Raw genomic sequence first — 122,561 nt, 5'->3', positions numbered from 1 at the left:
TGGGAGTAATGTGGATGTCTAGTTTGTGGAATAAAATTGAGGCACAAAACAATAAAATTGGAATAAAATTGAGGCCGCCTGTGCCTCACAAAAAAATTGAGGCACAAGCGGACAGAAGGGGACAGGGACAATGCCTCCCCTGCACCCTATAGACACACCTGCACCCCAAGGCCTTGCATGTTTGGGTGGGTGTGGTGGAGCGGGAAGAAGCAAGTAGCCCCTCCCTGGGGGGGGGGGGCTACTACTCTACTGGGGCCAGCTTCCCTGCTGACCCCAGTAGACACCCCTGTTCCCTGGAATCCATCAAGGCCAGGGTGCACAGGCCCATGCAGACCAGGTCCCACAGCAGCAGCACAACCAAGCCCCACAGAGCCCGGGGTGGTCCACCCGACCCCACTGCAGAGGGAATTACACCCACCACATCATTCAGTCATCTACAGTACATAAGACAATAGAGATCCAGGCTGAGTTCATTCTCCACCTCTGATATATCTGATATATCCCCCACCTGCAGTTTAGATTTAGATTATTATGCAAGCAACTAAGAGATGCTGTGTGTTGAGTAAGTAGTGAAGATGCAAAATGAGAAAATACACAGTAATTATCAAAACCAGAGTTACACGTTGCTTTGAATTCAATTTCAATTCATTTCAATTCAATTTCAGTTATATAGCAATAAATCGCAACAAAAGTCGCCTCCAGGCGCTTTATATTGTACAGTAGATACAGAGAAAAGCCCAACAATCATATCACCCCCTATGAGCAAGCACTTTGGCGACAGTGGGAAGGAAAAACTCTCTTTTAACAGGAAGAAAGCAGAACCAGGCTCAGGGAGGGGCGGGGCCATCTGCTGTGATTGGTTGGGGTAAGAGAAGGAAGACAGGATAAAGACATGCTGTGGAAGAGAGACAGAGAGCTAAGCTAAGCTAGCGAAACAGTAAATACACAGTGAGTAGGGATGGGTATCGAAAACCGGTTCTTGTTGAGAACCGGTTCCCACTGTTTCAATTCCTTGGAATTGTTTGCCATTTTTGCAAACGATTCCCTTATCGATTGCAGTCACCCCGAATGACGTCACCACGTTGCGGAGCGTCATTTACCTGGCAGGAAACACGGTGCCTAAGCGGCTCAAACGCTCAAAAGTTTGGTTATACTTTATGAGAACCGATGACAACAGGGCAACTTGCAAAGTAGATATTTCATTTAGGGGAGGAAACACTACGAATATGCAAAAGCATTTGCTCACAAAACACGCGATGACACGTGTTTTTAATTCCGCTCCGGAGTCGTGACTCTCAACCCAGCAGCAGCGGTAACGTTTGCACGTCCTCTCCCGTTAATGCGGCAGGTAAATAATCAACTAACAGTGCATATTATGTTAGCGCGATCTGCCTTATTACAAGACCTGCCATTACTGTACATGTAGGTGACCATGATGAGACAGACAGAGTCTGGCTGGCGCTCGCTGGCAGTTCTCGCTGCAGTCTACTGGCAGCGTCTCCTTTCAGGCAGGATAGACGAATGTCACCGAGCAGTGACTCAGTTTGTGGTCAAAGGCTTGCGCCCATTTGCCACAGCAGATGCCCCCGATTTTTGGTAAGTGAATGTGTTTAATTGTAGGCAGGGACATTACTGGATATTCTTGTGTAATTGCTACAGAACAATTTATGTTATATTTTGTTATTGCTACAGAAGAATATTTATTTTATTATTTTACATTTACAATTTTCCTGGGGACCCCGTGACACCCCATTGAAGAGCCGTAGGCTGGATCTCTTAAGATCTCACTGTTGGGTTTGTAAGGCCATGTTACTCCTAAATTTCTATCTTGTTCAAAGAGAAGATATAAAACAAAGTTCTAAGCTAATCGACCTTAGTGTTCTCCTTTTAAAAAAAAAGAAAAAGAATCGATAAGAGAATCGATAAAGAATCGAATCGTTAAACAGAATCGAAAATGGAATCGGAATCGTTAAAATCTTATCAATACCCATCCCTAACAGTGAGTGAATACTTTGGCTATAAATCAGGTAGTGAGTACACAGAAAGTGTGCTTCGGATGAAGCACGCGAAGATTATACTATGAAAAAAATGTATCTAAAAGTTTTTAATTAAATTGCTAAGCAGATAAGCTACTCAGAAACACCACTGTGGTTGAGCAGGAACAGGAAGTGATACTCTACCGCAGAGCGAGCGAACACCAAGTGACAGCGCCACCAAGAGAGTGGTGGCGCTGTCAATTGCAAAATAATAAAGAAAAAAAAAACATTTAAAGAAGACAAGAAAATAAAATCAAAAACCAGAATGCTGAAAAAACTAAAAGTCAAAGACTGAGGATAAATTATAAACACACTTGACACATCAATTTAAAACAAAGCCTAGCAATGCTAGGAACAGGAGCAACATCAAAATTATATATTAGTCTAAATCTTTGAAATGAATTACATTTTGTTTAAATCCACATTTTTTTCAACAGAAACCCAGGAAATAAAGGAAACATGGCTTGTACATGAAATAAAGGAAACATGGCTTGTACATCTCAGTCCGCTGTGGAGTACGTCAGGAGGGCCAAGCACAAACTGGTGGGAACATTAAAGGGGCTCAATGGAATTGTAGAGCATCTCTACCAGAAAGAAGTTTTCTCAGAGGAAGAAGTCAGTAAAATAAAGACAGCGGGTGACGACTTTGACAAAACCAGAGAAATTGTGAACCGTGTCATAAAAAAGGGGGAAGCAGCCTGCTATGAGTTTCTCAGGATTATTGACATAACAAGAAAGAGAAGAACAGAAAGGCCGCCGTCTTTTCTGGAAATTACAGCATCTGATTCCTCTTCACAAGACAAATTTGACCTGAACTATTGGATCAGCTGCTTTTCCTTCAAGGATGACACCAACATGGATGTAACATACTTACAAGGTATTTTTAAACAAACTGAAGTCTGTGGCAAGATTTCTCGTGATCACACTCATTTATAATGCAGTGTTGTTCAGTGACACATGAGTTAAATCCCTAAATAAATTTTTAATTAATTTCTCCTACACCTCTTTTCTTTCAGGCCCTAAACCGTGTCACAGATACCAGCAAAAGTTGAAATTTAAAGCTCAGAAGATTTCAGAAAGATCATGGATCCAAAGTAAAGCAGTCTTGTTAAACAAGGAGACGTCTTTGTCCTACACTTCACTTGTGTTAGACACACAAGGACAGGCTTCAGCATCCAAAATAAAAAAGTCAAAGATCAAGAAAAGCAGGAAGGTTCGCACTAAAAAACTCAAGGCCTACATACCCGAGGACAAACATGGAACCTCTCCCAGTGAACTGCTGAAAACATATGACAGAAAAATCATTTTGGTAGGAAAACCTGGAACTGGGAAAACAGCTGTGGTCCATCAGATGTTGAAACTGTGGTCAGAGAAAGATAACAAGGATCTAGATTACTTGTTCTACTTTGATATGAGAGAAGCACCCAACATCACAGAGGTCCATAAACTGGAGGATCTTCTCTTCAGTGTGTTCTGTGAACCAGATGAAGGCAAAGATGAGGTCTTAGTGGACATAAAGAATAATGCTGACAGTGTTACCGTCATTTTTGATGGCGTACCAAATGTTCCCTCTACATCAACCCAGTCTGCAGTGCTGGAGCTCATACAGAAGACCCTTCTACCCGAAGCAAAGATCATCATCACCTGCAGACCAGAGGTGGAGTCAGCAGACTTCCTGTTGGATTGGGACTGTCTCAGAGTGGAAGTGAAAGGCTTCAGTGAGCAGGGCATCAGAGAGTACTTATCCAAGAATCTGAGTGAGAACCACCTCAACAAAGTCTTGTGTAACCTGGAGTTATTCTCTCTTTGCCACGTCCCCATGTATGCCCTGATGGTGGTCGCCTGCTTTAGCTTTGAGGGCTCAGATTTCTCTCCACATCCCTGCACAGTTACTGAAATATACCTCAATATCCTCCATTTCTGCAATCAGAGAAATGTTTCCAAGACACCTGAAAATGAAAGTACTAAATGGGATGCAATACTGTCTTTATCTCAGGCAGCTTTTTGTGCATCAGAAGGGAAAAATGTGATCCTAACATCACTGCCCAAACTAGACAGCTGTGCTAATTTGGCCATTTTGAGCAAGCTTCTGATTCAAATCAGCCCAACTGTAAAGAAACCCTTGTGTGCCTTTCTCCACTACACGGTTCAGGAGTTTTTTGCAGCTCTGTGGGTCTTAAAGGATCCAGAGAAGACCAGATGTGTTCTACAGCAGTGTCTGGTTCAGGGCAGCAAACACATGAAACACTTGGTCCCTTTCCTGTGTGGACTGTTGAATGAGAAGAACACTGATTTGTTAGAAGGTCTCCTTCCTCCTCAGCAGCTCAGAGACACGTCTGACTGGTTCTTCAAACACTTGGTGACCACCTTTGTAGGTTGTAGTGACAGTGAAGACTGTGAAGTGGACTTAATGTTCTTATGTCAATGCCTCTATGAGTCTCAGTCACCTGATGCCTGCCTCTGCCTCCTGGATAAACTGGACTACTGTATTGATGTGAGTGGAGAGACTCTTGATCCTCAGCAGTGTTGTGTTCTGGCCTATGTAATCAGCCAGAGTCAGGAGAGGAAAATAGAGCTGAACCTGGAGGATACAACAGTATCAAAACAGGGAATGAGGCCTTTGCTGGGATGCCTCAGCAAACTTCAAAGGTAAGTGAGAACATTTAGATCTGAAGTTAAAGGGTTCTGTACATCTGTTTTTAATGTTTTAAATGTAAAGCATTCAGTGATTTAGAGCAGTATGTGTTTTTCTTAAAGTGAAAAATGAAAACATAGTAGTGAAAAGGATTTGTTTCAGCTTTGTTTCATCATGTTTCCAGTGAGTTGTAGTTAAAATCCACTAAGTCAAAATGCCTCACCCTCTAGTTCACATATAAACATAAATATAAGGATTTCCCCTACAAAAATGCGTTTAGATAAATTTTGATGTAGTTAGTCTGCTAGTTCAATACAGTTTTCACATTAAAATACAATGAATTATAAATATTAGCTCATCTCCTGAACACAACAAACAGTGAGTCAAAACCTTTAAGATTTAAAAGAAGTATCTTTTTTAGTTTCTAACCAAACAGCAAGACCCAAACACGTCAGCAATGATCAGTCCATTAACCTCCTAACACCCGAACTCTTTCATGCATTTTAAATTTCTCTTTGCTCTTGTGACTTTATAGTAGAACACTATATTCACCCCTGCTCCTGGTAAGCCCATGGTTGGTCCTGCTGAGCGGGCATTTTGTTCCCAGAGTCCTCAGCCACGCCTTTTGCCCAGACAGGAAACAGCCACCGCCCAATACACAATTGAGTAATGATGTACAAAACTCTTTATTTGGTGTCTGAACACAGCAGCATTTTTCCTGAGTACAAAAACAAAATGAGAAACAACAATTGTGCCCCTTTGAGCCACGTGGTTCATTTGAAAGAGCAAAACTTAGTATTGTTTTTGTGAGTGACCAAGCAGCCAAAGCAAAGAGGACACAGGCAAAAACGTATCTTCAAAAAGGGTTTTCTTTATTTTAACCCTCAAAAAGTCAAAAATTAACAAAATTCAAAAAAATACTTAGCAGGCCCATAAAAGAGGTCAACTAAATATAACTCTACAAAAAGTATTTTCCAGAAACTTAAACAAAACAAAGTGAGACACAACTTAACTCACAAACTGACCTAATTACAAAGACACATGAGGATAGCTTTTATAATGATTTGGCCAAACCGTTTACACACAATAGGGGGAAACAAAACACACACTAATATTAACTAAGCACAGAATAACCTAACTAAACCTAAAACACCCCTGCTCCTGGTAAGCCCATGGTTGGTCCTGCTGAGCGGGCATTTTGTTCCCAGAGTCCTCAGCCACGCCTTTTGCCCAGACAGGAAACAGCCACCGCCCAAACCCAGGTAACACAAAGAAAGAGAAACATAATTAATATAACAAAACATTTTAGAAAAACCACACAATGCTATTATGTGCACGCCTCATAATATCAGTGTTAGGTTTAACCAAATGATTAATGAATTATATTAATGAAGAAAACTGCAAAGCAAACTAATAAAGTGAAAAGTGAACTGATTTACCCCTGTGTGGCTGATGCCATCACAGTTGTCTAGGCAATAGGGCTGCCACAAACAATTATTTTGATAGTCGACTAGTCACCTATTATTTTTGCGATTAGTCGACTAATCAGATCATCATCCATTGGACGTAAAACGTACAGCTTATTGCACCAGCATACATCTGCTCTTATATAATTATCATTAGCTTATAGCTAGGACTGTGCAATATGACCAAAATCTCATATCCCGATATAGGAATTATATCGTCCCGATAACGACATAAATCACAAAAATGTAACATTTTCTGTAAATTCTGTGAATCTCGGGCAGCTCGTCTTGCGGGAAGTGTTTCCTGCTGCGCGTCATGTAGCTGGAGTCGAGTGTTTTAACAGATGCACGAAACTATACAATTTTAGACATAAGTTATAACGGCCGCCATTTGAGTATTTATTACACGGCGTGCTGCGGGGAAAAGCCTGTTCTAACGTTTGAGTCTAAAGTTTATTTTTTAGCACCTGGCGGCTCTTTTTAATTCTCATCCATAAATAATCTGCTCTTTCACGTGATTCAGTTTATTTTGAAAAGTCTCAACAGGATCTTGAGCTTTATTGTGAAAGGTTTATGTGGAACATAAACAAGCGGACACGCGATGGTGTAACCGTCGTTGTTGCTAATCACAACGCATAAAAACAGACGCTTGTCCGTCAGTAGTGTGGTTATATTAAATATAAGAGAAAGAGAGAACTTTAATAAATTAATATAGCCACTACAGTGACCATCAAAACGGTGAAAAAATATTGCCCTAAACAGTTTCTTTTGTGGTGTCGCAAAACAAACGATAGCGTAAAATGAAACGATAGACATTTTTATATCGTCATCCGATATATATCGTTATATCGAACAGCCCTACTTACAGCTTTAACTGTTTAAGGTATGTAAACAGGTATGTAGGTATGTAAATTTGCAGATTGTTTCGGTGAAGTTTAATAAACTCCTTGCTATCTAAAATATAACAGGACACCGGAGTAAATTCTCGAGCATCTCACACTTCTGATAATCAGCTGTCTGCTTGACGTTTATTCAGCTGTGTAAAAACTATAACTTTAATCTCAGCCAAACCGATTTACTCAGGAACAAATAAAATACTGAAAAAAGCCAAACAATAACATTTTTAAGTTATCTAAGTGACTTATATATATTTAACCTGAGTAGCGAAAGACGGCAGTGGGTTTGAAAACGATTTGCCGGGAGTCCGGTGCTCTCACGGGCTCTAGTGAGCCTAGCCCCCGGCTAGCTATCGAGCTAGTGGGTAACAGACGTCTCCGAAAACGTCGGAGCGCTTTTGAAAGTATGTGGTGTCCTGATAAACTGAGCAGATATTTGAGGTTTACACAGCTACATTCTCGCCTGAAAATATGTTAAACATTTATTTTGTGACCCAGAAAGAATAATAAGAGTAATATTAAAAATAACTAGCTACCACCATTGTTGGAAACTAGTGGTGGGCGGATCGATCCAAATATCGATAATATCAATACCAAGTCTGAATCGGTTTCGGATCGATACTAGCCTGGTAAGATCGATTCTTTACTTTGAACTCTGCTTGTTTGCTATGCTGTGCTTTCGGCAAAAACGAAACAACCAGGTCCACTGGACTCAGCGCTCCTGTGTCAGCGGAGAGCACTTTGCTCCCTCTCCCCCACTTTTATGTTTCAGTGTTGCGCTGACATGTCACGTGACATAGACACTTTAAGGGTTGTTAAGTTGTTTACATATTAACCCTTTAAGACCTACCATAGAATATAGTCCGCCAGAGCTTATATTATATTTTTACATGCTGTGGAGCCATTTTTGGGAGCATTTCAAGTTGTTATACATCAATACAACCATTATAGCCCAAACTTTAATAATATGTCTGCATTAGGTGCATAGTAATTACATCAATTGCAAAAAAGTGCAATAAACTACAAAAAAATTGAAAATCGTTTTTGTTTTTTTTAACATATATTTCTAGTTAGAGAAATTTAAGAGGCTTATCCCTCAAAACTGTAAATACAAAAAAGTTGCACAAACTAGTTTCCCACCACAGGAAATTTATTTTAAGTGTCTTCATAGTTTTATTTTTGAAATACACCAATTTTTATATACTGCAGGAAAAACGAAAATAAATATTATAGTGCAAATTTGCAAAATAACAGCATATGCATCAAAATAAACTATTTCCAGCAGTGCAATATGAGTCCTAAGCATCCCAGAAACGACACAGAAAGTCATAAACTCAAACATAACTTTTAAAAACACAGGTATAGGCTCATAAGGCCCCGATCGTAAAAAAAACTACATTTCCGCAAAATGACGTCACTTCCGGTTTTGGGCAGGTCATGCGGTCATGTGATAGTTCGCGCTGATGGACATAGGAAGTGTTACAAACAGCTGATCGGATCGGCGAAGCGTGTTTCTGGAATATCATGTTTTTGTTGCTGCAAGTGATTTTTATGCAGTTTTTGCAAAGCTATATGTGGAAGGAAACTGTGACCGAGGACAAGCTGATGGCATAAGATGTAAGTACAACTCCTCCAGTTTCATATGCAAAAAAAATGATTGCGCTAGCTTATGTGGTTGCAGAGCTACCGGGATTTAAAAATAGTTACGCAAAACAGAGCGTGCCCGCTTCGATCGGCTGTAAAGGGTTAATTATATATTTTTTTGTTTTTGTTGTTGAGAATTTTAATTGTGATTTTTTTTTTGTGTTATAATTTATCAAAAGTATTGGCTTTAATTTGTTTACTGGTTTGCGTGCACTTAAGATAAAAAAAAAAAAAAAGATCGCCACCACAGCAGACCCGATGGCATTTTCATGCTTCGCAGCATCATTTATTCTTACAATAATCACACGGTTGCTGTAACAGTACATTCAACGGCTGCAGCTCTCCCGCTGGCAGCCGTACACATCACCACCACCAAACCTGCAGTGGCATCGCAGAACACGCCCTGCCACATACCCCCCTCACCCGCTTCACCCCACCCCGTGAGCAGGCGAGGGAACCCAATGGGGAAGCGTCCACTCTGGCGGTTGCCCGCGCCTCCAGCGGCAGCCCCGGAGCTAGCCTGATGGCCAAAATAAAATAAAATAAAAATACCAAAATATGCAGTATCGCACACCACTATTGGAAACTGAGCTGGGCTGCGCTATGAATTCTGGGACACAGCTGCTTCTTCTTCTTCGGGGTTTAACGGCAGCTGGCATCCTTGTACATGCAGTGCTGCCATCTTCTGTTTCAGTCCGTTATTACACTCTTAAATCCTGCTACTTATTCCTGCGTCTTTTGCGATCTTACAAACCCTTAAACGACGTGTCGACTATTAAATCAGTCATCGATGATTATGATAGTCGACGTAATCGTGACTAGTCGACTAATCGTGGCAGCCCTACTAGGCAACCAAAATGTAATGTCCCCATATGTGGACACCACATCCTAGGAGGTTAAACTTGTCCTTTTAACCAGAGACAAAAACTGCTACAAAAGGTAAATTAGTCAGAAATGTAGACTTTTATGATTTAGACAGAATGATTCTTACATCCTGTTCAAACTGCGGTGACTCTGCTGACTATATCTGTTCGTATTTTGAATGTACATTTTACACTTGATTAAGATTTACTTTCTAAACCTTGAAGGCTGCAAACTCACATCAGCTCACCCGTCTCTGGTTTATATCGTATGCAGAGTCAATCCTCTTAAGCCTCTTGCAGCTTTGCACAAATTAGGAGTTTTGCATGAAAAAGGCGAACATGGTTCTTCAGTTTCAGCATGAATCTACACAAATAGACTTTGTTCTCAGCAGCTGATTACATGTGAACTAATGAAGTTCTCTACCAACCTTCCAACTGTAGGAGTGACTCCTTGTCACGCCAGCTGTGGACCATTTCTCTTCTGAGTGAGGTGGACGTGGATTACGTGAGTTTACTTGACTTCACTGAGAATCAGCTGCACCTCCCAGTCAACAGTGAAACACAACTGTATGACGGAGCTGTGAGAGTCCTGCAGAAGAGGAAGAGGAAGGTGAAAGTCTGCCTTCACTGTGATCACAGAGTCTGTCAAAGTGCGAGCTCGTTCCTCTTACACCATTTACCCCACATCCACTCACTCAGGTATGCTCTTTGGTTTTACTTATTAAACACTCAATGTTTTCATGTGATCTTCAATTGTGGTTTAAAATCCAGTTGAGTTACTTTATAGAAATAATTGAACCAACTGTAGTACTGACCTTATGGCTTTATTGTATTTTTAATGCTGGAAATATTTATCTGAGACAAATCTAGGACGGTATCAGTGCTGCTTGTTTCTGTTTGTTGTTCTCAGATCAAATCATCACATCGTGTTTCCTTTTCTTTCTTCCAGTTTCTGTCAGTCATCAGGAAATCTCTCAGATCAAACTGAGTTGTTGATGAATCTCTTCATTGTAGCAGCAGATAGACAACAGAGGACAGGAGAGAAGATCCTCAACATGCTATCATCAGTCTGCTCTTATCAGAAATTCCCTCTTCATTCTCATTACAATGACAAATATCAGAGTGACTTCCTGTTGGATCTGTACTCCCATGTGAAGGACTGTGAGACTGAAACAGGTCTGAGTGTCCTTCCATCATTACAGTCAGTTTTCCAGTCAGCTCCTGCAGTCTGGTCCATAAACCTCTCAGAGAGAAAGACCTCCATCCTCCTGGAGCTGCTGAAACTCCAACCAGAGAAGAAACGAGTGGAGCTGACAGGCTGCTCACATGAAGAGAGTGAAGTGAGGAGTTTGCTGCAGTGTCTGCCTTTTATCTCACAGCTCAGGTACACGACATACTTTACATGATTAATTCTTCAGAAGACGAGATGCTCCCTGAAGTCAGCAGAGGAAATATTTTTCAGTATATGAATTTTAATATAATTGTATAATTGTACAGACGGCTGAAGAGTGAAGCAGCTTGATCATAAGCAGGCTTTCTTTGTGTGAGCTGGCTTGATGAAAGCTAAACCTGCAGTCAGAGATGACAGCTGTGACAATGTGGGGGAAACTTTGTGTTCACTCAGCTTCAGTCTCTGTCCACACTCACATAAAAGGGGCCTTGGATTTGTTTTTTCTCTCTTCTTCCACACAAAATGGACCAATCGAATGCCGCCTTCATCAGTCACAAACATGAGCACATGAATGGATGATAAACATCTATGAAGAAGTGAATGAATAGATGTGTGTGAGCGCTCTGTGCTGCGGTTTATTTGTAAGCTGACAGCTGCACATTAGAGCTGTAAGAAATCTCTCCTTCCTAGCGGTTCATATCCCGCGATGCTGGGTCTGCTGTTTTGCATGCCTCCTTCCACTTCTTCCTATCCAGGGCGTCTTCTGGTGTAACATTCACAACCTTCATATCACCTTTGATTTGGTCCATCCAGCGCTTTTTTGGTCTTCCTCGTGGCCTGTTGTCACCCAGATCTAATTGCTGGGCTTTCTTTGCGATGCAGTTCTTATCGCTACGGGCAACATGGCCGTACCATCGGCGCCTCGCCTCTTGCATCTTGTTTGTGATCAGTGTCACTCCCACCGTTTCCTGACATCTTTGTTCTTCATTCGGTCTAGTCGTGTGAGACCCAGAGGCCACCGCAACATCTTCATCTCCATCAAAAGTTGCACAATTCAAGTACCTCGGATCCCTTGACACCTTGGACTGCGAGGTGTAAGAAATATTTTTATAAATTATTATTGAAAAAATATTTTAATAGTAAGGGAATATGAGCAGTGTTACAGGCACAGCCCTGAAGACTGTACCGTCATGGGCAGTGTGGTCCGTGCAATTCTGCACATTTTTCTTTCTTTTTTAACAGCGCATTGTGTTCTGCGTCCTGATTGATTGTTAATGGTCTACAGCCAACCTTGTGTCTCCTGTCCAGTACAGAATGTGTTCAGCTTGTCAAATTTACATAACTCTTCACTTGCTAGCGGTGTCACTCTGCTGTCCTGTATGTTTGTAAGTTTTCTCCCCAACAAACTGTTATGTTCTTAGTCTAGGCGTGTATTGAGCACAACAAGAAATTGGCCCCACTCACGCACCACCAAAGCAAGAACACAAACAGTCGTATCTTTCAAAGTGCTAAGCAGCCATTTATTTGCTTCAGCAGTGAGCAGTGCCAAAAATAACAAACAAAACTCCCTATTGGTCCCTACGCTTTCCTACACAAATGAAAACCAACCAAAAGGCAATTCAGTTACCTAACTTTCTAAATGAAAAACAGGAGAAAACTTAATCAACAAAAATGGCTTCTCACGCCTACTAGGCTGCTGCAGTGAACAATATATACAAGGTGAACAAAATACACGATTGCTACTTTACAAATCTATTTACAGCTATTTTCAAGATTAAGGTACTAACGGCACACACACACACACACACACACACACACACACACACACACACACACACACACACACACACATGGTTATACTGGCAAATCAATGGGCAAAGACACTTTACGAAACAACGAATCAAAAACACATGCTCTTCTTTGTTGGATGGTGGAGGCTAGGAGAGAGGGCGGCCAGTTGGCTGTCATCTGGTGGGTAAATACTGGAGGTGGTAAACCAATTATCCAATCCGAGGACAGGAAGAGACTGCAACCAAATACTCAGCAGGCACGCCCAGGTGTCCACTTCCTAAGAAAGAAAAGGGGAAAAAACCCACAACCATCCTCTGGTGGGAGGAGTCACACATAAAAGAAACACTGACAACATTGGATCATAACAAAACACAACAATGTCGACGAAACCTTTTGCACCGTCAGAGGCTCCTGTGGTAGCTCCCAAAAGGCTGAGGAAGACGCTAACTATGGCACCAAAAGTTTGACTTCTGCACATGCTAAAGGAAGCTAGAAGTTACCACATTCTTCAGATTATAAGACGCATTAAGCAAAGCCAAACAGTCAGAGGAGTCAAACTTGACTCATTCTTCTTGCTTCGTCTACTTCTGTACCATTGATTCATTAATGTTGAACTCTCTGCAGCTGTTCCCATGTTCTGAAAACAGGGTTTGATCTTTGGTTTCTTCTATAATACTGGACTTAATTTTCTAACAAGGTTTGAACTTTGTGTTTAAACAAGCGAGAGAAGAGTGAAAATGTTCATACCTGTCTGAGGAAAGTGTACAGCTTGTAGTGAGGTTATTTACAGCCTTCAAACATCTATAATAACTTTAAAAAATGAAGCTGACTACTGTACAGATTTCACCTATCGCGGGATTTTTTAGAACCTAACTGCCGCAATAAACGAGGGTCCGCTTTACACATAAAATAATGAGGCCTCTGCCTTTGAATGGGGGGACAGTAACTGTGTGTGTAAGTGTGTAAAAACTGCAGATAGTAAGACGTGAAAAAAGACGCACAACTTTTGACGCTGCGTGATGAACCCCGTATTCCTCGTCCACGTAAATGCAAAGAAGGAGTTTCAAAAAATCTCAGTTTTAGATGATTCAAAATGCCGTTTACGTGTGAACGAAAGGCCCAAACACATAGAAAAAGCTGTATAGGTGTGGACAGAGCTTAAGACGTACAAGATTATTTTATTGCTACCAGTAAATGATTGCAGTTTACTCTTATTTGTTTAATTGTTTACTAAAGGTTTGAGGTGTGAAATAAATTTTAAGTCGAGTTGGTATTGGTATGGTGAGTAACCTTCAGTAATAGTAATAAATCACACAGCAATAGGACATTAATGTAGTTGTAAAAAGCATGATAATATATTTTGTAATCCATAGTATTCAGAATACGTTACTGTCAGGGTTTCTGGGTCGTTGACCCAGTATTTTCAGTTCATGTTCACTGTTTATCCTCTGTACGTTCCACTTCCTGTTTTGTGTTACGTTACTCTGTGTGCATTATGTTCTAGTTCTTATTCCATGTATCGTTAGTTCAATTGTGTTCAGCTGCTCACTCACCTGTCACCTATCAGTCATTGTTCAGCCAGTGTATTTAAGTCCTCAGTTCTCTCCTGGTCAGCGTCGCGTCATTAATGTTGTCACTACTGTCTATGCCCCATGTTTGCCTTCCAAGTCCAGATCAGTCAGCCATTCATTCAGTTATTCAGTCAGTCAGCCAGCCATCTCCTGTTTTCGTCATTCGTCCCTCACAATAAACACCCTGCATCTTCACCGTGAGTCCTGCGTTTGAGTCCTTTTCTCCACATCCACTCAGCAACCCCTGACAGTTACAAAATACCTTTTGGGGCATGTAATCTGTAATCTGTAGTGGAATACATTTGAAAACTTACCTTCCCAACACTGACTGTGAGTCAGAAACAGTCTAAATACTATGCTCAGCTGCTCTGATGGAAGACGGCTTTAAAATGGACTTTCATTATATACAGGACACACATAGGCAAGTCCATCAGCAGTGTGTGGCTGTTTCAATGCAGCTCACATCAAATCATCACTGAATGTTTCCTTCTTATTGTTCCAGAGTTGATGCTGAGACATCAGATGAAGACAGAACGAGGATCTTTGTGAGTCTGTTCTGTGCAGCAGCAGAGAGAGAGCAGCAGACAGGAGAGAAGATCCTGGAGCTGTTAGCATCAGTGTGCACATACAAAAACAGTCCTCTTAAAGTGAAATGGTGTGACTTCCTCCTGGACCTGTACTCTTATGAGACTAAAACAGGTGTGAGTGTCCTTCCATCATTACAGCCAGTTTTCCAGTCAGCTCCTGCAGTCTGGTCCATAGACCTCTCAGAGAGAAAGGCCTCCATCCTCCTGGAGCTGCTGAAACTCCAACTAGAGAAGAAACAAGTGGAGCTGACAGGCTGCTCACATGAAGAGGGTGAAGTGAGGAGTTTCCTGCAGTGTCTGCCTTTTATCTCACAGCTCAGGTACACGACATGTTCTTCACACAATATAGTCTGTCTATCAATAAATGAGTGCTGAAAATAATTCATGAAAATATTTTAGCTCTATTTGACAATTTAGTTGCTGCTTGATTGAAGTCAGTTTATAGAAATGAGTCCACAAATTTGTAACGTTTACCTTCAACAGTTTTTTAACATGTGACAGTTTGTCTGTGAGAATAAAACTGCACTTAGTGACATTTACAGCATCACTAAGACCTCCTGGGAAAAAAAGCTTCATTAAAAATATTAATAAAAATTATACTGTTAAGGTATTTATGTGTTTCTGATGGGCTTTAAAACAAAACAGCATCAAGCAGCTGTCACTGCAGAGGGAAACAGTTTGAGTCATCCAGGATGTTCAGCTTCAGCCTGCATTTGGGGCCTCTCTTCTCCACATCCACACAACGACCATTCATACGTTATTTCTGTCTTCTTCCACACAAAGTAGACCCACTGATTTCACCTCCATTAATAAGAAATATTGTTACATTAACAGGTGACACAGAGCTATAAACAGTGTTGGGTAAGTTACTTTAAAATAGTAACTTAGTTACATTACTAGTTACTTCTCTCAAAAGTAACTCAGTTACTTCAAGTTACTCGTTACTTTCAAAGTAACTAGTTACTAGGGAAAGTAACTTTGGTTTTACTCAGAATTCTCTTGTTAATGTGTTTCTTCCATAACTTTGCCAGTCTTCTAGCTTGTTTACTTGCCACAAGTGCACTGTGCCACCTACCAATAGAAAGGAAAAGATAATGTGCATATTTCCACGAGAGAAATCCCACGCCTGGACCGTCATTGACTGCTGCCATGATTCTAGCCTACGTCACAGCGTCATGTGCGCCTTTTACATCCAACACAAAAACTGCAGTCGTGGTGCTTTCGATTGTACTCAGAACTCGGAAATTCTGCCTTCTGAATAGGAAGTTGTAGGTAACACCAGACTGCAGATGAGCTCCATACAGGGCTGGACTGGGACAAATAAATCGTCCCGGGCATTTTGACTAGAGACCGGCCGCCATTATAGGAAAAATCATAAAGCCTTTGAATGAAAATAAACACTGTTGTGACAGTGATGCTCACTGTTCTGATGATATATATGCATCAATCTATCAATCGTTTGTTGTAAGATTCAGATAATTATTTTTTAAAAGCTAGACATTTTAAATGAGAATAAGAAAGAAAAGTATTTCTTTGTGCCCCCCTTTCCCTGTTAATGCTCTACCTGCCCCCCGGCAACACTTTGCTAGATCCGCACCTGCACAGTTACCAGCTGTCAGCTACCTAAAAAAGGATCCTGGTGTTATTTGTCTCTCAGAAACAGTTCATAACTTCCCTTCAACTCATTCATGTCACATAAAAGGTAAACCTGTTTCTCCATCACCTGTTCAGCTCTGATGATTCAGTAAGGACATCTCCTGGTTTCATCTTCATGTTTCCCTCTCACCACATATCCAAACTGACATCATGACCAGCAGCTTTTTTGCAGCTGTGGCTCCAGCAAACATCAGCTGATACTAGAAATTAATATTAAATAAATTCTAACAATAGCTGATCAAGCTTAAACGTGCTGCTGTTGTTTAGCGCGACATCCGCTGGTTTCCTCTTTCTGGCGCAAAGTGGGCGATAAACAAACAAGAGAGCCGATCAGCTGATCACTGATCAGTTTCATGATTGAAGTAGAAATGGGAGAGGGAGGGGGGAGAATGAGAGAAGAAGAGGCAGCTGTGCAGCAAAGACACAGAATAACTCCAGCTTTGTGCCTTTTTCATTGTAGCTGAATTACGGGACAAACTGTTCCTTTTCACCTCAATAAGAAACGCGTAACATTTTCTCTGAATACCAGACGGGACGGTTGGCAACTCTAATAACTTATGAACAAAATAAAGTTCAACATCATTAACTTCATAGCACCCACCCAGCTGTATAGAAACTCCGTCATGCTAGCTAGTACGCAGTACGGAAAAAGTCAGAATAACGAAAATAAACTCCACCTAAACTTGGTTTATATCTGACCCAGAGAGACTGCAGGTTATAACTTCTTACCTGAAGTTCAGTTCACACTTGGACCGGCGGCCGCCTCGGGTCTCTTTTCCTTCATCCACCTGCTGCCTCCACCACTTGCTAATGTTACTGAATCTGTGGAAGCTCCGCGATAGCCACCACACGAAGTAACGAGTAATGACCCTATCTAAATCCCAGTAACGACTAACGCGTTCATGATTTTGGCATAATAACTAGTTACCGTGCTCGTTACCACAATAATAACGTAGTTACTGTAACGTGTTACTTAATAACGCGTTAGTCCCAACACTGGCTATAAACAATATGTAACTATAACAACACAGGCAACACTGTTGCTGCATCAAAGGAGACTAAGCGATGCTGGTTGCAATCATTAACATGTGAATGAATGAATGTGTGTGAGCGCTCTGTGCTGCAGTTTATTTGTAAGCTGACAGCTGCACATTAAAGCTGTGACACTTTGACCTCGATCCACTTAAACATGAAAGGTTACTCGCTGCATTCAGCTCTGACACACAATCTGGTGAAGGAGTTTGTCACCACATCAAAGTGACGTTCATGTTGTTGGTGGATCTTCTCTGTGATAAATGGACTAAACACAGACTGATGGATGTTCTGATGTGTGAAACAGATGTGCAGCAGATTAGGCTCCACATCTGTTTCACACTGCATCAGCAGCTGCATACATGGAAACTTGTGTGACCATGTGGTTCACAGACTGTGCTGCTCAGAGCAGACTGGACATAAAAGACTCAGAGAAAATGTGTCACTTACAGCTGATTTTAATCTGACACTGAACATAACCTGATCTACACCAGGCTGTGTTCAGCATCTGTTACCATGGTGATATAGCCAGGTACAGAGAGCTAGTCTGGTGAAACTAAACACTGACAGGAGGCTCAACGTGGCCACGAACATGTGAATCTTTGTTTAAGACTTTTCTGAACCAGAAAATATTAATGTAGTCTAATTTTACAAACTTTCAGTGTAAACAAATCTAAATCTAAATGAATGAATTATCAAATATTAGTAAATATGTGATTTCCACGTGTGTGATGTGAGCAGCAGATGAAGCTGCTGTTGTATATGTTGTTGTTCCCTGATAGGTTTGTATCTTGAACCTATTCGCTGGAACGTTGAAGACAATATAATTACACTGCAAAGCAAGACACGAAGTAGGCAAAGTTCTTCATGTTTCTCGTCCACGGGAGAGAACCGGACAAACGCCGTTCCTTCGCTTGACCCCAGTTGCTCTCGTCCGTTCCCCCGTAACACTGCTCTTTTATTGAGGTTACATGAATATGCATAGGTTCATTAACATATGACGTCTACATACAAACAAAGAGTACCGTGTGTGTGTGTGTGTGTGTGTGTGTGTGTGTGTAGGTGTGTGTGTGTGTGTAGGTGTGTGTGTGTGTGTGTGTGTGTACTGCTGATCAAAGGGTCATATAACATGAAAGCACAAAAGCAAACATCCTTGATCAGGAAGAGGGTAGTCTCACCCTAGATGCTTCACCCTAGATAACACAGTGAGGAAGTCCAGCAGTTGAAGCACTTAGACTAGAACAGACGTAGCTACAATAATCTTACCATAAAACAACAAGACAAGGTACGACCTCTCTCGTGCTCCCAGAGTGCTCTCTAATGCACACAAAGTTTGCAGACTATCAAGGATCAAACCTCTACCAATCTACAACTAATTACAAAACTCTAAGCATATATAAGTAGATATTTCTAAGCATAAATGGCAATCAACAATACAAAACCTAACATTCCCCTCTGTGTGTTTCTGTATTGTTGATGTTTAGTGTTTTTGTCACGGCTGCGCAGCAGTCGTGTGGTGAATTGAGAAAAGGATTCAAAATGCAGGCACTGACTGGGGTGCGAGTGAATGTTTATTTGCAGAGGTGATAAGGTGACAAAAACAGGAGGAGCAGAGCGGGGAGTAAACCAACCTAAACTGTGGAAAACTAAAGAACTCAACTTAAACCAAACACGCACGGGAGGAGGAACAAAATGCACAAAGAAAGATGGCGGAGAGATGCAGACTGAACACCGGGTTACACAGAATGATGCAGACAGACATGGTGTTAAACAGACGACACAACAGAGAGCACAGGAAAACACAGGGCTTAAATACACGGGGAGTAATCAGGGAATGGGCCACAGGAGGGAGACACAGCTGGGAGCAATTAGGCTAACGAGACAGGGGAGAGGTAAAACTGAACACACTGACATGAGACACGAACTTTCAGAATAAAACAGGAAACTAACAGACACAGAGAACCAGACAGGACACTGAACTTGACAGGCAGACTCATGAGCAGACACAATAACACCGTGGACAGACAGAGAAGTGGGAGCAGGCAGGCAAAGAACAGAAACCTAACAAATGGCAAAATCACAACAGAATACACACTCGGAATGAACAAAAGCATAAGGAAACACAAAAAACTGATTCCTCAGACTCAGGACCATGACAGTACCCCCCCCCCCCCAAGGGCTGGCTCCAGACAGCCCAACAGAAACACAAAAACTGCCCAAACCCCCCCCCCCAAAAAAAAAAAACAACAACCAAAAAGCAGAAAACGACCCGACCAGGGCGGGCGGTGGGGGACATAGTCCAAGACTCAGGACCATGACAGTTTTGCTGCTAACACTTCATAACAGCTGCACACTCTTCAGCATTAGTGTTAGTTAATACTTGTTTCATCATTTATGAAGCATTGCTCCTCCTCAGTATGTCGTTCATAAACATGGATACACATGATGAAGTTTTGCTGAAGAGGCTCAAATATAACATGTTCAATGACAGCAGTCTGATACTTTTCCAATGATGGACGAACACTTTATAAAGTTGTACATGTGTTACAGATATTCCTGAGTTAATTCAGACAGTTACTGGTTGTTAGTGAAGTATGTTGTGTGAGCTGGTCTAAAGTGAGGCCCATCCATGACTTCCAAAGCATTTATCACATAACCTGAAAGCTCAGCAGGACCTGGAGACGCCAGCAGGTCTGAGCTGTCTTCATGACAGGAAAAGGAAAACGCACAAAGTGATACAGAACATACAAATATTGATCACACAGTGCAAACATAACTCACTGAAGGTTTGCAGAATATTAAATGAGCAGGGCCAGAGTGTGAGTTTGAGGCTTTAAGAGAGGAAGAGACTCACTGAGCAGCTGCAGCCACTCAGAGCTGTAACTTCAATGTGCTGAAACTTCTTCTATCAAATCAAATGTGAATGATCACAAAACACTAGTGAATATTTCACACAGCGTCACAGACGAGTGTAAACAGCACGAACACAGTGTTGATATTGAAGCGATCAAGGCTACTTTAGCTGCTCCCTCATCACAAGGAGTCACCTGATGATGCAGGAAAGTGTCTCTGGGATGTTGAAGAGTTTGGAAGTTCTGTCGTTGGCTCCTCTGGTTTGTAGTCAGTCAGTTTTAGTAAAGACGTCCAGTCAGGTTCACTTCCAAAGTGCTCCTGAGTGAAACACAGCAGCTAAGCTGTTTGGTGCTGTGCTTTCACACAGGTGAACTCAGGTGAAGGCTGGAAAAGGGGGCGTGGCCTCCTCGTCTGGCACAGTGAAAACTCAGAGCAGCTGCTCAGGCTAAGGAGGTGATGAGGTTCAGAGGTGGCTCGCCATCTCCTTCATCATAGAGAATCCAACGCAAACAGCATTTCCTGTCATATAAACATTGTAGAAAACAGACGTTACTGCATTAAACCAAGAAACACCAGGATTCAGTGACCATAGCAAATATAAAATCTAAACTCTCCAAATACTCCGACGTACATGAATAATACAACACTGTATTACAGCTGTTCTCACAGTGTTCTACCTTTTTACAGCAGTGACATAATTATTTGATCCTCTGCTCAATTTATGAGTTTGCTGACTTCCAAAGAAATAAAGAGACTCTGATTTTTATCAAAGTTTCATTTTACTGAAGACAGAAAATCAGCAAAGATCCAGATTAAACTCACAAACATTGCAAAGTGTGTCAGCAGTGTGTGGTTGTTTCAATGCAGCTCACATCAAATCATCACTGAATGTTTCCTTCTTATTGTTGCAGAGTTGATGCTGAGACATCAGATGAAGACCGAACGAGGATCTTTGTGAGTCTGTTCTGTGCAGCAGCAGAGAGAGAGCAGCAGACAGGAGAGAAGATCCTGGAGCCGTTAGCATCAGTGTGCACATACAAAAACAGTCCTCTTAAAGAGAAATGGTGTGACTTCCTCCTGGACCTGTACTCTTATGAGACTAAAACAGGTCTGAGTGTCCTTCCATCATTACAGCCAGTTTTCCAGTCAGCTCCTGCAGTCTGGATCATAGACCTCTCAGAGAGAAAGACCTCCATCCTCCTGGAGCTGCTGAAACTCCAACCAGAGAAGAAACAAGTGGAGCTGAGAGGCTGCTCACATGAAGAGAGTGAAGTGAGGAGTTTGCTGCAGTGTCTGCCTTTTATCTCACAGCTCAGGTAAGTCAGATTGTATTCAGAAGCTTAGTGAAGAGTTTTGATGGAGAACATGCGTTCACCACATGCAGTATACACATAGTATATAGTTACTTTACAAAGAAAGCAGAAAAACAACTTTTCTATTCATTTAATCTTAAAGTAAAGTTTTTACCGTCTCTTCTTGATTTAAAGAAGCTTCTAAAAGTGGAATTTTGACAAATTTCTAAAATATTTGTGTTTTCTTGTTTTTATGAGGATTAATAAATTAGTTATGTGCTGCAACTGAGATGATATGTTTCCCTCTTTTATGATATATTTGACATGGAGCGTCATTATGTACAGGAACCATGGACCAGATGGAGTCAATCAGCAGTGTGTGGCTGTTTTTATGCAGCTCACATCAAATCATCTCTAAATGTTTCCTTCTTATTGTTCCAGTGTTCATGTTTGGAATCGTCATGGAGCAGTCAGGATCTTTGTGAGTCTGTTCTGTGCAGCAGCAGAGAGAGAGCAGCAGACAGGAGAGAAGATCCTGGAGCTGTTAGCATCAGTGTGCACATATCAGACATTCCCTTTTCATGAGAGACACATGGAGGATGATGATGATGATCTGAAGCAATATCAGATTAACTTCCTGTTGGATCTGTGCTCCCATGTGAAGGACTGTGAGACTAAAACAGGTCTGAGTGTCCTTCCATCATTACAGCCAGTTTTCCAGTCAGCTCCTGCAGTCTGGTCCATAGACCTCTCAGAGAGAAAGACCTCCATCCTCCTGGAACTGCTGAAACTCCAACCAGAGAAGAAACAAGTGAAGCTGACAGGCTGCTCACATGAAGAGAGTGAAGTGAGGAGTTTGCTGCAGTGTCTGCCTTTTATCTCACAGCTCAGGTACACGACATGTTCTTCACACAATATAGTCTGTCTATCAATAAATGAGTGCTGAAAATAATTCATGAAAATATTTTAGCTCTATTTGACAATTTAGTTGCTGCTTGATTGAAGCCAGTTTATAGAAATGAGTCCACAAATTTGTAACGTTTACCTTCAACAGTTTTTTAACATGTGACAGTTTGTCTGTGAGAATAAAACTGCACTTATTGACATTTACAGCATCACTAAGACCTCCTGGGAAAAAAAGCTTCATTAAAAATATTAATAAAAATTATACTGTTAAGGTATTTATGTGTTTCTGATGGGCTTTAAAACAAAACAGCATCAAGCAGCTTTCACTGCAGAGGGAAACAGTTTGAGTCATCCAGGATGTTCAGCTTCAGCCTGCATTTGGGGCCTCTCTTCTCCACATCCACACAACGACCATTCATACGTTATTTCTGTCTTCTTCCACACAAAGTAGACCCACTGATTTCACCTCCATTAATAAGAAATATTGTTACATTAACAGGTGACACAGAGCTATAAACAGTGTTGGGTAAGTTACTTTAAATTAGTAACTTAGTTACATTACTAGTTACTTACTTCTCTCAAAAGTAACTCAGTTACTTCAAGTTACTCGTTACTTTCAAAGTAACTAGTTACTAGGGAAAGTAACTTTGGTTTTACTCAGAATTCTCTTGTTAATGTGTTGCTTCCATAACTTTGCCAGTCTTCTAGCTTGTTTACTTGCCACAAGTGCACTGTGCCACCTACCAATAGAAAGGAAAAGATAATGTGCATATTTCCACGAGAGAAATCCCACGCCTGGACCGTCATTGACTGCTGCCATGATTCTAGCCTACGTCACAGTGTCATGTGCGCCTTTTACATCCAACACAAAAACTGCAGTCGTGGTGCTTTCGATTGTACTTAGAACTCAGAAATTCTGCCTTCTGAATAGGAAGTTGTAGGTAACACCAGACTGCAGATGAGCTGCATACAGGGCTGGACTGAGACAGAAAATTGGCCCGGACATTTTGACTATAGACCGGCCCACCATTATAGGAAAAATCATAAAGCCTTTGAATGAAAATAAACACTGTTGTGACAGTGATGTACACTGTTCTGATGGTATATATGTATCAATCTATCAATCGTTTGTTGTAAGATTCAGATAATTATTTATTAACAGCTAGACATTTTAAATGAGAATAAGAAAGAAAAGTATTTCTTTGTGCCCCCCTTTCCCTGTTAATGCTCTACCTGCCCCCCCTGGCAACACTTTGCTAGATCCGCACCTGCACAGTTACCAGCTGTCAGCTACTTAGAAAAGGATCCTGGTGTTATTTGTCTCTCAGAAACAGTTCATAACTTCCCTTCAACTCATTCATGTCACATAAAAGGTAAACCTGTTTCTCCATCACAGCTCTGATGATTCAGTAAGGACATCTCCTGGTTTCATCTTCATGTTTCCCTCTCACCAGATAACCAAACCATATCATGACCAGCAGCTTTTTTGCAGCTGTGGCTCCAGCAAACATCAGCTGATACTAGAAATTAATATTAAATAAATTCTAACAACAGCTGATCAAGCTTAAACGTGCTGCTGTTGTTTAGCGCGACATCCGCTGGTTTCCTCTTTTGGCGCAAAGTGGGCGATAAACAAACAAGAGAGCCGATCAGCTGATCAGTTTCATGATTGAAGTAGAAACGGGAGAGAGAGGGTGAGAGAATGAAAGAAGACGACGCAGCTGTGTGTCAAGGGTAGTGTCGTGGATGAGAGAAGGAGGACCCAAACGCTGGACTCACGGGCAGGTAGGTGAAGGTGGATGTTTATTGCCGAAGGAGTGAGCAAACAGTACAGAGGGAGGAAATGGCTGGCTGACTGAATGAATGAACTAAGGACTGACTGACTGACTGACTGACTGGACATACAGACGACATCAGACATACATCATTAACATCAATGACACGACAGAGAACTGGTGAAACCGAGGAACTTAAATACACAGGTTGACTGATGACAATGATTGGAAACAGGTGAGTACAGGGCTGAACATAATCTGACTAATGACACGGGAGACAAGCTGACACGGGAAAAAACAGGAAGTGAGAACATTAATGTGGCGAACCAAACTGAACATGAACAAACTGAAATCACTGGGTCAACGACCCAGGAACCCTGACAGTACCCCCCCCTTCAAAGGCCGGCACCCGACGGCCAAAAGAGAAAGAAAAAAACCCAGAACAGGGCGGGCGGAGGGGGCCCAGGACGGAGGGACGGAGTCCACACCAAGACAGTTCAGGAGGGCGCCCCCGTGGCCCGTGGCCGAGACGAGACAGTTCAGGTGGGTGTCCACGCGGCCCGTGGCCGAGACGAGACAGTTCAGGGGGCCGACCGTGCGGACGGCAACGGCGACAGCACTGGTCCGGGGGCCGACCGCGTGGAAGGCAACGGCGGCGACGTGGACACAGTTCGGGGGGCCGGCCGCGCGGAAGGCAACGGCGGCGACGTGGACACAGTTCGGGGGGCCGGCCGTGCGGAAGGCGACGGCGGCCACTCAGGCGAAGGCGGTCCGGGGGCCGGCCGTGCGGAAGGCAACGGCGGCCACTCAGGCGAAGAGGGTCTGTGGGCCGCCCACGACGGCGATGGCGCCCGGCCAGTGGCCTAGCCAGCGGTCTAGAAAATGGCCGTTTAGCTCCAGACCCAAACGAGGCTGGGCCAGGCGAGGCTGAAGGCTCTGAGGCTGAAGGCTCTGAGGCTGAAGGCTCTGAGGACGAAGGCTCTGAGGACGAAGGCTCTGAGGACGAAGGCTCTGAGGCTGCAGCGGACGAAGGCTCTGAGGCTGCAGCGGACGAAGGCTCTGAGGCTGAAGGCTCTGAGGCTGCAGCGGACGAAGGCTCTGAGGCTGAAGGCTCTGAGGCTGCAGCGGACGAAGGCTCTGAGGCTGAAGGCTCTGAGGCTGCAGCGGACGACGGCTCTGAGGCTGAAGGCTCTGAGGCTGCAGCGGACGACGGCTCTGAGGCTGCAGCGGACGACGGCTCTGAGGCAGAGGCCGGGCCGGGCGTGGGTGCAGCTGAGGCAGAGGCCGGGCCGGGCGTGGGTGCAGCTGAGGCAGAGGCCGGGCCGGGCGTGGGTGCAGCTGAGGCAGAGGCCGGGCCGGGCGTGGGTGCAGCTGAGGCAGAGGCCTGACCGGGCGATGCAGGCGCGGAGGCCTCTGGCCGGAGACAGGCAGGGCCAGTAGGCGCGGAGGCCCCTGGCTGAGGAGCGGCCAGACCAGCGGGTGCGGAAACCCCTGGCTGAGGAGCGGCCGGGCCAGCGGGTGCGGAAACCCCTGGCTGAGGAGCGGCCGGGCCAGCGGGTGCGGAAACCCCTGGCTGAGGAGCGGCCGGGCCAGCGGGTGCGGAAACCCCTGGCTGAGAAGCAGGAAGGCTCACAGCTGGCTCTGGGTGCTGTGGCTGCAGGTCCGGGAACTGGACGGGATGGTGGACAGGTGACTGGGAAACAGGAGGCGACTGGACTACAGGGCACTGGGCGGCAGACTGGACTACAGAAGAGTGGAGGACAGGTGGAGACTGGACTACAGGTGACTGGAGGACAGGTGGAGACTGGGCTACAGGTGACTGGAGGACAGGTGGAGACTGAGCTACAGGTGACTGGAGGACAGGTGGAGACTGAGCTACAGGTGGCGGAACTGACTGGAGGGCAGCAGGAGACTGGACAGCAGGTGAGGGAACTGATTGGACTAAGGAGACTGACGGATAAACAGAGGCCGGTGAGGCTAATGGCTGAGCTAAAGAGTGAGCTAGTGACGGAGATAAAATTACGGCTTGGGCTCGTAAGGCTGGTGCCTGGGCAGGGGACAGTTCAGCTAGTCTAACCAGTGATACTGCGAGGGCGTGAAAAGCTGGATCAGGAGGTGGATGAAAGGGTGAAGTAGTAGGTGGACCGGTTAGCTCTTCCAAGCCTCCAGGGAGGTCAGGCTGGGTTCTGGCTGCCCTCAGCCTGGGCGCTGGGACAGGCACAGAAGGTGGCTGGACACCAGTCACCCCCACCCGAGAAACAGGAGCGGGTGTGGAGGTAGACTGGGTCGCAGCTGCCCTCCTCCTGGGAGCTGGCACTGGAGTGGGTGTAGGCTGACTGATAGGAGTGGAAATAACGACTGGGTGAGTGACACTGACAGGTCTATCGGGTTGTATTCTGGTCTTTCTGCCACCACTATTTACAGTTTTTGACTGCACAGTCTTTGGGGAGCCAGAGCAGAAAAAATCTTCCCAGTCCACATCATCCTCAAGGAGGGAAACTCCCCATGAATCAGAAAAGAGTCTGTTGTGTGTTTTAAGTGGATAATCAGATGAGGGGTGTGGAAAACAGTCACTGGAACTCACCACCGGGAGTTGCTGAACAGAGTCCGTTTTATGGCGGCGTGTGCGCCGCTTTCCCCGGGAAGAGGAAGCGGGCCGGGTAAACGGCTGAGCCGCTGGCGCGGTAGCCTCCGCTGAGCCGAGATGGGAGGTGTAGCCGCTGTGCCGTGGCGAGGCGGAAAGGCTGGAGAGTGAAAAGGCTGGCGGGCGAGCGAGGAGCGAAGCGGCGGGAGAGCGAGCGGCCGAAGCTTGGGCTGTGACGCGCACTCTCCGCGGCGAATGCTCCGGTGCAGCTGAGGCAGCAGGTGGGGGAACGTGGCGTCTCCGAGGCCCGCCCAGAGCCAGGCGAGTCCCCTCGAAGACGTGCTCTCTCTCCGCGAAGAGCCGCTGTTTTCCCCGAAGCCCCTCCGTCCAGCGAAGGAGCGCTGCCTCCTGCCGCTCGAAAAGTTCAGGGTCCGCTGGGTCCACAACGCGGGGTCGTGTCATTCTGTCAAGGGTAGTGTCGTGGATGAGAGAAGGAGGACCCAAACGCTGGACTCACGGGCAGGTAGGTGAAGGTGGATGTTTATTGCCGAAGGAGTGAGCAAACAGTACAGAGGGAGGAAATGGCTGGCTGACTGAATGAATGAACTAAGGACTGACTGACTGACTGACTGACTGGACATACAGACGACATCAGACATACATCATTAACATCAATGACACGACAGAGAACTGGTGAAACCGAGGAACTTAAATACACAGGTTGACTGATGACAATGATTGGAAACAGGTGAGTACAGGGCTGAACATAATCTGACTAATGACACGGGAGACAAGCTGACACGGGAAAAAACAGGAAGTGAGAACATTAATGTGGCGAACCAAACTGAACATGAACAAACTGAAATCACTGGGTCAACGACCCAGGAGCCCTGACACTGTGCAGCAAAGACACAGAATAACTCCAGCTTTGTGCCTTTTTCATTGTAGCTGAATTACGGGACAAACTGTTCCTTTTCACCTCAATAAGAAACGCGTAATATTGTCTCTGAATACCAGACGGGACGGTTGGCAACTCTAATAACTTATGAACAAAATAAAGTTCAACATCATTAACTTCATAGCACCCACCCAGCTGTATAGAAACTCCGTCATGCTAGCTAGCACGCAGTACGGAAAAAGTCAGAATAACGAAAATAAACTCCACCTAAACTTGGTTTATATCTGACCCAGAGAGACTGCAGGTCATAACTTCTTACCTGAAGTTCAGTTCACACTTGGACCGGCGGCCGCCTCGGGTCTCTTTTCCTTCATCCACCTGCTGCCTCCACCACTTGCTAATGTTACTGAATCTGTGGAAGCTCCGCGATAGCCACCACACGAAGTAACGAGTAATGACCCTATCTAAATCCCAGTAACGACTAACGCGTTCCTGATTTTGGCATAATAACTAGTTACCGTGCTCGTTACCACAATAATAACGTAGTTACTGTAACGTGTTACTTAATAACGCGTTAGTCCCAACACTGGCTATAAACAATATGTAACTATAACAACACAGGCAACACTGTTGCTGCATCAAAGGAGACTAAGTGATGCTGGTTGCAATCATTAACATGTGAATGAATGAATGTGTGTGAGCGCTCTGTGCTGCAGTTTATTTGTAAGCTGACAGCTGCACATTAAAGCTGTGACACTTTGACCTCGATCCACTTAAACATGAAAGGTTACTCGCTGCATTCAGCTCTGACACACAATCTGGTGAAGGAGTTTGTCACCACATCAAAGTGACGTTCATGTTGTTGGTGGATCTTCTCTGTGATAAATGGACTAAACACAGACTGATGGATGTTCTGATGTGTGAAACAGATGTGCAGCAGATTAGGCTCCACATCTGTTTCACACTGCATCAGCAGCTGCATACATGGAAACTTGTGTGACCATGTGGTTCACAGACTGTGCTGCTCAGAGCAGACTGGACATAAAAGACTCAGAGAAAATGTGTCACTTACAGCTGATTTTAATCTGACACTGAACATAACCTGATCTACACCAGGCTGTGTTCAGCATCTGTTACCATGGTGATATAGCCAGGTACAGAGAGCTAGTCTGGTGAAACTAAACACTGACAGGAGGCTCAACGTGGCCACTAACATGTGAATCTTTGTGTTTAAGACTTTTCTGAACCAGAAAATATTAATTTTGTCTAATTTTCAAAGTAAACAAATCTAAATCTAAATGAATTAACTGTAAAATGTTAGTAAATATGTGATTTCCACGTGTGTGATGTGAGCAGCAGGTGAAGCTGCTGTTGTAGATGTTGTTGTTCCCCTCTGTGTGTTTCTGTATTGTTGATGTTTAGTGTTTTGCTGCTAACACTTTATAACAGCTGCACACTCTTCAGCATTAGTGTTAGTTAATACTTGTTTCATCATTTATGAAGCATTGCTCCTCCTCAGTATGTCGTTCATAATCATGGATACACATGATGAAGTTTTGCTGAAGAGGCTCAAATATAACATGTTCAATGACAGCAGTCTGATACTTTTCCAATGATGGACGAACACTTTATAAAGTTGTACATGTGTTACAGATATTCCTGAGTTAATTCAGACAGTTACTGGTTGTTAGTGAAGTATGTTGTGTGAGCTGGTCTAAAGTGAGGCCCATCCATGGCTTCCAAAGCATTTATCACATAACCTGAAAGCTCAGCAGGACCTGGAGATGCCAGCAGGTCTGAGCTGTCTTCATGACAGGAAAAGGAAAACGCACAAAGTGATACAGAACATACAAATATTGATCACACAGTGCAAACATAACTCACTGAAGGTTTGCAGAATATTAAATGAGCAGGGCCAGAGTGTGAGTTTGAGGCTTTAAGAGAGGAAGAGACTCACTGAGCAGCTGCAGCCACTCAGAGCTGTAACTTCAATGTGCTGAAACTTCTTCTATCAAATCAAATGTGAATGATCACAAAACACTAGTGAATATTTCACACAGCGTCACAGACGAGTGTAAACAGCACGAACACAGTGTTGATATTGAAGCGATCAAGGCTACTTTAGCTGCTCCCTCATCACAAGGAGTCACCTGATGATGCAGGAAAGTGTCTCTGGGATGTTGAAGAGTTTGGAAGTTCTGTCGTTGGCTCCTCTGGTTTGTAGTCAGTCAGTTTTAGTAAAGACGTCCAGTCAGGTTCACTTCCAAAGTGCTCCTGAGTGAAACACAGCAGCTAAGCTGTTTGGTGCTGTGCTTTCACACAGGTGAACTCAGGTGAAGGCTGGAAAAGGGGGCGTGGCCTCCTCGTCTGGCACAGTGAAAGCTCAGAGCAGCTGCTCAGGCTAAGGAGGTGATGAGGTTCAGAGGTGGCTCGCCATCTCCTTCATCATAGAGAATCCAACGCAAACAGCATTTCCTGTCATATAAACATTGTAGAAAACAGACGTTACTGCATTAAACCAAGAAACACCAGGATTCAGTGACCATAGCAAATATAAAATCTAAACTCTCCAAATACTCCGACGTACATGAATAATACAACACTGTATTACAGCTGTTCTCACAGTGTTCTACCTTTTTACAGCAGTGACATAATTATTTGATCCTCTGCTCAATTTATGAGTTTGCTGACTTCCAAAGAAATAAACAGACTCTGATTTTTATCAAAGTTTCATTTTACTGAAGACAGAAAATCAGCAAAGATCCAGATTAAACTCACAAACATTGCAAAGTGTGTCAGCAGTGTGTGGTTGTTTCAATGCAGCTCACATCAAATCATCACTGAATGTTTCCTTCTTATTGTTGCAGAGTTGATGCTGAGACATCAGATGAAGACCGAACGAGGATCTTTGTGAGTCTGTTCTGTGCAGCAGCAGAGAGAGAGCAGCAGACAGGAGAGAAGATCCTGGAGCCGTTAGCATCAGTGTGCACATACAAACACAGTCCTCTTAAAGTGAAATGGTGTGACTTCCTCCTGGACCTGTACTCTTATGAGACTGAAACAGGTCTGAGTGTCCTTCCATCATTACAGCCAGTTTTCCAGTCAGCTCCTGCAGTCTGGTCCATAGACCTCTCAGAGAGAAAGACCTCCATCCTCCTGGAGCTGCTGAAACTCCAACCAGAGAAGAAACAAGTGGAGCTGACAGGCTGCTCACATGAAGAGAGTGAAGTGAGGAGTTTGCTGCAGTGTCTGCCTTTTATCTCACAGCTCAGGTAAATAACATGCTCTTCACATGAGTCAAATATCTGTAAGAGAAGATTTGGTGTGAAAATAAGTGATGGAAATATTTGGAGCTCCATGAATTGTAAAGTGATGATTTTGTCTTGTGCTGCCTGTTTGTCATCACCATCATATGTTTGACCTCATCTACATGGATCATGTTATAAATGTATTCAGACTCTGTCATATTTCAGAGGGAAACGTTCTCAGTCCATCCCTGTGTTTCACTGACGTGTTCAGCTGTTTGTTGCTATGAAGTTTCATATTTTCTATAAATATCAGACGACTTTTAATGCTTATCAGCATCTAGAATAAAGACGTTCTCATCAGAAAGGTTAGATTTATATTTGATAGGATCATGTGACTGAGCTCCTGCTGCAGAGTGTTGGAGTGCACACATGCCAGAAACATCCTTTACACCTGAATCCATCATCGCCATGGAAACAGCATGAAAGCAAACTCAACGAGTCCTTCAGTGACGTAACTCAGTAAATGAATGAGTTACATGAAGCTGGACTTTATCTCTGACTTTGTTTTACTGAGCATGATGATGATGATGGTGGTAGCAGCTCTATAGTGAGCAGATGAAGATGTCAGACAGCAGAGAGGTGTGTGATGTGAGCAGCAGGTGAAGCTGCTGTTGTAGATGTTGTTGTTCCCCTCTGTGTGTTTCTGCATTGTTGATGTTTAGTGTTTGACTCTCTAAAGTCAGACAGCGAACAAAATAACAGTTACAGTTCAGAACGCAGTGATTTCACACACAGGCTGAGTGTTTGTGTTGTGAGTCAGTAACTGTCTAAGAACACTGTTCAGCTGCTCTGATGGAAGATGGCTTTAAATGGACTTTCATTATATACAAGATGGAGTCCATCAGCAGTGTGTGGCTGTTTTTATGCAGCTCACATCAAATCATCACTGAATGTTTCCTTCTTATTGTTACAGTGTTCTTCCTCTGTGGTCACTTCGTCATGAAGCAGTCAGGTTCTTTGTGAGTCTGTTCTGTGCAGCAGCAGAGAGAGAGCAGCAGACAGGAGAGAAGATCCTGGAGCTGTTAGCATCAGTGTTCACTTATCAAACATTCCCTGTTCATGAGAGACGCATGGAGGATGATGATGATGATGATGATGATGATGATGGTCTCAAGCAATATCAGATTGACTTCCTGTTGGATCTGTGCTCCCATATGCAGGACTTTGAGACTAAAACAGGTCTGAGTGTCCTTCCATCATTACAGCCAGTTTTCCAGTCAGCTCCTGCAGTCTGGATCATACCTTACTCAGACACAAAGACCTCCATCCTCCTGGAGCTGCTGAAACTCCAACCAGAGAAGAAACAAGTGGAGCTGTTGTTGTGGGGAGAAGAAGAAGAAGAAGAAGAGAGTGAATTGAGGATTTTGTTGCAGTGTCTGCCTTTTATCTCACAGCTCAGGTAAATAACATGCTCTTCACATGAGTCAAATATCTGTAAGAGAAGATTTGGTGTGAAAATAAGTGATGGAAATATTTGGAGCTCCATGAATTGTAAAGTGATGATTTTGTCTTGTGCTGCCTGTTTGTCATCACCATCATATGTTTGACCTCATCTACATGGATCATGTTATAAATGTATTCAGACTCTGTCATATTTCAGAGGGAAACGTTCTCAGTCCATCCCTGTGTTTCACTGACGTGTTCAGCTGTTTGTTGCTATGAAGTTTCATATTTTCTATAAATATCAGACGACTTTTAATGCTTATCAGCATCTAGAATAAAGACGTTCTCATCAGAAAGGTTAGATTTATATTTGATAGGATCATGTGACTGAGCTCCTGCTGCAGAGTGTTGGAGTGCACACATGCCAGAAACATCCTTTACACCTGAATCTATCATCGCCATGGAAACAGCATGAAAGCAAACTCAACGAGTCCTTCAGTGACATAACTCAGTAAATGAATGAGTTACATGAAGCTGGACTTTATCTCTGACTTTGTTTTACTGAGCATGATGATGATGATGGTGGTAGCAGCTCTATAGTGAGCAGATGAAGATGTCAGACAGCAGAGAGGTGTGTGATGTGAGCAGCAGGTGAAGCTGCTGTTGTAGATGTTGTTGTTCCCCTCTGTGTGTTTCTGCATTGTTGATGTTTAGTGTTTGACTCTCTAAAGTCAGACAGCGAACAAAATAACAGTTACAGTTCAGAACGCAGTGATTTCACACACAGGCTGAGTGTTTGTGTTGTGAGTCAGTAACTGTCTAAGAACACTGTTCAGCTGCTCTGATGGAAGATGGCTTTAAATGGACTTTCATTATATACAAGATGGAGTCCATCAGCAGTGTGTGGCTGTTTTTATGCAGCTCACATCAAATCATCACAAGTGATACAGAACATACAAATATTGATCACACAGTGCAAACATAACTCACTGAAGGTTTGCAGAATATTAAATGAGCAGGGCCAGAGTCTGAGTTTGAGGCTTTAAGAGAGAAAGAGACTCACTGAGCAGCTGGAGCCACTCAGAGCTGTAACTTCAATGTACTGAAACTTCTTCTTTCAAGTCAAATGTGAATGATCACAAAACACTAGTGAATATTTCACACAGCCTGACAGACGAGTGTAAACGTCACGAACACAATGTTGATATTGAAGTGATCAAGGCTACTTTAGCTGCTCCCTCATCACAAGGAGTCACCTGATGATGCAGGAAAGTGTCTCTGGGATGTTTAAGTTTGGAAGTTCTGTCGTTGGCTCCTCTGGTTTGTAGTCAGTCAGTTTTAGTAAAGACGTCCAGTCAGGTTCACTTCCAAAGTGCTCCTGAATGAAACACAGCTCATCACAAGGAGTCACCTGATGATAGGATAGGCCTCGAGGGAAACGAGCCTGCATCAGGAACAGGCTACGGGCTCGCGCACACTGCGCACCCATGCCCAGTATCCTGCTAGCCAATGTTCAATCCATCGATAACAAGCTTGATGACCTCAGAGCCAAAATCAAGTTCCAGAGAGACATTCGGGACTGCAACCTCCTCTGCTTCACCGAGACTTGGCTGAACCCAGCGATACCAGACCACGCCGTGCAGCCGACGGGGTTCTTTTTGGTTTACCGCATGGACAGGACAATGGAGGAAAATGAAGAAAAGGAAAATGAAAAAAAGAGGTGGTGGAGTGTGTTTGATGGTGAACAACAGATGGTGCGACAGCACAAACATCTCCCCACTCTCACGCTCTTGCTCGTCCAATCTGGAACTTTTGATCGTTAAGTGTCGCCCTTTCTATCTCCCTCGGGAATTCACTGCGGTCATTGCCTGCACTGTTTACATTCCGCCTCACGCGGACTCGGACACTGCCTTATGTGAGCTACATGAGGCTCTCATACATCGACAAACACTTCACCAAGATGCCGCGCTCATTGTTATGGGAGATTTTAACAGAGTGAATCTCAAATGGACATTTCACAACCTTCACCAACACATCAACTGCCCCACCCAGGGCACTAGGACATTAGCCCACTGCTACACCCCGTTCAAGAACTGTTACAAGGCTCAGCCCCTGCCGGCATTTGGAAAATCGGATCATGCCGCCATCTTCCTCATGCCTGCTTACAAACAAAGGCTAAAGCAGCAACCACCAATCAGGAGGGAGGTCGCTCGCTGGACGGACCAATCAGTGGCCGCGCTGCAGGATGCACTGGATGATGCAGACTGGGACATGTTTCGGCGCAGCTCTGATGACATCAACATGTTTATGAAAGTGGTTGTGGGATTTATCGGGAAACTAGCGGACGACACAGCAGGAAGATCTATCATCCGAACGTTTGCCAACCAGAAGCCGTGGGTGGATAAAAACATCCGCGACGCTCTGAGATCACGCACCGCTGCCTACAATGAAGGGCTCGTCTCCGGTAATATGGACCTATACAAGGCTGCATCCTACAACGTGCGCAGCGCGGTCCGAAAGGCAAAGCGGAGCTACGGGGAAAAACTAGAGTCACAGCTACGACAGTGCGACTCTAGGAGCCTCTGGAAAGGACTGCGGACAATAACGGACTATAAACGACCAGCTTCTTCAATGATGAATGCCGACGCTTCACTGGCTGATGAGCTGAACACGTTTTATGCTCGCTTCGACGCCGCAGCAATTAAAACAACAAAAGGCTGCACGTGCTCGGAGTGCTCCAGTGAAGAAAATGCATTCATCATCACAGAGCATGCCGTGAGGAACACCTTCAGGAGGGTGAACACCAGGAAGGCAGCAGGACCTGATGCAATCCCTGGCCGGGTCCTGAGAGCCTGCGCTGACCAGCTAGCACCGGTGTTCACGGAGATCTTCAACCTGTCCCTGGCCCAAGCTGTGGTTCCCACGTGCTTCAAACAGTCCATTATTGTTCCTGTTCCAAAGAAACAACAGCCCACTTGCCACAATGACTACCGTCCAGTAGCACTGACTTCAATTGTGATGAAGTGTTTTGAAAGACTGATGAGAGATCACATCACTTCTTCACTTCCTGCCACCATCGACTCACTTCAGTTTGCTTACCGGACTAATCGTTCCACAGACGATGCCATATCTCACCTGCTCCACACATCCCTGAGTCACCTGGACACTGACAGAGGGAATTATGTAGGATGCTGTTCGTGGACTACAGTTCAGCATTCAACACAATAATTCCCTCTAAGCTTTTCACCAAGTTGACGGATCTAGGACTCAGCTCATCACTGTTTCAGTGGATCCTCAACTTCCTCACAGACAGACCCCAATCAGTGAGGGTGGGAAAACAAGTCTCCCCCTCCATCTCACTCAGCACTGGAGTGCCTCAGGGCTGTGTTTTAAGCCCCCTGCTGTACTCACTGTACACTTATGACTGTGTAGCCACATCAGACACCACCTCCATCGTCAAGTTTGCTGACGACACTGCTGTTGTGGGCCTGATCTCCGACAACATCGAGACGGCCTACCTGGAGGAGATTAGCAACCTGGAGACCTGGTGCCAGGAGAATAACCTCCTCCTAAACGTCAGCAAGACTAAGGAGCTGATCGTGGACTTCACTACAAAGCAGGCGAGGAATTACAAGCCCCTCATCATCAGTGGCACGCCAGTGGAGAGAGTGGACAGTTTCCGATACCTGAGTGTCCACATCACTCAGGACCTGTCATGGTCCTGCCACATCAACTCCCTGGTTAAGAAAGCCCGTCAGCGTCTCTTCTTCCTCAGAAGACTTAGAGACTTCCATCTGCCACTGAAGGTGCTCAAGAACTTTTACTCCTGCACCATCTAGAGCATCCTGACGGCAAACATCTGCACCTGGTTTGGGAACAGCACCAAGCAGGACAGACGAGATCTGCAAAGAGTGGTGCGCTCAGCCGAACGCATCATTCAATCAGAGCTCCCTGACCTGCTGTCCATCTACACCAAGCGGTGCAAGTCCAAAGCTAGGAAGATTATGATGGACCTCTCCCATCCCAACAATGGACTCTTCTCACTGTTGAGGTCGGGAAGCACTTCCACTCCCTTAAGGCCAAAACAGAGAGAATGAGGAGGAGCTTCTTTCCCCAGGATATTCGGGCCCTGAACCAGGTGTAGGACTGGACTCTCCCACACACGTCACTATAAGACTGGACTCTCACACAGGTCACTATAAGACTGGACTCTCCCACACATCAAATCACCACACGCACCACCACACATTTCCTATAATCCTATAATTCCTGTAATTTATAATCTTTATAATCTTTATAATCTCTTCTGCTATTTGCACATTCTTTACTGTAAATTCCTAAGTTAATTTGTAAATTTTGTAGTAACCTGTAAATTGTAAATATTGTAAAACTTTTTTTCTGTCATTTAATGGTCGGGCATTGTACAGCTACAAGCATTCCCCCCCCCCCCCCCCCCACCCCCATGTCATACTGTGTATGATTGTGTGTGTGTTTGACAAATAGAATTTGAATTTGAATGATGCAGCAAAGTGTCTCTGGGATGTTGAAGAGTTTGGAAGTTCTGTCGTTGGCTCCTCTGGTTTGTAGTCAGTCAGTTTTAGTAAAGACGTCCAGTCAGGTTCACTTCCAAAGTGCTCCTGAATGAAACACAGCAGCTAAGCTGTTTGGTGCTGTGCTTTCACACAGGTGAACTCAGGTGAAGGCTGGAAAAGGGGGCGTGGCCTCCTCGTCTGGCACAGTGAAAACTCAGAGCAGCTGCTCAGGCTAAGGAGGTGATGAGGTTCAGAGGTGGCTTGCCATCTCCTTCATCATAGAGAATCCAACGCAAACAGCATTTCCTGTCATTGTAGAAAACAGATGTTACTGCATTAAACCAAGAAATACCAGGATTCAGTGACCATAGCAAATATAAAATCTAAACTCTCCAAATACTCCGACGTACATGAATAATACAACACTGTATTACAGCTGTTCTCACAGTGTTCTACCTTTTTACAGCAGTGACATAATTATTTGATCCTCTGCTCAATTTATGAGTTTGCTGACTTCCAAAGAAATAAACAGACTCTGATTTTTATCAAAGTTTCATTTTACTGAAGACAGAAAATCAACAAAGATCCAGATTAAACTCACAAACATTGCAAAGTGTGTCAGCAGTGTGTGGTTGTTTCAATGCAGCTCACATCAAATCATCACTGAATGTTTCCTTCTTATTGTTACAGATTTAATGTTTTGAATGATGACGTCAGGTTCTTTGTGAGTCTGTTCTGTGCAGCAGCAGAGAGAGAGCAGCAGACAGGAGAGAAGATCCTGGAGCCGTTAGCATCAGTGTGCACATACAAATACAGTCCTCTTAAAGAGAAATGGTGTGACTTCCTCCTGGACCTGTACTCTTATGAGACTAAAACAGGTCTGAGTGTCCTTCCATCATTACAGCCAGTTTTCCAGTCAGCTCCTGCAGTCTGGTCCATAGACCTCTCAGAGAGAAAGACCTCCATCCTCCTGGAGCTGCTGAAACTCCAACCAGAGAAGAAACAAGTGGAGCTGAGAGGCTGCTCACATGAAGAGAGTGAAGTGAGGAGTTTGCTGCAGTGTCTGCCTTTTATCTCACAGCTCAGGTAAATAACATGCTCTTCACATGAGTCAAATATCTGTAAGAGAAGATGTGCTGTGAAAATAACTGATGGAAATATTTGGAGCTCCATGAATTGTAAAGTGATGATTTTGTCTTGTGCTGCCTGTTTGTCATCACCATCATATGTTTGACCTCATCTACATGGATCATGTTATAAATGTATTCAGACTCTGTCATATTTCAGAGGGAAACGTTCTCAGTCCATCCCTGTGTTTCACTGACGTGTTCAGCTGTTTGTTGCTATGAAGTTTCATATTTTCTATAAATATCAGACGACTTTTAATGCTTATCAGCATCTAGAATAAAGACGTTCTCATCAGAAAGGTTAGATTTATATTTGATAGGATCATGTGACTGAGCTCCTGCTGCAGAGTGTTGGAGTGCACACATGCCAGAAACATCCTTTACACCTGAATCCATCATCGCCATGGAAACAGCATGAAAGCAAACTCAACGAGTCCTTCAGTGACGTAACTCAGTAAATGAATGAGTTACATGAAGCTGGACTTTATCTCTGACTTTGTTTTACTGAGCATGATGATGATGATGGTGGTAGCAGCTCTATAGTGAGCAGATGAAGATGTCAGACAGCAGAGAGGTGTGTGATGTGAGCAGCAGGTGAAGCTGCTGTTGTAGATGTTGTTGTTCCCCTCTGTGTGTGTCTGCATTGTTGATGTTTAGTGTTTGACTCTCTAAAGTCAGACAGCGAACAAAATAACAGTTACAGTTCAGAACGCAGTGATTTCACACACAGGCTGAGTGTTTGTGTTGTGAGTCAGTAACTGTCTAAGAACACTGTTCAGCTGCTCTGATGGAAGATGGCTTTAAATGGACTTTCATTATATACAAGATGGAGTCCATCAGCAGTGTGTGGCTGTTTTTATGCAGCTCACATCAAATCATCACTGAATGTTTCCTTCTTATTGTTACAGTGTTCTTCCTCTGTGGTCACTTCGTCATGAAGCAGTCAGGTTCTTTGTGAGTCTGTTCTGTGCAGCAGCAGAGAGAGAGCAGCAGACAGGAGAGAAGATCCTGGAGCTGTTAGCATCAGTGTTCACTTATCAAACATTCCCTGTTCATGAGAGACGCATGGAGGATGATGATGATGATGATGATGATGATGATGGTCTCAAGCAATATCAGATTGACTTCCTGTTGGATCTGTGCTCCCATATGCAGGACTTTGAGACTAAAACAGGTCTGAGTGTCCTTCCATCATTACAGCCAGTTTTCCAGTCAGCTCCTGCAGTCTGGATCATACCTTACTCAGACACAAAGACCTCCATCCTCCTGGAGCTGCTGAAACTCCAACCAGAGAAGAAACAAGTGGAGCTGTTGTTGTGGGGAGAAGAAGAAGAAGAAGAAGAGAGTGAATTGAGGATTTTGTTGCAGTGTCTGCCTTTTATCTCACAGCTCAGGTAAATAACATGCTCTTCACATGAGTCAAATATCTGTAAGAGAAGATTTGGTGTGAAAATAAGTGATGGAAATATTTGGAGCTCCATGAATTGTAAAGTGATGATTTTGTCTTGTGCTGCCTGTTTGTCATCACCATCATATGTTTGACCTCATCTACATGGATCATGTTATAAATGTATTCAGACTCTGTCATATTTCAGAGGGAAACGTTCTCAGTCCATCCCTGTGTTTCACTGACGTGTTCAGCTGTTTGTTGCTATGAAGTTTCATATTTTCTATAAATATCAGACGACTTTTAATGCTTATCAGCATCTAGAATAAAGACGTTCTCATCAGAAAGGTTAGATTTATATTTGATAGGATCATGTGACTGAGCTCCTGCTGCAGAGTGTTGGAGTGCACACATGCCAGAAACATCCTTTACACCTGAATCTATCATCGCCATGGAAACAGCATGAAAGCAAACTCAACGAGTCCTTCAGTGACATAACTCAGTAAATGAATGAGTTACATGAAGCTGGACTTTATCTCTGACTTTGTTTTACTGAGCATGATGATGATGATGGTGGTAGCAGCTCTATAGTGAGCAGATGAAGATGTCAGACAGCAGAGAGGTGTGTGATGTGAGCAGCAGGTGAAGCTGCTGTTGTAGATGTTGTTGTTCCCCTCTGTGTGTTTCTGCATTGTTGATGTTTAGTGTTTGACTCTCTAAAGTCAGACAGCGAACAAAATAACAGTTACAGTTCAGAACGCAGTGATTTCACACACAGGCTGAGTGTTTGTGTTGTGAGTCAGTAACTGTCTAAGAACACTGTTCAGCTGCTCTGATGGAAGATGGCTTTAAATGGACTTTCATTATATACAAGATGGAGTCCATCAGCAGTGTGTGGCTGTTTTTATGCAGCTCACATCAAATCATCACAAGTGATACAGAACATACAAATATTGATCACACAGTGCAAACATAACTCACTGAAGGTTTGCAGAATATTAAATGAGCAGGGCCAGAGTCTGAGTTTGAGGCTTTAAGAGAGAAAGAGACTCACTGAGCAGCTGGAGCCACTCAGAGCTGTAACTTCAATGTACTGAAACTTCTTCTTTCAAGTCAAATGTGAATGATCACAAAACACTAGTGAATATTTCACACAGCCTGACAGACGAGTGTAAACGTCACGAACACAATGTTGATATTGAAGTGATCAAGGCTACTTTAGCTGCTCCCTCATCACAAGGAGTCACCTGATGATGCAGGAAAGTGTCTCTGGGATGTTTAAGTTTGGAAGTTCTGTCGTTGGCTCCTCTGGTTTGTAGTCAGTCAGTTTTAGTAAAGACGTCCAGTCAGGTTCACTTCCAAAGTGCTCCTGAATGAAACACAGCTCATCACAAGGAGTCACCTGATGATAGGATAGGCCTCGAGGGAAACGAGCCTGCATCAGGAACAGGCTACGGGCTCGCGCACACTGCGCACCCATGCCCAGTATCCTGCTAGCCAATGTTCAATCCATCGATAACAAGCTTGATGACCTCAGAGCCAAAATCAAGTTCCAGAGAGACATTCGGGACTGCAACCTCCTCTGCTTCACCGAGACTTGGCTGAACCCAGCGATACCAGACCACGCCGTGCAGCCGACGGGGTTCTTTTTGGTTTACCGCATGGACAGGACAATGGAGGAAAATGAAGAAAAGGAAAATGAAAAAAAGAGGTGGTGGAGTGTGTTTGATGGTGAACAACAGATGGTGCGACAGCACAAACATCTCCCCACTCTCACGCTCTTGCTCGTCCAATCTGGAACTTTTGATCGTTAAGTGTCGCCCTTTCTATCTCCCTCGGGAATTCACTGCGGTCATTGCCTGCACTGTTTACATTCCGCCTCACGCGGACTCGGACACTGCCTTATGTGAGCTACATGAGGCTCTCATACATCGACAAACACTTCACCAAGATGCCGCGCTCATTGTTATGGGAGATTTTAACAGAGTGAATCTCAAATGGACATTTCACAACCTTCACCAACACATCAACTGCCCCACCCAGGGCACTAGGACATTAGCCCACTGCTACACCCCGTTCAAGAACTGTTACAAGGCTCAGCCCCTGCCGGCATTTGGAAAATCGGATCATGCCGCCATCTTCCTCATGCCTGCTTACAAACAAAGGCTAAAGCAGCAACCACCAATCAGGAGGGAGGTCGCTCGCTGGACGGACCAATCAGTGGCCGCGCTGCAGGATGCACTGGATGATGCAGACTGGGACATGTTTCGGCGCAGCTCTGATGACATCAACATGTTTATGAAAGTGGTTGTGGGATTTATCGGGAAACTAGCGGACGACACAGCAGGAAGATCTATCATCCGAACGTTTGCCAACCAGAAGCCGTGGGTGGATAAAAACATCCGCGACGCTCTGAGATCACGCACCGCTGCCTACAATGAAGGGCTCGTCTCCGGTAATATGGACCTATACAAGGCTGCATCCTACAACGTGCGCAGCGCGGTCCGAAAGGCAAAGCGGAGCTACGGGGAAAAACTAGAGTCACAGCTACGACAGTGCGACTCTAGGAGCCTCTGGAAAGGACTGCGGACAATAACGGACTATAAACGACCAGCTTCTTCAATGATGAATGCCGACGCTTCACTGGCTGATGAGCTGAACACGTTTTATGCTCGCTTCGACGCCGCAGCAATTAAAACAACAAAAGGCTGCACGTGCTCGGAGTGCTCCAGTGAAGAAAATGCATTCATCATCACAGAGCATGCCGTGAGGAACACCTTCAGGAGGGTGAACACCAGGAAGGCAGCAGGACCTGATGCAATCCCTGGCCGGGTCCTGAGAGCCTGCGCTGACCAGCTAGCACCGGTGTTCACGGAGATCTTCAACCTGTCCCTGGCCCAAGCTGTGGTTCCCACGTGCTTCAAACAGTCCATTATTGTTCCTGTTCCAAAGAAACAACAGCCCACTTGCCACAATGACTACCGTCCAGTAGCACTGACTTCAATTGTGATGAAGTGTTTTGAAAGACTGATGAGAGATCACATCACTTCTTCACTTCCTGCCACCATCGACTCACTTCAGTTTGCTTACCGGACTAATCGTTCCACAGACGATGCCATATCTCACCTGCTCCACACATCCCTGAGTCACCTGGACACTGACAGAGGGAATTATGTAGGATGCTGTTCGTGGACTACAGTTCAGCATTCAACACAATAATTCCCTCTAAGCTTTTCACCAAGTTGACGGATCTAGGACTCAGCTCATCACTGTTTCAGTGGATCCTCAACTTCCTCACAGACAGACCCCAATCAGTGAGGGTGGGAAAACAAGTCTCCCCCTCCATCTCACTCAGCACTGGAGTGCCTCAGGGCTGTGTTTTAAGCCCCCTGCTGTACTCACTGTACACTTATGACTGTGTAGCCACATCAGACACCACCTCCATCGTCAAGTTTGCTGACGACACTGCTGTTGTGGGCCTGATCTCCGACAACATCGAGACGGCCTACCTGGAGGAGATTAGCAACCTGGAGACCTGGTGCCAGGAGAATAACCTCCTCCTAAACGTCAGCAAGACTAAGGAGCTGATCGTGGACTTCACTACAAAGCAGGCGAGGAATTACAAGCCCCTCATCATCAGTGGCACGCCAGTGGAGAGAGTGGACAGTTTCCGATACCTGAGTGTCCACATCACTCAGGACCTGTCATGGTCCTGCCACATCAACTCCCTGGTTAAGAAAGCCCGTCAGCGTCTCTTCTTCCTCAGAAGACTTAGAGACTTCCATCTGCCACTGAAGGTGCTCAAGAACTTTTACTCCTGCACCATCTAGAGCATCCTGACGGCAAACATCTGCACCTGGTTTGGGAACAGCACCAAGCAGGACAGACGAGATCTGCAAAGAGTGGTGCGCTCAGCCGAACGCATCATTCAATCAGAGCTCCCTGACCTGCTGTCCATCTACACCAAGCGGTGCAAGTCCAAAGCTAGGAAGATTATGATGGACCTCTCCCATCCCAACAATGGACTCTTCTCACTGTTGAGGTCGGGAAGCACTTCCACTCCCTTAAGGCCAAAACAGAGAGAATGAGGAGGAGCTTCTTTCCCCAGGATATTCGGGCCCTGAACCAGGTGTAGGACTGGACTCTCCCACACACGTCACTATAAGACTGGACTCTCACACAGGTCACTATAAGACTGGACTCTCCCACACATCAAATCACCACACGCACCACCACACATTTCCTATAATCCTATAATTCCTGTAATTTATAATCTTTATAATCTTTATAATCTCTTCTGCTATTTGCACATTCTTTACTGTAAATTCCTAAGTTAATTTGTAAATTTTGTAGTAACCTGTAAATTGTAAATATTGTAAAACTTTTTTTCTGTCATTTAATGGTCGGGCATTGTACAGCTACAAGCATTCCCCCCCCCCCCCCCCCCACCCCCATGTCATACTGTGTATGATTGTGTGTGTGTTTGACAAATAGAATTTGAATTTGAATGATGCAGCAAAGTGTCTCTGGGATGTTGAAGAGTTTGGAAGTTCTGTCGTTGGCTCCTCTGGTTTGTAGTCAGTCAGTTTTAGTAAAGACGTCCAGTCAGGTTCACTTCCAAAGTGCTCCTGAATGAAACACAGCAGCTAAGCTGTTTGGTGCTGTGCTTTCACACAGGTGAACTCAGGTGAAGGCTGGAAAAGGGGGCGTGGCCTCCTCGTCTGGCACAGTGAAAACTCAGAGCAGCTGCTCAGGCTAAGGAGGTGATGAGGTTCAGAGGTGGCTTGCCATCTCCTTCATCATAGAGAATCCAACGCAAACAGCATTTCCTGTCATTGTAGAAAACAGATGTTACTGCATTAAACCAAGAAATACCAGGATTCAGTGACCATAGCAAATATAAAATCTAAACTCTCCAAATACTCCGACGTACATGAATAATACAACACTGTATTACAGCTGTTCTCACAGTGTTCTACCTTTTTACAGCAGTGACATAATTATTTGATCCTCTGCTCAATTTATGAGTTTGCTGACTTCCAAAGAAATAAACAGACTCTGATTTTTATCAAAGTTTCATTTTACTGAAGACAGAAAATCAACAAAGATCCAGATTAAACTCACAAACATTGCAAAGTGTGTCAGCAGTGTGTGGTTGTTTCAATGCAGCTCACATCAAATCATCACTGAATGTTTCCTTCTTATTGTTACAGATTTAATGTTTTGAATGATGACGTCAGGTTCTTTGTGAGTCTGTTCTGTGCAGCAGCAGAGAGAGAGCAGCAGACAGGAGAGAAGATCCTGGAGCCGTTAGCATCAGTGTGCACATACAAATACAGTCCTCTTAAAGAGAAATGGTGTGACTTCCTCCTGGACCTGTACTCTTATGAGACTAAAACAGGTCTGAGTGTCCTTCCATCATTACAGCCAGTTTTCCAGTCAGCTCCTGCAGTCTGGTCCATAGACCTCTCAGAGAGAAAGACCTCCATCCTCCTGGAGCTGCTGAAACTCCAACCAGAGAAGAAACAAGTGGAGCTGAGAGGCTGCTCACATGAAGAGAGTGAAGTGAGGAGTTTGCTGCAGTGTCTGCCTTTTATCTCACAGCTCAGGTAAATAACATGCTCTTCACATGAGTCAAATATCTGTAAGAGAAGATGTGCTGTGAAAATAACTGATGGAAATATTTGGAGCTCCATGAATTGTAAAGTGATGATTTTGTCTTGTGCTGCCTGTTTGTCATCACCATCATATGTTTGACCTCATCTACATGGATCATGTTATAAATGTATTCAGACTCTGTCATATTTCAGAGGGAAACGTTCTCAGTCCATCCCTGTGTTTCACTGACGTGTTCAGCTGTTTGTTGCTATGAAGTTTCATATTTTCTATAAATATCAGACGACTTTTAATGCTTATCAGCATCTAGAATAAAGACGTTCTCATCAGAAAGGTTAGATTTATATTTGATAGGATCATGTGACTGAGCTCCTGCTGCAGAGTGTTGGAGTGCACACATGCCAGAAACATCCTTTACACCTGAATCCATCATCGCCATGGAAACAGCATGAAAGCAAACTCAACGAGTCCTTCAGTGACGTAACTCAGTAAATGAATGAGTTACATGAAGCTGGACTTTATCTCTGACTTTGTTTTACTGAGCATGATGATGATGATGGTGGTAGCAGCTCTATAGTGAGCAGATGAAGATGTCAGACAGCAGAGAGGTGTGTGATGTGAGCAGCAGGTGAAGCTGCTGTTGTAGATGTTGTTGTTCCCCTCTGTGTGTGTCTGCATTGTTGATGTTTAGTGTTTGACTCTCTAAAGTCAGACAGCGAACAAAATAACAGTTACAGTTCAGAACGCAGTGATTTCACACACAGGCTGAGTGTTTGTGTTGTGAGTCAGTAACTGTCTAAGAACACTGTTCAGCTGCTCTGATGGAAGATGGCTTTAAATGGACTTTCATTATATACAAGATGGAGTCCATCAGCAGTGTGTGGCTGTTTTTATGCAGCTCACATCAAATCATCACTGAATGTTTCCTTCTTATTGTTACAGTGTTCTTCCTCTGTGGTCACTTCGTCATGAAGCAGTCAGGTTCTTTGTGAGTCTGTTCTGTGCAGCAGCAGAGAGAGAGCAGCAGACAGGAGAGAAGATCCTGGAGCTGTTAGCATCAGTGTTCACTTATCAAACATTCCCTGTTCATGAGAGACGCATGGAGGATGATGATGATGATGATGATGATGATGATGGTCTCAAGCAATATCAGATTGACTTCCTGTTGGATCTGTGCTCCCATATGCAGGACTTTGAGACTAAAACAGGTCTGAGTGTCCTTCCATCATTACAGCCAGTTTTCCAGTCAGCTCCTGCAGTCTGGATCATACCTTACTCAGACACAAAGACCTCCATCCTCCTGGAGCTGCTGAAACTCCAACCAGAGAAGAAACAAGTGGAGCTGTTGTTGTGGGGAGAAGAAGAAGAAGAAGAAGAGAGTGAATTGAGGATTTTGTTGCAGTGTCTGCCTTTTATCTCACAGCTCAGGTAAATAACATGCTCTTCACATGAGTCAAATATCTGTAAGAGAAGATTTGGTGTGAAAATAAGTGATGGAAATATTTGGAGCTCCATGAATTGTAAAGTGATGATTTTGTCTTGTGCTGCCTGTTTGTCATCACCATCATATGTTTGACCTCATCTACATGGATCATGTTATAAATGTATTCAGACTCTGTCATATTTCAGAGGGAAACGTTCTCAGTCCATCCCTGTGTTTCACTGACGTGTTCAGCTGTTTGTTGCTATGAAGTTTCATATTTTCTATAAATATCAGACGACTTTTAATGCTTATCAGCATCTAGAATAAAGACGTTCTCATCAGAAAGGTTAGATTTATATTTGATAGGATCATGTGACTGAGCTCCTGCTGCAGAGTGTTGGAGTGCACACATGCCAGAAACATCCTTTACACCTGAATCTATCATCGCCATGGAAACAGCATGAAAGCAAACTCAACGAGTCCTTCAGTGACATAACTCAGTAAATGAATGAGTTACATGAAGCTGGACTTTATCTCTGACTTTGTTTTACTGAGCATGATGATGATGATGGTGGTAGCAGCTCTATAGTGAGCAGATGAAGATGTCAGACAGCAGAGAGGTGTGTGATGTGAGCAGCAGGTGAAGCTGCTGTTGTAGATGTTGTTGTTCCACTCTGTGTGTTTCTGCATTGTTGATGTTTAGTGTTTGACTCTCTAAAGTCAGACAGCGAACAAAATAACAGTTACAGTTCAGAACGCAGTGATTTCACACACAGGCTGAGTGTTTGTGTTGTGAGTCAGTAACTGTCTAAGAACACTGTTCAGCTGCTCTGATGGAAGATGGCTTTAAGATGGACTTTCATTATATACAAGATGGAGTCCATCAGCAGTGTGTGGCTGTTTTTATGCAGCTCACGTCAAATCATCACAAGTGATACAGAACATACAAATATTGATCACACAATGCAAACATAACTCACTGAAGGTTTGCAGAATATTAAATGAGCAGGGCCAGAGTCTGAGTTTGAGGCTTTAAGAGAGAAAGAGACTCACTGAGCAGCTGGAGCCACTCAGAGCTGTAACTTCAATGTACTGAAACTTCTTCTTTCAAGTCAAATGTGAATGATCACAAAACACTAGTGAATATTTCACACAGCCTGACAGACGAGTGTAAACGTCACGAACACAATGTTGATATTGAAGTGATCAAGGCTACTTTAGCTGCTCCCTCATCACAAGGAGTCACCTGATGATGCAGGAAAGTGTCTCTGGGATGTTTAAGTTTGGAAGTTCTGTCGTTGGCTCCTCTGGTTTGTAGTCAGTCAGTTTTAGTAAAGACGTCCAGTCAGGTTCACTTCCAAAGTGCTCCTGAATGAAACACAGCTCATCACAAGGAGTCACCTGATGATAGGATAGGCCTCGAGGGAAACGAGCCTGCATCAGGAACAGGCTACGGGCTCGCGCACACTGCGCACCCATGCCCAGTATCCTGCTAGCCAATGTTCAATCCATCGATAACAAGCTTGATGACCTCAGAGCCAAAATAAAGTTCCAGAGAGACATTCGGGACTGCAACCTCCTCTGCTTCACCGAGACTTGGCTGAACCCAGCGATACCAGACCACGCCGTGCAGCCGACGGGGTTCTTTTTGGTTTACCGCATGGACAGGACAATGGAGGAAAATGAAGAAAAGGAAAATGAAAAAAAGAGGTGGTGGAGTGTGTTTGATGGTGAACAACAGATGGTGCGACAGCACAAACATCTCCCCACTCTCACGCTCTTGCTCGTCCAATCTGGAACTTTTGATCGTTAAATGTCGCCCTTTCTATCTCCCTCGGGAATTCACTGCGGTCATTGCCTGCACTGTTTACATTCCGCCTCACGCGGACTCGGACACTGCCTTATGTGAGCTACATGAGGCTCTCATACATCGACAAACACTTCACCAAGATGCCGCGCTCATTGTTATGGGAGATTTTAACAGAGTGAATCTCAAATGGACATTTCACAACCTTCACCAACACATCAACTGCCCCACCCAGGGCACTAGGACATTAGCCCACTGCTACACCCCGTTCAAGAACTGTTACAAGGCTCAGCCCCTGCCGGCATTTGGAAAATCGGATCATGCCGCCATCTTCCTCATGCCTGCTTACAAACAAAGGCTAAAGCAGCAACCACCAATCAGGAGGGAGGTCGCTCGCTGGACGGACCAATCAGTGGCCGCGCTGCAGGATGCACTGGATGATGCAGACTGGGACATGTTTCGGCGCAGCTCTGATGACATCAACATGTTTATGAAAGTGGTTGTGGGATTTATCGGGAAACTAGCGGACGACACAGCAGGAAGATCTATCATCCGAACGTTTGCCAACCAGAAGCCGTGGGTGGATAAAAACATCCGCGACGCTCTGAGATCACGCACCGCTGCCTACAATGAAGGGCTCGTCTCCGGTAATATGGACCTATACAAGGCTGCATCCTACAACGTGCGCAGCGCGGTCCGAAAGGCAAAGCGGAGCTACGGGGAAAAACTAGAGTCACAGCTATGACAGTGCGACTCTAGGAGCCTGTGGAAAGGACTGCGGACTATAACGGACTATAAACGACCAGCTTCTTCAATGATGAATGCCGACGCTTCACTGGCTGATGAGCTGAACACGTTTTATGCTCGCTTCGACGCCACAGCAATTAAAACTACAAACAGCTGCACGTGCTCGGAGTGCTCCAGTGAAGAAAATGCATTCATCATCACAGAGCATGCCGTGAGGAACACCTTCAGGAGGGTGAACACCAGGAAGGCAGCAGGACCTGATGCAATCCCTGGCCGGGTCCTGAGAGCCTGCGCTGACCAGCTAGCACCGGTGTTCACGGAGATCTTCAACCTGTCCCTGGCCCAAGCAGTGGTTCCCACGTGCTTCAAACAGTCCATTATTGTTCCTGTTCCAAAGAAACAACAGCCCACTTGCCACAATGACTACCGTCCAGTAGCACTGACTTCAATTGTGATGAAGTGTTTTGAAAGACTGATGAGAGATCACATCACTTCTTCACTTCCTGCCACCATCGACTCACTTCAGTTTGCTTACCGGACTAATCGTTCCACAGACGATGCCATATCTCACCTGCTCCACACATCCCTGAGTCACCTGGACACTGACAGAGGGAATTATGTAGGATGCTGTTCGTGGACTACAGTTCAGCATTCAACACAATAATTCCCTCTAAGCTTTTCACCAAGTTGACAGATCTAGGACTCAGCTCATCACTGTGTCAGTGGATCCTCAACTTCCTCACAGACAGACCCCAATCAGTGAGGGTGGGAAAACAAGTCTCCCCCTCCATCTCACTCAGCACTGGAGTGCCTCAGGGCTGTGTTTTAAGCCCCCTGCTGTACTCACTGTACACTTATGACTGTGTAGCCACATCAGACACCACCTCCATCGTCAAGTTTGCTGACGACACTGCTGTTGTGGGCCTGATCTCCGACAACATCGAGACGGCCTACCTGGAGGAGATTAGGAACCTGGAGACCTGGTGCCAGGAGAATAACCTCCTCCTAAACGTCAGCAAGACTAAGGAGTTGATCGTTGACTTCACTACAAAGCAGGCGAGGAATTACAAGCCCCTCATCATCAGTGGCACGCCAGTGGAGAGAGTGGACAGTTTCCGATACCTGAGTGTCCACATCACTCTGGACCTGTCATGGTCCTGCCACATCAACTCCCTGGTTAAGAAAGCCCGTCAGCGTCTCTTCTTCCTCAGAAGACTTAGAGACTTCCATCTGCCACTGAAGGTGCTCAAGAACTTTTACTCCTGCACCATCGAGAGCATCCTGACGGCAAACATCTGCACCTGGTTTGGGAACAGCACCAAGCAGGACATACGAGATCTGCAAAGAGTGGTGCGCTCAGCCGAACGCATCATTCAATCAGAGCTCCCTGACCTGCTGTCCATCTACACCAAGCGGTGCAAGTCCAAAGCTAGGAAGATTATGATGGACCTCTCCCATCCCAACAATGGACTCTTCTCACTGTTGAGGTCGGGAAGCACTTCCACTCCCTTAAGGCCAAAACAGAGAGAATGAGGAGGAGCTTCTTTCCCCAGGATATTCGGGCCCTGAACCAGGTGTAGGACTGGACTCTCCCACACACGTCACTATAAGACTGGACTCTCCCACACATCAAATCACCACACGCACCACCACACATTTCCTATAATCCTATAATTCCTGTAATTTATAATCTTTATAATCTTTATAATCTCTTCTGCTATTTGCACATTCTTTACTGTAAATTCCTAAGTTAATTTGTAAATTTTGTAGTAACCTGTAAATTGTAAATATTGTAAAACTTTTTTTCTGTCATTTAATGGTCGGGCATTGTACAGCTACAAGCATTCCCCCCCCCCCCCCCACCCCCATGTCATACTGTGTATGATTGTGTGTGTGTTTGACAAATAGAATTTGAATTTGAATGATGCAGCAAAGTGTCTCTGGGATGTTGAAGAGTTTGGAAGTTCTGTCGTTGGCTCCTCTGGTTTGTAGTCAGTCAGTTTTAGTAAAGACGTCCAGTCAGGTTCACTTCCAAAGTGCTCCTGAATGAAACACAGCAGCTAAGCTGTTTGGTGCTGTGCTTTCACACAGGTGAACTCAGGTGAAGGCTGGAAAAGGGGGCGTGGCCTCCTCGTCTGGCACAGTGAAAACTCAGAGCAGCTGCTCAGGCTAAGGAGGTGATGAGGTTCAGAGGTGGCTTGCCATCTCCTTCATCATAGAGAATCCAACGCAAACAGCATTTCCTGTCATTGTAGAAAACAGATGTTACTGCATTAAACCAAGAAATACCAGGATTCAGTGACCATAGCAAATATAAAATCTAAACTCTCCAAATACTCCGACGTACATGAATAATACAACACTGTATTACAGCTGTTCTCACAGTGTTCTACCTTTTTACAGCAGTGACATAATTATTTGATCCTCTGCTCAATTTATGAGTTTGCTGACTTCCAAAGAAATAAACAGACTCTGATTTTTATCAAAGTTTCATTTTACTGAAGACAGAAAATCAACAAAGATCCAGATTAAACTCACAAACATTGCAAAGTGTGTCAGCAGTGTGTGGTTGTTTCAATGCAGCTCACATCAAATCATCACTGAATGTTTCCTTCTTATTGTTACAGATTTAATGTTTTGAATGATGACGTCAGGTTCTTTGTGAGTCTGTTCTGTGCAGCAGCAGAGAGAGAGCAGCAGACAGGAGAGAAGATCCTGGAGCCGTTAGCATCAGTGTGCACATACAAATACAGTCCTCTTAAAGAGAAATGGTGTGACTTCCTCCTGGATCTGTACTCTTATGAGACTAAAACAGGTCTGAGTGTCCTTCCATCATTACAGCCAGTTTTCCAGTCAGCTCCTGCAGTCTGGTCCATAGACCTCTCAGAGAGAAAGACCTCCATCTTCCTGGAGCTGCTGAAACTCCAACCAGAGAAGAAACAAGTGGAGCTGAGAGGCCGCTCACATGAAGAGAGTGAAGTGAGGAGTTTGCTGCAGTGTCTGCCTTTTATCTCACAGCTCAGGTAAGTCAGATTGTATTCAGAAGCTTAGTGAAGAGTTTTGATGGAGAACATGCGTTCACCACATGCAGTATACACATAGTATATAGTTACTTTACAAAGAAAGCAGAAAACAACTTTTCTATTCATTTAATCTTAAAGTAAAGTTTTTACAGTCTCTTCTTGATTTAAAGAAGCTTCTAAAAGTGGAATTTTGACAAATTTCTAAAATATTTGTGTTTTCTTGTTTATATGAGGATTAATAAATTAGTTATGTGCTGCAACTGAGATGATATGTTTCCCTCTTTTATGATATATTTGACATGGAGCGTCATTATGTACAGGAACCATGGACCAGATGGAGTCAATCAGCAGTGTGTGGCTGTTTTTATGCAGCTCACATCAAATCATCACTGAATGTTTCCTTCTTATTGTTCCAGTGTTCATGTTTGGAATCGTCATGGAGCAGTCAGGATCTTTGTGAGTCTGTTCTGTGCAGCAGCAGAGAGAGAGCAGCAGACAGGAGAGAAGATCCTGGAGCTGTTAGCATCAGTGTGCACATATCAGACATTCCCTCTTCATGAGAGACACATGGAGGATGATGATGATGATCTGAAGCAATATCAGATTAACTTCCTGTTGGATCTGTGCTCCCATGTGAAGGACTGTGAGACTAAAACAGGTCTGAGTGTCCTTCCATCATTACAGCCAGTTTTCCAGTCAGCTCCTGCAGTCTGGTCCATAGACCTCTCAGAGAGAAAGACCTCCATCCTCCTGGAACTGCTGAAACTCCAACCAGAGAAGAAACAAGTGAAGCTGACAGGCTGCTCACATGAAGAGAGTGAAGTGAGGAGTTTGCTGCAGTGTCTGCCTTTTATCTCACAGCTCAGGTACACGACATGTTCTTCACACAATATAGTCTGTCTATCAATAAATGAGTGCTGAAAATAATTCATGAAAATATTTTAGCTCTATTTGACAATTTAGTTGCTGCTTGATTGAAGTCAGTTTATAGAAATGAGTCCACAAATTTGTAACGTTTACCTTCAACAGTTTTTTAACATGTGACAGTTTGTCTGTGAGAATAAAACTGCACTTATTGACATTTACAGCATCACTAAGACCTCCTGGGAAAAAAAGCTTCATTAAAAATATTAATAAAAATTATACTGTTAAGGTATTTATGTGTTTCTGATGGGCTTTAAAACAAAACAGCATCAAGCAGCTTTCACTGCAGAGGGAAACAGTTTGAGTCATCCAGGATGTTCAGCTTCAGACTGCATTTGGGGCCTCTCTTCTCCACATCCACACAACGACCATTCATACGTTATTTCTGTCTTCTTCCACACAAAGCAGACCCACTGATTTCACCTCCATTAATAAGAAATATTGTTACATTAACAGGTGACACAGAGCTATAAACAGTGTTGGGTAAGTTACTTTAAAATAGTAACTTAGTTACATTACTAGTTACTTCTCTCAAAAGTAACTCAGTTACTTCAAGTTACTCGTTACTTTCAAAGTAACTAGTTACTAGGGAAAGTAACTTTGGTTTTACTCAGAATTCTCTTGTTAATGTGTTGCTTCCATAACTTTGCCAGTCTTCTAGCTTGTTTACTTGCCACAAGTGCACTGTGCCACCTACCAATAGAAAGGAAAAGATAATGTGCATATTTCCACGAGAGAAATCCCACGCCTGGACCGTCATTGACTGCTGCCATGATTCTAGCCTACGTCACAGCGTCATGTGCGCCTTTTACATCCAACACAAAAACTGCAGTCGTGGTGCTTTGATTGTACTCAGAACTCGGAAATTCTGCCTTCTGAATAGGAAGTTGTAGGTAACACCAGACTGCAGATGAGCTGCATACAGGGCTGGACTGGGACAGAAAATTGGCCCGGACATTTTGACTATAGACCGGCCCACCATTATAGGAAAAATCATAAAGCCTTTGAATGAAAATAAACACTGTTGTGACAGTGATGTACACTGTTCTGATGGTATATATGTATCAATCTATCAATCGTTTGTTGTAAGATTCAGATAATTATTTTTTAAAAGCTAGACATTTTAAATGAGAATAAGAAAGAAAAGTATTTCTTTGTGCCCCCCTTTCCCTGTTAATGCTCTACCTGCCCCCCTGGCAACACTTTGCTAGATCCGCCCCTGCACAGTTACCAGCTGTCAGCTACCTAAAAAAGGATCCTGGTGTTATTTGTCTCTCAGAAACAGTTCATAACTTCCCTTCAACTCATTCATGTCACATAAAAGGTAAACCTGTTTCTCCATCACAGCTCTGATGATTCAGTAAGGACATCTCCTGGTTTCATCTTCATGTTTCCCTCTCACCAGATAACCAAACCATATCATGACCAGCAGCTTTTTTGCAGCTGTGGCTCCAACAAACATCAGCTGATACTAGAAATTAATATTAAATAAATTCTAACAACAGCTGATCAAGCTTAAACGTGCTGCTGTTGTTTAGCGCGACATCCGCTGGTTTCCTCTTTTGGCGCAAAGTGGGCGATAAACAAACAAGAGAGCCGATCAGCTGATCACTGATCAGTTTCATGGTTGAAGTAGAAACGGGAGAGAGAGGGTGAGAGAATGAAAGAAGAGGCAGCTGTGCAGCAAAGACACAGAATAACTCCAGCTTTGTGCCTTTTTCATTGTAGCTGAATTACGGGACAAACTGTTCCTTTTCACCTCAATAAGAAACGCGTAATATTTTCTCTGAATACCAGACGGGACGGTTGGCAACTCTAATAACTTATGAACAAAATAAAGTTCAACATCATTAACTTCATAGCACCCACCCAGCTGTATAGAAACTCCGTCATGCTAGCTAGCACGCAGTACCATGCGTCAACTCATCAAACCTGGATCCCTGTCTTAAAGAAAAAGTTTAGCTAGATCATGTCCCAGGCAACATTAGGGCATCTCTGCCGGAGCAACTCCGTAACCCTGCAATAAAAGATGTTAGTGTGTTTTGCATATTAAGTTTGCTTAACACCTGGCTCTCCCAGGAGCCTGCATACACACCATCATGGCCTGGAAAACAAGATCTGGAAGTGAAATCAAACTTCACTCTTGTAAACAATTGTATCATAAGAGCAATAAGCATTCAACATCAGCAAGACAAGTGTCATGTGCAGGTTTTCTCAAATCAGTAAACTACAACTATTACCCTAATTTGCCTCAGACATGGATAATCCAATGTGCTCAGTTAACATTAATGTAATCGGTGACTCCTCTTAAGCAAAGTCACTCCACTCATATATTACTATGGGCTCAAAAGTGGCCAGCAAATGAGCTCCATATTAAACTATTCCATAAATACTGCATCCCTTATTTGTTTTTCTCATGTCACTTGTCTGGTTCTGCTGAATCCTCTACATGCAGTCATAGAAAAAACAAACATTAGCAACACACATTGACTGTAGTCAGACGCAGGTCAACAGGTTCCAGAGGTGCCATAAAAAGACCATAAAGTTAGCCATCCATAGCTGTGGACAGAAGCGACACTAGTTTTCAACACAGGAAATTTCTCACGTTATTCACATCATCAAAGTAACCTTCACATTTTCCCAAAAACACAGTGTAACAGCATCACCACTCCTAACCTATAAACACAGTTTCTTCACACATAAACCCAGAAATCCTGTAGTAGGAAAAAAAACATCAACCAGTTGTCCTGGTATAAATCGCACCATCAATTCACATGAAGAACTGTAATGCTGTAGAAAAGAAATGCAAATGTTAGCGCTGCGCAGACGTATACACACTTTCTCACAGTTTCCTCTGTGAGCAACACAAGGTAGTGAATAACACCCCTGGTAGATGCACAGACACAGAAAGTGGCATTTAAAAGCTTAAATCGTCATGCAACCTCGGATGTTGCTGTCATCTTTCTGCTCCTGTAAAAGGAAACACACATAGATTCATCTGCACCTTTGTCAGGTGGGGGTTAACTCCGCACAGTCGTGTTACATCAGTAAAGTCTTGTCAGCTTTTACCAGTCAGTTTTTTTCTCTTTCACTCATTCATTCATACATTCTTTCTTTCTTTCTTTGCTGATAGTGGAACCCATCGTCGCATTTAGTTTCCACTCTCAGCAAAATGACGTCATTTCAAAAAGAAAAAGAAGAAGTTTAGATCGGATTACCTCGCTGAATCCTTTTTGGGCAGGAACTATCATTTTCTAATTGTCCCAAATAAGTGGCTTTCTCCAGAGCCCATTTTAATGTGGAGAAACTCACTTGTAACAATTTCCTCGACGACGTGTCGTACAGCGCTTTCTGTTCTAATCGTGCAGATCTGCTCAAACGACAGAGATTATCGAACAAAACTTTCAGTGCACTGTGAAAGTATCAAAATAAAAAGGCCTTGTTAAGTCATGACACAAGCTCCTCATCTCAGGTAAATCATACCATTAGCATGGTTTATCATACCATCATACTAATTGGCAGGCTCAACTTCACAACAAAAGAAAAATCATCAGCTAGATTCACTCCAAATCAACCATCAGCTGCACAACACACAACATAATCCTAATGTCTTATAAGCTATGAGTTTAATCCCCAGGTCTGTGTTCTTCACTCATTTAGGCCACAGATTTTATTCAGTTTTCCTTTTTCCCTTCATCATAAAACATGTGACATGCTGTCATGCACTTCACAAAAGAAGTTTGTTCTGACGTATTCAGAGTTGTGTATCTAAATACAGGATTCACTCGCACATCAAAACAGGAAACTCAGTGTTTTAGAGTCTCCACTCAACACACAAACTCCAACACATCTCATTCACTCGTGCTAGAATTCAGTCACCTTTCATTAATCTAAAACCGATCAACTAATTTGCATATCAGCTATTAACCCACTAAGGTGACAGGACAACAGAAAAGCATGTTCAAAATAGTATCACAAAAGACAATTTCCCTCATACAGTAAATTACTTGTGCTGCATCAATCAAGCAGGAAGCTTCTCCCAGTTTACTATATTAACAACTAAATTTATTGTCTGATCACTGGTTGGTCAAACCAGAATCTTTTTTTTCCACAAAAGTTAAACTGTTGTCCTGCAACCTAGAGAGTTAATTGTCAGCATTGGATAAATTCAGTATTTAATAACAAGTGTCTGTTAAATCAACACTATTTTAACACTGATGAGAGATAACAAGCTAATTTTCATTGCATGTGTGTTTGTGCTATTAGGCAGGTCTAATGCATGTCTGTGGAGCTGCATATCCAGCAGAGCATGTTCTTAAAGCTGCCTTTCCTACACACTTCTCTGCTATTATTTGATCATTTCTTAACTAATGTGCTATGAGTCCACTGGTCTTTGCATCACACTAAGTGACTTGGACAAGATGATAAACAGACTCACATGCTTAAGATGTTGTCTAATCTTCATAAACTCTCTTATGTTTGTGTTAGTAGGGTTAATGCATGTTCTGCTTGTGTGTGTGATTTTGTATATGTTTCTATTTTCGCAGTGTTTCAGACTCCTTCACAATTTTCCAACTTAAGCAGTCAGTTTTCTTTTTCCCAGGTTTGCTAACCCAAATTTTGATTTCCCACATTAAATAACAGCATTCCTCTGTGTTTCCACTTACTCTCACTCTGTTGTCCTCTCCCACTTCAACAGTCCAACAGCCGGCAGTTCTCCTTCAGCTTTGTCCTGTGTTCCACTGTCTCTTCTTGCCATTTTACTCCAAAGGTGGCAAATGTCAAACTCCAACTGTTCAGTTCTCCTCAAACGTTTTCTTCATATGCACAGTGAAGTTGCAGCTTGTTGTAAACACAGTGCCATTCATCCGATCAGTCAGGATGATGGGTTTGCTCTTCTTCTCTGATGCTGTTTGTCCACACTGCTGCTGCTTGCTGGGACTCTTTGCTCAGGACTTTGCTGCTGTCTCTTTATCTGCCATGTTATTGCTCTTTGGAGCTGCATTCCTTGTCTTCAGGGAGGAGTGAGAGCTCGCTTGTGAGTTTGAGAGACACATGGTGCTGTAAATAAGTCAGCCAGAAACTTGGCCTGAATGTTTCCAATGATGTTAAACTATGACTTTCTTCCGACTGTTGCATGTGGAAAATTGATTCAGGTCTGCTTTTCACCTGAAAGTGACAAACTAAGACATTTTCATTATTATCATCACTGCTTAATCGACACACATCTCTCTCTCTGTGTGTGTGTTTTTGTGAACAATCCTTTCTTAAAAGCAGAAAATTAGATTGTAGTTGTTTTTGGCTGATCAACACAAAACCTTTTTCCTATGATTTTTTTTTTCATCTACAATATAAATTCTCTCTCTTTTTCACTCTTTTTTGTTTGGTTTTTTTCTTTACAATAGCTGGTGACCTGCAGAATCACCGCTCTCTCAATCAGAGGCAATTACTTTTACACAGCGCACAAAAACACTGTGACGTCAGACACATTCACACTCACTTTTTCATCTGCATAAATAAATCATATGGCTGATGATATGTGCCATGGTGATCCATATGTATGATCACAAGTTTACTTAATTATTTTTAACCCAACAAAACAAATAACAAAAACATGATGCTGATGTTATGAACACTCTACACACATGAGTCAAGATGCAGGAAAACTGCTCACGGAAACGCTGCACACTCCAGTTTTCACAGTTCGCCTGAGTGGCCGCCGTTGCCTTCCGCACGGTCGGCCTCCCGAACTGCATCCACGTCGCCGCCGTTGCCTTCCGCACGGTCGGCCTCCCGAACTGTGTCCACGTCGCCGCCGTTGCCTTCCGCACGGTCGGCCTCCCGAACTGCATCCACGTCGCCGCCGCCGTTGCCGTCCGCACGGTCGGCCCCCTGAACTGTCTCGTCTTGGCCGCGGACCACGCGGCCGCCCACCGGAACAGTCTCATCTCGACCACCGCAGCCGCCCACCGGACCGGCTCAGTGGTCGCTGCTGCCTTCCACGTGGCCGCCCACCTGAACTGTCTCTGTGTGGACTCCGTCCCTCCGTCCTGGGCCCCCTCCGCCCGCCCTGTTCTAGTTTTTTTTCTTTTGGCCGTCGGGTGCCGGCCTTTGAAGGGGGGGGGTACTGTCAGGGTTCCTGGGTCGTTGACCCAGTGATTTCAGTTTGTTCATGTTCAGTTTGGTTCGCCACATTAATGTTCTCACTTCCTGTTTTTTCCCCGTGTCAGCTTGTCTCCCGTGTCATTAGTCAGATTATGTTCAGCCCTGTACTCACCTGTTTCCAATCATTGTCATCATTCAACCTGTGTATTTAAGTTCCTCGGTTTCACCAGTTCTCTGTCGTGTCATTGATGTTGATGTTCATGTCATCCCTCCGTCTGTATGTTCAGTCAGTCAGTCAGCCAGCCAGCCACTCCATCGTTCCTGCTTTGTTCATTCGCCCTCCAATAAATCCTCTTCATTTCTGCACTGTGAGTCCAGCGTTTGGGTCATCTCTTCCACGCCTCCACACACAACCCCTGACACCCTCATCACAAGGAGTCACCTGATGATGCAGGAAAGTGTCTCTGGGATGTTGAAGAGTTTGGAAGTTCTGTCGTTGGCTCCTCTGGTTTGTAGTCAGTCAGTTTTAGTAAAGACGTCCAGTCAGGTTCACTTCCAAAGTGCTCCTGAGTGAAACACAGCAGCTAAGCTGTTTGGTGCTGTGCTTTCACACAGGTGAACTCAGGTGAAGGCTGAAAAAGGGGGCGTGGCCTCCTCGGCTGGCACAGTGAAAGCTCAGAGCAGCTGCTCAGGCTAAGGAGGTGATGAGGTTCAGAGGTGGCTCGCCATCTCCTTCATCATAGAGAATCCAACGCAAACAGCATTTCCTGTCATATAAACATTGTAGAAAACAGACGTTACTGCATTAAACCAAGAAACACCAGGATTCAGTGACCATAGCAAATATAAAATCTAAACTCTCCAAATACTCCGACGTACATGAATAATACAACACTGTATTACAGCTGTTCTCACAGTGTTCTACCTTTTTACAGCAGTGACATAATTATTTGATCCTCTGCTCAATTTATGAGTTTGCTGACTTCCAAAGAAATAAAGAGACTCTGATTTTTATCAAAGTTTTATTTTACTGAAGACAGAAAATCAGCAAAGATCCAGATTAAACTCACAAACATTGCAAAGTGTGTCAGCAGTGTGTGGTTGTTTCAATGCAGCTCACATCAAATCATCACTGAATGTTTCCTTCTTATTGTTGCAGAGTTGATGCTGAGACATCAGATGAAGACCGAACGAGGATCTTTGTGAGTCTGTTCTGTGCAGCAGCAGAGAGAGAGCAGCAGACAGGAGAGAAGATCCTGGAGCTGTTAGCATCAGTGTGCACATATCAAACATTCCCTCTTCATGAGAGACGCTTGGATGAAGATGATGATGATTATTATGATCTGAAGCGAGATCAGATTAACTTCCTGTTGGATCTGTACTCCCATGTGAAGGACTGTGAGACTAAAACAGGTCTGAGTGTCCTTCCATCATTACAGCCAGTTTTCCAGTCAGCTCCTGCAGTCTGGTCCATAGACCTCTCAGAGAGAAAGACCTCCATCCTCCTGGAGCTGCTGAAACTCCAACCAGAGAAGAAACAAGTGGAGCTGACAGGCTGCTCACATGAAGAGAGTGAAGTGAGGAGTTTGCTGCAGTGTCTGCCTTTTATCTCACAGCTCAGGTAAATAAGTGATGATGGTTTCATTTGCAGAACGTTTCCAGCATGTTCTCTGATCCCATCTTCGCTGTGTTCCAGCTGTGATCCAGAGTTCTTCCAGAGTGTGTGCACATCCATGTCTGTAAGATCCAGAGAGGAGGCCCAGCAGCTGGAGTCTCTGCTGCAGCTGCTGGGCTTCCAGCTGCTGCTAACAGGAGCGTTACACAGGAAAAGCTGCTGGTCTGTGGGGAGAGTTCTCAAACTGTGCGGCTCTAAAGTGGATCTCATCCTCACACCCAGCAAGATGTCTGCCAGAGGAGGCGCTCTGCTCTTCAGACACACAACACAACTACACAGTCTGAGGCAGGAAGTGAAACCATGACTCTCTCCTGCTCTTCTAACATCATTTCTATGTGAATCTTTAGTTCTTGGTGTTCATCATTTCTGCTCTTTCGTCTCTTCGTTCTTCAGGCTTTCCATCGACATGTCCTTGCTGCTGTCTCAGTGGGTAAGAAGAGGCAGAGCGGCCCGTCGGCTGGCTGTTGAAGAGCTTTCTCTTGTGCCTAAGAAAGCCCGACCATCACACAGAGTATTGTTGAGGGCCGTCAGTAGTTTGGCTTCCCTGCTGAGATACTGGACAGTCGGACGGTTAGACCTGACTGAGACCTGCATCCCTGCTCAGGGTCTCATTGCACTGCTGCTCCATCATGGTCCTCTGACAGTCAAGTAAATGTCTTTCTGAACATCACAGGACAAATAAAATGTCGATTTTTACTTCAAAGCTTATTTTATATTGATGATCTCTGCAGACTGAGTGAAGAGAGCTTCCAGCAGCTCCTGTCTCTCCTCCATGAAACCCAGGACAAGGACTTGACGTTGTCCTTCTTGAGTAAGGTTGGTGGAGACCTGACCTCCTGCTGCCTGAGCTGGGAGCTGCTTCACTATCTGCTGCAGCAGCCGTCGGCTCAGACCATCACTGTGGACCTGAGGAAGAACCTGTTCTTACAGGAGGAGACCACACGTCTGCTTCCCTTTCTGGACAGGATTGTGTTTAAAAGGTGCTGAATGTGGTTTGATCTTTTACACAGTTTCTGCTGATTAATCAGGAGGATTTGAAATGCTGTCTCATCTTTAATCAGCACTTCATGGATCCTTTAAACAAAGTTGGAAATAAACTCTTTGTTTTCAGGCCCAGTCCCAGCTTTGTGATGAGCTCCATCAGAGAGCTCTACAGAGCTCACGACAGTCACGCTGTTCCCAGTTTGCTGAGGTCACTCGGTCATGTGATCAGCCTGAGCTGCAGACAGCTGGACTCAGTGGACTGTGCTGCTCTGATCTTCATCCTCAGACACGGAGACGGAGTCAGACTGAACCTGCTGTGGACCTCCATACCAGCAGGGGGAGTAGAGTCCATCCTGCTCATGCTGGACAGCGTTTCTCGTCTCAGGTCAGATATTAGAGCTCGTTTCTGTGCTGCACTGTGTGATTGCTGAACAACACACTTTATTGTAACATAATGCTTCAAAAACAAGCTAACATTTTACTGTTAGTGTGGAACAGATTACATGAACAGTTGAACAAGAAACTACAAGGAAAGTTTCAAACAGCAGGCAGAGTGAACATCATTTAAAGGTAGAGCAGTAATAATAACAACAACAGCAACAATAACACATTTTATTAGTGGGCGCCTGTCTAACAACCCAGGGTCACCGTAGCAAACACGGAACAGGAAACAGGATCAAACAGTAACTGGTTCATGTTGATGTTTACAGACAGTAAGCTGGTTTGAAGACGGCTTTGAGTTCAGTTTTCCTGGAAAAGAATCCCAGAGCCGCTGATAGTGGTGCTCATAGTGGCGACATGTACGAACAACAATGTGGTGAAGCTTCCTATCTTATATATCATAGTTGGAAAGAGACGATAATTACACTCTGATGACACAAACAACATGTTCTCACTATGGTATGTGTTCTTTAATGATGACCAGATGTTTATTTCACTGCTTATCATCGAGGGTTTCATCACAGATGCCCCGCCCCCGACTGTTGTTTAGTCTCAGAGATTCACACACGCTTTTCTTTAGCATTAGCCCGCTGTCATGGCAACAGTGAGAGCCGTTTGTTGTATTTTAATCCAACACAAACTTTACTAAACAACAAAGAAATTCAGACTAATCAAAAGTTTCATTTTTTTTATTTACACCCAAGGGCCGACTTATCGCTGAACACACTGCAGCTTAGCATTAGCCGTCCTGTTTTTAGATGTCACACAATATTCATGAATTATTTACAAAGTTTACAAATGTCAGCTTTGCAATTTCTCATTAATTATGCAGATAATTGTTTAAAAATATATTATTGGAAATCATTTGGTGAAGTTTACAAATGAGGCCCAAACATTTCTGGTGATCTTCAGTGTTTCCCAAACTGCAGCCTCTGACTTGTTGCTTCTGATTTGTGTGTCTCATTTGTGGTTTTACCAAATGGTATCATCAGCGTTATTGTCATTTTAATCTTAGTGAATTAAAATTGGTCGAATTAACAATTTAATTGTATTAATTATAGTTATTATCAAGTGTTGTCATTACACCTCCTGGGCTACTTTTATCAGCTGCTCGAACAACAAGCTGAAGGCTGCAAATCACAAGTTTGTCTGCAGACACATTTGAACTGGACCCATTAAAATAATCTGCTACATGCTGTGTTTCTGTGGCTTCCTGGACACAAAGGAGACATTTACTCTTCATCACTGCTGACAAATGATGCTTTTAATCTGATAAATGCAGTAAATCATGAACAACGAGTTACCAGATGAACAGAGTCCTTATTCATTTAAAGCTGTTATCTGTTAACATCCACCTGCACAATCAGCCCAAGCAGGGAAACTGGGCTCAGTGTGACTTTGTCTTAATAACATGAGTGCTGTGCATAAATCCAACATCTAATTACAATAATGTGTCTGCTGCTAGTTCATAGATGCTGTTCTTAAAATCCTTTAGTTTTAAAGATCAACACATTTTATTGGAGCCAGCAGTTTGTTTGCAGCATCTATCATTTGAGATTTTCTGTCTCCATGCGTTTCTTTCCAGTGTTGACAGGAACCAGCTGCTGAGGTTCATCCACTGCTGTGCTGCCTGTGACGTCCAGCAGGAGGCAGCGTCAGGCCTGCTGAGGACTCTGCAGCACAGCTTGGATCTGTCCTGCTCCTCCTGTGTGGAGCTACCGGAGGAGGATCAGACTGAGCCTCTGAGTCTGACTGCTGATGACTGCAGGGCCGTCTCCACCATCCTGACACAGGGCAGCCGGGACACACAGCTGGACCTGCGAGACTGTGAGGTGGAGGACAGCGTGCTGGACCTGCTGTTTCCTGTCCTCCACAGGGTCCGCCTCAGGTGGGAAAGACCACCGAAGAGTCTGAACCAGAGAGAACCTTGTTCACGCTGGTGTTGATGCATCCTGACAGTTTCTCTGTTTGTCCTGTTTAGAGTCAGTAACACTGTCCTCCTCCAGCTGCTGTCTCTGGTTCCTGTGAACAGTGAGAGGGACGCAGTGAGGCGGGCGGTGTCCCTGTGTACAGCCCTGGGTGGAGAGCTGGATCTCAGTCACAGCACGCTGGATCAGAGGGTCTGCGGGGCATTGGTCCAGATGCTGGACTCGTGTGAAGGGCTGACAGAGCTGGACCTCAGTCACTGTCAGCTCACTGACCAGCTGCTGCTCCCTCTCATCACACATCTGCACAAAGTCCAAGTCCTAGAGTGAGTGTCACACACTGATCCTCCTGTGGGAGGCACCAACAACCATCAGCCTGTTCACACACACTACAGTAATATAATGTGCAGCGATCAGTTAGAGCCACATGTTGTGTTTGTGTTACAGTCTGAGTCACAATCAGATCACTGATGCTTCGACCGATGTGTTACTGCAGCTGCTCTCCATCAACCCCTCCATCCACTGTGTGCGGTGAGCCAACATGAAGGAGTTTCTTCTCAGACTCTGAGAGGAATCATTCACAGCCTGAGCTCACGTGGATTCATGTTGTTCTGTGTGAGTGACGTCTGCTCTCTGCTTTGGTCTCTTTCTAGACTCTTCAGCAACAACATCGTGCACAGAGCAGCCTTCAAGGAGCACACGCAGTTTGAGATCTGGTGAAGCGCTCGCCATCATCACCATCGCCATTATCATCATCCTCCTGGTCATCATTATCATCATCATCAGAGCAGCCTTCAAGGAGCACACGCAGTTTGAGATCTGGTGAAGCGCTCGCCATCATCTTTAACATCGTCGTCATGGTCGTCATCATCAGGGAGATGTAGTTTTATGGTCTCAGTAAAAACTCTCACAATTGCTTCATACTAATCTGTAATATACAAGAGCAATAATAGGTCAGCGTAGTAAGCGTTAATAACTTTAGAGTATTTTCACTTTCATATCGTTATTAAAATGCTTTGTTTTATTTATTTGTGTAGAAACGAGCACGTCTCATGTTTCTGCGGATTTTTATTTTATGGAGATCTGAAGCCATCTAGTGGTCATCCCAATATTTACACATCAGGTTGTATTATTGTGATTAAAATGTTTTCAATTAGTGAAAAAACAAAATGAGGCTGTAACAGTTTTATTGTACAGTTGTGAGTCGGCTTAGTTTATTTTTGGTACTTTTGCAATAACTGTACTGATTTTTGTGTACTCGCACACAAATGTTGATTCCACGAAATACAAACAGATACTGAAACGTGTAACAGCTGAATTGTTCATTGAACAAATAATGAACAAGTTCTCACAATCATCTCTTTCCAATGGAACCTATAACCAGATAGGTTATAGGTTCTTATAATCCCGTGTGCCTTATGTATGAACTCTGGTTGTGTTTACTGACCTCGAATCAATTTTATGTGCACGGCGCTCGAAAATCTGTCAAATGTTTTAGTACGACTTTGCTAAGCTACGAAGCCGCACCGCTTGATGGATTGTCGGAGCATTACGGCTGTCGTAGACGGAGCCTCGCGGAGTGATACGTGCTGTGCTTCAACATAATATTACCGTATTGTGTGTGTAACCTCTTTTTAAGTTTTGTACATAGTATACATGATTATGCTCAGGATCTGTCGGCCAGTTTCCACTGGAAATGCCTTTTGGTTAAACTGTCAGCGAGGAATTTGCATTTGCACTGTTAAATTTTTATTATATTATTATATATTATATAACTTTTAATGCACATTAAAAAAAACAGCTGCTTGTTTAAGTGAAAATACATTGGGGGTTTTTTGTTTTACACTAATAAAGTTGTAAATTATTTTGTCTAGTGTCAATTATATCATCAGTTATATATATCGTTATCGCAAATTTTCAAATGTATATCGTGATAAATACTTTTGGTCATATCGCTCTGCTCTAGTAACTACATAAATTGCAAAAAAGTGCAATAAACTACAAAAATATAAAAAAATCGTTGGTTTTTTTTTGTTTTTTTTACATATATTTATAGTTAGAGAAATGTAAGAGGTTTATCCCTCAAAACTGTAAATACAAAAAAATTGCACAAAATAGTTTCCAACAACAGGAAATTTCTTTTGAGCGTCTTCATAGTTTTATTTTTGAGATACACCAATTTTTATATACAGCAGGAAAAAAGAAAATAAATAGTACAATGCAAATTTGAAACAAAGAAAAAAACTGCATGCGCATCAAAATAATAATGGATTGCAATTACAATTTCACTATTCATTCACTCTCACATTCACACACTGGTGCAGGCAAACCACAGTTGTAGCTGTAACGGAGCGGAAAGGCTGATTTTATTTCCAAGGTGGTTTGTGTTTTTTAAAAGGAAGGAAACCTTCCTCAAAACGGGCAGAGCAGTGGAGCCACCAAGGGAAAGCACACGATAAAAAAACTGTAGAATTAAAAATATAATTTATTATATTTAAATAGTTAAAAATGTAAAATGAATTAAAACAACCTTGGCCAAGGGATAACACAATAAAAATCAATCAAACACAACATTAAAAGTCCAGTGGGATCCACCACGGCATAAAAGTCCCAGGGAGTTAAGAAATCCAGCGAAGTAAAAGGGAAACCCAGCGGAGTCCTCTCCTTCCTTTCCGCATTCGCGTCTTGATATGCTAGAGAAAGGGAGGAGCGGCAGTCACTATTCTTCCGGCAGTTTTTATTCAATAAAAGGGGATAAGTCGAAGACTTACCCCGGGTGGGCAGAGCTCTCAACTCCGCCCGCCGCTTCTTTAAAACTGCAAAGCCACACAGCCGTCCCGTGCCTTCCGCTGGTGCTGTCTCCGCTCTCCCCGCTGGTACTGTCACTCTCTGCACTGGTGCCCTGTGCGCTGGTCCTCTGCGCGCTGGTGTTCTGTGCTCCCTCGAACCCAACTCCAACCCTCTTATGTGTCATTGAGCACTCTGTAAATTACCTTGCCTTTCCTCTCAGGTGTGTCCAATTAGTAAAAACGGGGGAAAGGGCGGAGTCTCTCCAGGACAATTTGACGGTAACTAAAACATGCAAACTAAATAAAACACTGCACAAAATATAACCAATACATGCAATATAAAAAATAAATAAGTACACTTCACATTAAAATACAGCACAGCAAAACAACATCCGTCCTTCCCTGGATGACATAGCCACAGCTGCCCTGGGGCAGACTGACAGAAGCGAGGCTGCAATAACGCGCCATCTGGCCCACACCAGTATGCGGTAGGGTAAAGTGTCTTGCCCAAGGACACAACCACCAGGACAGTGAGAGCTGGGGATCGAACCGGCAACCTTTCGGTTACAGATGAGCTTCTCATGCAATTTGAGTTCTAAGCATCCCAGAAACTATTCAGAAAAGCATGAAGTCAAACATGAGTTTTAAAAACACCAGTATAGGCTTATAAAGCAAGGCCCATATGTAAAAAAACCCTACATTTTCTGCAAAATGACGTCACTTCCAATTTCGGACATGCAATAGTTCGTGCTGACGTCTATTCCAATGTAGGAAGTGTTACAAACAGCTGATCGGATCGGCAAAGCGTGTTTCTGGAATATTATGTTTTTGTTGCTGCAAGTGCTTTTTATGCAATTTTTGCAAAGCTATATGTGGAAGGAAACCGTGGCCTAAGACAAGCTGAATGAATAAGATGTAAGTACAACTCCTCTGGTTTCATATGCCAAAAAAGTTATTGCGCTAGCTTATGTGGTTCCAGTTCTACAGAGATTTAAAAATAGTTATGCAAAAGAGAGCGTGCCCGCTCCGACCGGCTTTAAAGGGTTAAGAGGATAAAATGACCCTATTAATATATCCATATTGATACATATTGATACCATCCTTTCACTCTTCACATGCGTTTACTAAATGTAATAAAGCTTTATCCCTTTATAACAAATAAAAATCCCATCATCACTATATTATTCATTCGAACCACAGATTGTGGGTCTAATTGAAGTGAGATCCACAGCTTTGACAGCCAACAAGCACTGATCAGCTGACCTCAGAGAGCCAGATATTATGTATGGTTGCAGTAACTCACTGACAGTCACTCTTCAGCAACAACATCGTGCACAGAGCAGCCTTCAAGGAGCACACGCAGTTTGAGATCTGGTGAAGCGCTCGCCATCATCTTTAACATCGTCGTCATGGTCGTCATCATCAGGGAGATGTAGTTTTATGGTCTCAGTAAAAACTCTCGCAATTGCTTCATACTAATCTGTAATATACAAGAGCAATAATAGGTCAGCGTAGTAAGTGTTAACAACTGCTGTATTTTCTTTTTCATGTCGTTATTAAAATGCTTTGTTTTATTTATTTGTGTAGAAACGAGCACGTCTCATGTTTCTGCGGATTTTTATTTTATGGAGATCTGAAGCCATCTAGTGGTCATCCCAATATTTACACATCAGGTTGTATTATTGTGATTAAAATGTTTTCAATTACTGAAAAAACAAAATGAGGCTGTAACAGTTTTATTGTACAGTTGTGAGTCGGCTTAGTTTATTTTTGGTACTTTTGCAATAACTGTACTGATTTTTGTGTACTCGCACACAAATGTTGATTCCACAAAATACAAACAGATACTGAAAAGTGTAACAGCTGAATTGTTCATTGAACAAATAATGAACAAGTTCTCACAATCATCTCTTTCCAATGGAATGTCATATATCAGTAATAACAAAAAAGGACCTCACAGCAGAAGCATAATGTGTTGTACATGTATTTTTCATTTATTGTATTTACCAACATCAAGAAGTCACAAGCAAGCAGCACATTAAAGACGTGCAGTGTTTTCAGAAAGAGATTTTTCTTACTACAGATATGTGAAATGTCCTGTTATGGTTTATTACACACAGGCAAATCATTTAAACATTATAGTCCATTGTAAAGAGGTGAGTGTGCGAACTTGTTCAATATTTGTTACACCAAAGCATACTTGATGCTTGATGTAAACATAACCATGAAACTAGCCTCATACGATATTTCAATAACCCAGTAAAGTCCAGAAAGATCGAAAGACTGGGTCGAAGACCAAGTGCCATGACACAGAAGGTTAAATCTTTCTACAAAAATCCTCTTACTGCTCTAGAGTCGGTCAGGCAGCTCCTCCTGCTTCATTCTCCTCAGGAAGTTCACTGTGATCTTCAAACGCCTCTCTGCTGCTGCTCCTCTGCTCATCATCCTCCCATTCTGGGTAATCTGGACTCTGAACCTTCTGGATCTTCTTCAGCTCGTTCTTCACAAAAGTGATGATGTTGTCCTCCAGCAGCTGGAACAGAATACTTTATGAATGAGCCAATCAGACTGAAATCATGGAGCCAAACATCAGATCCATGTTGGACACACTGACAATCCACCGGTCTACAAAGAGCAGCATGGAGATGACTGTGAACAGAATAGATGTAAAAGTAGTTGTTGTACATGTACAGACCATAAATATGGAGTCCAGCTGTGTTTGATGCTGCTGGACAGACTGACCACTGGGAACCTCTGAGCTCTGCTGGTCCACTCTGTGGAGGAATAATAAAAAATTAGCTCAATCACAAGGTACGTTTTCTGCTCTGTGTTAGTTCTCAGACAACATAATCGTAATTAAGTGTGTAAAGCTTTAAATTGTGTCCTAGATGTATTAGGCTAGGGGTGGGGAACTCCAGGCCTCATGGGCCGGTGTCCTGCAGGTTTTAGATCTCACCCTGGTGAACAGACCTGAATCAAATGATTAGTTTATTTATAGGCCTCTAGTGAACTTCAAGACCTGTTGAGGGGTAGTGTCAGGATGCACACCCACCATTAGAAGGTATTTTAGCAATTTAAATCAGCTGTAATGGATCAAGGACACATCTAAATCCTGCAGGAGACTGGAGCTTGAGACCTGGAGTTCCCCACCCCTGTATTAGGCAATTTTATTTCTTTTTCCAGATACATTCTCGCACCTCCTCAGTCACACCAATCTCATGATATGATTCCTAAAAAACAGCTTAAAATTGTGGGAAAAAAATGCTTATGTTGCTGCCACTTAGTTCAGCTCACAGATCTGGCTGCAGAGCTGCACTCGCTGTAGGTTCAGGCTTCAGGCTCCACTATAATAGTTGCTGAAAAGTGAACGTTCATTTCTGCTTGTGCAGCTTTCCAGTTGCTTCACTCCAGTAGAGCACCTTAATATTTATGATGTAATGTTTTTTCTTACTAAACATCCTCAGAGGCATCTCAAACATATTCTAGTCCACAATATACTGATATATACAGATAAGGGTAGTGTAAAAGGTGGAATAGTTATAAACAGTTTATGTACAGAGAGACCAAATATACAGATGAACTGCAGACAAATGTACAGATGTACTGTGTATACACATGTAGAGATATACAGATAATCTGTATAGCATACAGATGTTCTATACTGCTATACAGATCGGCAGATAAACAGATGTACTATGAACAAATATACAGATTTGCTAAATATATACAGATGTAGAGGTGTGAGGTAAACAGATCTACAGAGTGCTATGAATACATCTAACGCAGTGTAAGCGTAGCTCTCTGAGCAGACTATAATAGATAACAGTGTACGCACTATCACAGAGACCATACTATGTCAGTGTCCTAAACTATAGCAGTAACCAGTGTGTGCACATGGTGAATGTTGAGAATGAATGACAGTCATGATCATTGTCACTGGGAGGGATAGGGGGGTGTGGATGGACAGTGAGTGTGGATGGAAAGGTTCAGCAGGGGACTGAGTTCAGTAGAGTGACAGCTGTGGGGAAGAAGCTGTTCCTAAACCTGCTGGTTTTAGTCTGAAGGCTCCTGTAGCGCCTCCTGGAGGGGAGGAGCTGGAGGGGTTTATTGGCAGAATGAGAGGAGTCCCTGAGAATGATGTGTGCTCGGCATAGACATCTCTTCTTGTGGACATCCTCAATGGCAGAAAGTAGAGTCCCTGTGACGTCTTTTCACCACCCGCTGCAGTGCCTTGTGGTCAGCAACATAGCAATTTCCATACCAAACTGCGGCACAGTTGGTCAGGATGCTCTGTATCTCACAGTGGTAGAAGTTAACCAGTATGTCAGTAGACAGGTGGTTCTTCTTCAGTGTCCTGAAGAAAAAGAAGCGCTGATGGTCAGGCTGGAGGTCTTAGTTGACCAGGTCAGATTCTCAGAGATGTGGGTCCCCAAGACCTTGAAGCTGGAGACCCGTTCAACAGCTGTGCCATTTATGTAGATGGGGACATGGGTGTTTGTTTTCTCCCTCCTGAAGTTCACAATGAGCTCTTTGGTTTGCTGGTACTCAGGAGCAGGTTACTGTCAGCACCACACAGCTAGGTGCTTTACCTCTTCCCTGTAGCAGACTCATCATTGTCCCTGATGAGACAGTCACCGTGGTGTCATCTGCAGACTTGATGATGGAGTTGAATCAATACCTAGGTCTGCATTCATAGAGGAACGAACTCAGCACACAGCCCTGTGGAGCGCCAGTGTGAGTGTGATGGTGGTAGAGCTGTTATGCCCTGACCTAACAAATAGGGGTCTGTTGGTCAGAAAGTCCATGATCCATTTATAGATACAGAATTCTTCCTTTGAGGGACTCAAATCACATTGTCCCTGAAACTATAGACCCCTTCCAGTTTGCATTCAGCCCCAATTGATCAGTGGATGGTGCAACAGCATTAGCCCTGCACCACACTCTGCAACACCTGGAAAGCAGCAGAACATATGTCAGGATGCTCTTCCTGGACTACAGCTCTGCTTTCAACACCATCCGCCCAGGCAAGCTGATATACCTCCCAACACCCACCCATAACTGGATTCCAGACTTTTTGACAGACAGACAACAGGTGGTGAGAATGGGAGGACACGTGTCTGCTGAGCTCACCGTCAGCACTGGATCTCCACAGGGCTGCTGCCTCAGCCCCAAACTCTTCACCCTGTACACCCATGACTGTGTCTCCACCCAGGAAAACTCCAATACACTGAGGACACCACCATCCTGTGGCTCATCAAGGGGGGAGTAGACAATGTTCTTGTCTATGGTGTGAAAAGCGACCTCATCCTCAACATGGCAAGACCAAGGAATTAATACTGGACTCTAGGAGGAACTCCCTCCCCTGCAACCTCTTATCGTGAAAATGACAGAGGTGGAGAAGGCAAACAGCCACAGATTCCTGGGACTGCAGGTTTCATCAGACCTGCGCTGGACTCTCAACACCACAACAACAGTGAAAAAAGGCCAGCAAAGGCTTTATTTCATTCGGCTGCTCAGGAAAGCCAGAAATCAGCGCCCTCTCACCCAGGCATACAGAGGACTGATAGAGAGCATCCTCACCGCAGGTATCACTGTCTGGTATGGAAACACTACACAGACAGAGAGGAAGGCTTTGCAAAGAGTCATAAAGTCTGCAGAGAGGATTATGGGAACAAAACTTGCCCCCATGGCCCTTCTGTGCACACAACACGGCCAAAAAAGAGCAGAGAGAATTATCAGGGACTCACACCATCCAGCTCACTCTCTGCTCAGACACAAAAACTGCACATACAATCTCAGACACAACTGTTTTCAGGTAAAAGTGTTTCAAAGTTCATATATAGGCAATCTGTACATTGTTAAGATATTTAATAGGTAACCCTTCATTGTTTTGTAAGCTTTAGAAGCATTATATCACAGTCATTTTGTGCACAGAGACAAGGTGGTTTTGAGCCTCTGTTTGGTACTGTATAATGTCCATTAAGCTAACGGCAGGAGCTAGAAACGTTTCTATTGTCAACCATTTTGTCAGGAAACATGTTCAGGTATATGTATAGTAAGCACTTTATCATTTTGGTTTATTATTTAGCTTTTCCTTCCACCATGTGACATTAAGCAATACAGAATGTGAAACATTTATGTTCATTTTGATTGCAATAAAGAACTGCATGAGAGACGCAAGTCAAAATCACTCGTGATTCTTTCCCCGTTTTCAGGGGTGTAACATTAGCTGCCATGCGCCCATCTCAGTGTGAAGTGGAGTCTGTCTGTACTGGATCTGGATTCATCATCGTCCCTCCAACAGCGATCCAGCTCACCAATTGGTGATAATGACCAACTGAGCCTGCTAGCAGGTGCAGGAGGGCCAATCTCAGCCACAGCTATGAAGCTGATAACTGCTAATAACACCCATTGATGGGCTGATAACATGAATATTAAATGTCAATTCCTTCCAAGGTAAGAGCTTTTTTAAAAACTCAGACTGAGGTCTTATTTTGAAAGCCAGTGTTTGTTGAAGCTGTTTCCTGGAGCAGGACCCTGAGCAATTAGAAAAAGCAGACTTAAAAACACTTCATCTCATCTGTGCTCATTAAACTGACATCATGCAGTTCATCTTCTCACCAGCAGAGGACCACAAATCACCATCAATGAAGAGTTCAAGGAGAGGTTAGTGACATCAGAGCTGTACGTATTGATCTGATCAATATGGAAGTTCATGTTTCTTTGATTGGATTGGTTTTTAAAGCAGCTGTTTTTATAGAATAACAGAAACATGAGAGATGCTAAATATCTTTAATATTTGATACACTGGCCTCATCAGTGACAACGATGAGGCCGCCTACAGGGAGGAGGTGGATCGTCTGGCTGAGTGGTGCGACAGAAACAACCTGCTGCTTAACACCGAGAAGACCAAGGAGCTCATCGTGGACTACAGGAGGAATGCTGACCCACATCCACCCATCCACATTAAGGGGACGGCTGTGGAGCGTGTGAGCAGCTTCAAGTTCCTGGGAGTTCACATCTCCGAGGATCTCACCTGGACGACCAACTGCTCCAAGCTGGTCAAGAAGGCTCACCAGCGCCTCTTCTTCTTGAGGACTCTGAGGAAGAACCACCTGTCCTCAGACATCCTGGTGAACTTCTATCGCTGCACCATCGAGAGCATCCTGACCAACTGTATAACAGTCTGGTACGGGAACTGCTCTGCCTCGGACCGGAAGGCGTTGCAGAGGGTCGTGAAAACTGCCCAGCGCATCGCCGGAGCACCACTTCCTGCCATAAAAGACATCTACAGGAAGCGGTGTCTGAAAAGGGCTGGGAAAATCATCAAAGACCCCAGTCACCCATCACATGGACTCTTCACCCTCCTGCCCTCTGGGAGGCGCCACAGGAGCCTCCGGACTAAGACCACCAGGTACCGGAACAGCTTCTTCCCCACAGCTGTCAGACTCCTGAACTCTGCCTCCTTACATCTGACCCACGTTAAACTCATGGACTGAACATACACACACCCACAATGGACAACTGTACCCTCAAACACACAATAATAACATGGACTGAACCACCACTCACAACCACTAGCACTTTATATAGCCTCTGTAGAAACTATCTACACCCTCACTTATCTTAACTGCACTACTGTAAACTATCAATATTGAACAAAAAACTATGTATTGTTAGTATATATGGTCCAAATGTTGATGAACCCTCATTCTTCCACGGTTTTTTTAGTGCACTCTCTGAACACCTTGATTGCACACTCATTCTTGGCGGTGACCTCAACCTTGGACTAAATGAAGAAATGGATAGGCTCAACACAACAGGAACTCAGCGTAATTGGCAGTCCACAAATATAATCAAACAGTATATGAACGACTTTGGTCTTTGCGATGCATGGCGCTCTCTTCACCCCACCAGTAAGGAATATACTTTTTTCTCGCATGTTCATCACTCTTACTCTCGTCTGGATTATTTTTTGGTCAGCAGCTCACTGCTGTGTGACATTTCAGACACTGAGATTCATCCTATAGCTGTCAGCGATCATGCTCCTGTATCTTTAACACTAATGCACAAGAATAATACTACGCCAAGTAAAAACTGGAGATTTAATATATCACTACTTAAAGATGAAGACTTTATTAAATACTTTAAAAAGGAATGGACTTCATATTTAGACTTTAATGACACTCCCGGAATATCTGCTTCTGTTCTATGGGAAGCAGGGAAAGCTGTGATGAGAGGTAAAATAATTTCTTTCTCATCACACAAAAAGAAAGAAGAAAACAAAAATATTCTGGAATTAGAAAAAAACATCAAATCACTAGAAGAAGCCTACGCGTCCCACCAAGATCAGGAAACATTGAACAAAATATGCAAAACAAAACTAGAATTAAATGAAACTATTAATAAAAAAACACAATTCCTTATACAAAGACTTCGCTTGCAGAATTTTGAACACAGTAACAAATCAGGTCGATTTCTAGCTAACCAGCTAAAAATAAATAAAGAAAAAACAACTATATGTGCTGCTAAAGATTTATCGGGGAACACAATATATGATCCTGGAAGAATAAACAACATTTTTAGGGATTTCTATGAAACTTTATACTCACCACAAATAAACCCATCTAAAAATGAAATTGATCTGTTTCTTGACAACGTAACTCTTCCAAAATTACTAGACAGTCAAGCAATGGAATTGGATTCGCCACTGACGCCAAGTGAACTCCAGGAAGCCCTGATAAGTATGCCCAATAATAAGGCTCCAGGTCCAGACGGCTTCCCTGCAGAATTCTACAAAGAATTCTGGACAATTTTGGCACCAGTATTCCACAGCATGTTGCAGGAAATCGAGGAAAAGGGCAGACTACCACCAAATATGAATTCTGCCAACATTAGTCTCCTGCTAAAACCAGGCAAAGACCCTTTATTTCCCTCAAGCTATCGTCCAATTTCTCTTTTAAATGTAGACCTTAAAATAATCTGCAAAGCTCTCTCAAAGAGATTAGAGAAAATGACCCCCCTCTTAATTCATCCTGACCAAACTGGTTTCATAAAAGGTCGGCACTCCTCAACAAACACTCGTAGATTACTTAATTTAATAGACTACTCATACGATAAAAACATCGAAGCCATAATATTATCTCTAGATGCAGAAAAAGCATTTGACAGAGTTAATTGGAAATTTTTATTCGCAACTTTACACAAATTTGGTTTTGGAAACTCTTTCATAAACTGGATAAGAATATTATACAATTCCCCAACGGCTCGTATCAGAACAAATGACCAGACATCCTCCAGCTTCTGTCTCCTGAGGGGCACCAGACAGGGATGCCCACTCTCCCCCTCACTTTTTGCAATTTTTATCGAACCTCTAGCAGCAGCATTTAGACAGGCTACAACAATTAAGGGCATAAAATGTAAGAACATAGAACATAAAATCAGTCTCTATGCGGATGATGTGTTGCTTTTTCTGCAAAACACACAAACCAACCTCTCTGAGGTAATTACTTTAATAAACTGGTTTTCAAGAGTTTCAGATTATTCAATTAACTGGCCAAAATCTACAGTTCTCCCCATTAACTGCTCCTTCCATAATTCTTCCTCTGCCCCACTGCAATCCGGAAATATTAAATATTTAGGTATTAATATCTCTCCTAAGCTTTCAGACTTAACTAAACTAAACCACATCCCACTTCTAAAGAAAGTAGAAGGCGATCTGACTAGATGGAAATCTTTACCCATATCACTCATGGGAAGGGTCGCCACTATAAAAATGATGATCTTGCCAAAAATAAATTACTTATTTTTGATGATCCCTAACAAACCATCACAAGATTGGTTCAGATCTCTGGATTCATATATTTCCAAATTCCTTTGGAAAGATAAACCCCCGCGTATTAGCTTAAAAACGCTACAAAGAACCAAGGATAGAGGAGGATTAGATCTGCCTAATTTTCACCAATACTTCTTAGCCAACAGGCTTCAGTTCATCTCAGAATGGTTAAAACATACCTTCTTAGTTGAGCCCTGGCTAGATGTTGAACAGGCACTATGCAAGGATCTAGAGATTTCAGACCTACCATTTATTAGCTCAAACATCAAAAGACATGAATGCTTTAAAAGTATCAACATCAGCTTTTCTCTAACAGCATGGTGGGAGTTTCTAAAAATAACGGAGTCTTCATTAATCCCATGCAAACGTACACCTATCTGGAATAACCCTGACATATTACAAAACAATAATATGATTAATTTCCCAGAATGGAGTCGTAAAGGAATTAAATACTTAGAACATATATTAGAGGGAACAGAATTTATTCCATTTGACAGACTAGTTGAACAATATGGGATCAACAAGACAAGGTTTTTAGAATATCAACAAATTAAATCCATAGTAAAAAAGAAATTTAACCTCAGTCAAGTTGAATTACAAACACCACTAAGTGCGGCACATTTTCTTACTCTTACATCCCCCAAATTATTATCTAAAATATACAGAACACTTTCTAAATTAGATGAATCAATATCCCTTCCTACTGCAAAGTGGGAAGCAGATTTATCAGTCAACCTAGACCAAAACTTCTGGTCTCAGATTTGCTTAAAAACTTTTAAATTAATTAAAAATCCCAGTCTGCAATTAATACAATACAAAATACTTCATAGAGTGCACTATACAGGTCATCGGATGTTCAAGATGGGCTTTACATCTTCCAACAACTGCTCACACTGTCAAGGCAATACACCAGACAATTACATCCACGCTCTTTGGTTCTGTCCACCAGTGCAAAAGTTTTGGCGCGAGATATGTGAAGACTTATCAAAATGTCTGAAATGTAACATTCCAACCTCCCCCTTAGTGTGTTTGTTGGGCAGCTTAGATAATGTCACTTCAGAAAAGAATATAGCCCATATGATCTTCACTGCCCTATGCATAGCCAAGAAAACAGTCCTCATGAACTGGAAAAATAAAAATAATCTTAATTCTAACCAATATAGAAATTATCTATTAGATTACATTAGTCTTGACACAGCCTCTGCCACCACATCAGATCAATTGCTCTGGGCCCCTTTTATCAGCTCCATCACCTAGTGGGGGTGGGGGGTCATAATTTGGTCCCGCCTTCACTGTTGTGATTGGTGAGGGGGTAGGGACAGGCTTAGGGCGTCGGGGGGTTCCCCGGAGGCATCTTCCTTGGGGGGCTCAACCCGGGGTAGCGGTCACGTCCGGTTGAGGGCTCTGTTGGCTCTCAGGTGACTGTTTCCTCGCGGCTGCGTGCAGCGGGGCTAGGGGAGGGTCTGTGCTGACGGACGTGGGTTACTGACCTGGCAACCTGGCTGCCCCTGGGTGGGTCCGGGATGGGCGTGAGGTTCTGGGGGTGCTCCGTCTCTGGGCGGGGGCCCGGGCCGGGCCTCGGGGGCTCGGGTCCTGGTTGGTGTGTTGCCGGGGTTGTGGGCGGGTGGGTGCATGGGGGCCCGGCCCTGGAGCAGGGTGCCGCCGGTGCATCGAGCCGCCTGGGGGGCTCTTCAACTGGTGGGGGGGATGGTCACATCTGGCAGGAGCTTTCTTCTCTCAGGAACTCTCTGCAGGAGGGGGAGATACAGGAGAGGTGGAGGAAGATCTCAGCCTGGGCGTTTACCGTCTTATGTAGTCTGGAAGATGTGTGGTTGGTGGGGTGGGTGCAGTTTTCTCTGTGGTGGGGTTGGGTGGACTGTCCAGGGCTCTGTGGAGCCGGGGGGCGCTACTGCACTGGGCCCCGGTCTGATGGGCCTGGGCCCCCCTTCCCTGGCGGGTCGCGGAGGGTGGGAGTGCCTACTGGGGTCAGCGGGGGAGCTGGCCCCAGGGAGGGGTTACCTGCCCCTCCCTTCCTTCCCTCCCCATCTCCAGCTGCCTCCCTCTTCCCGCTCCTCCACAACCACCCACACATGCAGGGCCTTGGAGTGGGGGTATGTCACCAGGGTGCAGAGGAGGCTACCCCCCCCCCCCCCCCCCCGTCCCCTTCTGGCTGCCTCTGCCTCAATTTTATCCCACAACTTAGACATTCACATTATTCACACTCTCATTACACATACATATAGGATCTTGGGGGTGGGCACAATCACGGAGTCCAAATCACCATCAGGGTGTATACCTCACCCCTGACGTCGTTGCCCACCTCTCAATTTTAAATACACTTAGTCATTGAGGGTTAGCAGGAGGGACCATGCGCTTACCTGCTGCTCCTTGGCAGGTAGCTCCATGCCCTCCTGGGTTTTAATTGCACCTTAGAACACATATGCATCAACACTACAATGAGCGGGTGGAGGGAGGTTTGGAGTCTTCTCCCACCCCCATTCTCTGCGGCCTGCTGGAGCGGGAGGGCTAGTAGGAGGAGTTGGCCGTCCGACTGCGGTCTGGGGTGTGGGGCCTCCCTGCTGCTGCGGAGTCGGGGTGGTCTGCCTCTCCCCACCGCAGGGAAAAGGGTAACACCACCTGGGTCTGGGTGCAATTCCCCCCTCCAGGGGCAAGGGTACCTAGACCCGGTTTGTAGAGTACGCTTGGGGAGTGTGATTGTGTGTACAGCGTCTCTTTATGTCTGTCTCCACGTTGGTTGAGTGTGGAGTGAGTGCATATGAGAGCATGAGGGTGGGAATGGATGTTTGTGTCTGTGTGTGCCTGTATGTCTGTGTCTATATGTCAGGTTGGGTATCAGACGCCACCTCTCTGGGGACACCTCAGGCCCTCCAAGGTTTGAAGGCCTATCTCCACCCACCACCACTTCCCCTGCCGGTGGCGGACTCCCTCAGGTGTCGGTGTGTTGGTGGTTCTTTGTGTCTGGGGGTGGGCGTCCGGGTACACACCGGCTCACTCCTTGGCGGCCGCTTGTCGGGGCCTGGGGCCTGGGGCTCGCTCGGGCCCCTTTGGAGGTGGGGTGCCCCCGGCCTCTCGGCCTAGGGCTCGGTCACTCAGGCGCAGCTGGGGGCCGGCGGAGCTCACGGGCGCGTCACTGCAACCCCCCCTGGCTTCTGCTCCGCGGCTGCTGAGTGAGCCCTCATCTGGGACTCTCCTCAGCTCTTACTGGAACAGTGGCGCGGCTGCCCCTCTGTTGGTCTTCCATGGTCTCTTGTGTTCTGGGGGCCTCTGGATGTCTGGAGTTTTGATCTCCTCCATACCCGCTTCACACCCTGGAGGACGGGGCTGTGGCCCCCCCACACTCCCTAGCAGATCATTACATGGAGAAACCTTTGGAATGCAAGCATGCTGATCCACACAGGTATGCACACAGGTGTACACACGGGTATTCACACATGGGTGTTCACAGACGCGGACTAAAGCTTTCTTGGCTGCTGCCTCAAAGCACACTGTGCGCTGTCTATCTTGCGTGCTGCACAATATCGTTTATTACTTAGTAAATACTGATATCTATGACTAGCTAGTTTATTGTGATGGTGCTTTGTTCTCTCTATTATTATGTTGCTCTTTGTTGTTTGCTGTCTCCTCTGTTTGTTTGTTTGTTTGTTTGTTTGTTTGTTTGTTTGTTTTTTCTCCATACAGGTGACCCAGGAGTTTTTTTTGTTTTTTTTTTTTTGTTTGTTTTTTTTTTTTTTTTTTTTTTTTTTTTTTTTTTTGTCTCTCTTCCCCCCCCTTCTCACCGTCTCTTCTCCCCTTGGGTTTTCTTTCTTTCTCTCCCCCTCTCTCTCTCATTCATTCCCCCTGTCCTATTTATTAAAAAAAAAAAAAAAAATGACAAAGGATGAACTGAAGCTCTGCCATCACGTAATGTCGCATACTGCTGTTTCTGATGTCATTGAAAAAAAAAAAAAAAAAAAAAAAAAAAAAAACTGCACTACTGTATAGCTCTGTGTAAATAATCATTCTGTACATTCGATAATCTTTAATCCTACAACTGTTTACAACTTGCACAGTTCCCATTTCTGTATAGCTGTATATCTCAGATTTCTGTAAAGTTATTTATTTCATATTCTGTATAGTTTTTCATATTTATATCCTGCTCATATCCTGTACATAGCTTGTACTCACTACAGCCTGTACATACTTATAGTTATAGAATATTCACAACATACTTCATACCGTGTACATTATAACATACCATAATAGACCCATTTCTGTAATATACTCACATATCTATATTATTGCTAATATATATTGTAATATATCTATATCACTAAAGCACTTCTGGATGGATGCAAACTGCATTTCGTTGCCCTGTACCTGTGCATGTGCAATGACAATAAAGTTGAATTCTATTCTATTCTATTCTACTATTGGATGTCCACTTATTCAGCCATGATGGAAACAAGTCTGAGCTCATTAAAATGAATCCAAATGTTTGATTTCTCTTTCTTAATGGGATGAAAATGCAGAGGAGCTGGTTGAGAACTGAGCTTCAGAGAAACACAACATACTGGTATTCACTGTGAAGCGCTGAGTGGAAAAAGACAGAAAAACAACATGTGGATCCTGGAATAATGGGAGTTTACATCTTTAAAGGACTGAAGAGGAAGAAGTTTACAAGGAATCATTTAGTAAGTAAGTAAGTAAACTTTATTTATTTAGCACCTTTCACAGACATATGTCACAAAGTGCTTTACAAGGTAAAAACATAATACAGTCATAAAATACACCATGAAAACCCTGGTCTAATTAAAAGCTTTTTGAAATAAAAATGTCTTTAGCTGCTTTTTGAAGGTCTCCACTGAGTCCAAACCCCGTAGAAATAGGGGAAGTGCATTCCACAATCTGGGTGCAACAGCTTGGAAAGATCGGTCCCCTCGGGTTTTAAAACGAGTGTGGGGGACCACGAAAAGGTTTTGGTTTGCTGACCTCGGGTTACGAGTGGAGGTGTGTGTATGAATCAGATCAGCAATGTAGGGGGGTGCCTGTCTCTGTAATGCTCTAAAAGTTAAAAGTAGAATTTTAAAATGGAACCTGAATCTGATTGGTAGCCAGTGCAGCGACTTTAAAACAGGGGTCATATGAGCACCCTTGTTCGAGCGGGTCAGTAGCCTCGCTGCAGAGTTTTGAACAACCTGTAGGCGGGCTAGCCCTTTCATGTTTTTGTTTAATGTTGGTTAAACAGTCAATCAGATTGGAGAGCTTATGAGCTTCAGCAGGCTTAAACGAATAATATAGCTGAATATCGTCAGCAAAAAGATGATGATACTTCAGGAAACTGCTGTATTATCTGACTTAAAGGAAGAATGTATATTAAAAACAGAATAGGTCCCAGCACAGAGCCCTGAGGAACTCCACACAACAACTCTGTAGGTTCCGACATGATCTGGTTTGCAGACACACTAAAACTCCTTTCAGATATATAAGATGAAAACCAGTCTAGAACAGAGCCAGACATCCCAACCAGGTCTCTCAGTCTGTTTATCAGGATGGTTGACTGTATCAAAGGCTGAGGTAAGGTCTAACAAGACTAGGACTGTGTATTCTCCGGAGTCTACTGACATCATAATATCATTTAGAACAGTTTAAAACATCAACTGATTATATCCATGAATCTGAAAATGCGTTTCTGACTGAAAGAGACAGACATGTACAGACTGAACTACCTGTTCAACAGTCAGAGTGTTTCTCTAACAGAACAACACTCTTTACACTCAACTCAGCACAGTGTCACTGAGGAACCAGGATTGAACCTAAATCCAGGATAAAGAGTTTGAGTGAATGTGGTGTTGAAGGTGTGGAGGTGGATCAGAGTGTCAGAGGAGACTCTGTAGAAGGACAGAGTGCCAGCAGGACAGTCCACATACACTGCTACTCTGTTAGAGACAGAGGAGGAGGAGAAGGAGGAGATGGATGTGTATCTTTTATTTTGCCAGACACAACGAGGACCATCACCAGCACAGTGCAAACTCCAGGACTGATCATTGTGTCCAAACAAACAGTCTTCACTGTTTCCTTTTCTTCCGATTTGTCTGTAACTCACTGATATATAAATGTTTCCTCTCCACTCGACTTCCCAGTAACAGCGACCAGTCAGACCATTTCTACACAGAAACTGAGGATAAACATCAAATCTGTCTGGATGATCAGGATATGACTGAATCTCCTCCACACGTGCCACCTTCCTGTTGTTGTCAAACAGTCTGAGCTTTGTGTGAACTGTGTTTGTGTCGATTGTGAGTTGACAGGAATCTGATGGAGAGAACAAACACAATCCAGCTGCAGTTATTGATCCATCATCTGTTTATTGATTGACACTTTGATGATGACTCCTCACATCAGAGATGTGAATGAATCCCAATAAAAACACACTTACACTTCCTCAGACCTGGTCTCAACCATCGGACTCCAGCAGGCTCCACCCTGAAATGAGAAGGGGGGTCAGACCAGCACAGTCTCTTTCAGCATGCACACATGGACATTACATGGCTCTCATACACATACTGTTAGACACTGATAAAGGAACAGTCCAACATTTTCACAAATACACTTCAATCCATATGTGGATCAAACTGCTGATGACTGGACTGATCCTGGATCTGTCAGTACACCCTGTATTAAATGAAATATGACTGATTCACACTGTCACCTTCACTATCTTTATATTCCTCTTCTGTTAAGCTGGAAAGGACACCTCCCTGCCTTTGCTGCCAGCTGTTTTTTTTTCCTTTTGGTGTCATTGTTGTTACTGTGCATCTATACAGTACTGTACACACCGACAACATAAAGCAGAGCTCACGCAACCATGGTAACTGAACAGCTCGTCTGACACAACCAATAACAGTTAAGGAGTTGAGTCATGTGAATATTATCATCTGATTAGCAGGGTTAACAGCTCTGATTAGCGTTGTTAGCTTCTATTGCTAATTTGAGGTGAATTAGCATTAGTAACTAATGACAAGACAGTTTTCCTTGCTTTATATGAATGTGAGTAGCTAACGATAAGTAGTCTGTCATTAGTGGCTAAAGCTAATTTGAGGTGAATAAGCATTAGCAGCTAATGTTTGGTCGTGTCCAAATTCATGGGCTGCATTCTCCTGAGGACCCGGCCTTCGCGGTCTATGTGGGCCGGGTCCTCAGAAGATCGGGTAGGCCGGAAGTAAACGGCCGTGAAATTGGACGGTCTAGCCTTCTGATTAGCGTCACCGCTGTCTCGGTGGAGTTTAATAAACTCAGCCGTCTAATCCTTGCTATCTAAAGTATAACAGGACACTGGCGTAAATTCTCAACTGTCTCATACTTCTGTTTAATCAGTTTTCTGTTTCACGTTTAGTCAGCTGTGTAAAAACCAAGGAGGAACCCACCCGGGGGATTAATAAAGTTTTATTTTATCTAATCTAATAACTTTAATCTCAGCCAAACCGATTTACTCACGAACAAACAAAACACTGAAAAAAGCCCAACAATAACATTTTTAGGTTGTCTAAGTGACTTATATATTACGTTTAACCCGAGCAGCGAAAGTCCGCGGTGATCTGAAAATGATGTGCCGGGAGTTGTGCCGTTCTCGGCCGCATCAGTAACCCTCGAGCTCCCGGCTAGCTATCGAGCTGGTGGGTAGACGTCTCCGAAAACGTCGAAGCACTTTTGCAAATATGCGATATCTTGATAAAACGAGCAGATATTTGATGTTTACATAGCTACTTTCTTGCCTGAAAATATGTTAAAAGTTTATGTTGTGACCCAGAAAGATTAGTATGAGTAATTTTAAAACTTAGTAGCGGCCGCCATTGTTGGAAACTGGAGTTTGGCTGGGCCGCGCTATGAATTCTGGGATATGGTAGGCCATGAAGGATACACCCGACCCATCCTTCAAATTCGGGGAAAAGGAGGACGCATTTGTCGACTGCATTCGGAGGAGTCTACGAATTTGGACAGCCTTCGGCGCGTCACTGTGACGTAATCGGTCTACAAATGCGGCCTCAGGAGGATGCAGCCCATGAATTTGGACACGACCTTTATACCCCCTTTTTTCCTCTCTTTATAACAATGTGAGCAGCTAATGCTAAGTAGGCTGCCATTAGCAGCTAATGCTAATTTAAGGTGAAAAAACAGCTAATGATAATACCTTCCCTTTCAAGCAACCTAAAGAAGTCCAGACGCTTTTCTTTCCAAACTCCTTAGACTACGATGACCTGGATGACTGAGAACCTTCAGACACCTTTTCCCCTTGCTTTCTAACAATCTTAGCAGCTAATGCTAAGTAGGCTGCTGTTAGCGGCTAATGTCAATTTGAGGTGAATTAGTATTAGTCGTCTAATACCGTTTTCCCTTGCTTATTAACAATGTCAGCAGCTAATGCTAAGTAGGCCGCCGTTAGCAGCTAATGCAAATTTGAAATGAATTAACACTATCCACTGATGCTAATATTGTTTTTCCTTCCTTTTTAACAATGTGAATAGCTAACACTAATACCCTTTTCCCTTGTGTTAGAAAAGTGTAACTAGCTAATGCTAAGTAAGCTGCCATTAGCAGCTAATGGTACTTTGATGTGAATTAGCATTAACCGCTAATGCTAATACTGTTGTCCCTTCAAGTTCCAGTGCCAGACAGGACAGGTAAAAACAAAAACAAAACAACCATCTCCACTGTGGAGTTTAGTTGTCTGCAACAAAAAGAAATGATAAAGGACCAAACTCATTTTATTTCTACTTTTTACTCATTACTGTATGCTCATAGTAGCTGTACAGTCGTGTTATTCAAAAATGGGAAGATCTTAATAATCAATACACAGAGGAGGATTGGAAAGCAGCCATTAATATACTTAGGTCTACTTTCACTTGCAACCCCCTGCTAGAAACCCAGAACAAAATTTTGCACCGCCTATATATAGCTCCTAATGTTTTACATAAGATTATTCAATTCAATTCAATTCAATTTTTCTTTATTGTCCCACAAGGGGAAATTAGTTTAGCAGCAGGAGGATAAGAACAACAGAACAATACTATAAAACAATAATAACAATAATAATGATAGAAAATTCAAGGATAATTATTTGCCATTAAGGAGACAAGACGCAGTAGGGATAAAAGAGACCTGGAGTCTTTTAGTCCTCCTCGGAGGTACTCTAAAACGGCGGCCGGAAGGCAACAACTCAAACTCACTGTGAAGTGGATGGTTCACACAATTAATAATAGAATGAGCCTTTCTAAGCACGTTTCTATTGTAAATGGCCAAAAGTCCATCTTGCCAGCGGCCTGAAATTTTGCTAGCGGTTTTTACCAGAAGTCCCAACCGATTCTTATTCTTCACCGTCAGGTTACCAAACCAGGCAGTGATACAAAAAGACATCACAGATTCGATAAAACTTCTATAAAACAAAGACAACATCTCAGATGAGACATTAAAAGATCTCATTTTCCTTAAAAAGAACAGTCTTTGTTGAACTTTTTTAGTAGTGGCATCAGCATGAGATTCAAAACACAGTTTATGGTCAAGTACCACACCTAGATATTTATAACTCTCAACGATCCCAATATCGGCAGTTTTAATGATAGTGGGTGATGAGCTATAAGAGGACTTCGTAAAATCAATAATCATGTCTTTAGTTTTTGACACGTTAAGTGAGAGGAAGGACTCATCACACCAATTCACAAAATCATCTACAACCTGTCCATGGCCTGACTCGTCCCCCACTAGAAGACTGACGATTACTGTGTCGTCAGCAAACTTCAGGATGTGTCTGTTTGTGAGATTGCTGCGACACTCATTTGTGTACAGAATGAACAGAAGGGGGGAGAGGCAGCAACCCTGGGGTGATCCAGTAGAGGAGGAGAGCACATCAGAAAAGACACGATTCACCCTCACACATTGTGACCTATTAGCCAGAAAATCTGTCACCCAGCCGACCAGACTAGTGTCAAGCTTGAAATGATTGTAAAGCCTGTCAGCAAGTAAGAGGGGTTGAATTGTATTAAATGCAGATGAAAAGTCAGCAAATAATAATCTTGCATGGGTGTGGGGGGCCTCAAGATGCTTATACAAGAGATGCAGGAGTGTGACAGCAGCGTCCTCCACACCTCTCCCTGCTCTATAAGCAAACTGGAAGGGGTCAAGATGGTGTTCAACCTGCATTAAAATCTCCTTCTTAATTATCTTCTCAAATGTCTTCATCACTAAAGAAGTCAGAGCCACAGGCCTAAAATCATTCAGTGCCTTAGGAGAACTGCCCTTAGCAACAGGAACAATGATCGCATGTTTCCAAATCTTAGGTACTGTCTGTAGCTCTAAAGAAAGTGAGAAGATATAGTGAAAAATCCCACTCAGCTGATCAGCACAAGTTCTCAGTACCTGTCCACAGATGTTATCAGGTTATACTTTATGTTTCCACTTTATTTATCAAATGTCAAAAATGTTTACATATTAGAGCCATTTCTTATATTTTGTAAGTGTTTTGTAATAAATTCTTTTATTTAATTAGCTCAGTCTGTTACTATTGTTGTCTTGGAGCAATTGGAGCCACATAATTACGTTAGGGATTAATAAAGTATCCTGATTCTGATCATTTTATGGTCTACCTTACAGTATAAAGTACCTTGAGGTGACTGTTGTTGTGATTTAGCATTGTATAAATAAAATTGAATTGCATTAAATTTAACTTTTTATTATCAGCAGCAAGCCACAGACAAAGTCCGGCAGTAGTCGGGCACAGAAATCACATGAACTTGTGCATTAAAACATGTTAGTGGATTATCCTCCAATAAAATCAGTATATTTTGGATGTATGTACAGATTAGGCCTGGGTATGTGATACTGTTTGCAAACACAAAATATTAACCAGGAACAACTCATTCATTTTCCATCATTTAAGCTGGCTAATAAAAGCAACACCTTATCTCCTAATGCATTTACCTGTCCAAGTCTACACAGGTGTATCTGACATGTCTCCTCTAAAAAACAGACTTCTCCACTCTTAAGGTCTGTAGTCTACATCCTATATCCAAAAACTGCCCCCACTAATCCATTATTCCCCTGAGCTTTCCTTATCTCTGATTCTAAGCAGACTGCTCGGTCCATGGTGTTCCTCCCCCTCCTGAAAAGGTGAAAACACTTCTTTCAGGTGCCTTCTTTCAGTCACATACATCAGTCTGTCCACTGCCATTCTTTCCATGACTTTCCCTAGATAAGAAATTAGAGTTACAGGCCTATAACCTGTGGTCTTAGGCTACGTTCACACTGCAGGCGAAAGCGCATCAAATCCAATTTTTTTGACCCTATGCGACCCATATCCGATCATGGTATGACCGTGTGAACGGGACAAATCCGATATTTTCAAATCCGATCTGGGTCACTTTCGTATGTGGTACTGAATCCGATACATATCCGATGTTTCAGAAAGCGACTGCTGTTTGATGGTCAGGTCGCATTAAATCCGTCTTTTACGTCACTGACACAAGACAGACACCAATTATCAGCGCCGGAGAAGCGCCCGATAAGACATCGCGAACGCTTTCTGGCCATCCGGTGAAACTGCTGGGAAGACAACGTTGGAGAAACGTTAATTTGTACTGCATAATCTGCAGATTCTGACAGAAATCTGTAACTATCCTTTGAAGCACCGCTCCTCTAAAACAGCAATAAGGATCATTATTAGGTTATCTACATTATTATATAAATAACAAAATAACTTAAAGCAAAAATTGGGAGACGTGAAGTCCGAAGTCTTTATATTAAGGGCCATCAGTCAAACAATATTGTTTGCTCTGGGTCTAAACAGAGCGCGTTGTGTGTCACGTCTTCTTTTGGGAATGCGGGCCGCTTTGAGCGTTCACACTAGAGCACGTTTGCTGTCGCATTTTATTTGTAGTGTGAACAAGCAGACAAAAAAATCGGATTTGATCAAAAAATCGGAATTGATCAAAAAATCGGAATTGAGCATTAAGACCTGCAGTGTAAATGTAGCCTTAGTGAGGTCTTTCCTTGGTTTCACAATTGGAATTATTAGAGCTTCTTTCCAGCTTCCTGCCATATTTTATTGTAAAAGAGCAGCAGAGCATTCAATCCATCCTCTAACACACCTGATCCTTCTCAGGGGAAGTCATTTTCATGCATTTAATTTACACACTGAAAACTGATTATTAGAACAATCCTCTTCTCCAGGATTTTCCTGGTTCAACATTTCAATCTTATTCCTTCATTTTTTTCCTCACATGTCTCTTCATCACTTCAATTACTGATAAAATTCTTTAACCAGGATCTCTGCTTTTTCCTGTAGCTGCTTACTTCCTGTAGCTCCTTGATCTACTAATACTGGATAGTGTTGTTGTTTCCCGACTCCATATATGTTCTTAACTGTACTCCATGCATTCTGAATTGGTGTAGTTCTTCCTAAAGTACTGTAGCAAGTACTTGCAAGTATGTACTTTTAGTTTTCCTAACGGTTTCCTCTCTACTACTGAGCTTTTTATATTGTGCTTCTTTTAAGCTGCCTGAAAGCTGTTTCTGTCCAGTACTGCTGTGTTACGTTCTTGATCTCACTATGGCACCATCATCCTCTGTACTCTTTAGCTACTCATTGGAGCAGGTTCCTGAACTGCATTTATTCTGTGCTTAGTCAGCTTTCATGGATATCATCTCTGTCCTCCTCCATCCTAACATTATCTAACCCATGCTTAATGTTAGACTTAAATATTCACCGCTAAGCCTCATCAAACTTCCACCTTTCTTTTCCCCTCACTCTTTCTTAATCAGCTGTAAGTCCTATTTTACAAGTAATGGGATTGTGATCAATTGCCACTATTGCTTCCTGGTAAACTTCCCAGCTCTAAATTCCTGCTGTGCTCTGTCTTTTTGGGGGGTTTTTGGCCCGTCCCGTTTGGCTCTTTTGCCATCAGAATTACTGGGGAAAAGAAAGGGGAGAAAGAAAGAGGGAAAGAAAAACAGTGGGGAAGAGGGACGGGGATAAAGGGTAAAAAACAAAAACCAACAAAATAAGCAGACAAAAAATGCATATATCAATCACCTGGATCACCTGTTGAGAAAGAAAAAAGAGAAAACAAGCAGAAAAAAAAGAGCAACACAATAAACAACATCACGATGATCTATGGGAATATAACAGTAAATACTAAATATTAAACCTGCTGTGTTTCTTGATCCTGATTTTAAATCCAGTAAAGACTCTTTCCCTAAGCTGACAGTGACCAGAGTCCCTGTTCATTCAGACTGACTAATTCCTTCTTATCTATAAGCTGCCCAATCACCTCACCATTTCCATCTGTTCTTTGTCCTCCCCAGAGTACAATGTGAGCACTTAAGTGTCCACACAGCATTATCTTCTTACTCTTGAGGCATTTTGATGTTTTTAAAACAGTGAACTTGTAGTTTTTTTTGCGAGGATTCTAAAGGTTTATTACAGTGAGAGCTTCCCTACCTAACCATATTCCTATTGCCAGATGCTTCAACAGCAACATCAAGCCTATGTACAACTAAATCTAACCTTGGCTTAAATCATGTTTCCTGTACACAGATAACTTGTGAAAAACTTCCTCTGCCAGTTTCTTCTGCTCAGTCTTTGATGTTTTCTTCACTTTCTTCATCAGGTCGTTAGACACACTTTCCAGAAGGCAGCAACACTTTCTGCACCCTCACATCCAGTTCCAACTGGTCACAAGCACTGGCTGGTTTCTTTGTCAGAAGCTTCCAGAAACAGGCAAGAGGAACTATACAGGCTGTTGCTCAGTACCTCTACTACCGTCCCTTCACAAGTCTGAAGTCTGTAATCCTTAATTTGTGGAATTAGTTTTAGTTGACATCTCCCTGTAGTTGTCAGTTTATACCGAATTTTTTTGTTCAGTGGTTTTTATCTCTTTTATCCCAGTATCTGTTTCCACAGTCTCTGGCCTAAATTCTAAAGTCCCTAACTCAATTTAACTTTGTCCAAACAAGCACATGACACCGTTTTCAACGATGAGGAGACTCGGTAACTCCTAGCTTAATCTCGAGATGCCCTGTACCCCACAGCTAAGCCAAACTGAACTATCCCTGTTCGACGACAGGTCAAAGCCGCGCGTCCACGGCCAGGAGGGAGCGTAACCTCCGGGCTATGCGCTTCTTAGCAACTTCCAGTGCCGTCCTATAATAATTTTCACCTAACCGATTTTGACAAATTTATCATAACGGGTCCGACCGAAGAAAGTTAACTTTTTTGTAATCAATTAAACAGTATCTGTTACTTCTGGGAACAGTTTCTGACCTAATTTCTATAACAACACATAGCCAATTCCCTACCAAACTACCTGAGCCTTTAACTCAATATCCAGGGACTCAAACCCAACATTATTACGTTCATATTTCTTCAACTTCATTAAATACTCTTAAGCAACTTTAACTGCATAACACACGGTGATTCTCATCAAAATCAAAACAGACACTCTACCAGTAATTTCAGTGAGTATTAGTATTTAGTATTTATTTATTTATTGTCATTGTCAAGAACAATGAAATTGCGTTTGGGGCTTCCATACAACCCAAAAAAACTTTAATTTAGTCATATCCAATTTGGCACACTTTGGAAATAATTCAAATAGTAAGGCACTACCTGGAAATAATTCAACAGGTAGTGCCTTACCTTTAGATAAGCCGGCTTTTGTCCACTCACATCAGACCACTGGCTCGTGCCTGTCCGTTCGACAACCTCGGACCGTCCAAACTTTTAAATTCCACCCCAATACCACAGGACGAGCCCCCAAGCTGTTAAGGTTCAAAAATATTGGGGATGGACACCAGAGGAAAAACCCACAATAACAACACTGGTCCGGTCGGGTTGAGTCAAACGATGATTTTAATGATCACACGCGTGGGAGATGGACACTGATGCAGACAGCCTCAAAATCTCAAAATGGTGGAGCATTGCTCAAACTTTTATAGCCTCTGGTGTCTCCACCTTATCATAAAACCTAAACATTCACATGCTTTCTCTCACACAGCGCCTAAGCTACGACCTTGGCTCCCTGTTTATCTGCTCCTGCTGAGATGGGGCAGAAAACTCCAGCACACTCTGTTCTCTTCTACTCAGACAAATTAGACAATAACTTTCTGCGAACAGTATTTCTTATAACTCAGCAGTATAATGCATCATAAAACAATATCATTCATTCACAACAAGTCAGCAATTTAATGTAATGCAAATCAGTTTAACTAATGTAATAGTTATCAGCTTCTTCTAATTCAGGAGAATAATGCAAACTAAAACTACATAATAATTCACAATCTTTAATTCGGGGTATAACATGACATGAAATAATATTAGAATCTAACAAAGTGTAACAATTTATCCTGTTTCCAGTGTTTGTACTGAGCTAGGATAAATATGTCCTCCGCCTATCTATACAGAAATTAGTCTAACCTGAATCGGGGTAACTGGAAAGAACCATAGTACTGCACTGTTAAATATACTAAGATATATACAGCTTGTTAATGGAGAAGCTCTCGCTGGAGGCCTCCAACATTACTATCCCTACTTGATCAGTTACAAGAGTGTTTTTGTTGTGTGCAAAGGAAAAACTTATTATATATGTATTATATATTACATTTATAAAATGTATTATAAATGATTGTTCATTTCACATCTGCACGAAACAAACAGGAAATAAGAGAAGGACATGGGAAATGTTTCCACCTCTTCTTCCTCTATCAGACATTCTCTCCATACCTGAGAGTGTCCAGTTTCCACTGTGGATCCTTCAGACCAGCTGCCAGCAGTTTCACTATTGAGTCTCCTGGATAATTGTAGCTGAGGTCCAGCTCTCTCAGGTGGGAGGGGTTGGAGCTCAGAGCTGAGGCCAGAGAAGTACAACCTTCCTCTGTGATCAGACAGCCTGACAGACTGCAGACACACAAAACAAACATCAATCAATGAACACTTCAGTGAAGGTTGGTCTTGGGTTTCATTTTTTCCAGATAAAATGACCCTTATTCATTCCAACTGAGTAAGCATTATAAAGCAACAACAGTTGTCTCAAGTTGTACAGCAGGAAACCCTACAATATCACAGAACATATATGAACAATCACACTCATCCTACTGAGCAGTACTTGGCTACAGCTGGAAGGAGGAACTCATTTTTCCCAGGAAAAGACCTCCAGGGTTAGGGAGGGTTGACTTTTCCCTCACTTGCTTTATCATAAACCAATGTCTTCTGTCTAATCTTATAAGTAGAGAGAATGTCTATCTTTTCATTCAAAACTGTGAGATGGTTTCACCAGGGAGGAGGTTGATAGCTGAAGGGAGCACCTCCCATTTTACTTTCAGAAACTCAAGGAACCAGAGGTCAACCAGCTGTCTGACAGTGAAGTGCTGCAATAGGGTAATGTAGGAGTATCAGATATGAGGACATATGGATATATGGAGACAAGCTAATACGGGAGAAATATGTTCTCTCCATTTAGCCCCTTTTAATAATAATAATAATAATGATGAATTGGATTTATATAGCGCTTTTCTAGGCACCCAAAGCGCTTTACAATACCACTATTCATTCACTCTCACATTCACACACTGGTGGAGGCAAGCTACAGTTGTAGCCACAGCTGCCTTGGGGCAGACTGACAGAAGCGAGGCTGCCATATCGCGCCATCGGCCCCTCTGGCCAACACCAGTTTAGTACTCTCACTGCAGCAATTTGGATCAGCTTAAAGCTTTTCATGGAACTTTTAGGACAACCTGCAAATAATGCAATATATCAGTCAGGGGTAGAGATAGCTCAGTAGGTAGAGTGGCGGCTCCATGATCGGAGGAATTTCCCCACGGGCATAAATAAAGTAATCATTATTATTATTAAAAATAGTAAGTGTGTGATTCAGGTTTTTCCAAGGCTATTATAGGCTAAGATGTTTTAAATTGTAATAATACTAATCACAGGAAGTTAGTACTATATTAATCTTTAGTATGCTCATTAAAGGACATAATCTGGAAAAAAAAACCTCCAAGACTAATTTTTACAAACTTTTACAAAAATATTTATAAACAGCAATTCAGAGTCTAAAATTGTATAAGACTTAGCTTTTTAAGTAAGAATATGATACAAATTACAAATTATATGGAGTGAAAAGGACTAAACACTGACCTCAGAGTTTTCAGAGTACAATGCAAACTCTGCAGTTCTGCAGAAATATATTTGGCTCCTGAATCCTGAAGGTCATTGTCACTCAGGTCCAGCTCTCTTAGACAGGAGGACGGGCAGCTTAGAACTAAGGAAAGAGCTTCACAGCTTTTCCCTGAGAGGTTACAGCAATTCAGTCTGACAAAAAAAAAAAACAAAAAAACAAACAAACACTGACTTTATAACAATTGATGATGCAATCAGCAGTTACTACTGGCAACATTTAATATTTCAGAAATGGTTGAAAATTTTGCCTTATTTTAAACAGAAATGTGGCAGGTTACTGTTACTAAGGAATATTAAAAATGCTAAGCTACAAAAAAAAGATCTTTACTTTTCAGCTAAAATAATTCAACATAAATAAATAAAATATTCACTAATCTGACCTCAGACTTTCTAGTGTACAATGTGGACTCTGCAGAGCAGCATTAAGAAGCTTCACTCCCGAATCCTGCAGATTGTTGTTACTCAGGTCTAACTCTGTCAGACTACAGGACTGGGAGCTGAGAATTGAGGACAAAGCTTCACAGCTTCTCTTAGAGAGGAAACAGCCACTCAGTCTAAAGAGAAAAGAAACAAAAATCAGTACAAGAGATGTCCTTGTTAACAAAAAACCTAAATGTCAGGAAAAAATTGCTCATTAAATCACCATTATACCTCTAAACGGAAAAGCAACTGAGCAACTAGTACAATTAATTAGTAAGTAGGGCTGGGCAATATGGCTTAAAATTCATGTCGCGATATAATTTGAAGCATGTGCGGTAACATATATATCGCGATATATTCTTTTCTTCTGTATAACATATTTTCCACACTATAAGGCACACTTAAAATCCTTTAATTTTCTCAAAAATCAAGTGTGCCTTATGTATGAAGTCTGGTTGTTCTTACTGACCTCGAACCGATTTTGGCATGCAGAAATCTGTTAAAAATGTTTTAGTACAACGTTGGTAAGCCGCACTGCTTGATGGATTGTCAGAGCATTACGGCTGCCGTAGTGAGGAGCTTTGCGGAGCAATCTGGGTCCAAAACTCCGTCCGTTTCAGGTCCCAAAGTCAAACGAACACTAAGAGTTAAAAACGGTCTAAATTATTTCATCTTTAATAAAATCATCAGCGTTGCTGCTTTATCAGGTGTAACAATTAAGTTTAACATCCATGCATCCATGAAAACAAAATTTATTAAATTTAACGGAGTTAGACGTTAACAGGAAGTTAGCCCGCTAGTTTCCACCTAAACATGACATACCATGTTCTGACAGAGATTTTTGAAACTAATTAAAACGTACAGCTCTGCTACCACTTCCAACATAAATGAAGACAGAAAATTAAACAGCAGTGGCATTTGTAGGGTTACTGAAGTTGGACTACCTGGTATATAATGTTGTGCTACGTGTGTGTCGTGCTAGCGACACAGCTGTGTTAGCATAACATTAGCACAGTGAAGCTGGAGGATAAACACCAACTTTTTTTCCAATCAATAAAAGTTAACGTGAGGGATTCTGGTGGTTAGGGACAAATGCAATCGTATAGTAGGATGCTATACACGGGGCAAACGTCAGGAGAACAACTGAGATTATTCATCCACAATACGAGGTTAGTTATTAATACACTGCAACAACATGGGAATAGTACAGCTGGCCAAATTTATATAGTTTCTATCGTATATTGTTTATATCGCCCACCCCTATTAGTAAGTAAGTAAAATTTATTTATATAGCACATTTCACAAATAAAAATCACAAGATGCTTCCCCATCATCAGATAATTATACTGTAACTTTGATTACTATTTCTTCTTGGTGCCAAATTTCTGACTCTAGTTCAGTTTTAGAAACCTCATGTTAAACTGTGCAAGTATCAGTGCCTGAAAAACCCGATCCCCACGTGTTTTAAACCTAGTACGTGGGACCACCAAGTAACCTCTGACCTGACGACCTAAGTGCTCGGGATGAAGCATGAGGTTTCAACAGGTCAGAGATATACTGGGGAGCCTCGACTGAAATGAATGGTCTAAAAAACGGATATTTGTTTGGACCAAGAAACACAACGAATGGACATTAGACCAGTGGAAATCTGTGCTTTAGTCTGATGAGTCCACATTGGAGATCTTTGGTTCCACCCACCAATAATAAACATTTTAAAAGTAAAGGAATAAGTATATATTTGCTTACATGGCTTTGTTGGAGGCTTTGACCACTGGCAGCAGCCTCAGAAGAGCCTCCTCTGAAGCAGAGTATTTCTTCAGGTCAAACACATCTAGATCTTTTTCTGATGACAGTAAGATGAAGACCAGAGCTGACCACTGAGCAGGAGACAGTTTATCTGTGGAGAGACTTCCTGATCTCAGGGACTGTTGGATCTCCTCCACTAGAGAACGATCATTCAGTTCATTCAGACAGTGGAACAGATTGATGCTTTTCTCTGCATATAGATTCTCACTGAGCTTATTCTTGATGTACTGAACTGTTTCCTGATTGGTCTGTGAGCTACTTCCTATCCGTGTCAGCAGACCTGGTAGGAGAGTCTGACTGGTCTGCAGTGAAAGACCCAGGAGGAAGCGGAGGAACAAGTCCAGGTGTCCATTTGGACTCTGTAAGGCCTTGTTCACAGCACTCTGGTAGAACTTCTCTGCAGATTCTCCTGTTTCAGACTTCTGGGAGGCTGTCTGTTGTTCTTCCAGGAGATTGAGTCCAGAGTTGATGAAGGTCAGATGGACATGAACAGCAGCCAGAAACTCCTGAACACTCAGATGGATGAAGCAGAACACCTTGTCCTGGTACAGTCCTCTCTCCTCTTTAAAGATCTGTGTGAACACTCCTGAGTACACCGAGGCTGCTCTGATATCGATGCCACACTCTGTCAGGTCTGATTCATAGAAGATCAGGTTTCCTTCCTGCAGCTGATCAAAAGCCAGTTTTCCCAGAGACTCAATCATCTTCCTGCTCTCTGGACTCCAGTGTGGATCTGTCTCAGCTCCTCCATCATACTTGACCTTCTTCACTTTGGCCTGAACCACCAGGAAGTGGATGTACATCTCAGTCAGGGTCTTAGGCAGCTGTCCTCCCTCTCTGGTTTCCAGCACATCCTCCAGAACTGTAGCAGTGATCCAGCAGAAGACTGGGATGTGGCACATGATGTGGAGGCTTCGTGATGTCTTGATGTGGGAGATGATCCTGCTGGCCTGCTCCTCATCTCTGAATCTCTTCCTGAAGTACTCCTCCTTCTGTGGGTCAGTGAACCCTCTGACCTCTGTCACCATGTCAACACAGTCAGGAGGGATCTGATTGGCTGCTGCAGGTCGTGTGGTTATCCAGAGGCGAGCAGAGGGAAGCAGTTTCCCCCTGATGAGGTTTAACAGCAGCACATCCACTGAGGTGGACTTTCTAGGGTCAGTTAGGATTGTAGTTTTGTGGAAGTCCAAAGGAAGTCGACACTCATCCAGACCATCAAAGATGAACACAACCTGGAAGTCTTCAAAGCTGCAGATTCCTGCTTCTTTGGTTTCAGTAAAGAAGTGATGAACAAGTCCCACCAAGCTGAACTTTTCCTCTTTCAGCACATTCAGCTCTCTGAAAGTGAATGGAAATATGAACTGGATGTCCTGGTTGGCTTTGTCTTCAGCCCAGTCCAGGGTGTATTTCTGTGTTAAGACTGTTTTCCCAATGCCAGCCACTCCCCTTGTCAGTACTGTTCTGATTGGTTCATCTCTTCCAGGTGAGGATTTAAAGATGTCTTCTTGTCTGATTCTTGTTTCTGATCTGTCGGTTTTCCTGGATGCTGTTTCAATCTGTCTGACCTCATGTTCATCATTGACCTCTGCAGTCCCTCCCTCTGTGATGTAGAGCTCTGTGTAGATCTGATTCAGAAGGGTTGGGTTTCCTGCTTTAGCGATCCCCTCAAACACACACTGGAACTTCTTCCTCAGTGCAGATTTAAGGTTACGATGACAAACTGCAGCTTGAAGCTCTGAATAATAATAGTAAAAAGACATTGTCAACAATCAGTTCATGTTTTAGAAAATGTCCCCAATAACTGACTGAATACATGTTGGTCCATCTCTTAAAACATTACTAAATGTTTGATTCATCCAGCAGCTTAAATTTTAAAAAATCCTCTCACTGCTCTGCAGACATTCAGCTAGCTCCTCCTGCTTCATTCTTCTCAGAAAGTCCAGTGTTATCTTCACAAATGCTTCTCTGCTGCTCTGCTTCCGCTCATCCTCCCTCTGACTCTCAAAGCATTCTGGGTAATCTGGACTCAGAACCTTCTGGATCTTCTTCAGCTCGTCCTTCACAAAAGTGATGATGTTGTTCTCCAGCAGCTGGAACAGAATACTTTATGAATGAGCCAATCAGACTGAAATCATGGAGCCAAACATCAGATCTCTACAAAGAGCAGCATGGAGATGATTGTGAACACAATAGATGTAAAAGTAGTTGTTTTACATGTACAGACCATAAATATGGAGTCCAGCTGTGTTTGATGCTGCTCAGCAGACTGACCACTGGGAACATCTGAGCTCTCCTGGTCTGCTCTGTGGAGGAATCATGAAGAATTAGTTCACAGGATAACGACCTAGCAGTACTTTTACCCAGTTTAACTGATACAGCTGTCTCAGGTCCTCTTGAGGGCTGTGCAGTTAACCTCTTGGTAGAGAAACCTAACAGAGGACTGTAAAAATGCTCCGCTCTTCTCCCCTCTGCTCTTTTTTTCCCTTTTCTGGGATGCAGCAGCCAGGTAGAGCTTCCTTCCAATCTGATCCGGCGGGGAGGTGTGGGATGCCAGATCAGGCGCCACACCTCCGGCTCTCCATATATCTATATATATATATATATATATATATATATATATATATAATCTGCGTTCGACTACTCCGCCTAGGCTGCACTCTCGAGCCTAGGCGGAGTAGTCAAATGCAGATTCACTGAGCACTCAACACAGACAGGATGGTCAGAAGGAAGAGCGCAGGGCAAGCTAGCGAGACAGAAGTGGACCTCCCCACCCTCATTCAGATCTCGCGTTTGGAATTATTTTGGTTTTCATGTGACGTATGACCCTGAAGGTAAGCGAGTCATGGACTAAAGTAAAACAGTATGTTGGATGTGCCATGCAATGCTCAATTACATGGGTGGGAGCTAGTGTGTTAGCGCAGTTAGCTCGTTAACGTGTTGGCCGTCTAGCCCCATGCACGGGGCGATCGGCGGTAGCTCGTTAACGGAGATTTGCCGTGTTGTGGCGTTAAGGTTATTTCAACGAGATTAACCTGAAAGCACTAGTGGGAACACAACGAATATGACTGCACATTTACACCGACATCATCCTAGTGCAAAGACAAAAACAAGCATGCATGCTACAAACTTTAGCCGAGTCATTTAGACAGCTGTTAGCACAGGATTCTCCTTATGGAGACCTGATATGTTTAATATGCTGCTGAGAATATAGCCCAGAAGAAACGGATAGTATAGCTTTTATTTTGGAAAGAGACATTTCTCTGTAATAAACTCTCTTTTCCAAAGATGAGTGATTCCTCAATCAGATACAGGGCTCGCAATATCGCTAGCCCGACGTCCCGGGGCTATCTCTCCCCTGCCTGTCGGGCTATTGTAGGAAGGAAAAATATATGTCAATGCTTTTGCATTCTTTCAGAAATGTAGCTGGGTAATTATGTCATTGGGTGAGCCACTGTCAATATGTGACATATTGAAATCGTGTTTGAATTTGCGCTTGTTTTTTTGCTTTCACTTTGCAATCGCGCGAACTGTGTATAGAGAGCGACAGCACTGATCTGTGAGTGATGATAATTTGTGCACCAATTCCTCTGACATCGTCTTATTAATTGTTAGCTTACTATGCAAACATGACAAGTGAAATCTCCCGCAGCTTAAACATGTGAGAGGTTGATCGCGCAGAGAATCGCTGAGCTTATGTGAGTGCGGCAGGATATATATTTCACTACGATGACCTGGATGATTGAGAACCTTCACAGACAGATATATATTTTAGTTCTGCTGAGCCAAATAAGACAGGTCAGGGTGAAGAAGTGACAGCCAAAGAAAAGCTTACCACAAAACGGAGAAGTTATGACAAATCAGACTATAAGGCAAAAAGAAAGTGCAGCTTTATGGTTTCATGGACAAAAGAATTTCTGTGGCTGCAATATGACGAGCTAAAAAACAACACGCACAAGGGTTAGGGTTAAATTTAAAAACTGTACTTTTGTGTTAAAATATATATTTATAATTTTAATAAATGACAAATTAAAAAGGCATGAACATTTTTTTTTTGTATCAAAAAAATATCGAACCGTGACACCAAAGTATTGAACCGAACCGTGAATTTTGTGTATCGTTGCACCCCTAATATATATATATATATATGTATATATATATATATGTATATATATATATATATATATATATATATATATATATATATATACATACACACACACACATAAGTCACTTATTAATAAATAGCTGGAAAAGAAACGTGTAGTTGTAGCAGTAACCAGTGTGTTAAGTGGATGCGTTGTACAGGGAGATGGCCACAGGCAGGAAACTCTAGATCTTGTTTTAACATACGGCATAGAAACTGAACATTTAACAGTGTTTCCTGAAAACCCTCTCCTGTCTGATCATTTCCTGATAACATTTACATTTACAATAATTGATTACACAGCGGTGGAGAGTAGACTTTATCAAAGTAGATGTCTGTCTGAAAGTGATGTAACTAAGTTTAAGAATATAATCCACCCACTGTTATCATCTTCAATGACCTGTACTAACATAGAGCAGAGCAGCTATCTGAACGCTACCCCAACAGAGGTCGATTATCTTGTTAAGAATTTCACCTCCTCATGTCACTGGATACTGTAGCTCCTGTGAAAACTAAGGCCTCTAATCAGAAGTACCTGACTCCGTGGTATAATTCTCAAACACGTAGCCTAAAGCAGATGACTCGTAAGCTGGAGAGGAAATGGCGTGACACAAATTTAGAAGATCATCATTTAGCCTGGAGAAATAGTTTGCTGCTTTATAAGAAAGCCCACCGCAAAGCCAGAACATCTTACTATTCATCACTGATTGAAGTAAATAAGAACAACCCCAGGTTTCTCTTCAGCTCTGTAGCCAGGCTGACAAACAGTCAGAGCTCTATTGAGCCAACCATCCCTTTAACGTTAACTAGTAATGACTTCATGAACTTCTTCACAAATAAAATTTTTATCATTAGAGAAAAAATTACCAATAATCATCCCACAGATGTAATATTATCTACAGCTACTTTTAGTACCATTGATGTTAAGTTAGACTCTTTTTCTCCAATCGATCTATCGGAGTTAACTTCAATAATTACTTCCTCCAAACCAGCACAGAAACAGCTTTAGTGAAGGTTACAAATGATCTTCTTATGGCCTCTGACAGTGAACTCATCTCTGTGCTTGTCCTGCTAGACCTCAGTGCAGCGTTCGATACTGTCGACCATAATATCCTATTAGAGCGATTAGAACATGCTGTAGGTATTACAGGTACTGTGCTGCAGTGGTTTGTATCATATCTATCTAATAGACTCCAGTTTGTGCATGTAAATGGAGAGTCCTCTTCACACACTGAGGTTAATTATGGAGTTCCACAGAGTTCAGTGCTAGGACCAATTCTGTTTACATTATACATGCTTCCCTTAGGCAGCATCATTAGAAGACATAGCATACATTTACACTGCTATGCAGATGACACGCAGCTCTATCTGTCCATGAAGCCAGATAACACACACCAATTAGTTAAACTGCAGGAATGTCTTAAAGACATAAAGACCTGGATGGCCGCTAACTTTCTGCTTCTTAATTCAGATCAAACTGAGGTTATTGTACTCGGCCCTGAAAAGCCTAGAAATATGGTATCTAACCAGATTCTTACTCTGGATGGCATTACCTTGGCCTCCAGTAACGCTGTGAGGAACCTTGGAGTCATTTTTGACCAGGACATGTCCTTCAACGCACATATTAAACAAATATGTAAGACTGCGTTCTTCCATTTGCGCAACATCTCTAAAATTAGAAATATCCTGTCTCGGAGTGACGCTGAAAAACTAGTTCATGCATTTATTACTTCCAGGCTGGACGACTGTAATTCATTATTATCAGGATGTCCAAAAAACTCACTGAAAAGCCTTCAGCTAATCCAAAATGCTGCAGCAAGAGTCGTGACAGGGACTAGAAAGAGAGAGCATATTTCTCCTGTTTTGGCTTCCCTTCATTGGCTTCCTGTTAAGTCCAGAATTGAATTCAAAATCCTGCTCCTCACATACAAGGTCTTAAATAATCAGGCCCCATCTTATCTTAATGACCTTGTAGTACCATATCACCCTATTAGAGCACTTCGCTCTCGCTCTGCAGGCCTACTTGTTGTTCCTAGAATATTTAAAAGTAGACTGGGAGGGAGAGCCTTCAGTTTTCAGGCCCCTCTTCTGTGGAACCAGCTTCCAGTTTGGATTCGGGAGACAGACACTATCTCTACTTTTAAGATTAGGCTTCAAACTTTCCTTTTTGCTAAAGCATATAGTTAGGGCTGGCCCAGGTGACCCTGCATCCTCCCTTAGTTATGCTCCAATAGACGTAGGCTGCCGGGGGATTCCCATGATGCATTGAGTTTTTCCTTTCCAGTCACCTTTCTCACTCACTATGTATTAACAGACCTCTCTGCATTGAATCATATCTGTTATTAACCTCTGTCTCTCTTCCACAGCATGTCTTTATCCTGTCTTCCTTCTCTCACCCCAACCGGTCACAGCACATGGCCCCGCCCCTCCCTGAGCCTGGTTCTGCCAGAGGTTTCTTCCTGTTAAAAGGGAGTTTTTCCTTCCCACTGTCGCCTAAGTGCTTGCTCATAGAGGGTCATATGATTGTTGGGTTTTTCTCTGCATCTATGAAGCGCCTTGAGGCGACTTTTGTTGTGATTTGGCGCTATATAAATAAAATTGAATTGAATTGACTTAGGCCAGACTTGTATACCCAGCACTTCCAGTATATATATTCTACATTACTCTTCTTATATTTATTGTTTGTTTACTTGCACTGCTGTAACAGGAGCCTCGTCGTCTCGTCTCTCTATATGCTGGACTGTAAGTAGCGGAGATGACAACAAAGTTTACTTTGACTTCAGCAGTGAGCAGGCGCACTGAGGGCTCTCGCGGTCACTTTTAGCGTACAGAATTTCCAAAAAACAACAGTGCAAATTATAAGTCTGTATTATAATGTCTTGTGTTTTCATGTTTGTTGGTTTGTTTTATTTTGTTTTATCTTGCAAGTTGGTTATTAGACGCTGCTCCAGCCAGCCAGAGAATCCTCCGCCGCCCCGCCCTCTCCTCCCTGTGCCGCAAGCAGCAGACGCACCTCGCAAATGCAGGGCGCCCTTACTCCCAGCAAATGGGCGATAGAAAACCGATCGGTGCCTATGCCATTCCCAATATGGCTGGCTGATGTTGGGGCAGCATGAGTACGAGCAATTTTTTTATTTTTTTGCCGATGCCCGTGATGCCGCCCCCCACCACAATGCCGCCCCGGGCAACCGCCCATGTCGCCCGTATCAAAAAACGCTACTGACAGAGCTTTACAAACTACAAACACTTTACATTACAATTGTGATACACAATGTAACTGTAATGTAATTTACAATGTAATTGTAAATTACAAATTACAATTTATAATAAATAAAATTGAATTGAATTGAATTCCACAGCATGTCTTTATCCTGTCTTCCTTCTCTCACCCCAAATGGTCGCAGCAGATGGCCCCGCCCCTCCCTGAGCCTGGTTCTGGAGGTTTCTTCCTGTTACAAGGGAGTTTTTCCTTCCCACTGTCACCAAAGTGCTTGCTCATAGGGGGTCATATGATTGTTGGGCTTTTTTCTGTATCTACTGTACAGTATAAAGCGCCTTGAGGCGACTGTTGTTGTGATTTGGTGCTATATAAATAAAATTGAATTGAATTGAATTAAATTAAATTAAAACAGCTCATAACGGTTCTCTTACCTCACTGGTTCATTACTGAAGTTTGGATTGCTATCTTTGGACCAGTCACTCCTCACAGATGGGAATCTTGACCTGACTTCCTCTTCCTCGATCATCATCTTGTTGTGGACTTCAGTCATTCTGAGAGGTAAACCACAAACACTCAGTGAGCGATCCACATCGGGGATTCAAGGAAAACCTGATCTTAGTTGCTGACTCTGAAATTTAAGACCTTTCAATAATAAAAACAAAAAAAGCAAGAAATACTCTCATGTTTGAAACAGGATATAATAATAGGAACAGCTGTGAGTATGATCATGTCATATCATGTCAGCTCACTGCAAAGTCCAACTTCAGTATGAAACTATATTACAGTGGGATGCAAAAGTTTGGGCAACCTTGTTAATAGTCATTATTTTCCTGTAAAAATCGTTGGTTGTTACAATAAAAAATGTCAGTTAAATATATCATATAGGAGACACACACAGTGATATCTGCGAAGTGGAATGAAGTTTATTGGATTTACAGAAAGTGTGCAATAATTGTTTAAACAAAATCAGGCAGGTGCATAAATTTGGGCACTGTTGTCATTTTATTGATTCCAAAACCTTTAGAACTGATTATTGGAACTTAAATTGGCTCGGTAAGCTCAGTGACCCCTGACCTACATACACAGGTGAATACAATAATGAGAAAGAGTATTTAAGGGGGTTCATTGTAAGTTTCCCTCCTCTTTTAGTTTTCTCTGAAGAGTAGCAACATCGGGGCCTCAAAACAACTCTCAAATGACCTGAAGACAAAGATTGTTCACCATCATGGTTTAGGGGAAGGACACAGAAAGCTGTCTCAGAGATTTAAGCTGTCTGTTTCCAGTTAGGAACATATTGAGAAAATGGAAGTCCACAGGCTCAGTTCAAGTTAAGGCTCGAAGTGGCAGACCAAGAAAAATCTCGGATAGACAGACGAATAGTGAGAACAGTCAGAGTCGACCCACAGACCAGCACCAAACATCATCTTGCAGCAAATGGAGTCACTGTGCATCGTTCAACCATTCGGCACACTTTACACAAGGAGATGATGTATGCGAGAGTGATGCAGAGGAAGCCTTTGCTCCGCCCACAGCACAAACAGAGACACTTGAGGTTTGCTAAAGCACATTTGGATAAGCCAGCTTCATTCTGGAATAAAGTGCTGTGGAGTGATGAAACTACAATTGAGTTATTTGGGCATAACAAGGAGCGCTATGTCATGGAGGAAAAAGAACACAGCAGTCCAAGAAAAACACCTGCTACCTACAGTAAAATATGGTGGTGGTTCTATCATGCTGTGGGGCTGTGTGAATGCCTTAACAAGTACAACGTTCTGGAACGGCCATCTCAGTCCCCAGACCTGAATATTATTGAAAATCTGTGGTGTGAGTTAAAGAGAGCTGTCCATGCTCAGAAGCCATCAAACCTGAATGAACTTTTTTTTTTTTAAAGAGGAATGATCCAAAGTACCTTCAACCACAATCCAGACTCTCATTGGAACCTACAGGAAGCGTTTAGAGGCTGTAATTTCTGCAAAAGGCGGATCTACTAAATATTGATTTCATTTCTTTTTTGTGGTGCCCAAATTTATGCACCTGCCTGATTTTGTTTAAATCAGAATCAGAATCAGAATCAGAATGGGTTTATTGCCAGATGTTGAGGTTTACAACATTAGGAAATTGCTGCGGTGCTTCAGTGCAGACAATAAGAATTAAAGTGCTATGTAGAAAGAAAGATATGTGCATGAGATATACATGAGATATACATGAGAATAAGAATTATGAGTGCTACGTAGAAAGATTAAACAGTTATTGCACACTTTCTGTAAATCCAATAAACTTCATTTCACTTCTCAGATATCACTGTGTGTGTCTCCCATATGATATATTTAACTGACATTTTTTATTGTAACAACCAACGATTTATACAGGAAAATAATGACTATTAACAAGGTTGCCCAAACTTTTGCATCCCACTGTAATTAGAGATGTATAGATCCGATCACGTGATCGGAAATCGGGCCTGATCACGTGGTTTCAGACTCGATCGGAATCTGACGTTACCTTCCGATCAGGACTCAGCTATATGTATCTATGTATGTATGTAACACAACAAACCTGATACGACACATCAAAAACAAACACCCGACACAATACAGCCAATTTACCCAGGCAACCCAGCTGAAGACGAGTCCGCTCAAACTGCAGGAGAGGTTGAAGAGGAGAAAAAAAAATGCCCGGTGACAGCGTGAAGGCACAGGACATCACAGCCAAGATAGCACAAATGACCGCAATGAGTAACCTGCCATCTGCCTTTGTAGAAAACCCTGGAATTCTTATAGTTATGGAGTATGTAGAACCTCTATTTGAAATGCCGTCTCACCATTACTTCACAGAGAAAGCTCTGACAAACTTTCTGACTAATTTCTGACAAACTACTTGTCCTGTTATCAGATGTGCCCCGTGTTTCGTTCACCATAGACATCTCACATGTCTCTACTAAGCCTTACCGCGCAATGGATTGACTCAAGTTTTTTTTTCGCCGTGCGACCCTACATGTCCAGGAATTTCGCAGATCGCACACCGCAGAGCGCATCCAGCAATCGATTGAAAAGATGAACAACTGGGGAATTGACAAGCAATGGGTCCATGTAATTTTGCGTGACAATGCGGAAAATATGAAGAAAGCTATGAGGGATTCCGAGTGTGGGCTGTGTCGCCCATTCCTGTCAACTCTGTGTGCATGAGGGCCTGTTGTCTTAGCGCAGCGTGACAGAGACCCTGGCCAATGCAAGGAAGATTGTAGGCCTACTCTCGACTAGAAGACATACAGATGGACCTAAATATGGATATCAAGTGCCTACAGCAAGATGTACAGGTGACAGTCCTCTCGAAACATTCTTTAATGTATTTCTATTTTATTATTATTTCCCATACACTTGATTTAGTAAGCCACTAATACATTACCTGCTTTGCACAAAAATAAAGCGAATCATGTTCTCTTATGTGCAGACACGATGGAACAGCAGCCTCTACATGCTGCGGAGCGTACTGCAACAAAAACGTGCTCTTAATGTCTTTGCAGCTGAGCACACTCTACCAGCAACAGTGACAGCTCACCAGTGGGAGCTGATGGATAAGACTGCTGATGTGCTCTCCCCCTTTGAAGAACTGACCAGGGACGTGAGCAGGGAGACTGTAACTGCAGCTGATGTGATCCCCGCCATAACAGGTAATTGGTATTTTTATTTCTTACTTATATTGTTTGAAACAAACCATAATACCTCATTAAGTGCATTCATTAAGTCATCCATTCACTCATGAGTCCTCAGATGTGTTCTGTCTCGGGAGGATGGTGATGACCAGGGAATAAAAACAATTAAGAGGACTCTGCTGGAGGCTGTGGAGAAGCCCTATGCTGATGTTGAACTGAGCCACTTTTCTAGATACCAGATACAACGATGGGCAAGTATAGTGAAATTAAAATGTACCTTTTGTACAGCATGTTTATATAAAGTAAAGTCATCAACAGACACCAGTATTAAGCCAATTTATTTTTTACTTCCTTTTTAATTTAGTTTTGGGTAATTTAGTTCTAAAGTTGGATTTTTTTTAAAATTGTTTATTAAAAGTATGTGCGTAGGCAGTTGCCTAACTGAAGAGCTGCACTATGTGGCGCCTCTTGTCTTATAGTTTTGAATTGTGTGTTACTTTTATCTGTTTCTAGCTTTTTCACAAAGTCAGCCAACCTGTTGCTTGCAAAGGAACAACTTATCCAGGAGGTGGCAAAGACAGAGGGGAAGAGGGCTGTCAGTGCAGTGCCAGAGGAAAATGAGCCAGTGAGCAAGGCACCACATCGTGAAGCACGTAGCAGCCTGGACGTTGCCTTTGAGGAAATCTTGCAAGAGAGGCAGTCACAGAGATGGTCCATGAGTACCACATCAGCAGAACCTCAAGTGCAGACCTACCTCTCAGAAAAAAACACCTCTAAGAAAAGCGACCCACTTCAGTACTGGAAAGAACATTTTAATCAGTTTCCCTCTATGGCTGATGCTGAAACCCAGTATCTCAGTGCCCCCTGTAGCTCTGTGGACAGTGAGAGATATTTTAGTGTCGTTGCAAGCGTCCTTGATGAGAACAGAAACAGGCTCAAACCTGACAAGGTAGAGATGTTAGTTTTCATTAAGAAAAACATAAATTTCCTTCTGTGAAACTTACTACTTACTACAAACTTACTACTGTGATGATAGTAAAGATAGTAGTAAGTACTTTGTCCGGGGGACTGGGGAGAGGGAGGTCTGGGCTTCTCTGCATAGGCTGCTGCCCCGAGACCCAGCCCCAGATAAGCGGAAGAAGATGGATAGATGGATGGATGGATGAGTTTTATGAGTGAAAGTGAAATCTGTGCAGCAAACTTAGTGTTACCTCCTCTACCTTCCTACAACATACAGCACAACATAACTGATGGAAGAAAACATGAGCACAAGCATCACTTCCTGTTTGCTGAAGTGGATTTTCAGTTGTTTAGAAACCAAAAGATTGTTTTTAAGAGAGTTTAAATGGGATTGAGGGAATGACATATTTGCACTGCAAATTGTATCCAAAAACATCAAGCAGTTAAATCAAAGAGTTCATGTTACCAACAGCTCACCTCTCTGCAGCAGACACAGGCTGGACTTTAAAATTAATGGGACGATCTGCAGACAAATCACTCTTCAAGGACACACAGCCGGATTTAGGTTCATATTTACGTTTTGTTCCTCGTTTATTCCTGTGAATAATGATGGAGCAGTGATGTGAGTGCTGAGCTGTGACATGGAGAAGAGTCATGGACAGTTAGAGATGGTCATCTCACCTCTGAGCTTTGGTCTGGCTCTCATGTTCCCCACACAGAGTGCTTTTAGAGGGAGAGGCTCCCTCCTCTCTGTCCTCACACTGATCCATGCTGCTCAATTCACATCAGCTCACACACACTTTCTACCTTCACCTGCAGAGGAAACACAAATCATTCATGTGCACATCAACCGTGTGCTGTCCAAATATCAGCTGCTTCTTTCCTGCTTCATCTCAGTGTCAGCCGAGAGAATGACAAACCCACTATGTGTCAACATTTGATGGATGATGACACAGAAATGTGAAATGTTATTGACCTAAATCTGTCCTGATGATAATGAGAAGCTCTGGTGAGTTTTGACTGTCTGAAGTGTCACTAGGATGATGAAACACTGGGACTCAGCCCAGTCCTGACATCTTTGCTATTTTCACTTGATAACAACAGCTGTTTAAAGTTACTGCGTGTATTTGACAGTAAAATGAATGTAAATGTGAGTAAATAATCATTTACAAAGTCTGCTGCTCTCTCTGTAACCATATGACCATCAACTAGCTCTGTGCTGCTGCTGCTCTCATTCACGAAGTGCTCAAACACATTTTTAACTTGTGAATTAGCGTTAGCGTTAGCATGCCGTGTGGCTAGCTTAGCGTTAGAGCTCTGGCAGGTGATTAATTAATCGTTAATTACTGTGACAGTAAAGGAGGTAAAGGCCTATAACGTTATCACGGATGCTGCGTCCTCTGTGGACTAAGCAAACTTACAGTTTCTTCACACACACCAACAACAAGCTCCACTTACTTCATTATAGTTCATCTGCTTCCTGGAAAGCCAGGGCTTCACCTGAGCGGAGGCAGATTTTCACAATAAGAGCACTCTGTCACTAATGTAACGCTGACGGTTTGTGACTGTTTAACTTTGTGTTGACAGAATTAAAGTAACTTGGGGTGACTTCTTCTGTCCTGTTTCTCTGAGCAGATTCAGCTTTGGCTGAAATAATCAAACTGGTAATTATCAGCCATCGTATTAAAGGATGTATCATTTTATTCTGAAAATCAACAGGAATCTGGTGCTGATCAAAGAATCTCCTTTTAATGGCTGTCATTCAAAGCTTTAAATGGACTTACCAACTTGTTACCTGGGATGGTTTTAGAGGCCTGGACAGTCCCGATGGACTCTTACTTTGAAAGGCTGGAGTCACCTGTAAGAGGGTTCAAAAGGGAACGTCCACAATTTAACTGCAGGAGATTTTTATTAAAGACATTTAGCAGACTCAAAAATAATAATACTCACTGTCTTTATTGTCTGTGTTCCTCTGTCCTGCTGTTTGTGACTGTGTAAAAAAAAAAATTGAAACTTGCATAAATAAAAAGGGGAAAAATAATAATAATAATACTCACAGAAAAGTAATCAGATTACATGGGTCTGGAAACACTGTGTTCATTGTGTGTGAGTTTGTGTTTCCACCTGTGATGGTGAGATAAAGTTTCATCAGGCTTTGAAGCCTTCCAGCTAACTTAGCCTCACAGAGGTTCATATGTGGAGGCTTCATGTCTACACAAATCCCCCTGAGGGTCAAAAACAGCCAAACAGGCAGCGTTATTACAGGTCATGTTAAGTGCAGTATTTGTGAGACAGCTCTTGTTGTTACCAGTGTGTGCATGGCAGCAAAAACAAGAACTAGATTCACCTTAATACATGTATTTCACGGTGTTGTGTCCTCCGCTTCGTGTTTTCATTCGAACACAATTTCTGTGTTTGTTTGTGCGTATTGTTCTGTAACATGTCAGCTCAATAAAACTGAATGTTAATGGCTGCCTACACCCAGGTAGATGTCTATGTTAGTGAATCTCAAACTATCAGATATCAAAATAAGAAAGGATCTTTTGCCTTCTCATTTTTCTTCCTCAAATTTTGTCTCCACAATTATAGAGACTAAATATTGTCATGGGACGTAATATTTTCATACACTAACATGATCTTTAATGAGTGCTGTTTGGGCTCAACGCAGTAATGCTACCATTGTTAGCACATTACTTTCAACAATTCAACTCAGTTTTATTTATATAGCACCAAATCACAATAGTCGCTTCAAGGCGCTTTATTTTAAGGTAGACCCTACAATAATACATACAGAAAAAAACCCAACAATCATATGACCCCCTATGAACAAACACTTTGGTGACAGTGGGAAGGAAAAACTCCCTTTTAACAGGAAGAAACGTTTGGCAGAACCACGGAGGGGCGAGGCCATCTGCTGCGACCAGTTCGGGTGAGAAAAGGAAGACGGGATAAAGACATGTTGTGGAAGAGAGACTGAGATTAATAACAAGTATGATTCAGTGTAGAGAGGTCTATTAACACATAGTGATGAAGAAGAAACTCCCAGTGTATCATGGGAATCCCCCAGCAGCCTACACCTATTACAGCAATCATTTACAGTCGGGTGGTCGGGCTGTCCACACGCACACCTTCGGATGTTCAGCTCTCCATTCCTCCTTCACATTCTTCATATATCCATGTTGGAGAGTGCCTTTTGTACAAGAAAATACACCTCTTAACAATGCAAAGCTGTCAGCACAGGTGGTGAAAGTACACACAGTATTTATTTAAGTAGAAGTACAGATATTAGTGTTGAAAAATACTCTAATATAAAGTAACGACTCTGAAATGTACTGAAAGTAAGGAGCTCATTGTAGGACAATTGTAACCTATTGTAACTGTATGTATATATAATATAATATAATATAATATAATATAATATAATATAATATAATATAATATAATATAATATAATATAATTAGATGAAACTCCAAATGTTGTTCTAATGTAAATCCTAGTTGTTCCCTTGAACAACTAGGACACAAGCAGTGAAAGAGAATTTAAACAGAACTCTTTCCTGTTGTTTACATGGTAAAGGGTTTGGAAGTTGGGGGAAACCCTCAGAGCTTTTGTAGTGGCTCAGCACGGAGAACAGAATCACAGCTCACAATGATTTCTAATGTGAGCTTCAGTACAGGCTGTGATCAGCTGACCTGCTGCTCTTTGTTCATTTAAACAGCTGAACTCAACAAGATGGAAACAGATGTTTCACAGCTACCTTGGCTGATTTCCATCCCCTACGCTGACAGCACACTATCCAATCTTTATACTAGACAGGAGAACGTTGGTATATAGATTGAACTGAGTGAATCAATCTAAGCATTATCAGCTGAAATGCAACAAATCTCTGCCACACTTGATGTAACTTAACTCTGGCCATGAGCACCAGTCCAACACAGAGCTTTACTAAACACTTTAAGGCTCATGTAGCCCCATTATTTTATATTGCACAGCTGCCTCGTGGTTTGTGTCACTCAGATACTAACAGATAGAGTTGGATGTGTCGAGACCAGTCTTGGTCTCACTTTTACGTGGTCTTGGTCTCGCTGTCTCAGATCGACGTAGTGGTCGGGAGATTTGGAGTCAACAGTATCCATGACACACTATGTAATGTTCGATAATATGTCATGCGCGAAAGCATCAGCTTTAAGAGCCGTGCTTAGAGAGTGCTTTGTAGTGAATCAGAAGAGTTGACTCCCATTGAGTGAGAGCTGGCTCCTCACTTAATTTCCTTTCGCTGCTCAGCTCTCACACAGTGGCTCAGCTATGCTCCTATCCCTTAATATGGTGGCCAATCTCATGCGAGGATATACAGTGGGGCAAAAAAGTATTTAGTCAGCCACCGATTGTGCAAGTTCCCCCACTTAAAATGATGACAGAGGTCAGTAATTTGCACCAGAGGTACACTTCAACTGTGAGAGACAGAATGTGAAAAAAAAATCCATGAATCCACATGGTAGGATTTGTAAAGAATTTATTCGTAAATCAGGGTGGAAAATAAGTATTTGGTCAATAACAAAAATACAACTCAATACTTTGTAACATAACCTTTGTTGGCAATAACAGAGGTCAAATGTTTACTATAGGTCTTTACCAGGTTTGCACACACAGTAGCTGGTATTTTGGCCCATTCCTCCATGCAGATCTTCTCGAGAGCAGTGATGTTTTGGGGCTGTCGCCGAGCAACACGGACTTTCAACTCCCGCCACAGATTTTCTATGGGGTTGAGGTCTGGAGACTGGCTAGGCCACTCCAGGACTTTCAAATGCTTCTTACGGAGCCACTCCTTTGTTGCCCGGGCGGTGTGTTTTGGATCATTGTCATGTTGGAAGACCCAGCCTGGTTTCATCTTCAAAGTTCTCACTGATGGAAGGAGGTTTTGGCTCAAAATCTCACGATACATGGCCCCATTCATTCTGTCCTTAACACGGATCAGTCGTCCTGTCCCCTTGGCAGAAAAACAGCCCCATAGCATGATGTTTCCACCCCCATGCTTCACAGTAGGTATGGTGTTCTTGAGATGCAACTCAGTATTCTTCGTCCTCCAAACACGACGAGTTGAGTTTATACCAAAAAGTTCTACTTTGGTTTCATCTGACCACATGACATTCTCCCAATCCTCTGCTGTATCATCCATGTGCTCTCTGGCAAACTTCAGACGGGCCTGGACATGCACTGGCTTCAGCAGCGGAACACGTCTGGCACTGCGGGATTTGATTCCCTGCCGTTGTAGTGTGTTACTGATGGTGACCTTTGTTACTTTGGTCCCAGCTCTCTGCAGGTCATTCACCAGGTCCCCCCGTGTGGTTCTGGGATCTTTGCTCACCGTTCTCATGATCATTTTGACCCCACGGGATGAGATCTTGCGTGGAGCCCCAGATCGAGGGAGATTATCAGTGGTCTTGTATGTCTTCCATTTTCTGATGATTGCTCCCACAGTTGATTTTTTCACACCAAGCTGCTTGCCTATTGTAGATTCACTCTTCCCAGTCTGGTGCAGGTCTACAATACTTTTCCTGGTGTCCTTCGAAAGCTCTTTGGTCTTGGCCATGGCGGAGTTTGGAGTCTGACTGTTTGAGGCTGTGGACAGGTGTCTTTTATACAGATGATGAGTTCAAACAGGTGCCATTCATACAGGCAACGAGTGGGGGACAGAAAAGCGTCTTACAGAAGACGTTACAGGTCTGTGAGAGCCAGAGATTTTCCATGTTTGAGGTGACCAAATACTTATTTTCCACCCTAATTTACGGATAAATTCTTTACAAATCCTACCATGTGAATTCATGGATTTTTTTTTCACATTCTGTCTCTCACAGTTGAGTTGGGTGAGGCAGCCTTTGTCTCTGAGCCAGAGAGGTCCATGGAGCTGTGGAAAACTCATCTGAAATTCTGTTTGATCATAAAGTGTGAAAACGTATCATTGGAGCATATTTGTCTTCTCTCTCATATAAAAAAGCCAACACAAGCTAACCTGGTAACCTAACAAAAACTCCTCAGTATTTGAAGAACACAAAGTTAGTGTGTTAGTTTGTTTTGCAGGACATGTCACAGTGTGATACATCATTTATCCAAACACACCATATACAAATCCAATATGTCAATAAAACAATAAGGTTACATTAGTGGAACTCTGACTTTGCTCTTAACAGTCTTTGAAAAGCAACAAATCCAGTAAATGTACTTTGATCTTGAGGTTTGGTGTAAAAACATCCTGTCAGCCCTGTGCTGAGAGGGCTGTGCTAATTCATCCGTCCTGTTCTAATAAAGATACATTTCAGGAACACCTTCTTTAGATGTGTTCAGCTTTATTCATACAGCACCAGTAAACAAACATGTTTAGTCTCAAAGCTCGTTATATTGTAAGGTAAAGAGCCCAAAGAGTTCTCATTGGCATTCATTGATGAAGTGAATGTCATTCAGTAATCAGAGGTGGCTTTTTGGCTCTAACTGACTACATGTGTGTACTGTATCGTGGATGTGAAGCACATTTAACTGTTTGGCTGAGCCAAAACAAGCACAGCACTGATTCTAACTTTAGTTACTCTGGACATTGTTAAAAGTGACAATATTGTTCAATATCACATTTGTTGTTTGTCAGGTGTCCTGTTTGAAGAAAACACTGATTGAACTGATTTCAAGTCCAAATCAAAAAGTTTGTTTGTCATTTTGTTCATGTATCAGCTGTTTAGTCATTCTATGACCCCCCCCCCCCCCCCCCCTCCCTTTGCGGGCTGTACAGCAGGGAGACAGTCCCCCTGTAGGTACCCCCCTGTTTGAAAAAAATGTAACAGTTGCAAAGAAAAAAGGTCAAATGAGTTTTGATTTGATGTCGTTTGCAACAAACAGATATTTTATTTAACCCTTTAAGACCTATCATAGAACCAAGTCCACCAGAGCTTATCAAATCGAATCAAAATCAAATCACTTTTATTGTCACATCACGTGTGCAGGTACACTGTGAAATTGCGAGTGAAATTCTTGTGTGTAAGCTGCACAAGCAACAGAGGTGTGTAAAAATACAATAACATAAGAAGAAGAAAAATATAAGAATGGGTAAATCTGAGAAATATATGAATAAATATACAACATAAGAGTGTATGTGCATTACTGAATGTGTATACTAAATATGTATATCTATGTGTGTGTGTGTGTGTGTGTGTATATATATATACACACACACACACACACACACACACACACACACACACACACACACACACACACAAACAGAATAAACAATAAAATATACAGAGGTTGGCAGTTGGAAATGTTCCAACTCCTTTGACATCTTACCCTCTGTGATGTTGAGGGTAAGATGGTTGTCTTGACACCAGTGGGTCAGGGCGGTGACTTATCTTTATATTTTTGCATGCTGTCGTGACATTTTTGGGAGCATTTCAAGTTCCTATATATCAATACAACCGTTATAGCCCAAATTTTAATAATATGCATGCATTCAGTCCATAGTAACTACTAGGGCTGGGCCATATCATACCGTTCACGGTAATACCGGTATAATGTTGGGCAACGATAAGAAAATGAAATATCGCAATAGAATATGGATAAAACGCATGTGCAGTGCCCTTGTTTTCATACGAAAATGGCGGAAAAAGCATGGCGGCGACGGAGAATGAGAAGGGCGAAAGTGGATCGTTAAATGAAACGGATGAACCAGAATTAGTTTGTAAAAATGCTGCAACTTCAGTGGTGTGGAACTGGTTTAGCTTTCGTACACATCAAAGCACTATTTTTGGTAGAGCATGCTAGCGGGCCGTCGTTATTACTGTATTTTTTGGAAAATACAGCACATCAAATCAATCCTTTGATTTTTCTGAAAATCGACAGTGCCTCTTATAATCCCGTGTGTCTTATGTATGAACTCTGGTTGTGTTTACTGACATCGAATCGATTTTATGTACACGGCGCTTGAAAATCTGTCAAATGTTTTAGTACGATTTTGCTAAGCTACGAACCCGCACCGCTTGATGGATTGTCGGAGCATTACGGCTGTCGTAGGCAGGAGCCTCGCGGAGTAATATGTACTGTGCTTCAACATAATATTACCGTATTGTGTGTGTAACCTCTTTTTAAGTTTTGTAGATAGTATACATGATTATGCTCAGGATCTGTCGGCCAGTTTCCACTGGAAATGCCTTTTGGTTAAACTGTCAGCGAGGAATTTGCATTTGCACTGTTAAATTTTTATTATATTATTATATATTATATAACTTTTAATGCACATTAAAAAAAAACAGCTGCTTGTTTAAGTGAAAATACATTTTTTTTGTTTTACACTAATAAAGTTGTAAATTATTTTGTCTAGTGTCAATTATATCATCAGTTATATCGTTATCGCAAATTTTCAAATGTATATCGTGATAAATACTTTTGGTTATATCGCCCTGCTCTAGTAATTACATAAATTGCAAAAAAGTGCAATAAACTACAAAAAAATAAAAAAAAACGTTGTTTTTTTTGTTTTTTTTTACATATATTTATAGTTAGAGAAATGTAAGAGGTTTATCCCTCAAAACTGTAAATACAAAAAAATTGCACAAAATAGTTTCCAACAACAGGAAATTTCTTTTGAGCGTCTTCATAGTTTTATTTTTGAGATACACCAATTTTTATATACAGCAGGAAAAAAGAAAATAAATAGTACAATGCAAATTTGAAACAAAAAAAAACAAAACAGCATGTGCATCAAAATAATAATGGATTGCAATTACAATTTCACTATTCATTCACTCTCACATTCACACACTGGTGCAGGCAAACCACAGTTGTAGCCACAGCTGCCCTGGGGCAGACTGACAGAAGCGAGGCTGCAATAACGCGCCATCGGCCCCTCTGGCCAACACCAGTATGCGGTAGGGTAAAGTGTCTTGCCCAAGGACACAACCACCAGGACAGTGAGAGCTGGGGATCGAACCGGCAACCTTTCGGTTACAGATGAGCTTCTCATGCAATTTGAGTTCTAAGCATCCCAGAAACTATTCAGAAAAGCATGAAGTCAAACATGAGTTTTAAAAACACCAGTGTAGGCTTATAAAGCAAGGCCCATATGTAAAAAAAACTACATTTTCTGCGAAATGACGTCACTTCCAATTTCGGACATGCAATAGTTCGTGCTGACGTCTATTCCAATGTAGGAAGTGTTATGAACAGCTGATCGGATCGGCAAAGCGTGTTTCTGGAATATTATGTTTTTGTTGCTGCAAGTGCTTTTTATGCAATTTTTGCAAAGCTATATGTGGAAGGAAACCGTGGCCTAAGACAAGCTGAATGAATAAGATGTAAGTACAACTCCTCTGGTTTCATATGCCAAAAAAATTATTGCGCTAGCTTATGTGGTTCCAGATCTACAGAGATTTAAAAATAGTTACGCAAAACGGAGCGTGCCCGCTCCGACCGGCTTTAAAGGGTTAAGATTCTCTGGCCACACTGTAGGATTTCCCTTTGATTCACTGTGGGGGCATTTTTGAGTCTATCAGTGAAACTCTTCATATTTGTGTTTGACACCAGTTTATAGAAACAGAGAAATGTGTCATGCTTTTGTTCGGCCTCCACAAATACACACATTTGTTCATTGGTTGGACTTTTTGGAAGGAGACACATTGAAAACCATGTTAATAAGATCTTGTTGTTTCCTGTGGCTCCGACACAGAGAGTGGACTTCAGACAGAAACCGTGGAAGAGATTTTAGAGGCCGTGTGTGGCAACAGGAAGTTTCTGTATGTTTGCTGATCTTACATGTGGAAAACAACACGTGATGTTTGTGAAGTTCTACAATGATCATTGTTCTCACAGCATTTTGAGTGGGAACAGTGGGAACTGAGAGTAGTGGGAGTTATTTACTGATTGAAACAAGCTGAATGTTTCTGTGCACGATGAAGATCAGCAGCTCAGCTGATCAATGAACTGACATCTATCAGTCATTTCATGAGATGAAGTCATCAGCAGACATTTGTTCTAACTGTGTGATAAATGTCAGAATGTCAGGGCTCTGCTTTAGTCACTATTTTATGATCATTGGCTCATTGTTGAATCCAGTGGCCCAGTCTGACCTCTGACCTTTGCTGCAGGTCTTCTGTGTTATCTCCACTTTCATGTCTGATCTTCTGCTGTATCGTCCAAAATAAACATCTGGATCATTTCCAACACTTCAGCAGATCTTTAGTTTGGGCAGTACAGTACAAAATAACACATATTGTACTATACTGCCCACTTCCTGATCTTATTGGACCTGTGTGTGAGGTTGGTGAAGGAAACACATGTTTACTGAGTAAATCGCTGCCATTAGGAACTAGTTCTTCATATCACAACCTAGAAATCACACAGGACCATTTCTGCAAGTGAAAACTTGTAATTGGAGGAAAATAATAGTATAGTTTGTGCGACTGTTGTTTGTAAATGAAGAATTGTCCCAACTACATGTGCTGCTGACCTTTGACCTTTTCTTTAGGTGCACAGAGGAGTCTGTGGAAACATCCAGAACTGAGGCAGTGCTACAGATGTCTTCAAATAAAGTGGTGTATTATCCATGTTTTCTATGGATCACATCCAGTATCCTGATCTAACGAGCCCCCTTTGTGTGGATTTTAGAGCCTCTGACTTTTGCTGCGTCTGCGTCTCATTTCAAGCACAAGAGCAAGAAGTGGATGAAGAAATGGGGCGAGTGGGGTCAGTGTGGTGCATGTCAGCTGTGCTCACACATGCTTTCACAAAGAACATGTGTATTCATCGGCAGCATTAAGGTGCACGTTAGTCTTCATAATAATAAAGTATTCTGACTTTATTCTTCTGAATCCTCACAGTCATGTTGCAGCTCTGCTTTGCTTTAAGAAAATGTTCTACCAGGATGTTACTTTCCTAAACGTGTTCTCCAAATGTTCCCAAAGACTTTGTTCTAAGTAGTTCTACATGATGAAACATTCACACTGAGTTTAAGAAGGACACACAAACACCATCTGTCCTTTCATCATGTGTACAAACATGTTCAGATGTCAAATGTACCGTGAATGGATGCAAATGTGGATCGTTCCAATAAAATGAGACAGTTTTGTAAGTGGATCACAGTTTGAAGTTATTGCACTAGCTTATGTGGTTCCAGTTCTACAGAGATTTAAAAATAGTTACGCAAAAGAGAGCGTGCCCGCTCCGACCGGTTTTAAAGGGTTAAGAGGATAAAATGACCCTATTAATATATCCATATTGATACATATTGATACCATCCTTTCACTCTTCACATGCATTTACTAAATGTAATAAAGCTTTATCCCTTTATAACAAATAGAAATCCCATCATCAGTATATTATTCATTCGAACCACAGATTGTGGGTCTAATTGAAGTGAGATCCACAGCTTTGACAGCCAACAAGCACTGATCAGCTGACCCCAGAGAGCCAGATATTATGTATGGTTGCAGTAACTCACTGACAGAGGTGGGTAGTAACGAGTTACATTTACTCCGTTACATTTACTCCGTTACATTTGCTTGAGTAAGTTTTTGAAAAAAAATTTACTTTTAAAGTACCTTTTTTGCAAGATACTTTTTACTTTTACTTGAGTACATTTGTGAAGAAGAAATGGTACTTTTACTCCACTACATTTGCAAAATTCGACTAGTTACATTTAAAAAAATAATTGGTTTAACACATTAGATAACATGCCACCAGTGGAGTTTCCGGCAACTTTTTTTTTACCAATCAGATGTGGCCATGCAGTCACATGACCAGTTTGAAACTGTGGCAGGCAGAGCGGCCCAAGCGTTTCAAAGTAGCGGACACAGGAAAGAAAAAACACATGAAAACATGGCAGAGCCAATTGTCTACACTAGAACTGAAGAGGATGAACATCCTTGGCCTCACATACAAAGGATGTTTCGCTTTTTTTTTTTTTTTAATTAGGGATCCACGGTATCGGCCTCGATACCACATTTTCTAAAGTACTCGTACTCGTTAAAAGCCCCCCGATACCGAGGACCGATACCACGGTCTGAGACCTGTCTATGTTTGAGCGGAATGTAAGGGGTTAATCACAGGCGCCGAGTGCCCGCCCCCAGGCCCTGAGTACCCGCCCCCAGGCCCCGGCTGCAGCTCAGAGCGGGGAGAAAGCGAGGCGAGACATATCAGCTGTGTGGAACTATTTCAAAGTGAACGAAGACGCGAAAACAAAGGCGGACTGCAAATTGTACTCAGCGAAATTGTCCAGAGGAGGCTCTAAAGGTAGCGCATTTAACACAAGCAATTTAATCAAGCACCTAAAATCCCAACACAACAACGAGTACAAAGAGTTTACCCACGCTTATTAGCACAGAGGAGCATAGATATTGCTATAGCAGTGGGACGGAAAATAGTTGGGCATTTTAAACATTCCGCCTTAGCCTACTCCCACCTCGAGGACATTCAGGGACAGCTCAACCAGCCAATAAAGAGACTGCAGCAGGACGTACAGACGCGCTGGAACAGCACGTATTACATGCTCCAGTCCCTCATTGAGCAAAAGCGAGTGCTGGGCGTGTATGTGTACGACCACGAACTCCCTGACTATCTCACCGCTCACCAATGGGCTCTTATGGAGACGAATGTTGCCATCCTCGCCCCCTTTGAGGAACTAACTAAAAAAGTGAGCAGCTACGACGCACTAGCCTCTGATGTCATCCCAGCTGTGACTGGGCTAGTGAGACTTCTAAACAGAGAAACAGACGAACAAATTTAAAATTAAATTTTGTTTTTTTATAATTATTTATTTTGTAATATGTTGCATACAACATGCTTTTCATTTTAAATAAATGTTCTTAATTCCAAACTACTCCCTTGTTTGTTTTTTGTTAAATTATAGGACTAAAGCTGTTACCTGCAAATTTAAATCATGTTTTTATTAAGTACTCGGTATTGGTATCGGCGAGTACTGAAATGCAAGTACTCGTACTTGTTTCCAAAAAAGTGGTATCGGTGCATCCCTATTTTAAATGAATCAGAAACATTTTATTGGTTTTTTTTGGGGTTTTTTTTTGCCTGTCCCATTTGGTTCTTTAGCCATCAGAATTGTTGTCTGAAGACCAACAAGGATACCCAATGGATTTATTTTGCCAAATGGATCATCATGGCATTGCCGTATTGGTCCATTTGATCGACCTTTGTTTTTATTATTTAATTTATTTTATTTTCAGTTGTTACAGACGGGACAGACATGAGTGAGGGATAGGAAAGGGAGAAAGAAAGAGGAAGGAGAAGAAAAACAGAAGGGGAGAGGGACAGTGAGAAAGGGGAAAAGAAATCTCCTGGATCACCTGTTGAGAGAGAAAGAATAGAAAACAAGCAAAAAAAACAAAACAAAGCAACATACTAAACACAACACCATCGCATTAATCTAGCTAAGTGTAAACAGCAGTAAATACTAAATATTGAATGTTGTTGTGCAGCACGCAGGACAGACAGCGCACAATGTGCTTTGAAGTAGCAGCCAAGAAAGGTGTAATTTAAGTCTACAAACAGTGAACACCCGTGTGCACACCTGTGTGGATCAGCGCGCTTGTATTCAAATGGTCTCCCCATGTAATGGTCTGCAAGAGGATGTAGAGAGCCATAGCCCCGTCCCCCAGGGCATGAAGCAGGCATGGAGGAGATCCAGGCCCCAGACATCCAGAGGCCCCAGAGTGCGAGAGCCCAAGGAGGACCACCGGAGGGGCATCCGTGCCACCCTCATGGGAAGGGCTAAGGATCCCCAGATGAGGGGTCACCCAGTAGCCACCGAGCAGAAGCTAGAGGGGGCTGCACCGGAGTGCCCGCCGGCTCTGCCGGCAGCCAGCTGTGCCAGAGTGAACCAAGCCACAGGCCCAGAGGCCGGAGGCCCGAGGGCCCCCCGTGCCCCGGAAGAGGCCTGACCGAGCAACAGGCGCCAGGCCCCGCCAAGTAGCCACCGGGAGTGAGCTGGTACATACCTGAGCGCCCAGCCAAAGACACCAAGGACCACCAATGCACCGACCCCTGAGGGCATCAGTCACCGGCAGGGAGTGTGGTGAGGGGAGATAGGCCTCCACACTTTGGAGGGCCTGGGAGTTCCCAGAGAGGTGGAGTCTAAGACCCAACCTGACATATAGACACAGACAAACAGGCACACACAGACACAAACATGCATTCCCACCCTCATGCACACATATACAAACACTCAGCACTCACCCAACGTAAGGATTGACATAAATGGACATGTACACACAATCACACTCCCCAACCATACTCTATACCCCGGGTCCAGGTACCCTCGCCCCCAGAGAGGGGAAACGGCACCCAGACCCATGAGATGTTACCCTTCCCCCCAGGGTGGAAGCAAGCAGACCGTCCCAGGCTCCGCAGCAGCAGGGAGGCCAATCGGACAGCCAACATCTCCTCCCAGCACCCCTGCC

General features: G+C 43.0%; 2 protein-coding genes across 2 annotated transcripts; one reads left to right on the top strand and one right to left on the bottom strand.

The window, feature by feature from the left end:
* Positions 1-1,754: 1,754 nt before the first annotated feature.
* On the top strand, positions 1,755-66,028 carry LOC147333618 (uncharacterized). The gene is made up of 27 exons (XM_086285815.1): positions 1,755-2,913; positions 3,053-4,685; positions 9,982-10,239; positions 10,490-10,924; positions 14,576-14,980; positions 21,113-21,517; positions 21,935-22,432; positions 30,524-30,928; positions 31,878-32,271; positions 34,400-34,740; positions 37,570-37,965; positions 38,915-39,308; positions 41,437-41,777; positions 44,607-45,002; positions 45,952-46,345; positions 48,475-48,815; positions 51,614-52,009; positions 52,426-52,875; positions 60,198-60,659; positions 60,735-60,998; positions 61,107-61,361; positions 61,445-61,693; positions 61,825-62,082; positions 63,724-64,026; positions 64,120-64,389; positions 64,511-64,594; positions 64,717-66,028. Exons 1-27 carry the CDS (start codon positions 2,523-2,525, stop codon positions 64,781-64,783), a joined length of 10,485 nt encoding a protein of 3,494 aa, XP_086141941.1. The 5' UTR covers positions 1,755-2,522; the 3' UTR covers positions 64,784-66,028.
* Positions 66,029-81,367: 15,339 nt separating this feature from the next.
* On the bottom strand, positions 81,368-109,616 carry LOC147333617 (NACHT, LRR and PYD domains-containing protein 3-like). Its single transcript, XM_086286325.1, has 12 exons — positions 109,572-109,616; positions 108,795-108,926; positions 108,591-108,710; positions 103,933-104,052; positions 98,362-98,440; positions 98,026-98,227; positions 96,078-97,872; positions 94,292-94,465; positions 93,870-94,043; positions 92,457-92,630; positions 83,124-83,170; positions 81,368-82,999 (listed from the first exon to the last, which is right to left on the bottom strand). Exons 2-12 carry the CDS (start codon positions 108,881-108,883, stop codon positions 82,467-82,469), a joined length of 3,507 nt encoding a protein of 1,168 aa, XP_086142451.1. The 5' UTR covers positions 108,884-108,926; positions 109,572-109,616; the 3' UTR covers positions 81,368-82,466.
* Positions 109,617-122,561: the final 12,945 nt, after the last annotated feature.

Source organism: Aulonocara sp. 'chitande type north' Nkhata Bay, linkage group LG3 (assembly GCF_057382095.1).
Source record: "Aulonocara sp. 'chitande type north' Nkhata Bay isolate Kocher_YH1m ecotype deep benthic linkage group LG3, A_spYH_male_GT1.1, whole genome shotgun sequence".
Lineage (NCBI taxonomy): Eukaryota > Metazoa > Chordata > Actinopteri > Cichliformes > Cichlidae > Aulonocara > Aulonocara sp. 'chitande type north' Nkhata Bay.
This window is presented reverse-complemented; position numbering and strand designations above follow the sequence as displayed.

Coding starts and splice junctions, on each gene's coding strand:
- LOC147333618 (XM_086285815.1), top strand. CDS start 2,523: ATGGCTTGTACATCTCAGTCCGCTGTGGAGTACGTCAGGAGGGCCAAG. Junction 52,876..60,197: donor CCTTTTATCTCACAGCTCAG/GTACACGACATG, acceptor TTATTGTTGCAG/AGTTGATGCTGAGACATCAG. Junction 61,362..61,444: donor CATGGTCCTCTGACAGTCAA/GTAAATGTCTTT, acceptor TGATCTCTGCAG/ACTGAGTGAAGAGAGCTTCC.
- LOC147333617 (XM_086286325.1), bottom strand. CDS start 108,883: ATGGATCAGTGTGAGGACAGAGAGGAGGGAGCCTCTCCCTCTAAAAGC. Junction 98,228..98,361: donor AGCTGGACTCCATATTTATG/GTCTGTACATGT, acceptor ATTCTGTTCCAG/CTGCTGGAGAACAACATCAT. Junction 92,631..93,869: donor TGTACTCTGAAAACTCTGAG/GTCAGTGTTTAG, acceptor GTGTGTCTGCAG/TCTGTCAGGCTGTCTGATCA.